Here is a 135,733-nt window from a genome sequence, read left to right on the forward strand (position 1 = left end):
TACAAGATAAGAAGACGTGCTAATAGATACCAGTACTTGTTATTTCTATTACGTAACAAAAGGTATCGACAAAATCTATCAATTTTACTTTTTTGCGACTAAAATCGATACCGGCCTCTTAAATTATACATTTTTTCCTTCCATTACACAGGACAATGTATACACTTCGACAAGTTACAATTAGCAATAACATAATCGTGGCAGCATCCAACTCCAAAAAAGTTGAAGTGATAAATTGTACATTACATTTACCTTTAAGATGAGAAATGCACCAGAGATGCGTTGCCAAAGGGGCACGCGCATTTTATTGGTAGATTTTTCCCCGCGCAACACTCGACTCCCGCGCTTAGCTGGCTTTAAGGCTACAAGTATTTATGAACGAGCATCGTGTCGTCCAATAACGGCTGTGTTGTTATCAAGACACAGAAACTGCGTTCGTCATAATATTCATGTGACAGAGACGTCCTCATATTTTATTCGTCACATCGCACATCCATCCCTGGTGCCGAAGAGCCGCTTGAGCTCGGGCGTGATGACCTGCTTCACGAAGTGGTTCTGCCGAGCCACGATGGCGTCTCGCTTGGCGTTTTTCACGTAGTACTTGATCCCGGGCTTGTGGATTAGGAACGCGTTGTTGAGGATCATGAAATCGTAGTCTTTAACACATAAAATGTAACCCTGTAAAAAATAATTTTGTACAGTTATTGCACTAAATAGAGACGAGTGGAGGAAGAGGGGGGAGGCGTTTGCCCAGCAGTGGGACACAGTGGGCTCTGAATAATAATGGGCTCACGGGTCACGAATGAGTTATGTCATGCCCTGAAAGTGGGGCATTGGTTATCTATGAAGTGTGCAGAAACTGATAAGTTTCTGCTCTAGGGAATTGTACTATTTTCACTTTTTTACGAAAAACAATTGAACTTTGGTTTTAAGTGGTTATGTTTCACAATTTCCATTCTGATATTTAACTATCCATTCCATAAATAACGATACTTTTATCTAAATTATTAATTTAAAAATTTTAAGTACCTACCCTCTAGAAATACCTATAACTAGAGTCTGTGCGGAAAGAGAAGAGTCGTTAAATGTATGGGGCCCAATACATTCCACGACTCTTCTCTTTCCGCACAGACTCTACTATAAAAGTTTTTATTTTTATTTTATTTAATTTTAAATATCTTTATTAAAGACACCATATGGTCCATAAATTTGTTAGTTATAGCTTATCATCTATGTTAGAAACAACAGTAATCAAACACTTAATAACTTATAAACAAAAGTGATTTTGTCCGCTGACCCATTGCCCACAACAGAGGACAATCTTATTCATAACACTGATTTAAACTTTCACGATTTTTACACATTATTAAATTATACAACGGGACTTAATCGCGTATCTAAGTTTTAAGATTTACCTCCGACGTTTCGTCTCGGAGACCACGGGGACAACGCCGTCCTCGAAACGTCGGAGGTAAATCTTAAAACTTAGATACGCGATTAAGTCCCGTTGTATAATTTAATAATCTTATTCATATTATATTAAATACATTCATACCCCGGCCGGCGAGAGCAAAAATGCGTTGACAGCTTAATAGTGCGAGGACACACACTTTGGTCGATGTCGATAAAAACAACACGATGTACTGGACCACCGTTATGATATGCAGAAGTATTAATTATTGTTGTAAACAAAATTAAAACCAAGTGTTTGTATTTATTTAGTTTAAAATTGTTTTAGGGTTATTCTTAGAAACGCGTGGAGGTATCAAGTTGAAATAAATAACAAATACTAATGGCTCAGTTTAAAAAAAAAAATTGTTCTTAATTAAGGGTCGACTATTCTATCGACATCCATATGTCGATAGAATGGTCGATATTTAATTAAGCACTAGAAGCAGACGCATTTTTGCTCTCGCCGGCCGGGGTATGTACATCATGTATTTCACTTTTCTCGTATTCGAAATGAAAAGTTGCGTGTTTACGAGGTAAAAGATACAAATTGTATAGATATGTGTGACGAAACTGGGTCCTGTAACACTGGATTTCCTAGCTTAGAACACAGGGTTTTGATTGTATTGTTTAATTTATACAAAACCGTTTATTTTTCATTTTACTTTTTTATATCAATTCTTCAAGTTTGTCATTTAACAAAGGCGGTGCTGAGAAATACTAGTATTTTTTTGTGGAAGTTGACACGTACCTAATTAGGGTTGCCAGATGGTCGGGATTTGGCGGGATTCTCCCAATTTTTAGCATGTATTCCCGATTCCCGACCAATTGAAAATTGGCCCGAAACAGCTGTCACGTTATAAAACAATAATTTCAAGTTCCGAACTGTCGTCGAGCGAGAGCGAGCGACCCGCGTCGAGCCGTAATGGGCAGAGCAGCTAATGAGCAGTAGTGCCAATAATGTAAAATATCGTTGTTTTTAATACAATCACTTTAATTTGAATGTTTTTTTTTTCCCGACTTAAATCCCAAAATCCCCGAAAATTTATATTTTTTCCCGATAATAGCGCCTTTTGATCTGGCAACCCTAATCAACTAATAAACATGTAGAGAGTTCAATACAGATGTAGTGCACTATAGAAATTTCAATATAGATGTAGTTACAGTCTTTTAGCATCGTATTTTCACGGAAACGCACGAACGTGTTATGCCATCTCAGTCAGTCTCAGTACAAAAAGTACTGAGGTTGACTGAAGTAGCAAGACAAATTATTATACGAACTTCTCCGAGAAAATACGATAGTACACCATACACGTAAAGGATTATGTTATGCACTACATCTGTAAAAGCTTAGCTTTACCGCAACTGTTTAGCAAAGACTAACCCGACAAGGCTAACTAATCTAAGTATGTTCAATAATAGTCGTTTGTGTTACAAGGGATCAAAATGATATATTTCCGTCAAGGGCGTACATTGAATCTTGAGCGTAATGAGGGATTCAAGTGTTAACGTCCAAGACGAAATAATTTTGATACCGTGTGACACATACTGCTTTTCACATCAACTATGAGGAAAATAAAAAATCTTAGTGTTGACACAATTTGATGCTTAAACAGGTTATTTAAGCTAAAAAAATAATGTGCAAAAAAATGTAAAAATATTGTGCTAGAACAGAAAAGTGTTACTTTGATCCCTCCTAGCAGGGAGGAAAAGTGCCACTTTGAACCCTCCTAGCAGGGAAGAAAAAGCTCTTTTCCGAATAGGTGGTGTGAAAAGTGTATTTCTATGATTACATACTTGCGTCATTTTGTCCTTTTTGCCCTCCCAGCTCAGCCGCTCATCGTAGTAGGGGTCTTGGTGAGTGCCAATGAAGATAGGCTCCCAGATAACGAATTTGCCTTTTCTTTTGCCTACATGGAACACCTCCATTTCTGAAAATATACAAGGCTAAGGGTTATTGGCGTTATTACTAAGTCAGACATGAAGCATATCGTGGCTACTTTGACAAAAACTCGTATCTTGTTCTGTCAATCTAAAGAAAAATGTGGTAACATGAGACGCATACAGAATAGGGTATTTGACTGTATTTAAAATAAATTATTTTACACTGTGCATGAAATAAATCACCAGAAGATAAATAGAGAAACGAAGACAGTAGTTATTTTTAGACACAATTTATATTTTAAAAACCGTATAAAACTATAAAGAGTAGGTAGTTTGATTTGAACTTTCTGTTTCTGTGATTTCGGCATTGGTCCCATGATACAAGTTGTTCAGTATGGCCTATAAAGTTACTACGCAGAGTATGGCTGGTGGATATTAGGCTGGTGGTTAAAATTTCACTTTGTACAATGTACAATACGTGTTTGAAATGCTGCATGTCAATAAATCGCCTCTGCCTTGATAAGGGTCAAATTACTTTAGGAGAATCATCTTCCTCGCGTTGTCCCGGTATTTTGCCACGGCTCATGGGAGCCTGGGGTCCGCTTGGCAACTAATCCTAGTAATTGACGTGGGCACTAGTTTTTACGAAAGCGACTGCCATCTGACCTTCCAACCCAGAGAGTAAACTAGGCCCGTATTGGGATTAGTCCGGTTTCCTCACGATGTTTTCCTTCACCGAAAAGCGACTGGTAGTAAATATCAAATGATATTTCGTACATAAGTTCCGAAAAACTCATTGGTACGAGCCGGGGTTCGAACCCGCGACCTCCGGATTGCAAGTCGCACGCTCTTACCGCTAGGCTACCAGCGCTTCTAATCGGACTCCCCCATGAAGGGTTCCGTATTTAGGGGATTTATGAGGTATTAAAAAAAACTACTTACTAGATCTCGTTCAAACCAATTTTCGGTGGAAGTTTGCATGGTAATGTACCTACATCATATATTTCTTTTAGTTTTATCATTCTCTTATTTTAGAAGTTACAAGGGGGGGGGGGGGCACATTTTACCACTTTGGAAGTGTCTCTCGCGCAAACTATTCAGTTTAGAAAAAAATTATATTAGAAACCTCAATATCATTTTTGAAGACCTATCCATAAATACCCCACACGTATGGGTATGGGTTTGCAGAAAAAAAATATTGAGTTTCAGTTCTAAGTATGGGCACCCCCAAAATTTATTGTTATTTTCTATTTTTATGTGAAAATCTTAATGCGGTTCACAGAATACATCTACTTACCAAGTTTCAACGGTATAGTTCTTATAGTTTCGGTTAAAAGTGGCTGTGACATACGGACGAACAGACGGACAGACAGACAGACATGACGAATCCATAAGGGATCCGTTTTTTGCCATTTGGCTACGGAACCCTAAAAGCGTCATTAACGTTTCAATGTAATGAACACCGTGAAGTTAATGGCAGTTTTTATCAGTTTAATTTAACTCAATTTTTAAGATCAAACGGTATCGGAAAAAATTCCACTTGGTTGAATAAATTTGCAATTTTGCAAAATGGCGTAATGTGGAGCCGGCGCTAAGCGGGCAGGGCACGCGGTGGTCATTGACCTATAATACGCAATTAGAATGCTCCATACGACGGGCAAGGCGCTGCAGACACATAAATAGCTCACGGAGCCCTGATTAATTGCAACTAGCGAAGCCACTTTGCCAAATTACATGCACTCGGACTGAAAAATCAAAGGGAATATTGCGTAACTAGCCAAGCCCGCGTGAGTTTCGGCCTGTGTTATTTGCATTGCCTTCTCTCAAGTCATATGTAGCATTTGTTCATATCTGATATCTACTTAAAAAGAAGAGTTTGAGTTAATAAAATCACTTTATGCCAAAGTTTTATCCAGATTTAAAGCCCAATTAAATTCAAGATACCGATACAAATGATATTGCGTTATACATTGTTAAATAAAAAAAATATATTTTTAAATATATTGCTTTGCTTACGGGTTGTTTCACTAGCAGACATCCACTGCTGCGCTTGAGGTATATTGTGGCAGGTCGGGCAAACGAATTTGTGGAATGGAATGGCTTTTTTCTTCTTCAACATCTCTTGGAGCTCAGTTTTGGTTGATGGCACCTGGAATTTACCACTCAATTTACTAAATCGTAATTAAGAGGAACCATAACGCTTAGATTATACGTAAACGTATGAATTGGCACTTATTTAGTAGAAGTAGTTATAAGATAAGATAATCCCATAATCCCCCACTGCCTTAGCAGCTCGGTATCACTGAGCTATACGAGCCCTTGTGTTTGGCCCTAACACAACATAAAATATTAGCATACTCACTTTGACTTTGGCATCGACTTCAAATATACTGATTGGAAAGACCCTCGGTTTAGTTGAAGTGTTCAGAGGTTTTGCGTTTCTCGCTATCATGTTCAGGAACCGCGGGACCAGATTAGGGCTAGGATACAACTCGATGTCCGATGGCAGTAAAAAGTGCGTGAGCGCCGAGTCTCGCGCGATGTTGCGAGCTACATTCACGGGGTAGAGTAGGCTTTTCTGTTTCATGTACGTCGAGTTGGTCACAACATACGGTGGGTTGCTGCTGCAATTGTATGGGGTATTTAGGAAGCTCTCGGGGTCTGGTATCTGCAATTAAATTAAGACAACGCTGAGTTTATATATACTCAACCCTTTCAGAAGCACAAAAAAAAACGGCAATACAAATCATAAATACGGCAAGTTGCAAGCTTTCGCGCAAGAGTGAGACGACTCTAAAATATCTCTATTACTTAGGTACTCGTTCATGCATAATATTACATATGGTAGGAATTGAATAAATTGGATTACTTAATTTGAATTTGGTATAAAGCTGGTGGTCATGGGTTCGAATTTCGGTAAGGAAATTTATGAGTGTTTGTAACAAGTATTTGTTTCCGAGTTGTATTGTTTTCTTTGTATTTAAGTATAGGCATAGGTAACTATGTCTTCTAAATATATATCGTCCCCTAGTACCTAGGTACACACAATACAATCCTTATTGTGAAAATAGGACTAGGTATTTGTGTAATATTTTCCCATAATATTTATTTTACTTATTTATATATTTTCGAGTTGTAATTTACATTTAAGTGATCATCATCATCTTCCTGGAGTTGAGTAGTTTTTTGCCCCGGCTAATGGGACTCTGGGGTCCACTTGGCCGAAGATCTTTCGTAGTCACAATTTTTTTCTTTAAATTTAGGGGCATGGCACACTGCGTTCGATGCGACGTGCGACTCGGACGCAGTGTGCCTTGCCCCTTTACTGATCCTGTATAAATAAGTACATAAAACAGTTCTGTTTGTGATGTGTATGTGCATTAACTTACAACGTACAGCTATTATTCAAAGGTTGTAGAGAGGCATTAAGAAGGTTTTTTACGCCTCGGTTAAGATGGAGTTGTAACGACTGTAAGTTGTGTAAGTTGAGTTTGTAACGACTTCCGTCTAGTAGTCGTAGCTCCACCGCGGTAACTCACCGTGGTCGGTATATGCTTGTGTGAGAAGAATACGTGGAAGGTGACGTACGACCGGACTAGGTCGTTGCCGGTGCAGTCCCGGAGGTACCTGATGCTGTTCACCGTGGGCGACAGGTCGGCGCCCGGCGCGTGGATGGCCAAGCTTACAGGCGCCATCCATCTGTAACAAAGAGTTTCAATATTGAGCATAAATAAGTAATAGTACTAAAGTATAGTTCACTCGCTCACGCCTGTCAAACCATAGAAAGGAATATTAAGTAATAGGTACCAACGCGTAATTTTGGGCAAAATATTGGAGCTCAAAAACTAAGAGCTTAAGAAAATGGCGCTGTTAGTTGATACTTATACGTTTTGTGACTTTTGTGGTAACTGGTTTATTTAACAACCTAGTTAAACCGAATAGTGTACAAGAACGTTGAACAACCTACCTATTTATGTACCTATTTATTTAGGTAAGTATCAAAATGGCGTTGTACTCGTATAGTAAATATTACATTCTTATATCGCATTCAAATAGGTAACTACATTCGGTGACTGGTTAATGTGAGCTAGTGCGTATGTGCGCGATTGACCGTTTCCCTTTTATTTCAGAACTTTCGTCTGCATGATGAATTAAAGTTAAAACTGCTACCATAAAAGATACAAAAAAGTCTGCTTACAGAACGCACTAAGGGAGCACAGAGTAGGTACATATAATATTTAAACATTAGGTATAAGTTTATTAACTTGGCAATAGTGGTATCACATTGACTATAGTTAGCATTAGTAATTCAGTAGGAATTAAGCTATTTCATTTGTTTCATGTTTATGGGGACGGGGAATTGCGTGACTAGCCAGTGTTTACTTTACTCGTCGCTTGATAGGTTGGACTACACTACAGTTCGAGTTCAACTTGTATATATATGCTGCCTGCCTTTCTGATATAAAACATATGTAATCTTGAAGTTATCGTGAGACTTATGGAAGTTTATTTATTTTGTTTTTGCTACAGAAACACTAATATACGACAGCTTAGCCTTCTTGCGCCGTTAAGTATCCAGTTTAGCAAAGCAGACTCAAAAAATATCAAGCCTTCTAAAAAGTATTAACACTTGTACCTAACTGTGGCAGCGTTTGGATTGTATTAATAATTCGCAGATCATTAAACGATTTAAATAGAAGCACGGCTTCAAACAATTGGCCATAAAGTTGAAAAAAATAAATATTCATCGTTAAACTGGTCATGGGAGTTGAACAGACGAGGTGGGTATTTAGGTCACGAAATTCACAGCTACCGTAGTCATAGTCACCCTCTTTGATATTTAAGTAAATCGATAATGCCTGCATAAAAGTGAAACTACCGAGTTACCGACACATTTATTACGGGTTGGTGAGTTTTCGTAATTGTAAAGTAAATTACCTAGTATACATCAGTATGGTACGTTACTAAATTTCGCTTCGGTTGACTGCGCTGGGATGGGAGGCAATATTATAATACTTATAATCATAAATATTGACCTTCGACACACGTTGTTGTTAGAGAGCTATATTGGATGACATTGTACATACATAATATTAACTAACAGTATAAGTTTATTGCGCTAATCATCAATTCGGAATTATAAATTTAACAAAACAAAAATACCATAGCAAAAAATGTATGGTAACAATATCGCAATGAGGAAATAATACTTTTATTATTAAGCAACGTACCGACATAATTATAGCCAGGAGCTCCAATTTTATTATAAGGCGGAGTTACACACAATAAATGATGTTACTCATACATTACAATAAATTCTCTTTCATCTAGGTATAATTTTGAAGTAGAAAAATATTGTTAAACAATTGGGTTTTATCGGCAGCGCTGTGATCAGCAGAGAGTTTTGACAATGAACTCGCATTGCAATTGTGATACTCAATTACTCAGAACCTATTATGTGTATATTCACGTAACAATACTATATTGTAATAACACGCTGAGGATGTTGCTCAATGCAATTGCACAAATGTTAGTGGGTATTAAGCTGCATTTGATGCCTCTCAAGAGGCATCTTTTGACATCTTAACATCATTACAATTATAAGTGATTGTAATTGTTTTATAACCGAATGTGACAAGTAAAATTACGTTGTAGGTTTGCAAATGTAGGTTGGCGAGACATGGTATTATGTCTCGGCAACCATGTTTTTTGAATTATGAAGTTTGATGTTTTGAAATATTCGCAGTTCTATCTTTGGTTAAAATATCATTATGAATTTATGATACATGAGCTAATGTGTCCTTTTAATTGTAATCGTGACGCTCGTGAAATACTTAGGTAGATTATACAGCATGTGCTTGAAAATATAACTAACTAACTATGCGAGAATTACTGTTTGGTTTGGATGATAAGTAGACACTGAATTTCCAATGTGAATAGGGTCGATATTTATTTAAATCCGGCCTCCCTCCATTGATTGCATATATCTACCTATTTCAGTTATTTTACGGCCCTGAAGTATTTAACGAATATAATATCTTGATTTTAGTATTATATACGAACGAGAATCCAACAAAATATTGTTTTCATATCACCGAACAATGGTGTTAAGGACATTTGGGTGATGTGCGCGGAGCCAAAGCCAACACGTAGAGTCTCTTTTGACACTTTAATGAGATGTAAAATGCTGACCTTAGTGAAAAATCAGGATATGATAATTTAATGTTTTGCGCAACAGTATCGGCTTAACTTAGTTGAAAATAAGATGTAGGTACTTATTTAGAGGCAAAAAACTATTGCACACTTTGTTTTTCTACTCTGATTGCCTAATAATGCATGCCATACGATTTGTCTTTATTTAAATTTAAACGACGTTATTTCAATAATATACCATTGTTGAAAAGTAACACAAGAAATAATTTTGGTAGCCATAAAACAAAACCATGTTTCCGGTTGATAAAACTTTTTACCTCGTTCGCTCGGTATCGGTGCAAAGTTTTTGGAAGGTCTGTTTTGGGGGAGTTCCACGAACCAGTGGGGCGTATAATTGGAGGGTGCGGTGCAGACTGTTGCTAACTTCACGCCCGAGTCGTGCCTCGTTTGAATACTTTACATATTTAGGTAGGTACTGGCGTGCTCGGGATACACGGAGTAATATTTTTTACTGAATTGCGAAGACGGCTTAATAGCAGAGCAATGCCTACGGAATTACGGATTGGTACCCGTATTCATTTACTGTACCATTGATTTCCTTGTTAGTTAAAACGAGTAGTATTAACTTGGAATATCTTATTATCTACATAGTAAAAAAACCTAACTGCCTAGTAGGTATTAGCAAAAGATAAAGCCGTTTGTGAATGAATATTGTTCACATTAAAATAGTTTCCAGTGTTAATATTTATCTGAACTAGTCTCGAAGCTTATTCAGTTGAAATTTAATATATCTTCAATGTCTTCATGTCAATCATGACATTAAACAAAAAAGTCTACTATTATTGAAAAACAGGCTAATAACTATTTAGTGGGTAACATAAAATTTGTTCTATTCGCAGAAGATTTACAATGCAATACAAACGGTAAATTACTTATTGGCCATAAGTCTCTGGAATTTTATTATGAACAACCAAAGAAAGAAAGAGAGAGAGATCGAGGGATTAGTAGATTATCGTTACTTAGGTACTTACTTCACTGGACCCAAAAAGGACTTCAGTGACCCAAAACGGATCTAGGTTATTTATGATTATTTACCTACTATTGAAGGCGATAAAACGACATTACAAAAATAGTAAACAGTAAATAATTGCAATATTAAAATGTAATCGTTATTACATTCATTACCCAATATGTGGAACCCGCCATACATTTGTTTTAATATGTTATGCTATTTAAAAAGTGTTATCTAATCGTTAGTGTTAATTACTTATATTCAGCGATATTTATTATGTTACAGTATCAGATATTCAGCAGTTTCATTACCAATATTTACTGCCTAAGTTACTCGACCGGGGGAGTATAGGTACTTAGTTGCAAAGTAGCCAAGCATGGTTGAACTTACCTACTACCTAGCAGCAAAGTATATTGTATTTGGCTGTCCTGAAGGATCGATAATTAATAGACGCATTAGCAAATGAATTAGGAAAAGCGGCCCTCCATTTCCGTAATGAGCTTTGGATTTTTACCGCCACGAACGCGGGCATGAGAAAGTAATACCCGATATATTTTATGATATTTTCTTAACCCATATTTTCATTCTACTAAAGTAGCTTGGTGAGTAACGCAGCTGTCACCTACGAGGGCTGTTTGATAAGTACCCGTTTTCCAAATGTATTAATATCACGGGCCGAAAATATGTATACAATCGTTTTAAGCCATTTTTCAGAGGTGGGAAAATTTAAAAAAAAAACAGCATTCTTTTGTTTTTTTCTCATTTGACAGCGATTCAGTGAAAGCGTGAACTTAAAATTGTGAAAATGGAGAAAGAGCAGTATCGGTCTGTAATTAGATTCTTGTTTTTGGAAGGAAAAACATGTGATGAAATAAAAGTAAGAATGCAAGCGGTTTACCATGAATGTGCTCCTTCTATGACAACCGTCAGATACTGGTTTAACGAGTTTAAGCGGGGGAGAACAACCGTCTTTGATGAGGATCGCCCAGGCCGCCCAATTGAGGTGACTACAGACGATATGGTTAAGAAAATTGAAAATATCGTTTTAGCCGACCGCCGAATTGAACTTCGAGAAATCGTTGATGCTGTAAATGTTCCAATCGAGCGGGTACAAAACATATTAGAAGAAAAATTGGGTATGAAGACAGTATCGGCGAGGTGGGTGCCGCGTTTACTCACGGAGGAGCAAAAACGGAACCGACTGACTACTTCGGAGCAGTGTTTGGCCGTGTTCAAACGTAACCCGAAGGAGTTTCTGCGTCGTTTCGTGACCGTAGACGAAACGTGGGTCACCACTACCCCGGAAATGAAAGGGCAGTCGAAGCAGTGGATTTTACCGGGTGAACCTGCGCGAAAGATAGCAAAAATCGCTCCATCGGCTGGAAAGGTCATGGCGACCGTTTTTTGGGATTCGCAGGGTATTATACATATTGAGTTCTTAGAAAAGGGGAAAACGATAACAGGGCAGTACTATGCCAATTTATTGGATGAATTTGACGCTGGGTTGAAGGACAAACGACCCCATTTAAAAAATAAAAAAGTACTGTCTCATCACGACAACGCACCAGCTCATTCGTCTAGAGTTGTGATGGCTAAATTAACACAATTACGCTACGCCCTATTGCCTTACCCCCCGTATTCTCCAGATTTGACCCCATGCGATTTATTTTTGTTTCCCAACCTGAAAAAATGGCTCGGTGGTAAGCGATTTGGATCAAATGACGAAGTCATTGCCGCCACAGAGGCCTATTTTAATGACTTTCCGAAATCATACTTTTTGGATGGTTTATTGAAGCTTGAATATAGGTGGAACAAGTGTATAGAGTTAAAAGGAGACTATGAAGAAAAATAAATGCATATAAACAAAAACAACTGATTATTTTTTTCATAAACGGGTACTTATCAAACAGCCCTCGTAAATAAGGGCCCGAAAATTTGTAGAATCTTATTATACATGTTAGTGCACTCCGCCGTAGTTTTCCAAAGGTTATTTGATTAATTAATATTTAAGCGGGTATAGTATTGTTTTGTAGTATCCCTATATGGATGAGTCAGGTAAGCATGTGGAGCCATGCCGTGCCGTGCACTCAGTAAACTTATTTTCGTACGTCACGTTTCCCGTTGTCACATCCGAGCGTTTGATAAAACGCCCAAAGTTAGTTTGCAAAATATGTATTTTAGTAAGTGCAACCAGAATTCTTATTAGATGTACCTGATGCAAAGCAAAACTATTTAGAAGATATTTTATTTTGGTCAAAAACAAAGTATGGTTAACTTTAAATTCCGATTGTGAAAACTAATCCAGTCATCGTTGAAAAGTGAATCGTTAACAAAATCTATGTTTTGCTCGAGGTCATACGATAATCATACTTTCGTTTAGTAAAAACACCTATTGCTGACAGACGTACTGGTGCTACACTATTGCGAAATAAAGAGTATTCGCCAGCGGTATTTGCATTGAATTGCGTTCATAGTAATTACGATTAATTATCGCCTGTTCTAATCAATCAATGGAATCATTAAACGATTCTTCAGATGTATGACGGCCCAGACTAACAAGACGTGATAATGCGCGGCGCTGCTTACGGCTTAGTGCCCTTATTATCATAAACGCTATTAAAAGCTACGATGCACTTTTGAAGAACGCAGTTCATTTTTCTAGGTTGGTAAGGGGCGAAAATAAAAAGAAAGTAAAGATTTTCTTGCTGATGATCGGGATATTTTACGCCACGACGTGTAGTGTATAAATCATTAACCAAAGTTAGCAGGTTCTTTGGGTATCACGTCTAAGGGGTCGTTACATATTCAGGAATCAATCGAATCTGATGGATGATCCAGGGGGGAGGGGGGCCAAATCATCAGGGTGTCACCTATTGGGAATTAGCATGTCAAGCACTAGTACGTTTACCTTATGCCAGTTTTTACGAGCAATTATTCTAACTACGCGAGGAATGAAATCATAATACTTTAAACGAGCACGCAAGGTCGTTTTTTTTTGCTTTTATCTGCCGTTGCGTATGGTATGCCTATGCCGTGTCGTGTTTTTTAGGTATATTAAAACCATAGCGATATTATCCGAATGTTACATATGTAAAATTATTCCATATGGAAATAATAACGTTTTCCTAGCTTGAGCACGTTATTTACATTGCTACATTACAGCGTTAACGTTACAGAGCACTGGACGATACATATAGGACAGGTAAACTACAGGTACGTGGCATTTGAAGCTACATTAAACTAATTACAGGCATAGATTAGATATACCTTATCCCATTATAGTTTTTATTTTTTATTTTTTTATTCTTAATTTTTAAAGGGGTTTTGTCACACAGTGACTATGTCACCCCTGTAGTGAGGTTAAGTAATAATGTAGAAGCGTAGCATTACTTACACCACTACATTATTTTTAAGTATAGGTTGCACATCATCCTGGCCTCGTCCGATAGAGGCGATGCCAGGACGACGTTGCAACTCCCTAAGTTGGTAGTTTTGATAAATGTCATGTCACTCCTCAGCGCCTCGTTGCGGACACACTCCATCAACACATGATGGACGTCTTCTATTTTATCACACTCAGAGCAGTTTGGTGTTGCAGCAAGTTTCATCAGGTGCTTGAATTTGTTTGATGGAATGTGCCCGGAACGAAGCCTCCCCTTATAGTTTCAAAGCAATCTAGCTAGTCGTTATAAAAATAGAGCGTAACTACGTTTGTATGGAGAACCGAGCTTGCTGCGGACTCTTAAGCTTATTTGAAGATTGTGAAACGCCAACGATGACTTTATTCGTCAGATAAGTGGCAGTAGTTTATTCTAGTAGGACTTAGTAGGAGGAGTTAGTAGGGCTTTACATGGACATTGTAAAACAGACCCTATATACCAGTGGCGGCGCGTCAAACATATCCATAGGCAAGCCGCCTAATTTGGCTTACATATTTCCTTTACAACTCTGCTCAAACGTCCAAAAACAGGCAAGCCGGTGGAAATCGGCTGTTATGGACGCGCCGCCACTGCTATATACTTACCTACCTATAGGTATAGGTACCTACATATTATTTTACTTAGTAAGAATAGTAAGGCCCGATTTTTCAGTTTACCATTTAACTCGTCCTAATAGGCTAGCTATAACTATTCCAACGAATTAAATTCTCGTGTTATCAATGGAATAAATCGTGGGATGGAACCACACAAGCCTTCTTGAGCTTACTGTGGGACTTAGTCAATCTGTGTAAGAATGTCTGTGTAAGAATCCTATCCATCCGTTAACTGGGGACTGAAAAAAGGGCTTTAAGAGGATTGATCTTTTGTACGTTTATAAAACATATTTCAAGAAGAATAAACAAATGTCATTTGTTTATTGCGTTTTAGTAAACTGTACACATCTTGCAAAAGGGGCTTTACTAAAGTTTTATAGGAACGTAGAACGCTAACTGAAATCATAATGTATTCTCAATATTAGCCACGGGCGCCACGGCATAGTTCCCGCTGCGTCGGTTATATACCCGCCGCCGCCGCCCGGGCATTTGGTTACGCTTACGTTACACCACAGGTTACACGTAACAGAATCACTTCACACCACATTCACTCATTAATTAATTATCCTAAATTTCAAACTTAAGTCGAGTCGCTATTACTCGTATTTCACGCGTTTCGCGTCATTTGATTTGCAAGTCTTGTGTAAGTAGGTTATCTCTGTGTATTTGTATTATTGTATTAGAGTATAGTAAGTCGAAAAGACAAAAACAACTTTCACTTACATCCCTACTAATATTATAAATTGCAAAAGTAACTCTTTATTCCCTTCTGTATTAGCTTCCTCACGCTTTTTAAACTGCTAAGCCGATTTAGTTGAAATTTGGTAAGAAGATGTGCGTATTGAACCCCGAAGAAGGACATAGGATAGTTTTTAACACAGTAATCAATCAATAATCGTCATTCTACGTAGACCAACCTATAATTCCTCTACTACACCCCAGTTAAGTAGCGGAATACTATTACTTATTCTGTGGTAGCGGTACCATGAGTCACTGTGACAGTGTCATATACGCTACCGTCTTCGTAATACAGTGAAACCTGGATAATTGACACCTGGATAAATGCAAAACCTCAATAATTGCAACCAAAGGTCCGGTCCCGGTCCCTTGAGACCAAAAAGCCCCTATAATTGAAATTTTGGAACCTCTTTAATTGCAATTTAGATTTAATTGATTTTCGGAATTTTGCCTCTGTAATTGACCACATTGCAAATAAGACCTCTATAATTGACACTGTGCTAAAAAAACCCGTTATTTTAGCTCTTCTCATTACCTCTATTATTGAAACAAGTCTTACTTATTACCTCTGTAATTGAAAGAATGTAGACTTGTAGAGAGCAGAAACAATATTTTAATAGCAATGATAATTTTATTTTAAATCTTCATCCGGAAGTCAATTTATTTATTGGCTATCAGGTGAAATAGTTTTGATTAAATCAAAAACATAGTATGCTTTTTACATTCCAATTAAACTTTCTTCTACAATTCAAGGGATTTTTTTAACCCAAATGACTATAAGAAAATAAAGTAGTAATTAATGTAGAGTTAAAGTGCAAGTTACATAATATATAGACCAGAAACCCAGAATGTAAGCTTGTAAATCTTCTTTCAATTGTTATTTGCATCTCCATAAAAGCAATTTGTCAGAACGCAACCTCTATTAATGAGAACCTCTATAATTGACACAACGATTTTTTGAACCTCCTTGGCACGACCTGGTTAATTGACAAAAAATTGCCGGTCCCTTGAGATTGCAATTATCCAGGTTTCACTGTATATGTACTTTCTATACATTTCGCTCACGCTAAGATGCGAGTACGAGCGAGATGAATAGAATAGTACATTTCAATGCAAGTGTGGAAAGTGTGTTATTACTTACGAGTCCCGAGATGTTTTGTAACTTATTAAAGAGGCTAGCTTTGGTGAAAAATTTGGAGGTGTCGCTGACGTGAAAGTAATATTTTTTTATTTTTTTAAGTAATTGTATTTTTTTTTCTTTTTTATGGCAATATATCCTATAATTAATGTCATATAATTGTCTTTACTATACTTGGTCAACCAGATCGAAAAAGGCGGCAAATTTGAAAAATGTAGGCGCAAAGGGATATCGTCCCATAGAAAATTTGAATTTCGCGCCTTTTTTTACTGACAAGATTTGGTTGACCAGCTATATATATATATATATATGCACATTATACGTGACGCACGTCAAAATCGGCTGGCTAGAAAAAAATATTGCAAAAAGATCATATTTAGTTTTTTTTTTACTATAAACTTTTGGGGGCTCAAATTTTGCATACTTGTTACCAATACAAAGCCACATCATCGAAAAAAATTACAAGCCAAAACTCGCTGGGGGCAGATTCACTTAGCTTATCCTGCCATGGCCTTTGTTGGTAAATCTAAAATTAAAATATTATGTAAGTATAAAAAAATTACCTTCTGTCGACTGTATTCGACATCAAAGGTGTTAAAGTTTTGCATTTTATCTTATCGTAATAAAACAAAAAGGAGCTTTATTTAAAAAAAAAACCGGCCAAGTGCGAGTCGGACTCGCGCACGGAGGGTTCCGCACCATCAACAAAAAATAGACCAAAACAAGCAAAAAAATGGTCACCCATCCAAGTACTGACCCCGCCCGACGTTGCTTAACTTCGGTCAAAAATCACGTTTGTTGTATGGGAGCCCCACTCAAATCTTTATTTTATTCTGTTTTTAGTATTTGTTGTTATAGCGGCAACAGAAATACATCATCTGTGAAAATTTCAACTGTCTAGCTATCACGGTTCGTGAGATACAGCCTGGTGACGGACGGACGGACGGACGGACGGACAGCGGAGTCTTAGTAATAGGGTCCCGTTTTTACCCTTTGGGTACGGAACCCTAAAAACACATATATTATATAAGTATCCTTGATTATTTTCTGACTTAAAAATGATGTACATATTTAAAAACAAATGCCGCCATTTACTCGGACTTTAAATCATTTATCTCACTGAAACATGCTTAAAACAATTACTTCATGCTAGTTAATGATTCTAGCAACCTATTTAGCACAGGCGGCATAGGTTTAACGTAAAGTGCTTAGACGAGTATATTTCTAGTGCTTATTCAGTGGCTAGTAGTGCGGCCACCCCGTCGTAATGCTGTAACATTAGACCCTCACCAATCTCGCCATTGTAACCGGTGTAACGTAAAACAACCTTGTTGTACTTCGCCGCCCGTGGTCCAAAAACCGACGCGACATTTGTACACACGGCATTCAACGCTAGGCACGTCGCAATTAGCAATGGAATTCTAAAGCCATAAATTTAATTTCACGTTCAAGTGTTCGACCTACATATGTGACCGCAGTCGCTATGCGGATAACTGTACTGAGATGGAGCGGTGCACTTTGCTGCCTCATCTGGGTTGACCGCAACGCAAGGCCTCGGCCACGCGAATCTCCGTACACCTGTTCTAATGCATAATTGACGTCGAAAGTGAACCAACATTTCAAAGAAAGCCCCGCGACTATTCAGTTTGGCGATACATTTCATTTGGTTACACTGCTCCCGATGAGGTGGGTTGCATGTCTGACAACGAGTTCGGAATGACTTTCTTCACGAAGATTTGTACGCGATTCGAGATATCTTTATTATTAGTAACCGTTTTACAAACAGATCATAATGCGTACCAAATTGTTTCTCCAATCTTTTTCATCCTACCAAATATTCGTTGTACATTTTTTGAATTCAGAAAAAACATAAATAAGACGATCCTCAAAAATATCCAAGATGTTCATGCTACGCATTACGCAAACATTCGAAACACATTGAAACAAACTGTATTATAATATTTATAATGCGGAGCATGTATGCAAGAATTGCAAGGGTGGCAAGAGGTTCACCGTACCTACTGTTTTGTTGATGAACACTTGTATAGTCATCAGTCATCACGTTTCATGAGTATTAAAGTACGTAACCCATAATTGAAAAAAAAAACATCATAATATATTCATAATCATTAGGTAAGTAGGAAGATGATGATATGACGATGTTAACTTTTTACTGTATACGTATATGTAGCAACACGTAGTAAATCCACTAGATCGGGCCAGCAGATTGGCAGTCAGCAGACCGTTATATTTTTATATCACAAGGAGCAATAGATATGAACATCTCAAATGGTTTCCTAAGCTCTAAAATCAATCAGTGTCAGTTGAGATACGGTTGCATCAAGCGCCCAAGCGGTAATCACTTATGGCAAGTACTTATAATATAATACTGGATCTCCGTATCGAATGGTCAAATGTGTCGCTTTTATGCATTAAATATACAGCGAATGGGTAGGTACACTAGGTACTGGCGCCCAGATTACGGTCGACCTGCGTTACACCAAGTTCATTACGTACAATAAAACAATTTGATTTCGTTGTGATTGCTTACCGCTAGCTATTAAAGTCATATATTTTACTGCAATCAAGATCTGTCTTTTTATGTAATTTTCGTTCTACTTGCATTCTCTGTTACTGTTAGTAATGATTACGATTAGCGGCATGAGGCCTGATTCAAACTGGGAGACCGTGCACGATGGCAGCGCCGCCTAGCGTTCTCAACGTGGTCGGCGCTGGATTATTCCTTAAAAATATTTACTATAATGTACTTAACAATGTGCGGAATCTATTCCTATTTCATGTTAAATACACGTGGTTTTTGCTTTAGTGAAAACAGTAAGAATTATCTGTGTATTTTATATTATTCGGTCAATTTTTTTCGTTGTTGTTTCGTTACAAATTCAATGAAAAAATGTATGTTTCACTATGTTTTGATGACTTACTTAGTGATCCTCATCCTGGGGATACGTACAATGCTTGCAATTATAAAAACTTTGACCTTTTTCACAGGTTTTAATCAACATATTTTGTGTTAAAAATTTATGTTCTCCCGCTTTAGGCACAATGTCTGTTGTGACACTTGTGACAGACGACAGATAACCCTACGTGCCAAAAGCACAGACTTGTAATTGTCGCTCGCGCTTGACAGACAGCTGAAGTGTGCGAAAGGGAAGCCCTCGCGTATATGAACATCGCATGAGTGCGAAAGAGTCAGACTACAAATGAGAAAACGTGACCATTTTGGAGTTTGACAACGGCCGCGGACGGCCAAGAGCGTATCACCGTAATTTTCAATTTGAAAAATATACACAAGTTCGGAAGAAAACTATTTGATTAAGTAATACAATGAAGATAGTGTCTTGTAGTGTACCGGATTTCAGTGTCACGGGGCCAAATAAACCTAGCAAATACTCATTTCAGAGGAATTATGATATTCCGAGCGAAATTTTCTTGACAATATTTTGTCAAATTAACAGCATAAAAAGTGTAAGAAGCCGGTTTATACAGTTAATTATAAGTTTTTCTTCCTTTGTGTGCTAATATTTTATCATATTACTCAATAATTTAAGATATTTTGTGTAAAAACATAAACTGTTACTTTACGCTAGGGCTTGACAAAATGTTCAGATGACAGTATCGATAACTTGTCGGTATATTAATAGCTATGTAATAATTTCTTCACAAGACATCATTAAGATATTAACCTTTATAACCGACTTCAAATAATAACGATTGTTATACATTTTTGAAGGTGCACATGTTTAGCAGTAAATTTAAACTTCACTTTCCAACACAGTAAGAGTTAGACTAAGATAAGTCTGTAACGATTTTGATAGCACACGGAGTTCAAGTGTTATTTATACGTCATAACGTCGTAAATTTTAACGCTTGAAATAAACCGGCCAAGCGCGAGTCGGACTCGCGTTTCAAGGGTTCCGTACATTAAGTCCGACTCACGCTTGACCACATTTCTGATAGGTTTTCCTGTCATCTATAGGTAAAGAACTATTTTGTGTATTTTTTTCAAAATTTTAGACCCAGTAGTTTCGAAGATAAGGGGGGGGGGAATGGTCATTATTTGCCTATTTTCTTGAATAACTGCGAAACTATTAATCCTAAAATTATAAAAAATATATATTTGAGATTCTTACAATGAGCTCTTTCATCTGATATGTAACACGATATATGTAGTTTGAAAAAACTTTATTTTTTAATTTTCTCATTTACCTCCCAAAAATGGCCTCCATATTTAAAATTCATTTGTTTACGTTACACGTCCATCTTTGGGTCATAAACTTACATATGTGTGCAAATTTCAACTTAATTGGTCCAGTAGTTTCGGAGAAAATAGGCTGTGATAGACGGACGGACAGACAGATAGACAGACGCACGAGTGATCCTATTAGGGTTCCGTTTTTTCCTTTTGAGGTACGGAACCCTAAAAACGGTAATTTACAAACAAACAATCAAATTTACAAACTTATGACTAGGTAAATATAAAAATTAAGGGTAGGTATATAATTATATGCTATTAGGCCATAGGTACCCGGCTAAATGTACCTAGTACGCTGCTGGCGTTTCCTCTTTGCACCGCTAGCGAAATACGCTGGATAATACGTTTAAAATAACACATTTGAAAAAGTTGTCGATAAAGCAACCAAACACCGACAGATTATTAATATGTTGTAACATGACATCACTATTTTTGATCTCACATAGACAATTTACGCACACACTTGCATTTCATTTTTGGTCGCACTTTTGAAGATTGACAGTTGTTCTTGTCTATTCTAATTCTATGGCCAAAAGTGTGCTTTTGACGGGCTTTCAAATAATTTCAATAACTAATATTACATTTACTTAATGTTGGTACACTGTATTAGCCATACTATTTTATTAACATACAAGAAAAACTCTGTGTTGACATAGACTAGATAAAATGTTTAGCCATTACGTTGTTAAGCCTGGAATAGTACTATATGATATAAAAGGCTAATATCTAGCTCGGCGTTGAAAACACATATATAAAATTTAATATTACTGTTTCGTCCAGTATTATTGCAGTTTACCCGCGAGCGCGGATTCTAGGTCTGTGAGTTTACCACACAATAGCTATCGTCACCCATTTTTATCGTAAGTGTGATTATAAAGCTAAAATAACTGAGAAGTATGGGAATTGACAGAAACAAAGTAACCAAACTTGTCAGTATTGGCCACATTAAGCGCTGCGATCGTTTCGGCTTCCCCTACCAGGTGCTTTGCACGGAGCGAATATCTTGAGTTTTAATGGCTAATAATTTCTTAAGTAAATATCAAATCATTTTTTGCCAGAATGCAGTCAAGTGGATGTTGTCAAAATACATTTCATAGTGTATTCAGCCAGCTAATCCTATAAGCTAACTATTTTTAACAGTATTTTCATACAACTTGGACCAGATAAAAATAAAAAAAGTATGGGGAACCCCAAAAATTTATTGTTTTTTTTCTATTTTTGTGTGAGTATCTTAATGCGGTTCACAGAATACATCTACTTACCAAGTTTCAACAGTATAGTTCTTATAGTTTCGGAGAAAAGTGGCTGTGACATACGGACGGACAGACAGACGGACAGACAGACCGACAGACAGACAGACAGACAGACAGACATGACGAATCTATAAGGGTTCCGTTTTTTGCCATTTGGCTACGGAACCCTAAAAACAACGGGTTGCACTCAGGGAGTGCCGGCAGAAGTGAATACTCAATGACTAGTGCAAAATGCACTATGTATAATTGAGGTTAACGCCATCTAGCGTTATTTCGTCGCATTACTTGAAACCCCTAAGCACATCACTGTTAGTACTCGAGTTATATTAATACCAGTTAGAGCGAAACTCACTAGATGGCATTTAAATCAATAAAGAATAACTCAATGACATTACATGTAAGTTTTTCGATCAAGTCACGTGTCCGTCTTACGGTCACGTCATCTCTCGCGAGTTTAACATTTTTTCCCCACCTCAAAAAGTGCACAGCGCCGCTAAAGAAGTTTTCACTTCAAAAACAGCCTTATATTAAGCTTTATACTAATTGTAAACTTATTTAGAAAGAAGAGAATTGCTGATTTTTAAATCCAGTTTTTCTTCAATAAGTGACACATAACAGGAAAATATTTGTTATCGTAAGCGTTTGTAGATGTAGGTAAAATTGTGTTCCAAGCGTATCCCTCTATACCTTCTTGTTGCTTGGCCTAATACTTAAAAGTATAGTTTGTATGAAACAGATAGTATAGTTTGTATCGTACCCTTTTTTATTGTTCTCGAGTTTATATTTGTAAAACAAGGCCAGTGGACATTTGTGAGAGTCATCTGTCTTCATTTGTCGACGACAGGCCACTCCCTATAGCACCATTTCACTTTTCCTTGGCTCTACCGGTTTGCTAGTAAGTTTATATAATTTTCTTTGCCGAAGTTAAGTATTATCGAAGGCTAAAATCACTACATCTTATAAAAATAATTTCCCCCGCCGCGTCTGTTTGTTTGTGTATATATATTCGCGATAAACTCAAAAACTACAGAACGGATTTTCGTGCGGTTTTCATCTATCAATAGAGTGATTCTTGAGGAGGGTTAAGTTTAGGTGTATAATTTGTTTAGATTTACCCATGCGAAGCCCGGGCGGGCGGGGTTATTTACTATTACGTACTTTGCCACTCGAAATATGGGTTTCGCCACTCGAAAAATTATTCTCAGATAACTGAAATTGATTACCAACATAGTGAAGTCGTAATTGACTGTTAAATATTTACAAAATAATGGAAATTCATATAAATTTGAAGTCATCTTTATCCGCTGAAATTGATTTGTACTAAAATAGCCTAAACTAATAGATGGCTAGACTTATTTAATTGTGTATTCAGTTAAGTATTACGGTGCCTTCTCGGTGAAGGCCAGCCAGCTAAATCAATTCTATTAATTGCTAGGTGGGTCCTGTACGGTTACCATCAGTTTGTCACTGACATAAACGCCGTCGAGAACGTAATTTACTTTCTATACATCCCGTTTGCACGAATATGCGAGTGCGAGCGAGATGTATAGAAAGTAAATTACGTTCTCGACGGCGTTTATGTCAGTGAGAAACTGATGGTAGCCGTACTGTTTGCTTCTATTACTGTCAAGTGTAAACACTATGACAACACGTTATTCAATTTCGTTAAACGGGAGGGCGGGGGGTGGGGGGACGCTATGGGTTGGTTTTTCAATCAATCAATATTTTATTTGTCATAATACGATTTACATAGGATCTTAATCTAATTAATAATAGTACTTGCGTATTCAACCTGCATGCAGGTGTACAAATGGTTATATTATTTTATTTGAAAATGGCATAATGACTTTTTATTTTAATCAAGAGCAAATCCCAAAATTACGAAACCATGGTTAATGTTCATTTATTTTCAGTTGCATATTATTGCTCTGCATACTATAGCAGTAGGTACCTATAATTCTAGTCACCTGCTTTCTTTTCATATCATCTCTCACACAATCCATCAACCTTTTCCTTGGTTTACCCTTCTTCTTAAACCCTCCACTTTCTTTTCTAATACCTTTCGCCTCACGTGACTTTAATCCCTCCGCATCACATGCCCGTACCACGCTAGGCGATTTTATCTTAACTTTTCATCTTAATGTACATAATTTAATTACTTCAAAGAAAAGCCGGTAGTTATTAACATTTTCAAGTGGTACACTTATCGATAACGATATATCAAGTACATGATATTCCTGCCTGAAAAATAAATGTATCTGGGTATACCTACTAATTACCCAAATGTAGCCATATACTTACTTAGTTAGATATGACTAGCTGATGAATTACGAAAAAAACCCAGAACAAGCCGTCAAAAGTAATGAACTAATAAACGGCTGAAGTATCAGAGTAAAGAGTATATAATTACTCGCTTTATCTCTTTGTGACGTCATAACGTGCCGTTGTATTTATCATTTGTATGACAAACATTGAATAATGGATTCCTATTAACGAACAGAACGGCACTTTAACGCGGATGGTCCGCGGAAGTCCCGGGCAGAGCCTATACTTCGTTTTTTTTAGCATTAGAAATAAGGTCTTGATGTGTCTTTTAATTGAAAAACACATTTTAAAAATAATTTACGGTAAATATGTAACAATTATGAATCTAATACGATCTTTTATAGTCTTCTGCTTATAAATAATAGTTATTGATTTTTAAAAAGTGTTTTTCAATTAAAAGACATGTCAAAATCGCTTACCTTCTTTCAAGTTCTTTCTAATGCTAAAAAAAAACGAACTATAGTGAACTAATGAAGACGCCATGGTCAGTGGCGAAGTTGAGGTCTCCTATGTCAACGCACAGCATAACTTTAGGGGCCCAATTTGACAGTAGGGTACATAGTGCAATTTGCATGAAATTAAGCTCCAAAAAATGGTGTATCTTCATTGGTTATTAAATAACATTTACTAATATCACAGTCGCAAGATAGTTTTTCGCTTAGCACGCGCAATATGTAAATCGCATAGCCACGTTAAAAATCGCTTTTAGCAAATAATATAAAAAAATATCTAGTACTTATTACTAAGTATTTCCTCGTACACTATAAACTTATAAACACTGGTGTCATGGGTGGCAAAGGCACACATTGAATGTGTTTTATACTACCCTGTTAAAAATAAGCATCATCATAACTTACGGCACACACGCATATTTCCATAAACAGTATAGAATATTGACAGTGCACGCACACAACCGGCCCCGTGTGTCTGTGTAGTCATCCGTGAGTAGTGTGCGTTGCAGCATTGAATGTGGGCCATTGAAAACGCACCGTAGACTACCACATAAAGATTCCGCTAGAGGTAATCTTAGGATCTACACCATTCAATTGCATTCCAAATCATTTCATACTACAAGATACCGTATTTATTACTAGAGCTCTCCACTTATAATGAATTTATGCGCGTACTTACAGTATACTAATTCTGAAAGTAAAGTCACACTCAGATATCGGAGCGGCCAAGATGTTCACAAAATCTTAATCAAGCCATTATTGTCAATACGTTTAAGCGCATGTTCAGTTGTTTTTGAGCATCGGTGACTGTACTACAACTGTAACGGGCAGTCGCTAATGATTTAAATAGTATATGAGGGTAAATATGCGGTGGGTACTCAATACTTATACTCTTAATATCATAAAATTTTACAAGCCTTAATTAGTTAATGTGTCTTTAAAATACGTAAGTTATAATGACAGATTAAGATTATGGATTGACAGCTAATTCAGGCTTGTGCGCGTTTCTGAATAAGTCCAATAAGTAGTGAACCACGGGCCGTGTACCGTGTTTAACAAGGCCATTGGCCAATCTATCGCGCGCGTGGTCTGCGAGCGCACGGAAGCGTCCAGTTTCGGTATCGTCCCATGTCCGCCGCGCTCAAACGTCCGCTCGCTCTGCATACGCGAACGCGCACGCCTTGAGCTCTTATCTTAAACAAATTGTGGTTTCACTTAAACCTTTTTGGAAACAACCATTCTATTATACAAGTGGTTTTCAAAGACGGTTTTGCACGAGGGCAAAATACACTCCATAAGCAATTAAAACCTGATCATTTAATATAGAATTTCCCATACAACGTGAACCGATTTATTTTATGCAAATTTGATACACAGGCGTGCACATTATCATAAACATGAATAATAAACATTCATACATATAGGTATATCAACTTATGTATCATACACGTACACGTTCATTCGGACTTTTTTTTTAGACGAACTAGATTGCAATTCCATCTAAAATGTATCAAGTCACACGAACCTAGGCGCCGCTATACCATGTACCTACGTGTACTCGTAAACATACATGAATAGAATACAAGTAAACATTTCTACGATATAATCACTACACCTTATAAAACCAAGTCCCCCGCCGCGTCTGTCTGTTTGTGTGTTTGTATATATGTTCGCGATACACTCAAAAACTATTGAACGGATTTTCATGCGGTTTTCATCTAACCATAGATAGAGTGATTCTTGAGGAAAGTTTGTGTATAATTTGTTAACACTTTGAGTGGCGGGTTCTCTCTTCGTAGTCGCTTTCCTCTACAAAGCGGGAAAACGCTGGGATCGGCTACGAGCGTAGCCCTACGAAAACGTTGGCAGTGAAAATGTTAAAATTGCAAAGAGTACCTAATGAAGCAACATTTTAAGTGAGTCTCTATTGGTTCACATTTATATGTTTTGTGTTATGTCAATTACCCATCTAATTTTTTTAAATATATTGAATTTATTTCATACACATCTGTATATATTTATTTATAGCTTACACGAACTAAATACTTATAAATTGTTGATGGCAAAATAGCATCAATTAAATTTATACCAATATTTACAGTTTTTAAATAGGTAAGTATGTTTTTTTTGCAATTTAAGTACATACCAGTACCCATAGCGGCCATACCATAACCTACGAACCTATGCAGACATTTTTAGCGTGTTTAAACTGCCGAATCGAACAGTTTTATTCTTCCCAACTAGGGAAAAAATCAAATTATTAGCCATTGATCAACTAAGGGCGAGAAGTGTGTGCTTGCACCTCCTACTACCTATCACCTCTATTATGGAAACAAGTGCTCGACTAGAATGTCCTCTGACCTTTGTTTGGGGACATACATACATATATACAATACATTTATTGATGTCGAGTACAAATACGAGGACAAAATAATTTCACACCATCATATGAGTGTCAAATTGCTGTTATTATTCGAGTCTCCTTATTTAATTTTCCGTTAAAATTTCTTTGTAGTTTTACATGTATGTAAAACGTATAATTATTGGTGCAATAAAGAATATTTACTTACTTACTTAATTAATTTGAATGCCTGTACTTTTCTGGTATTTTTTTTAGATTATTTAACTACTACCTACAAGCTATTATAAAAAAAAAGTTTCTGGTTGAAATGACTGTAGCATACAGAGTGACGGAAAGACGTACATGAAAAAACTACAAATAATACCAAAAATGCAGACTACGATAACAAAAATTATTGCTGAGATCAGTTTAACAGGCACGTGACTATTTGTGTATTAACATTTTTTTTATCTACACGCATAGTCTGTTCGGAAAGAGAAGAGGCGTGAAATGTATTGGGCCCCATACATTCCACGACGCTTCTCTTTCCACACAGACTCTATCATAAACCCTCTATGATGCTTTGGAAATCCACAAACAATGGCCAGCATTAAAATAAACTATTTTGTAACAACAAAGTTCTTATCTGTGAAAATGTTGTTATTGCTTATTATTATATCAAAATCGATTTGGTAATGACACTAATGACATTCAAATTCACAACATCTTTGAAAAAAAAAACAAATTGGATTGACCTCTATTCTATTTAACATCAGTCGAGATGACGTTTTATTCGAAATTAAATATCAAGTGCAAACAAATATGACAAATCTCGCATGTTCATTTGTATCGAATGATATATGGCAATTTTTTACAAAAATTTTAACAATATGTTTTTTTAATGAAAAGTGAGTAAAATGTCTTTAAACGTAGTAGTCGGATCAAAAACTAAGTACATAAGTCCGACTCACGCTTGACTGCACATTTCTAATAGGTTTTCCTGTCATCTATAGGTAAAGAACTATTTAGTGTATTTTTTTCAAAATTTTAGACCCAGTAGTTTCAGAGATAAAGGGGGGGGGATGATCATTTTTTGCCTATTTTCTTGAATAACTGCTAAACTATTTAGCTTAAAACTATAAATAAAATATATTTGAGATTCTCAAAATGAGCTCTTTCATTTGGTATGTAACACGATATAGTTTGAAAAACTTTATTTTTTAATTTGCTCTTTTACCCCTCAAAAGTGGCCTCCATATTTAAAATTCATTTGTTTACGTTACATGTCCGTCTTTGGGTCACAAACTTACATATATGTGCCAAATCTCTACTTAATTGGTCCAGTAGTTCCGGAGCAAATAGGCTGTGACAGACGGACAGACGGACGGACGCACGAGTGATCCTATAAGGGTTCCGTTTTTTCCTTTTGAGGTACGGAACCCTAAAAACTACGGATGCGTGACATGCCTGAAAAAGGTTTCATTTGACGTACAGTTTATCTTTTAATTAGTTTGTAAGTATAAAATAAATTTACTTTGTGGTTTTTAAGCTATAGCAAAGCTTTCGTGTAAAATGAGCGATAAAGATATTTCGGAGACGTCACCTATATCCGCGAGTGCCACCAGACTCACCAGAGACTCACGATGCCCAAATGTCGGGTTACTGAATACATATCATAGAGAGTTTATAATATGTGGATAAAATAGTAAGTTAAAAAGTACTTATATGTAACTGTACATTACTAGGGATTAAAACAGTCGTGTGGAAGGACCACACGACTGTTTTAAGAAACTCAATACGTTCGTTTCTTAAACTCAGACTCGTGTTTTAATGCCTCTCATGTACAGTCAGCAGCAGAAGTTGCTAAGTATGCGTGTGGTGTTCAAAATTACCTTGACACGCTCTTAAAATTCTCTTAACGATAAAGTCGCGTCAGTATCATTTTGAACACCTAGCCCGCTTAGCAACTTCTGTTGCTGACTGTAGAAGTCACATTAACTACTATTTTCACAATAACGAACAATGTTGTAATAAAAACAAAGGCTGTCGGTATCTGATCACGATCAGATTCTGCCGGTTTTTAGGGTTCCGTAGCCAAATGGCAAAAAACGGAACCCTTATAGATTCGTTATGTCTGTCTGTCTGTCTGTCCGTCTGTCCGTCTGTCCGTCTGTCCGTCTGTCCGTCTGTCTGTCCGTCCGTATGTCACAGCCACTTTTCTCTGAAACTATAAGAACTATACTGTTGAAACTTGGTAAGTAGATGTATTCTGTGAACCGCATTAAGACTTTCACACAAAAATAGAAAAAAAACAATACATTTTTGGGGTTCCCCATACTTCAAACTGAAATTCAAAAATTTTTTTTTCATCAAACCCATACGTGTGGGGTATCTATGGATAGGTCTTCAAAAATGATATTGAGGTTTCTAATATCATTTTTTTCTAAACTGAATAGTTTGCGCGAGAGACACTTCCAAAGTGGTAAAATGTGTGTCCCCCCCCCTATAACTTCTAAAATAAGAGAATGATAAAACTAAAAAAAATATATGATGTACATTACCATGTAAACTTCCACCGAAAATTGGTTTGAACGAGATCTAGTAAGTAGTTTTTTTTATACGTCTTAAATCGCCTAAATACGGAACCCTTCATGGGCGAGTCCGACTCGCACTTGGCCGCTTTTTCTTAACCTCACGCGGTCTGTAACCTTCTATTTCTTAATTGTTAAACTGATGAGAATAGCCACATTTAGTTGAAGTATTTATTTTCTTATTATCATGTATCCTTGTGAAGACTGAATGGCCTACAGTTTTGTGTTTTGTTGTGTACTTTGTATTATAATTATATCATCAGCTTCTTTGTAGGATGTTGGTACTCTACGTTAGATTATTTAGATAACTACTGGAAGTAAAAGTAGTAGTGAAAATGATAGGTACATATGTAAAATAAGATAACTGAGACGAGTTTCCTCGTTGCTGCTACCAGCGGTGGAAAGATAAGCCGGGCCCTGGAGGGAAACTACCTTAAATCCTTAAGCTGGCTCATTTTACTTAAAGGAGACATTCCTTTATTTTTAAAAAGAAACAAAACTGCATTCAAAGATTTTCTAAAACTCGCTTGCCTCGCCCGGGACTCGAACCGACTAAAAATTCCAAAAAATAAAAACTCACAATTTTATTCTATTAGTCGATACAGTTAATGTTAATGATAACATTTCTCCAAGAAACATTAGGTCTTACACTCGTCTGTCGTACAAAATATCCATAAAATCTGATATTTAGTACTCAGGATTTTTTTAGACAAGCCAAATTGAAGAAAAAAAGAAAAATACTTTGAATGCAGTTTTGTTTCTTTTTAAAAATAAAGGAATGTCTCCTTTAAGTAAAATGAGCCAGCTTAAGGATTTTAGGTAGTTTCCCTCCAGGGCCCGACTTATCTTTCCACCCTGTATATACGAGTACATAAGAGGTTTATTGTCAAGGCAACTGACGAATGAAAGTCGACTGACGCAATATTTTAATAATGGCACTCAAGTAGTTTACTTATTCATTTCATATTATGATCCATTCACTTGGAACGAACTCCGAGGAACTATACTGACCTCCTTATTCATAAACGTTTACTAAAGTTACCAAGCCGATAATAATCGTTTGTCCCTTTCCATCATACCAATACGTCGGAAAGGGACAAACGATTATTATCGGTTTGTCAACTTTAGTAAACGTTTATGAATAAGGGGGTGAGCCTTTATTCTGTTTTTAATAGTGACGTCGAGGTTGTATTGTTTTACTTGTAGGGTATTGTTCAGCGTGCCGGGCGGCAGCGAGCGTACCTACGTTGCCAAATACATCGTGAGCAAAGTGACGACACGTTTAATTGTCTATTATGAAACCAACAAAAGAATCCTATCACTTGAGCAGTCTAACCGGCGGACGTTGACTTGATTCAATTAACAATCTACAATTGTGAGCCGTGCATTATCAAATTAAACTAAAAATATTACGCTCACCTTTCGACGAGTGGCAGGACGTTGTTAAGGAATTCAAAGCCTGCGTGCGTGGTGTAGGTGATGGATTCGTGACAGAGCACGACGCCGTCATCAGCGCGCACGTAGTTCTTCAGCACCCAGAACTCTCCCCGCTGGTAGGTCACCGGCAAGAATTCCCTCTCATTACAGTTCAGCAGAGAGCGCAGGCGCTGCAGTGTAGCCTCGGATAAAGCGTTCTCGTCGACTATGTCCAGACCATCGCTGGTTATTTCCGACTCCGACGGAACCACGATAGACGCTGTGCTCGAAGCAGTCTTGTTAGTAGTGGCCACAGTGGACGGTGTCTTCTGAGAGGTGGACTCATCGTAAGCTTTGAGAAGAGGTTCAGGTCTGGTTTCCGTCTCGTTGCGGGCCTCGGGTCGTCGCTCGTAGAGGTACCGCACCTCGGAGCTGCGCGCGGGCTCCTGCCCGTCCACGGCGACCGGCATCCAGTCTATTCCGTTGCTCGTGGTGCCAGAGAGGTGCATGGCCGCGTACAGTAGCACCGCGATATTGATCACGATGCTCACTCTAAACACCAAGTTTCTCCGGTTGCCCATCATTTTGGCAACGAAACACTTTACACTTAGGAACTATCTATTACTTAGTAGACGGTAACGTCCTCCGTCGCCCTCTAGGACGCAGTTTCCTGTAGGGCTCTGTTTTTGTCAGCATCACAGAATCCACAGATTATAATGTACAGGCGCTGGCGGGGGCGCGCGGCAGGGGGCTGCTGTCGGGAGTCTGAAACAATTGACACACCTTCGTAAACAAATGCGATACCGTTCTTGTATTTCATCATTTACTCGTAACGATAGCAGTTTCTTATTCATTCTGCACATGTACATAGCTAAGGGAAGTTTAGTGGGGAATCTTAAAAAAAGTTAAGTATTTTGCTTTTACGTGACAACAACATTTACAAGCATACCTACCCATGAGATCCGTTTCTACGAACTCTACCTGTTATATCAGCAGCGTCGAAAACTATATGTATTATACGTGGCTTTATGGTTGGTATATAAAATTTAATATTCATTGGCTTTAAGTGTAATTTTAATACACTTAAGAGGTATTATTAATAGCGCATAATATAGGAATAAGTACAAACACTCAATTGGTACACGCATTTAGTTCGTAAAAGCAGTTGCAATCGTATTGGAGAGCGTTTATCGCCCGAGCCTCGTTCGTTATTCAGATGGTTATCGAGTCGGTGAGCTAATAAAATGTGTCTAGCTAGCAGCGTATGTAAACCCGCTCCCGGCACCGCTAACCATAGACTACCTCTACCTATCTACGGTACGCTGCAGTACTTATAGGATTATCCGGTAAACATTTTAAAAGCACTGAAACAATCATGCATACAATAAAATCTTGACACGCAATCGCACCCTGCCCCGAATTTAACTAACTATATCTACTTATATCAAGAGTATGCGGAAAGAACATGTCTATGTCTAGTCACTTTAGTAACATTTTGAGTACCTAATCGCGTTTTTAAAGTTTGGAACAATGTCAAAATGTATGTGAATTGTGTGACTAGGCTTTTTTAAAGTAAAAAAGTTGTGTTAAGTAAATTATACGGTGGTAACAAAACATATAATTAAATGCTCTACATTTTGAGATGAAAATCTCGTTTGCCAAAAAAAGTGTCTCATTATTACAAGAACTCCCAAACCGTGTAGCGTTCGGTGTGCCGGAATAGTGGTAAATAAATATATAAGGCTGTCAATTTGCACCATCTAGTGCCTATTGATCTGAGACGCAAACTGCCGCTTCCAAAAAGATAATGGAAATTAAGAGAACTTGTTCGTTCAATGTGTCTGAAAATACTTAAGTACTTACCTACATTATGAACATTGTGGCCCTGAGGCATTTAACAATTTTTTTCCACTTGCACTATCCCACTAACCCGGTACATATAGAGTAACAAGAGCAGATATAGGCTAGGTCCTAGCCCTAGGAAGTCATTTGTTCAAATATTTTCTAATATCACAGGCCTGACCATGTAAACAAAGTCATCATAATTATGTCATCGTTATCTTCAGAGAGTTTAGTTCATTTACAAATGGAAACCTACTTAAGTACTTAAATTGCGTGTTTGTGTAACAAGGCATCTCGACCATTAATATTTAATGTTCTTTCTTGTCGTTCAAAGTTCCTTTTAATCAAAATTGTTGACCAAATTACCCCTTTAACAAATTAGACAAAGGTCCTTGTTTTTTAGGGTTGCGTACCCAAAGGGTAAAAACGGGATCCTATTACTAAGACTCCGCGTTGTCCGTCCGTCTGTCTGTCACCAGGCTGTAACTCATGAACCGTGATAGTTGATATTTTCACAGATGGTGTATTTCTGTTGCCGCTATAATAACAAATACTAAAAACAAAATAATATAAATATTTAAGTGGGGCTCCTTTACAACAACCGTGATTTTGTTTGCCTTTTTACGTAATGGTACGGAACCCTTCGTGCGCGAGTCCGACTCGCACTTGGATGGTTTTTATTTACCTACTTTTAATCCTTAATACTACTTACTACGGGAAAAGTCATAGTTCAATTAAGCGAATGTCTTCTTTTACACTACTTAAGACTTACCTATGTAGTAACTATGAATCGATAATGTTAATAATGTAAACAAAGTGGCAGTAAACAAGAAAACACAAGAATAACTCTATTTCTAAGTGGTGTTGGTACGTTATATTGTAAATATTTACTAGGAACTACCTTTCCCTTTAGGTATTAATGCGGAGCGTGTGCTTGTTGTTAACTGTTTAGATACCGAAACACATGCAGCAGTGTAGCGGATTATCCATGTAAAGGAAAAGGAAATACCCTCACAGCTGAAGCCCCGCAGCGTTTCCAAGCCCAAATAGGTATGAGTACGCCAAAGGTACTTTACCTAATATTAGCGTGAGTTTAACACGGCATAGAAATTTTCCATGTTATTCGACGTTCGGGCAATGCGGTGGTTCGTGTTCGGACCTTCCGGCTTTACTTTGTCACGGAGGGCTGGCACAATGGGTCGTAAGTTCCATAACGACCAGGAATTTGCCTACAGTGAATTTAAATATTCAGTTTTCCCAGCAGCGTCTACAAATGCATGCGGTCCAGTGAGCACCACTAGAATGATCGGAACGGCCCTTTTATGACCAAGTAACGGTTCACTACATTCATGTCATTGTGCCAACTGCCAATCATGTCATTGTTTCTCCGCAAACTCATGCAGAGTGTAACTTGGTGTTTTGAATTTGGTACCTATTGTCGGTCGTCCGGGTCGTCCGCTCGCAGTTTGCTCATCCCAGTCACACTCACACCACGATTATGCGACAACTCGACGCATCGCGTGAGCACGAAGAGTGGTCGCCGGTTTATTCCATTTGGTTTTGAATAGGTACAGCTCAAAGATTTTAATATTTATTACGTGTTTTCGAAATGGGCAAGCAAGTTCTATGGATACCCTACCACTGGATGGGTTTTCAGTTACGACAATGCCGCTACTTGGAGTATGTTTATGCATCTAATAGAATATCAATGCCGATTTCGACGTTTGTCTCGTAACAGCTGATTAGCGACCGCGAGTGTGCTCATCTCGTTATGAACCTTCGTCGTCTTATGTAAGTAAAGTGGTCACAATAAACAGTTACAACCACAGATCATATAATACTAGTACAGATACCCAATCCCATACTAAAAACGCGCACCGTCCTAAGTAGCAAATACTTGTAGGCAATTTTTTAGTTCACAGTAACAAACTAGATGGCGCACGGAGCCCCTCGGAGCTAATAAAACTCTTACGACAAACATGCGTTGAAATGGCGTCAAAACACCTCTCGCGCGACATCTGTTGTAGCTTTCACGGACTAAACCTACACATCACATTCATTTTTAAGGTCAATCATTACTAGATGGCGTCTCAGCCATCGGCGACAAAATTGAAATTTATTTACATATCATAATTTACGATTATGAAATCAATTTGACTTTTTAATTTTTTTGTTAATTTTTTTGTATTGTAAATAGAAGTTTGAATGGGTACCTACTTTAGTATAGGCGAAGGCGTCAAAGTTTCGTTACAAATCACAGGTCGTATTCTTATCGCTTACCTTGCTTCGGCAAATCAGCACGACAAGCGTTCGGGTAAACCAGCATAACTGTGACTTTGAGATACACAATAATAATGCATAATCAAAGAGGACTCTTATGCTGGTTTGAAGGTATCTAGTAGGTACCTATGCTTCACATTAGGGCAGAAAGAACACGGCATTGCGGTATGATCTGTTTTAATAAAATAATTCTTGGAGCTAAGCGTTGCATTGCCGCGTGCCGTCCACATGGCCTTGAGAGGCCCAAAGCCCAAGGTCGCGCCGACGAAACAATCTATTTTTAACGTCCGTTAAATAAAATCGAAAGTAATAACTTGAAAAAATATGCGCATATTAAAATCTAAATATATATGTGACGTTATCTATGAAAATGGATCTTATTGTCGATGGCGCTTACGCCATTATTGACGATGTTCAGATATAAATAAAAGGCCACGCGACGCCGTGCGGCGTAAGCGCCATCGACAATAAGGTCCCTTTTCATAGATAATGCCCCATATTAGTACCTAGAGATATAGATATAATACTACGCGGTATTTTCTTAGATTTATTATGAAATAAAAAACCGGCCAAGTGCGAGTCGGACTCGCGCACGGAGGGTTCCGCACCATAAACAAATATCGAGTCGAGCCAAAACAAGCAAAAAAACGGTCACCCATCCAAGTACTGACCCCGCCCGACGTTGCTTAACTTCGGTCAAAAATCACGTTTGTTGTATGGGAGCCCCACTTAAATCTTTATTTTATTCTATTTTTAGTATTTGTTGTTATAGCGGCAACAGAAATACATCATCTGTGAAAATTTCAACTGTCTAGCTATCACGGTTCGTGAGATATAGCCTGGTGACAGACAGACGGACGGACGGACGGACAGCGGAGTCTTAGTAATAGGGTCCCGTTTTTACCCTTTGGGTACGGAACCCTAAAAAGACCATGTATATAGGAAAGGAAGGAGTAGGTATTTTGTAAGGATCACAGATCATATGTGACGTTATCCATGAAAAGGGACCTTATTGTCGATGGCGCCTACATCGTTATCAACGATGCTCCGGTATAAATACAATGCCGCGCCACGCCGTGCGTCGTAAGCGCCATCGACAATAAGGTCCCTTTTCATAGATAATGCCCCATAAAATACTAGTACTTACATAGTACATGCAGATACCCAATCCGCCAATCCCATACTAAAAAAGCGCACCGTCCTAAGTAGCATATGTGACGTTATCTATGAAAAGGGACCTTATTGTCGATGGCGCTTACGCCGTTATTAACGATGCTCTGATATAAATACAATGCCGCGCGACGCTGTGCGGCGTAATCGCCATCGACAATAAGGTCCCTTTTCATAGATAATGCCCCATATATGTACGTTGCTTTGCGTGTTTTACATTCTATTTCGTAATATTGCAATAAAAAATGTGTGTAACGTTTTTTTTGCCATGCTTTTAAATTAATAAATAAACTAATTGTATTTCCGATTTATTCATTTTTTTATTTAACTACTAAAAGTTTTGTAGCTTATTCGCTACGGCTATCATGAGTTGGCATTTGACGTTTAGGTACGCTAGCGACTGCATGAAGTCGATCGCAGTCTATCTCGCTCGCACTCGCATTGATGTATTGGTGCGATCGAGTTCACGCAGTCGGTGGCGTAAAAGTCAAATGTCAATTAATGGTAGCCGTACTTGTCCTATCATGTACAGTCAGCAGCAATAGTTGCTAAGCGGGCGAGGTGTTCAAAATAATCTTGACGCGACTTTATTGTTAAGTGAATAAGAGCGCGTCAAGGTAATTATGAACGCCTCGCCCGCTTAGCAACTTCTGCTGCTGACTGTACCTAAGAAAATATATATACAAAACGGATTAGTTATTAAAAATGTTACTCGAGCGCGCCAGCTATTGATAGTGTCAGTCGCGCACCAAGTCTCAGAAATAAAAAAGAGGAGGGAAAATAATAAGGGTATGCCGGTTTCCATGGTCAGGGTGTTTAACCCGTAAGTAGCAGGTCCACAACGTTACAAAAAAAGTTACCTTGAATTACCTACTCGATCGATTTTTTTATATTGAAAATAAAGTGTTATTTATTTATATAATGAGACAGATATTTGTTCTTGAGTTATGGATATTTTCTGTGTATTTAAGTATTAATTGTATATTACACATTTGTATCGTTAGTCAATTTGTGTAAGAATGTCCCTATAATATTTATTTATTTATTAAACATTTATTTCATGTTAAAAATTTACATTCTCGTACAAACGGCAGTAACACGATTTATTTTGTAGTATTTTAAAATACAAAAAGGAAATATTTGCACTAAAAACAAATATTTACAGCCGGGCTAGCCCATGATAGGCACGACAGTATCTCGCGGCGAGATATATTGCCCGTCCCTCTTTTATTAACATGGTTAGAACTGTTAGAAGTTTCAAACCGTGCATGCTGTCCCTGTCGCTCCTATTAGAAAGAAGAAGAGGACGGCACGAATGACTGTGGCGTTCAGCGTTCACGCCTATGTACCTAGTTGTATGGTAGTTTTCGTAAGCACACAGACGCACCTTACAATTAGTACTTAATCCGAGTGTGCGTGTGCACGTCGCTGTGCGGCCTTGAGACGCTGGAGCGATTGAGGACATAAGTACTCGTATTAAATTAAAAATAAATACAAACCTATAGATATAACACACCGTATTGTCAATTCAAGTTTGCAAACGCGCACTGTGTTCAGTTTAGAAGCGAAACATCGACTTTTGACCAGTCATGGCGGTCATGACCTTGCATTGGAAATACGAACACCTAGGTAGCATTTTTTTCAAGGATAACTCACATGTCACACCGTGGCCAGTCCATGACCAAATCATGACCACCCTCATACTTCCCGTCGTAGTCATGAGTGCAGTCATTGTCGGAGTTTGTCCGTCAACAAAAATTCGACTAGGCAGGCCCCGCGACCCGCGAACACCGAATATTGCAAATTTTGGGCTCTTTTACTCACATTAAGTTGTAATTCGAGTGACAGAGATAGTTGCATGAGTCATACCAAGCATATTTTATTAGTGTTATTTTAAACATCAAACTTCTATTAGATTATGTAATTAAAAGAACACTTGCATAGTCTGTGTTATCAAAATCGCTGTCAATTTAGTTTGTTCTACCTCATGAAGTTTACAAACTTCGATTTTCGCGGTTTAAGCCGATCATCGTTTACAACAAGGAAATTAATAAACTGTAGACCTCGCGAGCATAGCTTAAAACTGAATAAAAAATATATGGGTACGCCGTTTAGAATTATTTAGAAAAACTAAATTAACAAAAAGTTTATAAAAGATTGGAAAAATGAAACGAATACGTTTAACCCGTGCTTTGCACAAATAATAATACATACTACAATAATATAAGTGTAAAAATTTACAAAAAGTTAGCAGCGCACTTTACTGGGGTTCGAACTTGGAACCTCCATGCATCAAAGCAACTGTTTGCAAACTGCGCCATGATAGCACTTAGCCAATTTGACGAAATTTGGCTACTTATATTCGAGTAAAAACCTACATACATATCTAAATACCGCCTATACAACATTTCTACATTTTTGCCAAGCACTGTAAATATATCTGAAAAAGAAAAGAAATGCTCTTATAATATTGATACGACTACATATTTGTTTCCGCAATTTTGAAATAATCACATTAAAAAAAAAACTATTTTATCCTAGAATCTGGTCACAAAATTTGATGAGAATCGGTTGAGAATTAAACCGAGGAGAACGTTCTCCTCAAACGAAATTTGGCGCGAGTTAAAACGGAGACCTTCGCAAACGCGTCGGTCAATAAAGGAGTAAAATGTGCGTTTGACTTGGACATCAAGCGAAATAAAAACTTGCATTGTGTTTAAAAACAAAGCATTCATTTCTTTTGAAAAACATCGGCTTACGAGTTTTTTTAATTTATATTTTAACGTCAGGCCTACTTTTAAAAAAATAGGTACTCATTTAGAGTAGGCCTGTTTATTGACCGATCTATTTTTTTTACATTATGTACTAAATTTCGTAATTCATAACTCAAATGTAATTATTCTAAATCAAACTCCACATATTAGAACCGTGGTGGCTCCATCTAGTGAGAATATTCAATATTACTTCGACAGCTCCACATAACTGTCCTGCGCTGTTGTTCATAACGTAGTCAGTCGCGATATAATTGTGATTTCAAATTTCGAAAATGAATGCATTGAATTCGTGTTGTTATTAATGTTTGTATTTCATTTATAATGTTTTTAATTTATGACACTTTAAATGTCTCTTAATACATCTTAATCTGTAAGATAAAAATTTCGTTATCGCCGATTGTGACATATAGCGCCATCTATGATATCGATTTAAAAAGAATTATACGGCCTTCGGAATGGGAGGGCATGGTTACAACATTATGGCACGCGCGGACAGTAGATATTCAAATCGGACTTGCGCACGACCTTCACAGGCGAAAGTGTTTTACTTGGACGCATTCTCTAGTAACGCTTTAGCTTTGTGCCACTTAATGGATCGAATATTGAACTCCCTAAGTGTTACGACTTGTTTCATTTTAAAGAGTCAACTTTAACATAAGTAGTTGAGGATAGTGGACGATCGCTTTTCCATACAAACGTAGTCCCCCTTTTCCTTCCTGGATACTGACTTATGGAAAATATTTCTACACAATTTATTATGTATTGACAAATAGTTATGCCCCTTCGTTTGAATTTTTTATATTTTTTTATTATTAGAAAGTTAGAAGCGAAAAGCTAATTCCATAAAAAAGCTGCCAACTCTTATAATGAGATCAAATTAGTACCTACCTACATCAAATTGCGTAAAAACACGTGACTTTGTTCCCTTTCGTCTTTTGACATTACCGCTCCAAAATATATCCACCTTTATTTGTATAGGTATAGATAAGTTTGTATTATGTTTTTAAAATGAAGTTAGTAACGTGCGTTCATATGAACTTTTCAAAGTACAATTCAATAAGAATGTAAAGGTTAAACCATGTCACCTTTATGCACGCGCTGTTCGACGGTGTCCCAAGTATCTACAGTTCCATCCTATTCCATTCGAATGCATTAAGAGTAAATCACAACATAGGTATTCGTATATGTCAAGGCTAATAAAATTTATGCATGTTAGGTAAGACGGTTAGAGTGACAGAATCTGTCGCAATCTACGAAATCTTTGTTGCGTTCGAATCGTTTGCGTTGGAAAGAGGAAACAGGCAGTAAAGTGTTCAACTGTTTTTCTCCGACCGAAAACTGCTTCTCATTCGAAATGCCTTGATGTTGTAATGCTGGTAGCAAAGCAGTCAAAAGAGATCGTTATAGGTAAATGCACTTCGTCGAGTAATTGGAACGAAAGGAAGTCGGTTAGCGTAATATACATTTATGTTTTTATTTATGTGGAGGCAAGTACATGCAACATCCCGGCAATCAATGGTGCTCGAGCACGGGAAGTCTTGCTGTAAAAGTAAATGGCTCGGTCCGTTTATTATTCGAGACTGCAAACATCTTTTAATAATAATTAAGGAGGAACGTTGTTTTGAACGTTGTTGATGTGACGGTTCGATTCGAGTGATGCTTAAATTATGAAACAATTACCGAAAACACACACGATACAGGTCAAAACGGTCAAAAGTCGGAAAAACAAAAAGAAAACCAAAACAAAATAACTTAAAATAATTTCTTTTTTAAAAAAAAGGGAACCGCCTTCAAAAAACCAACCCACTGAAAAGCACAAAATAATTTTTATATGGCACCCCTATAAGTGTCCAGTCCCTATCCCGTCGTAAAGCAAATTTCTGCCAAAAAGTAATTTATACCTAATAATAAGAACATTAATAATCATCCGGATAATTACTTAGTTTTTGAAATCGGTGCCAAACCAAAACTTTAGAGAACCGATATTTTAGACAACGTTAGTTTACTTATTAATTTAGTTCTTGTAGGTACTACATACTCGTATTTTATTTCTGATGGCAGCAAAGAATGTTTTTGTTGGTTTGGCACCGCCTTCAAAAACTAAGTAATTACCCGGATGATTATTAATTTTCTTATTATTAGGTATAAATTACTTTTTGGCAGAAATTTGCTTTACGACGGGATAGGGACTGGACACTTATAGGGGTGCCATATAAAAATTATTTTGTGCTTTTCAGTGGGTTGGTTTTTTGAAGGCGGTTCCCTTTTTTTAAAAAAGAAATTATATTAAGTTATTTTGTTTTGGTTTTCTTTTTGTTTATGTTTATTTTTATTCTTTTTCATTTATTTTATTTTATTTTTTACTTTTTAGTGATAGGTACTTCATTTATATTAGGGTTTAGGCTAAAATACTAGTTTGTTAGGCTCTCTATTTAGTTTTGGGCTAGTAACTAGGCGGTTAGATAAAAAATGATCGACCCACCTAGTGGAACTCTGCGACATAGGCACGCGACGACAACTCGGTTAACCAAAACAAAGTATGTCTATGTTGCACCAAACCTGAGTTCCACTAGGTACAGCCAGGGTTCAGCATGAGCTCTATCTTGGGTACTGCTCTCCCAAGTGCTCATCAAGATGTGATGGATGACCAAAATAGCGTGGGCCTATGTTGCACCAAACCTGAGTTGCACTAGGTACAGCCAGGGTTCAGCATCAGCTCTATCTTGGGTACTGCTCTCCCAAGTGCTCATCAAGACGCGTCAGATGACCAAAACAGCGTGTGTCCATGTTGTACCAAACTTGAGTTCCACTAGGTACAGCCAGGGTTCAGCATCAGTTCTATCTTGGGTACTGCTCTCCCAAGTGCTCATCAAGATGTGATGGATGACCAAAATAGCGTGGGCCTATGTTGCACCAAACCTGAGTTCCACTAGGTACAGCCAGGGTTCAGCATCAGCTCTATCTTGGGTACTGCTCTCCCAAGTGCTCATCAAGACGCGTCAGATGACCAAAACAGCGTGTGTCCATGTTGTACCAAACTTGAGTTCCACTAGGTACAGCCAGGGTTCAGCATCAGCTCTATCTTGCGTACTGCTCTCCCAAGTGCTCATCAAGACGCGTCGGATGACCAAAACAGTGTGTGTCCATGTTGCACCAAACTTGAGTTCCACTAGGTACAGCCAGGGTTCAGCATCAGCTCTATCTTGGGTACTGCTCTCCCAAGTGCTCATCAAGACGCGTCGGATGACCAAAACAGCGTGTGTCCATGTTGCACCAAACTTGAGTTCCACTAGGTACAGCCAGGGTTCATCATCAGCTCTATCTTCGGTACTGCTCTCCCAAGAGCTCATCAAGACGCGTCGGATGACCAAAACAGTGTGTGTCCATGTTGCACCAAACTTGAGTTCCACTAGGTACAGCCAGGGTTCATCATCAGCTCTATCTTGGGTACTGCTCTCCCAAGAGCTCATCAAGACGCGTCGGATGACCAAAACAGCGTGTGTCCAAGTTGCACCAAACTTGAGTTCCACTAGGTACAGCCAGGGTTCAGCATCAGCTCTATCTTGGGTACTGCTCTCCCAAGTGCTCATCAAGAGACGTCAGATGACCAAAACAGCGTGTGCCCATTGCCCATGTTGCACCAAACCTGAGTTCCACTGGGTACAGTCAGGGTTCAGCATCAGGTCAGCTCCATATATACTAAAACCTTCCCCAGAATGTAACAAACACTTTTCTGAAAACCGCATCAAAATCGATTCAGCCAAACGCGAGATAATCGCGGACAAATATACATACATACAAACATACAGGTCAAACTGAGAACCTCATTTTTTTTTGAAGACGGTTAAAAAAATATATTGTCGAGAGAAATTATTTAATATTTGATTAAGTGAGAGTGGGTGAATAGCAGATTTAACAATTTTCTAATTAGTTACCATGAGAATATTTATGAATTCAAGATAAGAGGCGAAACCATCGTTATACTGGCCTCGGTCCCAGGCGAGAAACTTATAAATATTGCAAAATAACGATCATAATAGAATGAATGTTTTGTAAATTCAAACCGTGGAGAACATTCAACATTTTGTACTTCCGACAGTACTTATATGCATTTAGTTAGGCTGACAGGCTGTTTGTTTTTTTTCCATCCACCATCTCGTAAAGGCTCTCTTTGTAAATCAAAAATCTTAATCTTATCGTTGCGTAAACAGTGTAAATAGGAAATAGTCACAATGCGCATTTACTAAATATACAACGACGACGTGTCCGAAGAAATTACGCAGTATTTACGTATAAGGCCCGTACACACTTAGTACGTTTCCGCGTCCGGACGGGCCGCCGCATCACGGATCACCGCATATCGACCACCAACTAGTTCGACTCGGGCAACCAGCATAACTATAGGTACTATATTTATTACACACAGATGGGCTTTTTAGGGTTCCGTAGCCAAATGGCAAAAAACGGAACCCTTATAGATTCGTCATGTCTGTCTGTCTGTCCGTCTGTCTGTCCGTCCGTATGTCACAGCCACTTTTCTCCGAAACTATAAGAACTATACTGTTGAAACTTGGTAAGTAGATGTATTCTGTGAACCGCATTAAGATTTTCACACAAAAATAGAAAAAAAACAATAGATTTTTGGGGTTCCCCATACTTCGAACTGAAACTCAAAATTTTTTTTTCATCAAACCCATACGTGTGGGGTGGTATCTATGGATAGGTCTTCAAAAATGATATTGAGGTTTCTAATATCATTTTTTTCTAAACTGAATAGTTTGCACGAGAGACACTTCCAAAGTGGTAAAATGTGTGTCCCCCCCCCCTGTAACTTCTAAAATAAGAGAATGATAAAACTAAAAAAAAATATATGATGTACATTACCATGTAAACTTCCACCGAAAATTGGTTTGAACGAGATGTAGTACGTAGTTTTTTTTTATACGTCATAAATCGCCTAAATACGGAACCCTTCATGGGCGAGTCCGACTCGCACTTGGCCGCTTTTTTTTGTTGTCCCCTACACTTTTTTTTCAAATTTGGGATTTTTTAATGTTATTTCTACTCAGAATCACGAGCTCTTTCTATCCTAATAGGAGAAAAAAAGTGTTCCAAAATTTCCATAAATTTTTCGATCTTTCCATTCCGCGACCGCCATACAAAGTCTATGAAAAATGGTGACGTAATGGAAATAAAAACCTTAGGACACTTTTTTTCTCCTATTAGGATAGAAAGAGCTCGTGATTCTGAGTAGAAATAACATAAAAAATCCCAAATTAGAAAAAAAAAGTGTAGGGGACAACAAAAAAAAAACGCCCAGACACACATCACATTTAAACTTGCTAGTCTTAGTCTTACGTTCGCCTGCAAGCAAAATAAGGGACAGGAAACGTAGAACGTGGTCTGCATCAGAAATTTTGACTTCGGCTCCGTCACGCTACGTTACGCCTCGAGACATCGGAAAAGCTGCTCTATAACCTTAAACAATAAGTTTAAATTTGCGCCGATCAAAATACAATATTACAAGAGGATTTTGGTTGCCTGTGATGAGTTGTTTGAGCTGTAATTAGTATATTACGATATTGCGCTTAGTGCACTTCAGGCATGTTCGTTTATGGCATCTAATTTACTTCGGCTTTAACAACTTGCTGCTCACAATGTGCTAACAATATTATATGATATTTAAGGTGTTAAAGGAAAACTTGTAAATTTAATTAGGTAACTCTTAATGGGTAGGTATGCCTCAATTAGAAGTTAAGTAATGTATTTTCCAAATAAATATGGTAAGTACATTTTAAACTTATGATAGTTTCGCCAAACAATACGTTTAACGGCGAATGCAGGTACTTGAAAATTTCATAATAAATTGAAACTTGAGACGAGCGAGCTTCTTCAATGATAACAAGTATGAGTAGCAGAAAATGTACAAATTTTTCCATACGATTTCGTACCTCTGTTATCGCTATGCAAATGGATAATGGTATCGAAATTGGCGTTGCATCTTCGTAAAAATGATCAAGCATTACAAATATTAGATTATATTTTCCAGTGCACGTAGAGCCTTGGGTAGCAGCACTAACGGATGGCAAGAAACGTGACACGCGGCGTCGAGGACGGTTCTATTGTGCGCGGAACAATCATATATTATTCGTACACACTACACAGCGAACATGCTGGTTGTGCACCAAAGCACATAATAGTTAGCACTGGCGCTGATTCCATTGCGCTCAAACTGGTACCTGTAGATACCTACCTCTCACCTGCACCACACACCTTCGAAATCGTTATTGATTTCGATAGCTGCACATAAAACCCAGATATGTATCAAAAGTCAAGTATAGAACTTAATCCTCAAATACAAAATACCTAGTTAAATCTAAAATATTATCACTAAAGCCAAAAAGTTTAATTTTCTATGCCAAATCAAAGTCGAAACTAAATCTTTGTTACTCGCTTTGATTTGTTGTTTACAATATTGTGTAGGTACATAAATTGTTGCAGAAGAATTATTTAAATAAAATTATAAGAACTAAGTCCCAGCTGCGCTGCTCTCATACTTATGCAGCAAAGCTTCTAAAAATAGTGAACGTGCCTGACTCTTCGTTATGCAATGCCTTGTTTTATTTAAAAATAGAAGTGCTCAGTAAAGTTGTTCCGTGTTTTGTTCTCTGCGAAATTACTCTGAAGATATTCTAAACATGTTTTATAATAACCAGTATAAAAAAATACATAACAGTTTGTAATAAAAATAAAACTTTAGCATATCTGCAGCTGACTCAAAAAGGGAAGGTCAAAATTTCATAAAGGACTGCAAAGTAAGTACTAGAGCTTGTAAAATCACAGGGGGCATCATAGTTAGTAGCACGACCGTACAACACCTTATGTACGCGCATATTTCCGTAGTTGCGTATCCAAACGGTGCTATTTATAGGCCGTCTAACTTATTTAATCGCAGCAGGGGAGTGGACCTACATTAAACCGTCCATAAGAAAAAATAAATATCGCTAGCATCAAGCACCGAAATCAATCATGTTGCCGTGAGCTATCCATCATTATGAACTGTACCATTAGATGCCGACCGACTTCCGAGACCCGATGATGTTGTAAGTAGGTAATTCAAATGTCGTAAGGCAAGATAGGCATCATACGACCTGAAACTCTTGCGAGGGTCACCTTCAGAAACCTGTTATCTGACTGCATGCCTTAGATTCTCCTGAAGAGATACTTGAGATGTTATGTCTAACGATTTCTTGTGTTAGTATGTTATGTCCTTACAGGTTTTGGACGCGTGCAACTCCTACGTTGTCAAATGCGCGTAGCATAATATTATGCGGATTCACAGTTTGAGAGGTTATTCGTCAGCAACACAATTTATCCTGGGGAGCTGTAACAATCTTACTCGCCATCAGGACCACTAAACTGCATTAGCAAAATATTTATTATGGAGAAGTATGGCGAGGGTACTGCCCCAGTAGGGCCCGCTCAACGTTCGAGCGAGATGTAAATATCTCGGCATCGATTGTTAGTTTTCTGAGCGCGGTATTACGTACCTAAGTTAGTTAGGCTCACCCACAAAACCTGACAGAAGACTGCGGTGGACGGCATGTCGCGACTCGCGGGTAATTTTCCAGGCACGCGCACTCAATTGCCTCATAACTTGGAGGTTTGTCATTTATTTTTATATCTAACCGTAATTCACGTGGCACCTCACTCTGTGTGTAATAAGGTATTTTACGCCTTATCTTAAGAATAAAAAAGAAACCCACGTTTTATGATGCTCTCTGATGTTAACAACCTGATCTGCGATCCAGATTTACTAATATCTACGAGTAAGTTCGAAAAAACTTACAAATAGGTACATTCCTATCAATCTTTTAAAATTTGAATGGTGCTTCGGGGCAACCAAGTAAGCTCGTCGAGAGTGTATGACTCTTTAATAACTCTATAAAGACGCGTACTTGGCTTCGTCCTACCCATAGTTTTACTAAGGTGAATTAGTTTAGGAGAAACAAAATCCAGCTATGTAATTTCAAAAGCAAAAAACACAAAAAAGAATTTTATAATCTTAGTGGCAGTAAGTGTCTGTTTAAACCATTCAATTCAATGTTTAAGTGATGGTGAATGCGGTTAATTTACTCACTAACCGCACTAATGTTGTTGTAATTCGAATCGTGACGCTGCGTACCTAAAACGGTTTTTTGTAAGTTATTGTGCGCGATGCTTCCTATGGGAGGCAGTGGCAATGTTCGCCGCAGTCTTAAAACAGGTAGGCCGACGACCTTCGGCTACACTGACTCATTATTACAACTATTATCTCAAGATTCTTCGAAATTCAGAGGTTGTTGAACAATTAGCCCGAGACCTGCCGGATCTGGCGTGTTTATTTGGATAAATTTGAAAAGTCATAAAACATTGTGTTTGTTTGTTTATTAAGGCTTCACATATTCTTTAAGTTATATTAAGTTGTTTTTAAAATATAACCCGCTAGTAGTGGGTTTTTTTCTAGGAAGTTACTTATTTGTTCTTAGGATATGCGGACAAGTATGTTAGACAAAGATAAGTAAAGTAGGATACATTACGATGTTTAACCAGCACCCCCAGTGGCTCGAAAGCGCATTATTTTATTACATGGATTACAGTGCGAAATAAACGGTTAAACAAAACGCTGTTCAATTTTCGTGACTATCACTCTACTGTATCTATCATCTGTTATGTGCCTGTGCCAGAAATACACGGTTCATTAAATTACTATACCTATTAGACTCAGACCCAAGGACATGGCAACCGTGATGGCAACAGTTGTTGTCAAAATCATTAAAATCTAACTATACCATCGCTGACAGTTCTTTGAACCATTCATTCGTGGACCTTATTGCAACGATATAAGACCTACATGGTCAGTAAAGTGTGTTGTATTGTATTACATATTTATTAGTTTATTACTACAAATGCGTTCGTCTCTATAGGTAACAGTGGGACAGAGCTCGGTGCTCACGTAAGACTCGTGCATTTAGCAATCCCAGCAAAGATTGTTTGTTGTACCTATATGCTATTACATACATCATTTAATGCTTGGGAATTACTTGTGACATTCTGTAAAGTGTTATTTATTATACAATTACTTATTTCACCTCTGATTATGGTTTATGTCTCTTCCCAAGTCGACTGAAATAAAAAAAATTACATGTTTAGGTACTTATATAAAAAGAACAATTTAGATTTACAAATGAAACGAACACGCTGAACACGTGATTGAAGTAATAAAAAATTCAGTCTAAATATTGATCTTGAAATGTAAGCACGAACTTTCAAATTGTTATAAAACTTATAAAATTTGAACCGTTGAATTATATTGTAAAATTCAACATCAGTCAATGACCCAATTCTCATAGTTTTGAGCCCCAGGGGTGCCAAAAGGCCGCACGCGGCGGTATTTTTCTGTAACGGTGTCAGCATGGTATTGGTAACGCCACCCGAACATAAAAATAAAGAAAGAAAGACATCAATACTTTATGACATAGTTGTTTAAATAAGTCGTTTTAATTCCTGGAGTAGGTATATATCGTCGGTATACTTCCAAAACATGATAACTGACAAAATGGTCAAAAATGAGTTATATATATACAGTTTTGTTCATTTTTTTTTGTTTTAAATATATATGTGGCATTCTTTAATTTATTGTTATTATTTAGAAAGTTATAGAGTGTAAAAACGTAATAACAGACAAGAAATAAAATATAATGTGCACGTAAAAAATAATAAGGGTACTTAAAACTACATATTTCATAAAACTGGTCACGTAAAATATATAAAGTAACCTTTACATTTTTTGCCTGAATGTAAATAATTAAGAACCTATAGTTACAGCATCTGGTAAAACACTATAACATTATTTATCACTATTTACGTGTACACATTTCTTTCAAAACATTGTGTAGTTTACAACTAGATAATATTAAGTTCACTTAAAACTGATTAAAATATGCTCGTTAATTGCAAAAAGAAACAGTAATATACATTTTTTACAGTTATTTAATTAACAAGGAGTGTATTGTCACCCATATTTCTTCACTAAAGGAGGGAAAAGTCAAAAATTGCAAGAATAATTCACTTATAACTGTTTACCTGTAAATAGTAACACGATGCATGTCATTTATTACTTTTTATTGATACGTTAGTTTTTATTATTTGCTTATAATCTCGGGTAAAATGATATTTATTATCTTTCTCATTGTTTTCAATTATATAAATATACATTTTTATATATTTTTTACGTAATACATTAATGTTACTCCATTTTGTATACAGGCAAAACATGATAACTAACACATCCCATTTTTTTATCGGCCAATATTTTACATTTTTCAAATTGAAAATATCAATTTAATGCAATTTTAACATCTCAAAAATGTCATATCTAGATCTAAATTAGTAAAAACACGTTTCTAAATTGACACATTTAAGGGTCAAAGTTTCAACTCGCGTTTTCTCGAAACTATGTTTCAGTTAGTTATCATGTTTTAGAAGTATACCGACGATATCTACCTAAAATTATAGAGAAGGAGATAACATATTTGTTAAGTTTAAATCTTTTGTATGAATTAAGTAAGTACCTAGATTATTGCCTAGAATGACCTAGACCTTATCAATCAGGCAATCCCTTAGTTTCCGTTCTTTGCAATCTCTGTTTCTTATATAATATATTCTCCTGTTAAAATTTGGTGGTACAAAATAATAACGAGCTTACCGGAATTTGTATGTGATAGTATTTGTCTTCGATTTTTCATGCTACTTAAACTTGAAATTATTTATCATAATGCCAAAATATAAATAATTAATTAGAACTAGGATATAATTTTACAAGAATTTTGCAAGCATGTGCATCTACATGTAAATTGTAATCGTACATTTACACGCAAATTTAAACCATTGAAACCGAAACTGTATCGAAACCAAATCGAAACTGACAAGAGGTTATGTCAAAAAGTATTAAAATTCAAAACAAGGCATTTTTTAAATAATGGCATTTACTAAAGTAGCCAGCGTCATGTCGATGTATTAAACAAGTATTAAACCGAAAATTTAGAATTTAGAATAAGATAATAATAGTTGCTGATTCCAAAAATTGTATATATCAAAGTTTCAATTTATTAAGTTCACAGAAAGAAACTAGTGCTAAAAATATAAATTTGTCTTTGGATTTAATAAATTCTTTAAGGTCAAAATGATCCGCGTTAAGATAATCATGATATAAAGGATATGCAAGAAAAATGTGATTTAAGTCACCTTCCTGCTGCCTACATTCGCACAGAGAGGAGTCTCGACTATGGATTTTTTTCAGATGGACAGGAGAACAGCAATGGCCCAGTCTCATTAGAATAATTATGGAACAGTACTGTTTTGGGATAAAAATCCTAGAGAACCAAGGTTTTCTTGGTACATCAGGTTGTACAAGGAAATAAGATTTAGTTCGAGATTGATTAGCGGCAGTACACTTGGCCGACCAGGCTTGGAAAAGACAACTAGAAGCCAGAGGGACTAAATCAGAACAGTAGTAGGTACCTGAAAGGCGTTTTGTCACCGCATACCATCTTCTTTAGAAACCCGATCGGCTCGTTCGTTCCCTGAGACCCCTGAGTGGCCCGGAACCCAGATTAAGGAAACCTCAAACCCCATTTTTTTACAAATTAAAAGATTCTCCTTATTTGGAGGATAATTGGGTTGTGGAATTTGGACGAAAACGGGATAGGAATTAAATGTGCTTTCGGAGTTCTGAGGTATTGTTAAATGTTACCTACAAACACGGTAGAATTGATAAAATCCTTGATTGATAAATATGGTTAAATACAAACATTATAGCAGTTCTACGCCCTGTTCGAATCTGTCTTTTCTGGGCTAGCAACGAAACTTACATAGGTACTTAATATAAAATTAAATCAATATCTTCTTTTATGTTTTGAGGCTTATACAGTCTGTTAGAAAGAGTCTTAAAAGATAAGAGGAGGTACCTACTTAAATATAAATATAATATAACATGATTGCTCCGCTTATCGTAAAACTGAGTGCTTACAAAATATTTACACACGTCGTCAAACATATATAGTTACAAAAGTCTATGTACTCGGGTATTTATGATTAAAAAGCGAAAAAAAGCAAACAAACATTTAGTCAAACATACAGGGCACGTAATCGGTAATAGGCTTCCCAAAAATAGGCATCACCTAGTGGGTTCGCACTTGGCACCAAAGAGTAAAGTAAGCATACTTACTCCAGACCATAGTCCGGAGTCAGACCATCTGACGTTTGGGGAACTGTAAGGAAACTGCAGGAACCGCCAAAACGTGTTTCATCCTTTAGCAACTCTCCTTAACAGTTGCTCTTCGGAGAAGGAAAACAGAGGGGAAACCGACTAAACCCAGTATGACTTAGTTTCCGTTCAGGGACGTAACACGTACCTATGGCTACTTTGTTTGCTAATTCTTGGTTTTTAGATAAGTTCCTAAATCGCGTTTAGGACGCAACAGGAAAGCGCTTACCTAAATGAGATGGGGATTCAAGTCAGGTTATCATTGAATCTGGGGGCACGGCAGTGCCCCCGCCAAGACGAGCAAAGCGAAGCGCAAGGGCACTACCTACCTTTTCTCGAAGCGCTTCGTCGTTTTTTTGAACCCTCATAACTTGGGTTTGAATTATATCAGATAAACAAAACTCTCGGGATATGATGTCAATAGTAAACTTATTAAGCATAAAAAATTTCAATTGCATAACTCTTATACTTTAGATTTTATTCATGTCTAAAAAACCCCAATTTCGTCACTGACTCACTCACTCACTGTTGATCATCAAAACCTCTAGGGTACTTCCTGATGTCCTAGGAAGCTGAAATTTGGTATGTAAGATAGTATTAGTCCACAAATAACAAAAAAATTCAAAAAATTGAAATTTTTAGCCCCTAAGGGGGTGAAAAGGGGGGTGGAATTATGTATGGGAAATCAATAACCGCTGAACCCATTTCGTTGAAATTTGGTATGTAGATAGTTATTGTTATGGGGAAGGATATAGAATAAGTTTTCAACCCCAAAATCACCCCGTAAGGGTGAAAAGGGGTGGAAATAGGCATTAGGGGAAAAAGGGGGTTGAAGTTTGTATGGGGAATCCGGTAAAAAGCAGATTGTATAAAAGATGCCCCCAGGTACGTATTTGAGGATTTTTAGTAGTAAATCACCCGCAACCCTTTAAATTAGGAGATGGAAGATTGTCATAAGCAACTTACAAAAAGATGTGAAATCCCACCAAAAACATTTTCATGTAAAATGTTGCCAAGACGAACCCATAAGGCTCGCACTGACAAAAAGTTATCAGATCTCTTGTAGAGCCAAGCTTCTAACTCTACAAGCCCTAACTTCACAGACTCTACACCTTAGTCAAAATATGTGGCTTGGCCGTTTCGTTACCACAAGAACTATTTTATAATAAAAAAAAATGAATAGTAAATACATTTTTCACCTCACGCCCATGTGACGAAACGGTCAAGCCACATATTTTGACTAAGGTGTAGAGTCTGTGAAGTTAGGGTTTGTAGAGTTAGAAGCTTGGCTCTACAAGAGATCTGATAACTTTTTGTCAGTGCGAGCCTTATGGGTTCGTCTTGGCAACATTTTACATGAAAATGTTTTTGGTGGGATTTTATATTACGGGTAATTTACATTATTATGAACCAATAACATGTTCAAATGGATCTGTTCGGAAAGAGAAGAGTCGTGGAATGTATTGGGCCCTATACATTCCACGATTCTTCTCTTTCCGCACAGACTCTACCTATGTGTTTTTTTAGATAAACTCAGAATCCGAAATTATTAATTTAGAGGGCCGGCCGCACGGGCTTTAGGTTAGTTTTCGCTCATGTCGTCTCGGATATGGGTAAATATGGTATCGATACATTCAGTGTAATGCCCTGAACACAAATATATGAGATGACAAGCGCGAAAGTGGTGGGGGTAGTTGCTGTGAGGTCATAAAGTCGGCAGTACAAACTGTTTTTATTTCCTTTTAAATATACCATGTGGGGTACCAAATGAAAAGGCTTTGTAAGTAGATCACAAATATATAACATACTGTAACATTTTAACTACTTGGTCAAACAAATTATTAGAAAACGTTCAAAAATTTCATAATCCACAGTCGACTTTCAAGTGCTCTAAATTGAAAATGGCTGAATGGATTACTCCAATATACATATACCAAATGACTGTGTATATCCTCTATACAACGTTAAAAAATAATTGACCAGATATATCAAAAATAAAAAAAAGTACATCAAGTTGAAAAACAGTACAATTTTCTGTAATTAAGCTGCAACTGTTATTAAAAAAAAACGACTGCTTACATATATTTTTGAAATGGTCTTTTCACTAGCTTTCATTTGGTAATATCCATATTGTTATAGTAAGAAAAAAAAACAATCCTCCCCCCTCCCTTTTTTAATTAGTGGGCGCTATTTTCTAAATTTATATAGCCTATGTCACTACTATAATTCTGACGAATTCAACCAATAATATTCGTAAACAGGTAGGTATTTCATAAACAGTCGATTTTTGCGGTACTTGTGTACTAGAAACAAAGGAAACTGACATCAGACTACTCATAACTAAAAAGGTAGGACAGGAATTCTAAATGCTAAACAATCAAACACTTACCCGTGCTACAAGATTTATGTTTCGGGGTGTTATTCTTCCGAAAGATGGTATGCGAAGGCTATTTTAAGACGTGTGAAAATGTGTGTTCTTGGTGAATTATGCAAAAACCTTGAACGTAAACGTGACGTAAACAGAACGAAGACTGATAATAAAAAGTGAATCGTTGTACTTTTCTATTGCGCGCAATAGTTATTTACGATACAAGTGCGGAAAAGAGGAAATTCGAAACGAGTGTTCGCCACTCGTTTCGAATTTCCATTTTTCCGCACTTGTATCGTAAATAATTATTTTGATTGGCGTGTATTGGTGCGTAATTTTTTATAGCATCATTACCATTTTATATTAAGAAAAAGGAGTGGTCGTCGATCTCGTAGAATCTTCATGGGTATAAATTATAATCGACGTACGGAAATAAAAAAGTCGGGAGCAGTAAAAAAACACAGTTCTAATCGTTTTAATAAAAAAATTGACTTTGTTGCCTCAAGGGCTTCCGAATAATATTGTTTCCTGTAGGGCTATGATGGCCGGCTCTTTATCATTTGTCACCATGGCTGTCACGTTCTAACAAATATGTAAGTGCGAAAGTGACGCATAGCATGACAGATGATAAAAATACGACCATGATAGCTGGTGATTTTCAATCAGGAAATGTGATTACTGGTAACCATAATGGTCCTAATTACCAGCAACGCTAATTACTCAATTAAGAGCCAACAGGAGTGGTCATTTCTCCATACAAACGTACTCGACTGTTTCCTCCGTGGGTTTTGAAGCTAGAGCAATGTTTTTTTCAACACAGATTTATTGTCAATATCTGTGTCGGATCGTTTTGCTTTTTTTGATATTTTTGTTTTTTAAGGCGCTAGAGCCCTTCAAATATGGCCAAAATGGCCTAATTGACTATGCCGCAATGAGAGGCGTGGTATTCAAAACTGATATCAATTAACCAAAAAAGCAAAACGGTCCGACACAGATAATTTCATAATCATTTAGATTTCCAAATCTGGTTACGATTGGTTAAGTTTTGGAGGAGGAAACAGTCGAGTACGAAATCTCGATTTTTGAGATTCTTACGCAGGATTTTTCGCCTTGTCCTTATCGCACTAGTTTTAGGAGCCGAGCCGCTTCCGTTAGCGAGACGGGTATATTTACCTAAAATATTTAAATCTCAGCTCCTGTTCCGTCTTAAGTACCTACACCAGTTACACCACTACCTGCACCTCATAGGTATTTAAACAGATTAAATGCTTATTTACAAATTGTATTCTTCCTCAGTCGTCGATACTTTACATCCGCCCTCAAAATATGGTATTCATTCGATCAGAATCGATCGAATGATCGATCGATTCTGTTGATGTTATCCTTCCCATATTCAATAGTTGCAAGTGGGACAGTGTTAACATAAAAGGCTGAAGTATGATTCTTGAGCATGCTCGAGCTAGAATAATGGCGCCGCGTGCATGACTCACGGGTTTTTTGTTCGGACATTAAAATATCCATGACAGCATTAATAACACGGCAAACGTTAAAGATACCTGATACTGATTGTAATACTGGTACCCAATAGGTACCTGATACTGATTGTAATGCTTATTTTAAATTAGAACGGTGCTCGTAGACCATTTTATAAGTGAATGCGCTTGATTTGTCCTTTACGTTGTGCATGACGGCAAAAGACTGACATATTATAGTAATACGGACCAGCGACTCTAGTGAGCATAATATACAAAATCGAACAAATACGATGCATCTATATCAGTCATACTGTATATATCAGTCATACTGTTCTAAGAATCTCTTTTTATCAAGCTTTTTAATATTATAAATGCGAATGTAAGTTATTATTTTTGTCTTGTACCCCTTGAACCGATTCAGATGAAATATGGTATGAGGATAGATACGTGTAAAGTCGCGCACATGTATTCGTTTTTTGTGCCATACGTGCTAAGTACAAAGGACATTCACGGGAAAACACAAGTTACCTCAAGATTATAAGGACACACTCAACGTATTCTGTTTGTTATATCCAATGACTCATGTTCAAAAATGTTTTCCTGTTCATTGATCACCGTTCCATGATAATCGTGATCTTAAAATTACGGGCCTCATTTCGAGAGTCAGGAAAATCTTATGAGAATACCTATGTATAAAAAGTTGTTTATTCTGCTTACGCGAGCGTACACATCTTATATACTCTACTCTAACCATAGCCTAAATATAATTAAAAATAATAGTCATTTGTTTTACAAGGGGGCAAAGTTATTGTTTGACCGCTCGTGCTAATATTTAAACCCGAGCAAGCGAAAGATTCCAAAATTGAACCACGAGCGTAGCGGGTGGTTCGAAAAGTGGAATCTTGAGCGTTGCGAGGGCTTCAAAGTACGAGGGTCAAACAAATTTTGCCCCCGAGTGAAACGCAAAAATTTTTCACATCATCAACCGAAGAAAATATTAACTGTAAAACTGAAAATATATCAAACAAAATCAAACCAAATAAAATCCAATCACATCATAATCGTATCATTCAAAATCGTCATTAAAAATAAGTCAATTCCCCCAGCTAAAATTAGGAAACAATTCAAAGTTTGCATGATTATTGTTTATCTATAAAATGCAACTTCCTCATCAGTTTATGAAGAATCAAGAAGCCAGCCGCAGAACAAGCTGGTGTGGTGAAGAAATAATTTAACCTGAATTCGTAGCAGTTCGTTGTTAAATTTTAGGAGGTTAGGTAATAGTTTAGATCGTTAACGTAACCCTTTAGGGAGGTATGACTCAGGGCCCCTATTCGACATGTACAACTGTCAGATTTGGCGTCATTTGAAATTCAACTGCTGAAGTTCATTTGAAGTTCATCAAGTGCTGAAGTTCATTTGGTACAAACAATAATTTAACAAAAAACAACTTTGTTTTATTATTACTTTAAGGTTTATAATGGTTTGGTTTGGTTGTCACCTAACTGTGGATTGCTAATGTCAAATTTTGACAAGTAATGATTCCAAATGTAGACTTTTTTCTCTATGACCTTCGGCTCCATCTTGGAGTTTTTGACGTGCGAAAGGGTAATTTATAGCAAAGAGTAAACATTTTTTTTTTCAGTACGTAAGTTTACATGAATTAATGACATCTTGTGAGCGATAGACCAACGAATGCGCTGTAGGCGATGCGGCGGCGAGTAGTGGAACTTACGTGACAATTTCCATCAATCAAAAAGGGACTACATTGCTGATGGTCGATAAAGGCTATTAATAATTGAATTTTAACAGCAAGAATGCCTTATTGACAAGCGATCTTTTTGTTGAACCCACACCTACACGTCAAATAATGCTTGCTCCACACATTCTCCTATAAACGCTCAAAATTGTAAAAAAATGAAACAATTTACTCATCACCTCTCTCAACTCAAGCTGCCTATTTCTAAACCACGTTAATAAACCACAAGTTGTACCTTAAGAGCCAACAGGAGCTGAGATTTAAATATTTTAGGTAAATATACCCGTCTCGCTAACGGAAGCGGCACCTAAAACTAATGCGATAAGGACAAGGTGTTTTCACCTTCATCCTGCGTAAAAATCTCAAATATCGAGGTCGAGTACGAAACCTCCTGTTTCCTGTTTACTTTTAACTGTTTCCTCCTCCAAAACTTAACCAATCGTAACCAAATTTGGAAATCTAAATGATTATGAAATTATCTGTGTCGGACCGTTTTGCTTTTTTGGCTAATTGATATCAGTTTTGAATACCACGCCTCTCATTGCGGCATAGTCAATTAGGCCATTTTGGCATTTTTGAAGGGCTCTAGCGCCTTAAAAAACAAAAATATCAAAAAAAGCAAAACGGTCCGACACAGATATTGACAATATTAATCTGTGTTAAAAAAATCATTGCTCTAGCTTCAAAACCCACGGAGGAAACAGTCGAGTACGTTTGTATGGAGAAATGACCACTCCTGTTGGCTCTTAACACATTTCGTAAACCACATATTCAGAAAAGTCCGTATTTTATTACTAAGTGGAACATGAATAGCTTGTATTACTTTTTTGGCATAAAAGTAATCTAAATTAGTCAAAATATTTTGACTAAATATTGCGCTACTGCTACCTACTATATAGGTACCTACTACCTTAGTAACTTGGTAACTTTGTCAGTCACCAACTATTTTGATGCTACCTACAAAGAGCATCAAAATAGTTGGTGACTGACAGGTCAGGCTTCGGTCTTGGTAAGTAATATAGTCAAATACAGTAGGTCATAAGACCTAACATTACTACCAAGACCTAAAAGTACCTATTGTTTAATATGTATCTACTCAGAGATGATTTTTAATTAAAGGAGATTAAATACATATATGTTATTCAACTGCAAATAAAAAAATTAGATCTATTTCAGTTTACACATTTTTTTTCGTTTAATTTTAATAAAACATTAAAGTTTTTAAGCATTCAACTTTATTTAATTTTCTTCACTTTATTATTTTCTGATATTTAAGTAGGTATGGTGTTTCAGGTTGGTAACAGGAAATAAGAAAACCACACCTCTCCAAAAACTCTGCTGGTGATTCACATCTGTAAGTTTAAATATGAAACATGATAAAAACACTTAAATTAAAAACTTAATGTCTGGGAGACCGAGTTTTGCTCGGTAAACATATAATAACCCAAAAATGCGCGTTTTCCCAGAGATAAAACCTAGCTAGATCGATTTTGCGCCCCCGTAAACCTCCATATAGCAAATTTCATCTAAATCCGTTTAGAGCCGTTCCCGAGATCCCCGAAATATATATACATATAAATAAATAAATAAATATACAAGAATTGCTCGTTTAAAGGTATTAAAAACTTTAAATAAATTATTAGCCCTAAATCCTGGTAGTGAGTGTAGTGACCTACCAAGTGCGGTAGGGTGCCCTTCTGCAGGCTGCCCGCTTGCCCCGCTGGATAAGAATGCTGATCCGCATCATCAAAAGCATACAGATATAAAGCGCTTTGACAGCTCCTCATAGAGGCAACGCGCGCTAGGCCGCACGCCATAAATCTAAGCTAAAGTCTTAAATTCGAGATCATGAACATGAAATATTGTTCGCTATAATATTAAAATCATAGGTATTAGACCTATGATTTTACTATTATAGCGAAAAGTTAGCAGGAGACGGCCGTGCCGTGGTCGTGATAGGTACAGCATGCGTGGACCAGACAAGCAAACCCTGAATTATGTCCCTACCTATTTTACTATACCTTTGTTCACCATTATGTTCACCTATGTATATTTACTCTTCTTTCCAAGATAATCATCTTTTTCAAGATGTAACCCGTATAATCGGGCTGTATAATTGCCTCAATTTTTTTTACACAAAGTTGTATGTAATCTTAATTCGATAATTAATGATGTTTTACATATTATACTATTTTGCAAATTTTTCTTGGATATTTGTACGTTGTTTATTTCGATTGACGATTACTATGACAGCGTTTTTTTTTTCTTTTTTGGCATTTACTACAGTAGCCAGTGTCATGTCGATATAAAAACACTTTAAAAATGGAAAGGTTGAGTCCTCAATACAGTGACATTATAACTCAAACAAGAACCATCCAAAGGGGGGTGGGGGGAAATTTCGTTATCTGCCTCTCTATCACTCTTGCATATACGAGCGAAATTTAATGGTGGCAGATAACGAAATTGGTATCGCGGCAGGCCCTCTTTAAACAAACCGCCTTGATTCATCAATGTTATATTTATTAGGAACAAACGTTGACTGCCGACTGTTCTATATATTATACTATTACTGAATCGCGATTAGAAAGGGATTGAGATAGCTGTCAATCCATATTGATTTTGACGTAAGTGTATGGAAATCTGTTATTTCTAATCCCTTTCTGATCGCGGCATGATTATACTCTTTGCTGCCCACTTCTAGCGCTGGCGGTACACCGCGAAAATCAGTAAAATGCTGCAAATGGTGTTAAAGGTCTGAAAATCGGTACGATTGATCTTTAGGACATTTGAAACAATTTGACCCGAAGCGCCAACAAATAAAAAAAACGAGACGTCATGTTTTTTTGTATGAAATAAAAAAAAATGTTTAGAAACCTATCGTGTATGGTATTAAACGAAAGGGCTTTCTGAGCCAATGCTAAAAATATATCACATAGTTACATTTCAGTCATTTTGTTTAAATTATAATAAAAATAGTTTTCAAAACATACCAAGTTTGGGCTTCTCCAGATACAATACCATAATTTTTTTTTGTAAAATATACCTCAAATTATCCCTAATATCCTCATATCTAACCCTAATAAAGCAATTTTGAAATTATTTACATTTAGGTTTTTTTTTTAATTTTTCAATTTTACAAAGTGTAATAATAGCCCTGCCGAATTACTCAATACGAGTAATAATGTCATTCGGGTAAAATAAGAGTATTGAAACTTGCTTTTTCTACTCCCGTACTTTTATTTGTCATTTAAAGGGTCGTGCACACACCTTTAAACCCCTAACTTATAGTTATCAACAAAAGTCTTTAGTCTATTCCCCAAAAAAATATTTGTGCAACCACGCAGTATCTTTTTGGCACTTTTACGATACTTCGTGTAATCACCACTTAAAAAATATTGTATGGAATACATTGTTTCCAATCTAATTTTAATTGTCATTTCTGACAGATGAGTAAACCATATACATGTTTTGGTTAATGGTACGATTATTTTCATCTTTATAGGGCTGTATCTCCTAAACCTTGCGTCGTAGCACAAAAATAATCAAATTTTCGTTCCCCTTTGAAACTCCTAAGTAATATTTAGAAAACACAAAAAACAAAAAAAATAAAGATTTTTTTTATAGGGTTGTATCTTCTAAACCGTGCGTCGTAGCGCAAAAATATTAAAATGTTCATTCCTCTGTAAGAAACCCTAATTAATATTTAAAAAAAAACACAAAAAAGAGATTAAAAAACACAAAAAAAAAACTTTATAATGCTGTATCTCCTAAACCGTGCGTCGTAGCGCAAAAATAATCAAATTTTCGTTCCCCTTTAAGAAACCCCTAAGTAAGATTTAAAAAACACAAAAAAAGAAAAAAAAAGAAAAAGAGGAAGAAAAATATTTATAGGGCTGTATCTCCTAAACCGTGCGTCGTAGCGCAAAAATAATAAAATTTTCGTTCCCCTTAAGAATCCCACGCACTGAACAACCTATCACATTAGGACATGAAACAATCATCATCATCCATTTTTATTATTTCATTGCATTTCAAAGTAAGTGCTTGGTCGTAGAAAAAGTATTGTATGCAACGTTGTTTAACTGAGTCAAAAAATACTAGTGGCGTCTTTATTAACAATTTTCGGTTGTTGTTTGTTGTTATTGTTACTCACGCCACTCGCCTTTTTTGACCTCTCTTAAACAACAGTTGCATAAAATACTATTACATGTTCCTTTGATAATATCTAAGCTTTAAGTAAGAAACAGTTCTGATGAGTGGGGGGTGGAGAACTCGGGAAAGGGGGGACGTTAAAGGTGAGTTTTTTCGGTTAATTCTTTCTTAATTATTACATAGACAATTTTTACTACGACTTATAGATTCCGAGATATAAGCGACTTTCTGAAAAAAACCGTTATATATTAATTTTATGCTTTCTTTTTAAATATTTAATTGAGAGATTCATAGATCACACTATGTAAAATTGAAAAATAAAAAAAACCTAAATGTATATAATTTCAAAATTGCTTTATTAGGGTTAGATATGAGGATATTAGGTATAAGATTAGAGGTATATTTTACAAAAAAAAATTACCGTATTGTATCTGGAGAAACCCAAACTTAATTGGTATGTTTTGAAAATTATTTATATTATAATTAAAAAAAAATACTGAAATGTAATGATGTAACATATGTTTGGAATCGGCTCAGAAAGCCCTTTCGTTTAATACCAAACACGATAGGTTTTTAAACAATATTTTTTTATTCCTTACAAAAAAAGATGACGTCATAACTCCTCTCGTTTTTTTTTATTGTTGGTGCTTCGGGTCAAATTGTTTCAAATGTTCTACAGATCAATCGTACCGATTTTCATACCTTTAACATAATTTGCAGCATTTTACTGAATTTCTCGGTGTACCGCCAGCGCTATATAGGTATACTTGGTCAACCAGATCTTGACAGTAGAAAAAGGCGGCAATTTTGAAAAATGTAGGCGCGAAGGGATATCGTCCCATGGAAGATTTGAATTTCGTGCCTTTTTTTACTGACAAGATTTGGTTGACCAGCTATATACATATTATACTACTCTTTGCCTACGCCTTTGTTTTAAACTTTTTTTTAACAAGTTTTCACAGACAATTAATAATTTGACATAGACACATCAAGGCGGTTTGTTTACAAAGGGGCCTATCGGGAAGTGCGAAAATCGAAACTCAGCTATTTGCCTCTTTATCGCTCGAATATGCAAGAGTGATAGAGAGGTTAGATAACAAAATTTCTAATTTCTGACTGTATTTTTCTTTAAATATTTTCAAATATAATTAAGTTGCGTTGTTTTATCACAAAGTTAAAAAGACTTAAAAGACCACTGTCTGTATCATCACCATCAGATCAGCTCGATGGTAACCATAAAAATATTGTATTGTCACCCATATTACATATTATGTACTTATGTAAATTTTCAGCTTCATTGAACACCCGAGAAGTGGGTCAAATCTAGACACGCGGTAGCGTGTCCAGCCAAGTTCAAAGAAAAAGGAACTGGCGACGCAGCAACCGTGTGTAATATTACACGAACCATTTCGAGCTACTTTTGACCCCTTCACAACTTGAAACCTACTTAACCTACACACATGAAATTTGGCACATGTATTCAAGTCCCTTAGCTTGTTCAAAATACACTATTTCATAAACATAGCTCAAACAGTTATTGATAAATTAACCTTTAAAAACCGGCATTTTTGTGACTGACATATAGATCAAAAACCTAACCCACTTCCAGGTGACCTAGAAACTTGAAATTTGGCATCAAGGTAGACTATTAGGTGTATATAGAAGGAAAAATGTGAAAATTGGAAATGATTGATATTTTGATGGAAAAAAAAATAATTAATACTTATAGACCAAAAACCTAACCCACTTCTAGATCACTTAGAAACTTGATATTTGGCATCAAAGTAGACTATTAGGTGCATCTAGAAGGAAAAATGTGAAAACTGGAAATTATTGATATTTCGATGGAAAAAAAATAATTAATACTTATAGACCAAAAACCTAACCCACTTCTAGATGACTTAGAAACTTGATATTTGGCATCAAGGTAGACTATTAGGTGCATATAGAGGGAAAAATCTGAAAACTGGAAATTATTGATATATCGATGGAAAAAAAAATACTTATAGACCAAAAACCTAACCCACTTCTAGATTACTTAGAAACTTGATATTTGGAATGAAAGTAGACTATAAGGCGTATACAAAAGAAAAAATGTGAAACTGAAACTTTTTGACAATTAACCGCGCGTTAGCGAGGGTCTCCTTTTCAGCTTAGGCAAACTGCTTTCATGATGAATACTATAGTAATTTCTGTACAAAAAGTAATGATATCCCAACAAAAACATAAATGTGAAATGAGAGCCAAGTTCAATATTGAGAATATGTGTCGTTGTTAACTCGCCGACAAAAGAATTGAGATCTATATGGGTGCCAAGTTCTGTGCTGTGTAGAAAATCCTGAAATCATAAAGGATTTGCCTTGGCTAGTTTTTACGTATAGGCATATAGGTAATATATATTTTTCTGTTAGTTTTTCAAAAACTTGGTTTGTTGTTAAAAACTAGCCAAGACAAATTCTTTATAATTTCAGGATTTTCTACACAGCATAGAACTTGGCACCCATATAGATCTCAATTCTTTTGTCGGCGAGTCAACAACGACACGTATTCTCAATATTGAACTTGGCTCTCATTTCACATTTATGTTTTTGTTGGGATTTAATTTGCATGATTTGATTGGAACCACATTGGAACAGACAGACAACCAACGGGACAGATGAAACTAAGTAAAAGCTTGAAAAAATGTGGCTTTTTCAATTTCTATTGCAACTTCAGATGAAAACGGGGTTTCTATTGTTTCCCAGATAGTTTTAAGCCATAATGTATTGTTTGCTCGAATTTTCGTTAGTCATAATTAATTTGGTTCAGAAACGCGTCACTTTTCAGGATTGCCATAAAACAAATCTAACCTATCTATAGGATAACCTAACTAAAATCTTGAAATGTTAACGGTTTCAGTTTTATGAGTAATGATAATATGACAAACAATACATGATGACTTAAAACTTTATGGGAAACAACGGGACCCCATGAAAACGTCCTTATTGAAGCATAAGGACCCTTAATTTATGGAAAGCCACATATAACAACCAATTCGAGGCTACTAGGTGGCAAAATACGACTCAATACGAGTAGGTAGGTCAAATACACGAGAGTAAGGATTTATATTTGGCCAAATATTCTTGTGACAAAGTTATTCTTCCTCGCGTTATCTCGATTTTGCCACGGATCATGAGAACCTATTGTTCGCTTGACAATTAATCTCAAGGATTGGCGTAGGCACTAGTTTTTCCGAAAGCAACTGCCATCTGACCTTCCAACCCAGAGGGTAAACTAGGCCTTATTGGGATCTGTTAGGCTGTTAAAGTTTAAAGTTACCTACTCGTAAGTCTCGTAACACAACATATAAGTTTCACATAACAAAATTACTTACATATATATATATATATATATATATATATATATGTATATATATTATGTACCTAAACATATTACTTTTCTAAAAAAAGGACTGAAATCTAGTGCTGCGAAGAAACGGTATTTTTGTTCGGCTTTTTTGTTGCTATTTTGGCATATGGATACATGGTAGAAGAAGTAAGTATGGAATCCTCCTCCGTTTTGCGTGGTCCGACGCACCTGGCCGGGTTTTCGCGATTTTCCGTCAATGTCTGTCAATACCTTATTTCTTACGAACACCTAAAATAATAAGTTTAAAATTAATCTCAATGTCTCTAGTTTGCTGTTCATTCAAACTGACAAAATCCAAATTTCTGAGGCAATATACGACCGCTGTCTTATATAAGCCATTAAAATTCATCATGAATAACCCCACGTTGCGTTGTTATAAATTTAATTAAATAAATAATTATTGTATTTAATTTGTAACAACTAATTAGGCATAACGTCCAATTTAGAATATGACACAGGCACTAGTTCTTACGAATTTTACCTTAATTTATTAATCAAAGGACCTGAGGTAAAAGTGAGAAGAGGTTAATAAGCAGATGCACCAGCTAGTCGCCGACGCTCCGCTTCCCCCGGGATTAGCCCTTAAGCCTGCACCTAACAGACTGGCTCATAGGGGGCTATGAGCTTGCTGTTGCGTCAATTTTCATTTTTAGAAAAAAACTAGTCTACTAACTACTAACAACACAATAAATGCTTATTTTGCCGCATTCTTCACTATCTCTCCCTATTTCACTGCCATCTAACCCAGAGGACAAAAATATAGCTTATTGTGGCTACTGGCTACTCCGTCTTCCTCATGACTCATGATATTTTACTTCACCATAAAGTAATTGGTGTAATATCAAATGATATTTTTCACACAAGTTACAAGAAGTTCATTGCTAAGAGCCGGGGTTAGGACCCACGACGATTGGTTTAAAATTTAAACTTTATATATAATTTGTTACCTAGTAATTATACTAAATCTGTTTTCTTTTTGACATTTAGTGGTATATGTATTGCTGTATGTTTATTGTCAAGTTTTTTTTTAATTCTGGACAATTGTCATATTATTATATTCGTTTTCATGATAGATCTACACCAACGCAACTGCATGTCATGTTCTTGCGGTTTATTTTTATAACGCCAAGATCGAAATTTGACTGTTAACTCCATCTTGCGTCGAGTAGGGGAATCAAAAAACTATAGAAAATAGAAATGCAGTTTACTCTATGCCATAGAATCCCCTTTTAAATGTCATAAATCCAAACATGGCGGCCATACCAATAGACAACCAAGTCTAGCGATGAAATGATTTGTTTACATGAGATTCACTGACAGGTGACACACTTTACCTATTCGACAACCCATGATTGTTCAGATTCAAATGAACTTCAACATGCGACGTCAAAAGTGGCATGTCGAATAAGGCCCCAGGATAAAAGGTCTTTTTCTAAAATAAATATCGAAAATCCGATTCTTTCAAATCTGGACGTTCTTGGGCTCATTCTACTCAGAATCGACAGCACTCTCCATCCTACCATTAAAAAAAGATGTCCCAAAATGTCCACTCCATTACGTCACGTTTTTAGTATGAGAAAAAATTTCACTTGTATGTAACGTGACGTAGTGGAATGTACAATTTTCATACAAAATTTTGGGACATCTTTTTTTAATGGTAGGATGGAGAGTGCTGTCGATTCTGAGTAGAATGAGTCCAAGAACGTCCAGATTTGAAAGAATCGGGTTTTCGATATTTATTTTAGAAAAAGCCCAAAAACGAGTTGTAACAATAACAAATATCCAACCAAACAAAATTGTACATTTACCATATTGTAAACGGGATGGTTGAGATTGCTGGTGTCCAAGCAAAAAGTTTTCCCGTTGGCCGAGTAAGAATCTCACCGTGTAGGTACCTATCGGGTATTGAGGCGGTATTAGTCAGGTCGGCTGGACATCGGCCGCCCAACCGGGCGCCAGAGGGCCTACCGCGAACCACGTTCGACGTGTTGCCTCTCTGTCGCACTTGTAAATTCGTACGTAAGTGTGACAGGGAGGCAACACTTCGAACGTGGTTCGCGGTAGGCCCTCCAGGCGCGGAATGTCGCCGGCAACGTGCCCGTACCGTTACTTCCTTTTATTTATATATCGGACCTGAAAATGAAATATCGGTAGCTTCCTTTTTATACCACGTCGATGATGGCAAGCGTGAAAGGCCTGACTGATAATAGGCGGCATATGGATCTTAGCTTATGGATGCTTACCCTCGTAAGACCCAAGATTGGACCCAAGCCAATTTTTGCGCTTTAGAATTTGGAACTTTCTTTTATTTCTACATACTTATATGAGTTCATAACTCGATTATAATTTGTACTTGTACAAGTACGCGGGGACTTACGAGGGTATAACTCTTGCGTCATATGCGCGTTCCGCCTGACCCTTTAAAACTGCGGAAAACCGTGGAAGGGAGTTAATTGGATTCTTTGCCCATAAGGTTCGCAGGAGAAAATCCTTTTGAAACAGCACAGCTCGTCGCCGTTATGTAAGGACTTTAATCGACATCCAAAAAAACATTATCGAACGGTTCATAAATAATACTACTTTCCATTAACTACTCATTTACTCAACAAAGCCCGATAGTGTTTTCAATTTCTGATTCTAGTCACAGCATATTAATAGTTAAAACTAGTGGGCTTAACTTACTTCTAAGGAAGTGAATACAGCTATTCTAAGCCAGGAGTCGAATTAATTGGTTCCTAGAGCTTATACGCATTGGTAATTGTCAATGCCTGGCTCGCAAGTACTCGGCGCCATTTAGTATAATGACAGGCGTGTCTCACTCCGCGATTTCGTCGCTTTGCTACAGGTAGCTAAAAGTACATTCGTTCCATACCAATTTAGATGGCTAGCCAGAAGCCGCGCGTGGCCCTGTCGCCACTTAGCGGCCATATCTGTGATGATCGTAACAGACACGTTTTGTTAGAGAGTGAGTCTTCTGTCCCTAGTAGTATTATTTATTCTGTGATAATGAGGAGGTACAGCACGCAGCCGCAGCTCACGTTACCGTCTTGTTTACCAACAGGCCTACAGCTGTGTAAGACGAGTGGGGAGGACAAGGCATTAGGACTTGTTGCAGACCGTAACGTTGTTCATTAGCATTGCAGTTAGAGCGGGAGGAGGTGGAGGGACAGATGGGCTCATCTACGATTCCATGGTGATCATGCGCCAACTGTGCCTAATCCAGCAAAAGTCAGTGTTTGATGCGTTTAAACATAAGAGTTAAATTAGATATTACAGTGTAAACGTGATTTAACCTTACTTACACCATCTTACACGGATAAAAGTAGGTCAAGATTCAAAGAAATTTCTTACAAAATCTTTTCGAATTTCGATTGGGATACTCGAAAATATTTTCGTCTAAGAAACAAAATATCTTGTATTTTAAATCAAGATCTATAAGTAGAAGCAAAATAGTATGGAATGTACAAAATTGCCTTTCACGAGATAAGTCTCGTTACCTACTCTGACGGCATAAATCGGTTGTATCGTATCTATCCGCCAAAATTATATTTATTGTGTATACCTAGGTCAACCATTTTACAACGTGTTTTCAGTTTATCCGCATTGCGTTGGTATTATGTCTCCGTCTCTTGTGGTGGTTACACAAATACAGCCCCTCGCTCTACTCTAATATTATGTACTTGCCTATTTTTTACCTTTACCTCAAGTTACATATTCTGCCTAGTACAGTTTTCTGTCGATAAATAGTGATTATAGTGAAGCGGGAATGTGCACATGGCCATCGCTGTTAGTCTATTGATGCAGAAACTCGAGTGTTGTTGAAACATCCGATACTTATTTTGTTTTGATTACGTGTGTTGAGAGATCACAGGCGGACGTGAGAGTTGACTGGATGACTCATGAAGGCAGTCTTTGAATTTGATGAAGTCAGTTTTAGGAGACTGCCCTTGAAGACTCTTCTATTTGGTCGAATCGTGACAGTTTTTTATGATGGTTTGTTATTCCGAAACATACATTATAGTTAGTTAAAAAACGCGTGACGCCCTAATTTGGTAAATGATATTGCGGATTTTTTGAACATTATAATTATGTCGAGTAGGTTTACATTAAGTAATCCAAGAGTTTTAATAATAATAAGGAACTTACCGTACATTTTCGTTTCAAATGTTATTACCATTGACTGAAAATATTAAAGTTATTTGATCTTCAATAGAAAAACTTTTAAACTACTAATAATATATTTATGTCTATGTATTTAACTAATTATTTGGATATTGTTACGCCTTTTTTTTACTACCTCCTAAATGCTTTATCTAGGAGTTTACTTTGGCGTAGGAGCAAGTACTAGGTACTTGCTCCTGCGCCACTGTACTATTATTTATTCTGTGGCAGGAGGTCAAATATTATAGAACAGTAATAGCGTTTTTATTTCAAGCCAATCACTACTATACGTAACCACTTATCAACCTTGGGTCGATGTCGATCTCGTTTTGGACACTGTTGACTTGTTGAGGTCGTCTGAGCAATTTAATAACCGAAATTGTAGTGAACAATCCCTTTGTCAGTAGTCAGTAATCAGGTAGGCGTTTTTTTTTAAAGTTGTCCCCTACACTTTTTTTCAAATTTGGGATTTTTTTATGTTATTTTTACTCAGAATCACGAGCTCTTTCTATCCTAATAGGAGAAAAAAAGTGTCCTAAGGTTTTTATTTTCATTCCGTCACCATTTTTCATAGACTTTGTATGGCGGTCGCGGAATGAAAAGATCGAAAAATGTATGGAAATTTTGGGACACTTTTTTTCTCCTATTAGGATAGAAAGAGCTCGTGATTCTGAGTAGAAATAACATAAAAAATCCCAAATTTGAAAAAAAAGTGTAGGGGACAAGTTAAAAAAAACGCCCAGGTAGGTACTTGGATAAATTTGTAAATTAATATTATTAATGTGCGATGTTAAAATTCATTGAAATCATGTGCTAATGATGTGCATTGATTGAAGTGCATTATTTGATTAGCTAGACATAAAAGTGCAAATCGTCTGCCGCATCTGTTTGGCGGATGTGTGCCGATGGCGGACCGTCGGACCTGACGGACATATTTGGACTTATACTTAATCCTTCCCTAGTGGCAATAACACAAATGAAATAGGTAGTAAAGAAATAAGTTGATACTTGATGATTTGCCCCACTCTTGTAGATACAATATTACTTCCTCTTAATAAAAAAAAATACAGAGATCCTTTACGAGCTGGTGTGGTGAAAACCATTTCTCAGTAGTTAATAGCTAAGTACACTAATGGCAGTTATGGAAATTAGTCACAGCTGAAAATGTTGTTAACCAATTACCTATTCATCATTGTGCGCAATTATTAAACTGAAATAGCAGCAATGCCTTCCCATTGTCACGCGACGATCATTATGGAATCATGATGCACCATACCGGTCGGATAGGAAGAAATGCGAAGGCCAGCTTGTAATGAGAATAAAGATACAGTAAGTACTACATGAAATATGTAGTTGTTTCATCCTCTTGACGGCGGCGTACTGTGATTGGTCAAATTCATTATAGTTGACTAAACCGTTTCGAAATGAATATTGTATAATTGTATTGAGTTCGGAGCCCATACATTAAAAGCACCCAATTGCAGTTTGGTATACAAAATCTTAATTCAAGAATTACAGTCGACGAGTAGAAATAGTTATTTGTACAACAAGAGATCAAAGTTTGATATTTCTTCGAGTGCTTATTTTGAGTCCCGTGTAAGCGAAAGATTCTATAATAGATTCACGAGCGTAGCGAGTGAATCTAATTTAGAATCTTGAGCGTAGTAAGGGACTCAAAAGCGCACGAGATGTAAATAACTTTGATCTCGTGTAGTACACAACATTTTTCACCTCAGCAGTGAGAACATATTAGAGAACCCGAAAAATGTATTCCTTCTTCATCAGTCATCACTTACCTCTATTCACTCATGTTTTCTTAAGATATACCAACAATTAAATTTTCACCTCAGCAGCTCGAACAAGGGTACTTTGCTACTTAAAAACAGTGAGCAAAAAGCGATTTTGCTTACTGAGTGAGCAAAATCGCATTTTGCTCATTTTGTCCCACTTAGTGAGCAAAATGCGATTTTGCTCACTGTTTTTAAGTAGCAAAGTACCCTTGTTCGAGCTGCTGAGGTGAAAAATATATTTTAGGACGAGGATTATTAATTTACCTTATTTATTTTTAAATATTACAACTCATAGATATATGTAATGTTTACAAAGTATAGTTGGTCAAACCAATTGGCAGTAAATAAGAACAAAAAAATATATACTCATCCTTTTCTTTTGGGTGCTAAGTACTAGTGTAAGACAAAGATAGTATGATTCTCTCTGTCTATGTTTGAAATGAGAAAGTCCTTTGACAAACTATACCTTGTTAACCACCTCTATAACATAAATATCCTCTATTCTCACCTTTATTAATGAAACCCTCTGTAAATGAGACAGAAATTTATTTATACCTGGTATAACTTAGAGCCCGGGTAAGCGGCAAACCTCTTTAAGTGAGAGAATTAGCTCGTCCCTTGATGTCCCACTTATCCAGGTCTCACTGTAAAATGGAACTAAAGGCGGATTCGTCAGAATAACCACATTTTCGTGACAGTTTTGGAAACATGTTTTGTTAAATATTTCAGTGTTGAACTAGTTTTTTTCGTAGAAAATAAATAAAACAAAACGTTAGGTACGTTCGGAAATATGCGTTCCTATGTCAACGACAAACGTCAAATATCAAACGTTGGGGAACCCGGGGTCAGTAAGGGCACCCGGGTCAATATAAAGCTGGCCGTACACACTATGGTATGCCTGCGCAGTTTTGCCAACTGCACAGGTAATACGTAGTGTTTGTGGCATTCGACGGCGCAGTTTTCTAACCAGCGTTACCTGCCAGCCTATTATGGATAGCTTTATCCATCTTTATCCACGTGATAAAATAACTGTCACTGTTTAACACCGTGGGAAAGAAAGTGACGGACACCGTTTTATCACGCTGTCACGTAGACAAGAACGACCATCATATCCGTACTGTGCAGTTAAACTGTACATGGCTAGTGTGTATAGCTAGCTTTAAAGGCTTTCCCTTCCGTTTTCCACTAGCAGTCCCCGTCTTTGGAGACGGTCGCCGGCCGCCTCGCGACCTCGTGGTGAAGGGTAATGTCGATTGCGCATGTCTTACGGGGGCAGCGCTAAAATAACGTAAGTACTAATCACATCACTTTCTGTCATCTACCACCACCAACCACTATTTACCAACGTAAATAGTTATATTTCTTCAAAATTCTTATTGCAATTATTTTTTAGTAACGTTTGTTCTAATATGTGACCAGGTCTTAATAGTTTGATGATGTTTCATACTTTGGCATGGGCACACTGCCCAATATTTGGGAACAATAGAGCAATATTACATATACATATTATATATTTAACTTGTATGGAATAAAGAAATTGTAATTATATAATTACATGGTCCGTGGTGCGCAGAGTTCCCCTGTTAAAAACACGTGCATCATTCCAGCTAATATTCTACAATTATATCCGCATTTAAGTATGTTCTCCCGTTATATAACAGTAATTTCAAAGTAAGAAAATTATATTTCCTGATCCGTTTACGATATGCATTAGTCAAAGGTTTACAGCAGGAGGCTCGGCCAGTTCGAAAATAATAAGTTACAGGTAATTTGTTAGTCAGCTTCAAGGCGGAGGAATGCAGGCTCAGGTAGGTAGGTATTGTGCAGTTATCTAAACAACGTGAACTCGTCTCGGGAACCAGAATGCTTAATACATGAACGCACTTGCGTTTGAGTAGCGTGCGGATACGTGAAAAGTACTGCTGGTTGGTACCTTATCTATTAATACAGCATCAAAAATAACACCTGTGATTAAACAGCTTGGTTCCGTTTATACTATAGGTAATTGATAGTAAGGTGGTGGTGGTGGTGATGGTGCTTTAAGGAACTTCTGGGAATATAATGGCTTCTTCAAACAAAGCTATTAAATTGAACTAAGCACACTCATTACATTTCTCGTGTTCAAAAGTAACACTGTTTCAGTAATCCCAACAATCATGGGCAAAAAGATAAAGCATGCCTGCAATGTCGCAACAAAGACGAAGTCACCTTAATCGAGCTGCAATCTCAGCTTGGAAGAGTACAAGGCTTACTACAATTATAATAACAACATTCTTTAAATTATTACATTTATTACGACAAATGGCATTTGTTTCTTTTGCCTACGATTTGTATTGCGTATTAAGTAGTCTACTGTAAAATGAATAATATTCATTCTGCTGGTTTTACCTTCCGCCTACTATACGAAAGGGTGAATAGAGTTTAAGTAGGTTATATTATTGAAGAAACCGTTGATGTCGATTAATCATAATAAGTATGTGACTTTTACTAACGCCAATAATATACGAGTATTCCCCTCACTATATTGTAAATGTAAGATTTTTTGTGGCATTAACGAATTGATAGCTTAAAAACGCGCTTTATTAAGCTTGATAATGCCAACATACGGGAAATGCCTGACAAAGACTAGCGTGACAAAAATCCCCCTTTAAAATTAAATCGGGGGAATGTCATAGGAGGGATGTGCGGCCAAGTGTGTCGCGTCACGTGCTAGTAGCTCCATAGTTATATCAATTACATCATACTCGATGGGGGAATGAACCACTGTAACATGACCTCATAAAATCATCGGATTCGAATCGTGAAATGCTGGGATTTGTATTCGAGGGATCAGGTACGGCTGGCCGGGTGTATGTCCGTATATGAATGGAGTTTCTCACCAATCCAGGAATACCGTACCGACATTGTGTATGTATATACATACGGTCGTGGACACTCGCCTTAGTCGCCTTTTCAAATTGACTTAAAAATTCATCTGCTGTAGTAGAGCTAGACGTGGAAAATTGTGCATTTTAGATTTTTAATAAGTATGTGCTCATAGTGGGTTCAATACTACTTAGCTTGCTTCATTATATAATAACAAGCGGTACAACTATTATATGGATTTGGATGCGATGATTTGTACCTAGTTTTTATACCATATGAGAGGTGGTTGAGTACTTTGCGGGTTAGTCGTTTTGCAATTTATTTAGCTTTTTTAAATGTATAAACTTTTTACTAGTGTAGGTTTGTTCTGTTAGGAATTATGTTATTAGTGTTAATATCTGGGTGACCGAGCTTCGCTCGGAAAACATATAAAAACTCAAAAATGCGCGTTTTCCCAGAGATAAGACCTAGCTAGATCGATTTTTCGCCCCCAAAAACCCCCATATAGTAAATTTCATCGAAATCGTTAGAGCCGTTTCCGAGATCCCCGAAATATATATACATATAATAAATAAATAAATAAATAAATATGATAGGACTTTATTACACAAATTGACTAAGCCCCACGGTAAGCTCAAGAAAGCTTGTGTTGTGGGTACTCAGACAACGATATATATAATATACAAATACTTAAATACATAGAAAACAACCATGACTCAGGAATAACACACATCATACATCATCACACAAATAAATGCCCTTACTGGGATAAATAAATAAATATATAAATAAACAAGAATTGCTCGTTTAAAGGTATGTTATTACAAGATGTAGACGATGTGATACTGACTGTACCTATGTAAGTAATGTTAATAGGTATTCGTTCCAACCGACCCGACATCATCATCGTCATCGCCATCAAAATCTGTACACCTACTTAAGACGCCTAAATGGGCTACGTTCTTCTAACTATTGCTTTTAATATAAGTAGGTACCGTAAAATGGGGTGAGTAGGGTCAAAACTGAAATTCAAACCTCGATAACATTTTATTTTTACATATGAAAACTGAATGGTGTATAATAAGTGTTCCGGACGTTTGTATTTTAGTTTATTTTTTGGGTAATTCCATTTCATAACTTTGACGATTTAAAGAGGAAAACCCACCTCATCCCGTAGTGCCTCATATTTGGGGTGAGAGGGGTTTTCATCCAAAGGTGATTTTGGAAGATTGTTGGATCGATTTTTTTATTATTATGCGTATTACTATAGCTCCATTTTAAATTGGAATACATTATTTTTGTAGCAGTAGCCTTAAAATCCCTTCTCACCCCACTCTCAAACCTTCTCTCCCCATTCAAAACCCACCTCTCCCCGCGAAACCTACTCACCCCGTTTTACGGTACGAGTATGGCTTTGTCTATGGTTCTGTTTACAAAAATAATGAAAAATGTAATTTGTTTCGTATATGAGTAAATTCACTCTTATTTATTTGTAAATTTTCCATTCATGTTCCCGGCGCAACTATGGTATTACATAGTATCTATTTACCTATTATTCTCCGATTCGTTTATGTAGCTTCAGATACCATAGTTAAAAAAATTCAGCGAATTAAAGTTTTTCATACAAAACTTGTTTTTGCTCTATTTCGTTTGTTTTTTAAACTGGAGCTATATAAACTAATTACAGACCTATACTTACATACCGCATGTCATTGTATGTGCAAAGTTTCATTACAATCCAACGCGTAGTTTTAAAATGAGAACGAAACTCCGTTTATATGGGAAGGTGAAATTCAGCCGAGCTCCTTCCTTCTTGATCCTTCTCATCTAATGCTTATTATTTCTTGTAAGTACAAAATAATAGGGTGTCCAAGGTACTCCTATTTTCATAGATTTCTAGCGTCATTCCGCAACTGTATTTTAATCAGGTATAGGTACATTAGGTACCTATACCATATGTTATGATTATTTTAAGATTAGGAGCGAAAAAATAATTCAATATATTTTTTACAAAAGCTCCTAACTCTTATGATAATTATAAATGGCTACCCATATGAAGGTTGATGTACGAGTAGGTTTAAATATCTTTAGTACTTACCTAATTTCACGTTATTATTTAATTATTACCCCCACAAAACTCAACAATGAGTGTCTGTGGGATCATATGTATTGTCAGTAAGTTTAAATGATTAAGATATCGTATCGAGGATGACGTCATATTTACGTGGGGCCATGTCATATTTCTGGAATTAGATGGATAGAGTGGTTGGCTTCTTACTTACAGTATTATCACTAGTTTAACACAGTTAAGCTTCCTATATGTTCGTTCAGGGGCCTTAACATGATGTCTTATTCGGTTTAGGTCCTAAACAGACATATCATGGTAAGGCCCCTGGTCCTCTGAAACAATGCCTTAGGTATTGCGGTGAAATTTTGATTACAATTTCACCAGTAATGGACATCAGGCCCTCAGGTTCCAAAATTAGAATTTACCTCACTCGGTTAAAAAATTATGTTTCACTGTATTAAGGTTATATATTGTGGTTAGAATTTTTGAATTCGGTCACTTAACTCGTCTGTTTACATAATTTGTTGCAGCTAAGACTGACTACCTATGTAGTTCCAAAGTTGAACTGCGAGCTCACCGAGTGGTTCGAAAAGTGGAATCTTAAGCGTTGCGAAGGTTTCAAGGCACGAGGGTTAAACAAACTTTGCTGCCCACACCAACGCGAGGAATATGCTAAATGAAAAATAATACAGATTAAATCAATACCATCATTTAAAAGTCAATCCTACCAACCAACGTGAGGACACCACTCAAAATTTGCATCAACTCGTTTCGCCAACTCTAGTAGTAAGTGCAAATGAAACTTTTTATCGGTTTTTGACGAATAAAGCCTTTACGAGATGGTGTGGTGAAAAAGTAATTATAGCCTTCATTTAAGTATCATGGTTTACACACACATTTGATAAATTTTTCTTTTTCAATAAAATACAATAGTTACCGCAAAACTACGCTCTTCATCTTCTGCAGAAAGTTTCCTAGTTTATTCGTTGGCGGTGTAGGTACTAGGATATTACCCAGTTAAAACTTGCTTTATTTCAGCCGTAGGTATTTATATTTTAACCGACCTTCAAGGAACAGAGTTATTAGGTTGTCGACTACTGAATAAAAAATACTAAGGTACTTTAAAATGGAATTTCCTAATAGTTTCCTCAAAGTCAAAGCAATGAGGATAAATGCGCATACTTAGCTTAAGAGTATTTTCACATTGTCCTATCCAATCCGATATCAAATGTCGGACTACAAAGAATCACAAAGAAAAAAGTGCCTTTGCATATTTATACATTGAATTATAGTTTTGACGTAACTGGTGACCGAAGAGCTGGCGGCTACCTCGCACAACGTATCAGCATTGCGATACAGCGAGGAAATGTCGCCAGCATCCTTGGTACAATGCCTCAAGGGCCTATTTTAGATTTAAGCTAGTTTTTAATTTCTTTTAGTAATACACTGTATATATCTTGTTTGTTGTTGTTGTTTAAAACAAAGCGTTAATGCAAAAAATTAAAGGAGTTAATCCCAAGCATTTTCAGGCAGCTGTTTATCTCCAAACGTCATCTCATCCGACAACCGATATCGGATCGGACAGTGGGAAAACGCTCAGCGCAGCTGGTGGCGCTGCAGTTTATTAAAAACAAAACAATCGTGTCATTCAAAAATATAAGCCGTATACTACAAACTTGTCATTTTAGGGCCTAATTGGAACATCTATTTAATCGGTGGTAAAATTTTAATCTGTACGTTTTTAACCTCATTATTAACCTAATCGGTAAGTACATAATACATACATATTAAATTTAATTCATAAATTAGAAGTAGAAAAGCGGGTCAAAACAGAGGAAGTACGGTCAAGGATATTAAAATAGGTACCTAAGTATTATCCATTCATATTTCCTGTTAAGAACCTTGTCACAAGCAGATTAGGTTTGAATTACCTTCGGTAGGCAGATAGGTACAGTCAACATCAAATAGATAGCGAAGGTCGATGAAGTGCTAAATATATCGTAATTCCTACAGATGTATATTTCTATAGTAACAAAAGTGTGTTACGACTGGCGACTTTGGGTGTCACTGTCACTATCTTATGCTGCTGACTGTACCTGTACGTATTTCTATGTACAATTTTACATGCACCTACCTACCTAATATGTGTACCGTGGTACCTACCTGCTAGGTAGAAAGTGGATGTAAATTCTTGTGAATTCCTAATATCAGCTATGCACCAAACGGAATGTTAGTGTAAAACTGCAATCGAGTGACCGGAATATAAATATTCCCAGCGCTAGCGCATTCCTAGGCTAGAACGGTTATGGGTAATCAGTAATTAGGTATGTGGACGCTAATTACCCAAGCGTCTTCACTATCGGATACAGTTGAAAATCACTGCACGTCTCTGTTCGAAAAAAATTCGCTTTCGCTACTAATATCGGTTAAATGTGTGGGATGATGATTATTTAAATACAGAATAAAATCATCAGCAGCGCAACTAAATTAGCATAACTTGTTTAAAAGTTCCTACTTAGAAGCCCATGCTCTCAAAGTAAACACAAGTGCTTTAAAGTAGGTCTTTTAATCTCTTTTGATCCCCAGCATCCTTAGGGCCGTCTTACAGTGTATCACATGCGATAGAAAGTAAAGATTTAAAGTATTAAGAGACCAATAAATAAACTTACCGAAGTGCTATGTTTATTTTTCTCCTCGCGGACGGGAACGAGCATTTACGTGGGGCACAGGAACGCCGGCAATGTTTCACTTTCAGGTTAGCAAATTGCGATTGTCGTCGTAAATGCACAATGCAGTTGTGGCGCGTCAGTGTGTTAATATGAGCGTTTGGAAGGCGACACGCGCTCCCCGTGTGCCGCCGGGCGGAGTACTGGTGGGTTTGTGTACTACGTATAATATACTTGTGTGGTTCTGACGCGACGCCGGTCGCACGCCGCGCGGCCGACGGCCCGTCGGCCGACACGGGGGACCGTGTAAGAAGGGCCACAACCCGGCGGTTTTTTGTCCCTTCTAAGATTAGCACAAAGACCCGTCTGGCCTGACTGAATTTGTTGAAGGACTTCGGCCCGGCTACGGTTCAAATTCGGTCGCCCTCTCCGCCTTTGAACTTTTAAAGTTTGCACTGCTCGATAGGTCTTCGGTACCAACACACACGCAGGTTTCAAATTGTAGGTATGAATTTCTTAGATAGGTTGTATATATACCTACCACTGTTATCTAATATTTCTACCACTTAAATACTAGTTAGTTTTTAGGGTTCCGTACCCAAAGGGTAAAAACGGGACCCTATTACTAAGACTCCGCTGTCCGTCCGTCCGTCCGTCCGTCCGTCTGTCACCAGGCTGTATCTCACGAACCGTGATAGCTAGATAGTTGAAATTTTCACAGATGATGTATTTCTGTTGCCGCTATAACAACAAATACTAAAAACAGAATAAAATAAAGATTTAAGTGGGGCTCCCATACAACAAACGTGATTTTTGACCGAAGTTAAGCAACGTCGGGCGGGGTCAGTACTTGGATGGGTGACCGTTTTTTTTGCTTGTTTAGCTCTATTTTTTGTTGATGGTGCGGAACCCTCCGTGCGCGAGTCCGACTCGCACTTGGCCGGTTTTTTACTTTTACTCAGATTAAACCAATTAAAACTAACAAAAATAAATTAAACTAAGAACTAAACAAGTTAGTTACTTAGTATTACAATATCTGGGAGACCGAGCTTTGCTCGCAAAACATAAAAACATGATAAAAACTCAAAAATCCGCGTTTTCCCAGAGATAAGACCTAGCTAGACTGCTAGATCGATTTATCGCCCCCGAAAAATAAATTTAAAATAAATAAGTACCATATTTTTGATTAATATGTTTTGGGAACGATTATACCTATTTGTACAATGACACCGTATTGAACACCCGTTAGCTAATCTAACAAAGGTTAGGTTCTAGGTTAGTTTGTAATCTTCCTACCGTCAGTTTGTAATTTAACAAGCGAGATTGTAAACTGACAAGTGGTTACAAACAACTGTACGGTGACATACACATATGTAGGTATATATGTAAGGTGAGATTACTATTTAGCGTTAGCGTTAGGTAGGCCAGATGGGTCTCTATTGTTTCCCAAAAAGTTTTAATGCTTAAGTCATAATGTATTGTTTGCCCTCATTTTCGGTAGTCATAATCTATTTGGTTCAGAAACGCGTCACTTTTCAGGATTGCCATATAACAAAACCTAACCTACCTACATATCTATAGGATAACCTTACGAAAATCCTGAAGAGTTAACGGTTTCAGTATATGACAAACAATATATTATGACTTAAAACTTTATGTGGGAAACAGGGACCCCAGATACCTAACGCTACATTATCTACATTTACGGAAAGGAGCGGAGGAATGAAGTTTCCTGTATCGGAGCAACGTAATGTAGTTATTTAAGACTATGATATAATAGGGATGTTGACACATGTTGAATTTTATAACAAAATCTAGTAAACTAGATAGCATATGAGCAATTTATCACAATATTGTAAATATTAAAAAATATATGGAAATAATACAAAAATACAACACCTGAAAGTTTCAAAATAAAAGGTTTTTTTTTAACTTTCAAAAACGAAATAAGTAACACTCACATTTTATCTAAAAAAAGATTGTATGGCAACTATATACATAAACGCAAGATTTGACCGACAAAAATGCAATTTTCTTATTTTGTTCATACTTCAAGATACGCTCTCAGTGACCTTGAAGTCACGTTCTCATAGAGATTTGTTAGGGGCGTTTCGCGAGTGAAGTACGACTGTCGGACTTTAACTATCAATTCTGACTTTTGTATTGCTTTAATGCAATGGGTCCCATATAGCATATAGACATTTGATCCTAAAAACAAACCTGGAGGGCTATGATGCTTTGTCACCAAATCATTAATCATTTATTGCGTGATATGTGAAATACCTGATAAGTGATTAAATTTGGTAAAAAGACGCGAGGATAAAGTACAAGTGACTAATGATAGCGTGACATGATTTGAGCTTTTGAAAAATCAATTTTAATCTCGATGACTTAAGGCCTATTTTAAAGAATAGATTACTTAATCACATTCCACCACTTATCTACTTTTGCCATTGACTGATAAAAATCATCCGTGGTTTGAGCTTTTGAAAAATCAATTCTAAACAAGTTTACTTAAAGCGTATTTTAATGAATGACATCCTATCACCACTTATCCACATGTGACGTTGATAGTTAAAAGTTATCCACGGTTAAAGCTTTTGAAGCTTTATTTCTAAGTACTTAGAGTTTATAGTCTTTGAAATAAGCTACATTATCGAATTAAGGTAGAACCGGCTGCAATACTTAATTAACGAAGGCTCATATTTGCTTGTAAATTCATACAAAATTTTAAGGACAGTAGACCTTATTAACCTCAAATACGGTGAATTTTATACGTCAAACCATGTGTCAAAATCAACTAAATTGTAGGCCCTCCCCAAACTTAGCCACCTTACTAAGACAACTGCTCGATGCATGTGGCCGTTGCTCTCCGCCTAATAGGTTGCCATGGGTATGCCAACCCCACCAATGCATCTACGGTTCCACTGTGGGGAGCAACGGCCACCATGTCTTGAGCTGCTGCCGTTGCGCTGGGAGGTTCCCACGGCACCATGTTCTTAATGACATCGTTAGGAGAGCCTTATTGTCAGAGTTACCTAATATCCCATGTATGCTTGAGCCGCCAGGCTTTAGCCGATCGGACGGCATAAGGTCTGACGGCTAGACCCTGGTGCCGTGGGAAAGAGGTAAGTGCTTACTGTGGGACGCCACGTGCGTCAGTACTTTTGCCGCCCCGCATCTTAGTCGTACAATGCGGTCGGCAGGAGCGGCTGCTGAGCATGCGGCGTCTCTTAAAAACCGGCCAAGTGCGAGTCGGACTCGCGCACGAAGGGTTCCGTACCATTAGGTACGCAAAAAACGGCAACAAAATCACGTTTGTTGTATGGGAGCTCCACTTAAATATTTATTTTATTTTGTTGTTAGTACTTATTATTTGTTGTTGGCAACAGAAATATATCATCTAAATAGACAGACAGACCGACGGACAGCGGAGTCTTAGTAATAGGGTCCCGTTTTTCCTGAAACCCTAAAAAGATAAATACTCGGCGCTGAGCGGGTATTTATTCGTCTCCCTCGGTGTCGAGACTTCGGGATGCTCCGGGAGCTGGGACCTCGCCTGTTTGAAAGGGGCCTTGACCCCCGCTCCGGATTTTTCCTGATGCAAAGACTGTCCATCGCAATCTAAGGCGGTCCTAGTTCCTTGCTACTCGTAAAGTCTGCAGCGATATTGATAGCCCACGCAGTGCAAGTGTTATACTTGGTCAACCAGATCTTGACAGTAGAAAAAGGCGGCAAATTTGAAAAATGTAGGCGCGAAGGGATATCGTTCCATAGAAAATTTGAATTTCGCGCCTTTTTTTACTGACAAGATTTGGTTGACCAGCTATATTTACCTGTCATAAATTCATAGAAGTTTGACGTTTAAAATGACGCTTGCACTGCGTGGGCTATCAAAATCGCTGCAGACTTTTCTCGGTCTGACTCTATTAACTACTCTATACAGGGTGGTACAAACCTCGATGTCCAACATTTTTTTTTATTTTATCACTGCGTGGGCTACTACCAATATTTTTTTATATTAAGGCTAGATTTTAGGAAATAAAGTTGTGTATCAAAGAAATAAAAAATAAAATTCGGCACCGAAGTCAGGCACCGAACGTCATCTCTGAGAATCGCCTAATAGCCCACGATATGAGGAAACTAAAAAAAAATTTGAACGTTGTGGTATAGACCATCCTGTATAGTTTGAGTGTTGGATTGCAACTAAATTAGTACGACGCTGTCATTTTCTATTACGCGATTACGTCCGATTTTACCCGAAAAACGAAGTGCATTCTTGTAAATATAGTTGGTCAAACCAATTTGTCATTAAATAAGAACAATACAAACTATACTCATCCTTTTCTTTTGGGTGCTAGAGTACTAGTGTAAGATAAAGATAGTATGTCTCTCTGTCTATATTTGAAATGAGACAGTGCTTTGACAAACGATATAACCTATTTGTAGTTTCGCATTTTAAATATACTTGGTCAACCAGATCTTGTCAGAGGAAAAAGGCGGCAAATTTGAAAAATGTAGGCGCGAAGGGATATCGTCCCATAGAAAATTTGAATTTCGCGCCTTTTTCTACTGACAAGGTTTGGTTGACCATCTATAGAAAAAAAATCAGCGATGTCAAATCGGCGACATGATAGATTTTCATTGTCAGTCAGGCTAAAAGTACAATGTAATATTAATTTAAAAATTCATTGCGTAACCTATACCTATAGGAAGAAAACAAACAAATAAATTGCATTAAATTTATGCAGAACATGATAACTATGAGAGTATGGATCACTCCATACGCAGAAGTGATTGATGGCTGAACATATATTCTGAAATTCGGCAACGCTATGAAGAAAAAATCCTTGGACGCCTATTCTCCACAGGTGACACGAGAGGAAATATTGTCTGAAAAAAAAACTGCAAGAGCTGATTTTATACGCAGATAAAAAAGACGTTAGAGTTTATGGAGACATGACAGAAGACGCGGTATGCTGAAGAATATGTTGTCACAAAAGGAGCGACAGTCCGTTTAAATGTAAATATGTTGGAATGACCTTCAACTGGTGTCAGCGAGCTTGCCGTGATACCTTCACGAGCTAATCACAGCGGCGTATGATAAAATCATGGTTCCTACTGTGCGAAACATTTAGGGCGCGTGTACACGGTGCCACCCCCGCGCCGCTGCCGCGCCGCCGCCGCATCTTCGCGCTGTTTACACGAGACGCGTAAAGCCCGCTGCCGCGCCGCCGCTGCGCCGCCGCTGCACTTTCGCGCTATGTACACGAGACAAGTATAGTCCGCCGCCGCGCCGCCGCCGCGGGTTTTACGCGTCTCGTGTACATAGCGCGAAGGTGCGGCGGCGGCGCGGAGGCAGCACCGTGTACACGCGCCCTTATGTGTATGGAATCGAAGCTGTTTCCGGCCTAACTCCAATCTGTGGCTAAATGTTTTGGTGCTTGTAGTTTTTAAGTATTCTGAATTAAATACTCTGATTTAAACATAATTAGATTGTTTTTTATTATTATTAATCTCTCTATTTTCACTTTATTGCACGAAACATAGGACGTTTTGCCAAATGGAATTCTCTACCAGTCAGGCGTAAGGCAAACAGAGATTGGTGTTGGTATGTAGGATATAAAAGCGACCGTATGTCGAACAGGTAATCTGGTTGCTGGCATTACATACATCTTTCGTGCTGGTATTTTATACTGTTAAATCGTACCTATGCTAAAAAAGTGACGAACTCCAAATGTGACGTCCTCAGAAAGTGGCGTTCTCAGAAAGTGACGTCCTCAGTGCTACATTATATATTTAATTAAGTACTTTAAGATGTGCCGGCAATCCGTCGCCATGTTGAGTTTGAGGTCGGCGTCTAGGTCGGCACACAAATAGAGTGCCAAGTCTTTGAGCACTCTATATATGTGCCGAAACTCCTCGTTGGGCATATCAAAAGGGTTCCATGTATCCCTTATGGCACGTCGTTGAATTTTTCTTTGTTGATGCTTTTCTTCCATGGCAGCAGCTGCCAAGAAGAAATGATATCTTTGCCATCCCTACAAATAATGTAATGATATTCTTATATGAATACAAATGGAGTTCAAATAGTATATATTATATTTGAAAAAAAAAAAACTAATCCGGCCAAGTGCGAGTCCAAAATTTTAGACCCAGTAATTTCGGAGATAAAGGTGGGGGGAGGGGGTAATTTTTTGGCTATTTTCTTAAATAACTTCTAACCTATTTATTGTACTTAAAAAAATCGCTGGTAGCCTAGCGGTAAGAGCGTGCGACTTGCAATCCAGAGGTCGCGGGTTCAAACCCCGGCTCGTACCAATGAGTTTTTCGGAAATTATGTACGAAATATCATTTGATATTTACCAGTCCCTTTTCGGAGAAGGAAAACATCGTGAGGAAACCGGACTAATCCCAATACGGGCCTAGTTTACCCTCTGGGTTGGAAGGTCAGATGGCAGTCGCTTTCGTAAAAATTAGTGCCCACGCCAGTTCCTGGGATTAGCTGCCAAGCTGCCCAGGCTCCCATGAGCTGTGGCAAAATTCCGGGACAACGCGAGGAAGCCATGTCCGTCTTTGGGTGAGGGGTCACTAATTTACGTATGTGTACTAAATTTCAACTTAATTGGTCTAGTCGTTTCCGTGAAAATAGGCTGTGACAGACGGACAGACAGACGCACGAGTGAACCCTAAAAATTGTATTTTTCACCACTTCTATACCATGAGAGCACCTTATCGTGCCCAGTGAGCACCACGATAAATTAATCAAAGGCTAGCCGTCAAAAATCGACTATATGTCTAACTATCCAACAAACGTAGCCATTTACCGTCTATCGCTGTCAAAGTGGACAAAACGGTATGAATGTTATAAAAATGTATAAATCTAGACAAGTGACTTTTATATCATTTAACTTATCCACTTATCAACTAAGTTTAAGTTGGAAAAGTAGACAAGTGACATATTATCCAACGAGCATGTTATGCAGTTAATCGTTTAACGACTATCGCTGTCAAAAGTGGAAAAGACGACAAATCAATAAGAACTGGATAAAATGTCAGTTTTATCATCATTTATACAACTATATCATTTATACAGTCGACCATCATAGCCCTCCTGATTGATTGATACCATAAATGATAATTTGTCATCTAGCGGCTAGATTCTAGCCTATTCGCGTACATAAAGGTACTTACGGTATTTCAAATACAATTTTTGGTTTTCGTTTGGTGCCTGTTTGTTTGTAGGGAGGTTACCTATTTCTGCAGCTGACTTACCTAGATCTTATACTCGTATAAGCTTTGTAGATAAAAAAACATTCAGCGTTAAATCTGACTCAAATCAAGTTATGGTGGGGGCCACGACCGATTTGCTATATTTAGATTAGACTTAAAAAACCGATCAAGTGCGAGTTGGACTCGCGTTCCAAGGGTTCCGTCATCATAGGGCAAAGGTCTATTGCAGACGATTTTCGATGTGGAGGCAATACGTGAGTGTCATGAAATGTCTTAAAAAGCGGCCAAGTGCGAGTCGGATTCGCCCATGAAGGGTTCCGTTTTTAGGCGATTTATGACGTATAAAAAAAAACTACTTACTAGATCTCGTTCAAACCAATTTTCGGTGGAAGTTTACATGGTAATGTACATCATATATTTTTTTTAGTTTTATCATTCTCTTATTTTAGAAGTTACAGGGGGGGGGACACACATTTTACCACTTTGGAAGTGTCTCTCGCGCAAACTATTCAGTTTAGAAAAAAATTATATTAGAAACCTCAATATCATTTTTGAAGACCTATAGATACCCCACACGTATGGGTTTGATGAAAAAAAATTTTTTGAGTTTCAGTTCGAAGTATGGGGAACCCCAAAAATTTATTGTTTTTTTCTATTTTTGTGTGAAAATCTTAATGCGGTTCACAGAATACATCTATTTACCAAGTTTCAACGGTATAGTTCTTATAGTTTCGGAGAAAAGTGGCTGTGACATACGGATGGACAGACAGACGGACAGACAGATAGACATGACGAATCTATAAGGATTCCGTTTTTTGCCATTTGGCTACGGAACCCTAAAAACCCGTAGGGGTCGGATCAAAAACTATCACGCTTGATTTCTAATAGGTTTTCCTGGTTTCCATCTATAGGTAAAGAACTATTTTGTGTATTTAAAAAAACAACGGGTTGCACTCCGGGAGTGCCGACAGAAGTGAAAACTCAATGACTAGTCCAAAATGTCTGCAGCACTAAGTATGTATAATTGACCCATCTATTTAAAAACTTTAGTTCCGAAATTGCTGGCCAGTGAGCTTAAATTTGTAGCGTTAATTGTTTAAAATTCGAATAGAAATTGTAAAGTTACCTTGCAGATCTCGCATCTAAATATATTGCGATACAGCGAGGAAATGTCGCCAGCATCCTTGGTACAATGCCTCAAGGGCCTATTTTAGATTTAAGCTAGTTTTTAATTTCTTTTAGTAATACACTGTATATATCTTGTTTGTACATAATAGTAGTTTATGCAACAGTGATATAATAAGGGTTCTTAAAATTCAAGGGTCGAAGTTACAAAACGAGACGTAGTCGAGTTTTGTAAAAAAAGACCCGAGAATTTTAAGAACCAATTATGAGCTGTTGCATACATTACTTTTTCTATGACAGCTGCAGCAAAAAAAAAGAGTTATTATTAAAAAAAAAGAGTTATTATTAAAAAAAAAGAGTTATTATTTAAAAAAAATTGAGTTATTATTTAAAAAAAAAAGAGTTATTATTGTAAATGAAAACATACCTCTTTCAATCAAGATGATCGGAACTTGTATCTTTAAAAAAAATAAAGCAGTTGTATTATACTCATAAGATGACTGCTAGCAGTCATCTTATGAGCCTATAGACAAATCATTCAAATGACATTGCTTTAGATATCACTGTCAGTCATTTAATTGACACATTTAAGTGCTGGAGTAGAAAAATGATTATTTAATACTTTAAAAATATATTTGATCATGATATTTTGAGTTTTATTCACCAGTACTAGAGTTCACTTTTATTAGCGATTTCAACAAGATGTAGCTTTATTGAATTATATTTGAGTGATATAAAGTTAGAATGTAACTGTGAGATCCTCGTATTTCAGCCCGTACAAGATTAGAACCTTTTTCATGTAATGTCATTGAGTTTTTCTTTATTGATTTAAATGCCGTCTAAACCTTACGGTCACGTGATCGCCTTACGCTGTCTCGAGTTTATATCATTTTGTCCCCACCTCAAAAAGTGCCCAGCGCCTCTAAAGAAGTTTTCACTTCAAAAAATGTAGACCCAGTAGTTTCGGAGATAAAGGGGGGGGGGAGGGGGATAAGGGAATAATTTTCCCGTTTGAGGTACGGATCCCTAAAAACACCTAACATTCACATTCACCCGTCAATGTTTGGGTCATAAATTCATAATACATATTTAAGCAACGCTTACTATGGGACCAAACTCGAAATTACGAAAAAAAATTGGCTGTTTCATACATGGCTGGTCTGACATTTTGTAGTTACTTAATAGGTATACTGTATACATTATCATTTGTGAATTTAGACAGTTTAAGTCTAACGACCTAATCCTTACTAGTAGCGTCTGTTAGTAAGCCGAGATTATTGGTAGCCTATTGTTTAAGTGCACTGAGTTATACAGATAAGCGATCTAGTGGGAATCAAGATCTATGGAAGATTAGGTTTCAATAGCTATCAAGTCTCAAGGAGAATACCTACTAAGAGGCATCTTTGGTATGTTTAACTACTTAGAGTTAGTTTAGTTCGTAGGTTCGTACCTACAGTCGCCAATAAATATCGGTGCGGACAATTAGCGTGGTATGGGCATGTAATGAGGAGGGATGAATGCCATATAGGCAAAGGAATGTTAGGGATGAATTTTGATGCACGGAAAACGGATGGTAGACCCAGAAGACGATGGATGGATTGTGTGAAAGAGGATATGAGAAAGAAAGGAGTAAGCGCTGAGGTGACGAAAGATAGAGGAGAATAGAAGAGAAAAACATGTTGTGCCGACCCCACATAAGGGCAGGAATATATTTTTATAAGCATTTTGGTCGCTCCTATGTATCCTGATGGCAACTGAAGGCAAATAAGTAGGTTATGCTCTAATTATTTTTAGTTTCATAGAGTGCTATCAAAACTAACATAAAACTCAAAAGCTCGAATGTCGTAAAATTAACGCCTCCCTAAAAACACCATTGCTCCGTGAAAAGGAAAAAGATATTAACATAGAAAATGTAAATAAAATTAACGGTTCATTAAATAACATAATATAAACTAGATCTAAAAATAAGATTATACCAAAAAAATAATTTATAAATATAATACATGCTTTTATCACTGACTGTATACCTACTTTTCTTTCCACAGGCAACTAACAGGTACTAGTTGGCAATAGGCACTAGTTGCCTGTGACTCCTGTCTCCATCATCAGATCAGCTGCATGTCATCATAATATTGCATTGTCATCCGACATGCAAAATTTCAGCTCAATCTGAAATCGGAAAATATTTACATACATATTAACAGAGCAAGTTAAATAAAAGTTTTTAATAAAACTAGGTTATACTAAAACTAACAAAACAGAAACACTCGGGACGAGGAACTTAAATAAAACTAGATTTTTATTGGTCTAGTCTTAATGTCGATCCCATTATCTACCTGCAATACATTAATATAATGTATTACATTACATTCCTATTTACTATCTGTTAATTACACATTGCGCATTTATGGCCAGTTTCAGAATATGTCTAGCCTTTATATCAATGAAAATTTTAAATTAGTCAGCTGCAAGGTAACTACTATCTTTAATTACAGGCGGTCTAGCATGAGTTGCGTTCAAGATACAAGATATTTATTCATAAACAATGTCAATTGTGTTTGAATAAATACATACATAAATAAATTCATGAAATACAATCTCCATTTAACTAAAACAAAAAAAAGAACATTAATAAAATAAAGGAAGAATTTGCCATTATAAATATACCGAAGATAAAAACATGAAAGTATAACATTAGATAAAGTCAAGAGTTTTCGCGCGCGACTCCATACTTGAAGTCGCGCAAGATGTGTGGAGTCGCGCGCGTGATCGCAACTGATGCTAGACCGCCGGGTACAGGTAAGTACCTATTACACATTTATGACCATGTTCATGTTACGAGCATAATACATTTCCGCGGCAGATCGGTCGCTCCAGCAAGTCAAGCGTCACAAAATGACGGATTGGACGCACACAATTGGTGGAACCTAGATAAAACGAATAGAATATCAAAAGACACATAAATATCGTTTAGATCACGTCGTATGCATGTTTTCAATTTAGCGTGGTAACAATAGGTGCGTTATGAACTATGGTTTATGTACCTAAGACAAAGTAAAGCGGATCTAATTATTTTTAACAAAAAAAACTGACGTCATACAATATCTGCTCTTAAACCTCTTGTCTCGGCTTGGCAACATTTTACTTGGAAATGATTTTGGTGGGAAGCCCGATTCCAAAATCGAACCATTGTTATCTAAGGTACGAAGGATTGTACGGAGAGGGAGGTTTGTTTTCACATTAAATCACAAATTCCTTTTAACCTATGAATTAATTGCAGTGCAGCTTTGCTTTAAATAGTTCCGTCCGGTGCAAGATTGTCACACTCACAACTCCCACAAGTCACTACCAAGTCCATTTTGAAATCGATTCGTACATAGCTATGCTTGAGATCGTTAATGAAAATTAATTAGGTAAATTAAAATTAGTCAGGGAGCCTCGTCTCGAAAAGTAATAGCTAAATAGCTTCATCCTCTGTTGGGTTTAAATATATGTACCTATAATATTATGTCATCGCTAATGTATTTAAATGAGCGCCTGGTATGGCTATATAAGCGAAAATGCATCAGCCGTTCCGACCGCTCTTGACACAGCATTGTCACGCATTGTTAACAATCATCCATCGGGGATGCAATGGCCATTTCAATATTGCCGCAATTTTTTTAAATCTAAAAATTAGGCCCACTGTTGCTTTGGGCCAGCGTACAATAATTTACGTGTCCTTATAGATTTATCACCCGTGGAATTTACGTTCATTCATGGCGTCGGCAATGAGATGAGCGAATCTCACGGAGTAGTGACGTAACCGAAACTTCTTCCCCGTCACGATCGCGGTTCGTGAACAATTTGATTTGTTTCCTCCAATTACAATTAGTGAAGGCTTACAGCCTTGTGTCTTTTTGAACTATTTGTTACACTTCGTCTATTAAGTATTTAAATTTCCCAGGACGGAAAACAATGAAAATAGTGGCAAAAAGTTTTTTATTATTATGATATTCACGACATTGCTTTCGGCAAGCAATTTTATTATGTTTGGATGAATGTTTTCCTACTTTTCCTTTACCGAGGAACACTGTTAAATATTTCGTATACAAGCTCAAAGAAACATATTGGTAAGTATAAGCCGGGGTTTGAGCTTACGACCTTCGGTTTTAGAATAGAAGCTGGACGCCTTGCTGGGTTTTATTACCATCAGCACGGCTAGCACATGATGGGCGCGACAGTCGACAGGCGAGAAAATGCCGCGACATAGAGCTCTCTCGCGAATCGGTAGCATAAGAGCCGCGCGACAACCCGCTGTCTCGCGGACAAATGTCAAAGCGACATAATTTTGTCGTTTGACAGTTCCACGCGGGATACTCTCGAAAATCGTAGCACGAGTGTACTATGGGAGACAAAATGTCCCGCGTTTGAACGTCAAAATGAGAGAAATTGTCTTCGAGGCTAGAGGGTCGCGACTAGGGTTTGCTCCCGGTACTGAGTTTGGCGACAAGCGCATTTGGTCGAAGTTTTGTTGACTTTTGTTCTAAAAGAAAGATAATTTTCCATATTTTATATTTATTTCATACTACAACACTTTTTTGTTTAAGTATAATTTGAATCTTGAGTTTCATGATCATGCCATTAATATCAAAATTATTATATTTTTTCACAATGACTTGTTTGTTCTCTTAAGTTAAACGAAAATCCGACAAAAAAATCTAAGCCTAAGATTGTACGATCACGACCACATCAACAAAGCAAACCTTTGGTGGCGAATTGACTGGGGGATAATTAATAGAAACATAAATAATTGATACAAAAATATTACATTGCTAATCCGGGAAACAATTACGTGCTATCAATCAGTGCTAACCCGTTATATTTACACGCGTATTTTTACATGCAATTATTGTTGACAACCTATATTATGTCGCTCCTTAGGTGTTTCCATTCATTGTGGGATATAAACAACACAATCCCGACCTGAATATTGCGATCAACCTCACTTATAATAAGTAAATGCAAAAGTAAATCTGTACCTATACAGAAATGATCTTGACGCGACTTTATTGTTAAGAGAATAAGAGCGCGTCAAGGTAATTTTGAACACCTCGCCCGCTTAGCAACTATTGCTGCTGACTATATGTTACCTCTTGACGCTTAATCCGCCGAACCGATTTAGACGAAATTTTGTGAAACAACATTCCACAAAGAATGCAAATAATGAATCTGGCAGCTCAACTCAAACTCCACCTCACAGAAGACCACAGCCGTAATACTTACTATGTAGTGTACGAGTTGGTACTAGCCTAATCCTTAAGTTACGATTCCCACCGACCGGCTGGAGTTGGGCCGCGCCGGAATGCTTTTTCAGTGTACCTATTTACATAATGTGTGGCAGAAGCGATAGAATCCGTCCGGAGCCATCCGATCCGCAAGCAGCCGACCGGCTTTGGGCATACAAATGTGAAATGCGCTCCGACTCCGACGAATCGTACTTAAATCTGAGTACCTATCTCAAAAAGGTCAAAGTAAATAAAATCATTTAAAGTTTTTGGTAGTATTTATTTAAAAGTCACATTATTTGAGAAGTGTTATCAACACTCGACTGTCCTTGCACGGAGTAGGCTCCCAACTTGAGCCCTTCTATGTCCTCCGTGATGGCAGGAGGGCTGCGGTTAGCAGCAGCATGCTTAGGTGTAGAGAATACCTCCGTGTTTGATGATAGGCTTGTGCATGATTGTCATTCAATCTATCTTCGAAGCCAGCAATGCAGCGGCTAGCCAGCCATAAGGGAGATATGTCGGGGATTAGCATAAGATATTTAGTCTGTAAATAAGATTTAAAAGGAATGTAATTTTTTTGCAAAAGACAACGGAAAAGAGCTTTATGAAGATTGAATTGTGTACGTAAGTACTTACAACTTGACTTCTTCGTAAAGATGGTATTTTGTTAGCCAAAACTTTTAACAAAACGCCAATTATTCGTAAGGAGTTGTATTTTAATGATTAGGTAGGTAATCTTTAGATAATTATAATAATATATTCCAACTTGTAACGACAAAGCGAATCAAATTTTGATTGACAGTATTGACACTGACATTTTCGACTTAAAAATAATATTTGCTATTTCTTATTCTTCATACTGCGAGAAAGAGGCAAAGTTATCGTGACTAGGGACGTCCGTTTCTAAGGCTGACTATTCATTACTTATCCGATTATTATTTTACCGATTCAGTGTTGCCACGAATGAAAAGTTTGTTCCATGTATAAATGGCCACATTGGCTAAGTCGCGCGCGGGATGGCTCTCTCTCGTGGAACTCTTTTCTCGATGTGCGAACTCATGCTGCCAAAATCGAGGAATTGACAGATAGAGATAGAAATTTGTGACGGGCGACTGCCGTCTCTCGCGGCGCGAGCTATCCCGCGGGTAATCATGTGCTAGCCGTGCAGTGCTCAAAATTTGAGAAATAGATACACCGTCGTGACCAAATCGATGTTATGACTTATGACTCGCACTCGTAAGTGTTGATAGGTATTTACTTTACTACGATAAATCTCAAGGATAATGCTATTTACAAAATGATGAGCTAATACTTATTGAATGATTACTTACTATTGATAATATCCGCGGTTATTAATTGGATTTAATTAAGCATCCGTGGGTCGTTCTCGCATTTCGTGCAAATCGGTGTTTTCGGAAATTTACCAAAAATGTGGTGGCGTTTTCGAATATCTGTTAATGCAAGGTTGTAACATAGGGCCTAAAGTATATGTATCTCCAATGAACAATTCTAAAAAAGTTAGTATTTTCTTTATATGTACAATTAACACCCAATTTTTTCATTCATCTCTATATGTAACGCGTGAAGATATAACTTTGACCTACATTTTAACCTTAAGATACTACAAATAGAAAATTCGTTGTTTGTGCAATAAATGACTTATTTAGTTATGTTTTAAATCGTATAATATTAGAAGCTAGAAATAAATAATAAAAACTATACAGCCTTATAAGTGTATGGTTCAAGTAATTTCTTCATTACCGACGCGAGAAATAGATTAGCTATATTTTGCTACATAGCGAGGGTATATAGCGCCTACCGCCGATGCAACACATTGTTCGTCAGTCAGTTGGCCGCATGATCTCGTAGCGGATGCCCGTGTGCCACTGTTAGCGAAAATATATACGATCTCTCGGGTCGGGAAGGAGTGTGGTTCTCGATAGTCTTCATCGCCATCGCGTGATTTATACAGTAAGTAGCAAGTGTACATTATTATAATTATACGTAATGAAGTGTTTTAGTGTCGCCTTTCAGATGGTTTATTCTGCAAAATTAAGGTCTGATGCCAACTGATGTAGGCGACAAAAACTTCCAAAACTTCATTCATATCGGTTTCATTCACTTCTTTTCCTTCCAATTTTACTGGGGAAGGTAATTAATGACTTAAGAAGGTAATGATAATATATTCGAGGCAGTGCATTTAATGAAAAGAGGCTTAGTAATTATAAATACTACGCTGTTATAAACATTTAAAACTGTATATGATAATAGGGGAGCCTTTGTAGTCTAAGATGGTCGACCTTCACCGATATGTCTGACGTATGAAACTTACATATTATGAAAGAAAATATGTTCCTGAACATAAATAAATAGGGTTGCTTAAAGAAATATGGTCAAGACTATTTTTAATTATTTTTTGAAAAAAAAATTTTTTTTTTCAAATTTCACCGATCTGTCTGACAAACAAAATAAGTTCCAATGGAAAGTATACAACTTGTACAATATAAATCAACTAGGTTGCCTATCTTTTCCCGGTCACTATTATGTGGTTATAGGGTTGCTTGCGAAAATCCGATCACAAATAAGGGTTGCCAGGCTTTTAAATAAAATAAGAAGGGAAGACTTTTAGCGAGAACTCATAAACGGCTTAACTTATCAAGTTTGCTTTAATTTTGTTTGAATGAGTTTATTAAGCACTATTTTTATGATTTTTTTTTTCATATTTTTGGATCGATTTTTCAAAAGTTAGAAGGAATAACCGTTTTTTGTTCTTTCTAAATTATTATTTCCGAAATGATTCACTTTATCAAAAAATGTTGTTTGCAAACTCCTATTTATTTTTAAAGACCTATCCAACGACACCCCACACTATAGGGTTAAAACTATAAAAATAAATTACATAGGTACAAAACGCGAATGATTTAAATATATTTTGTCTATGCTAATTTTTGAAAATTTGAAAACTACGTTTTATGTGATATGGTGCGCAGATGTTCAAACCGACTTAACAAACACTTGGGGTTGACAATCTCGACTTATAATGATGATAAGTAAATGGTAAATGTACCATCTAGCTTGAACATTATAAGTTGAGATTGTCAACCCCAAGTGTATGTTAAGTCGGTTTGATCATCTCCACAGTGCTTAAGACACATGTTTTTAATATTGTCGATTTTAATTGGTGTTAATTTTCTTGAAATACAGTTTTTTTATGTTCGATTTCATAAGTTTGTTTCATTACCGTCCACAGATAAAATTACCATCTCGGCCGATTTCATTACCAGCGCGTAGTTCATTACCAGTAGCCTTATTAAATGAAAAGTAATAAGGTTACAAAGGTGCCTTTAGCAGAAAAATGTTAATAAATGAATCCACAAATTGACGAAACCCAAAAGTTTACCATTTAAAAGAAAAATTACAAATCGAGAGAATCTCACCGATTTGCACGAAATGAGAGAATGACCCCCGTGTTTTATTTCTGACTACGCGTGACTGTTTAGGCTTCCGCTAGATTTTTAAGATGTTAACGAAAATATACTCACACATGACCTTGTGAATATGCAAATAAAATGACGAAAGCGTACGCGTATGTACAGATTGTAAAGCCTTTTGCACGAGCTCGTATGCTGAAACGCTTTTGTAATGTCTTGAATAGTACCTATACTATTGTTGTGAATAACTTTTTGCCCTCTTTGGCTTGGAATATCAGAAGGAAGACATTGAATGTCTGACGTTCATTTATCATCTTACACCTTTTCCCACTTTGTGGAGTTTTCGCATCCATAATATAGATAAATTTAGAAGTTCATATCTGCCCTCTGAGATATATTGACATAATATTTATTTTCTAGTAAGTATATTACTAGTGGCTCTGTGAGCTGTAGACCTCGCGAGCATAGCTTATTGGGACCGTGCACGATGACAGCGCCACACAGCGGTTTGATCAATCAACAATACAAAGATTTTAATTAAAAAAAAAAATAGGAAGTTTAAGTGAAAAAAAAAAATACAAAAAATTATGTCTTACTGGGGATCGAACCCAGACTTTCTGTGTGCAAACAAAAAAAGGGATTGTTTACAAAATGCGCCATGATAGTTCTTAGCTGAGCTGACGAAATACGGCTACTCATTCTCGAATACAAACTAAATATCTAAATACCGAAACACCGAAAAACCTAAACCAGCATGTATTTTTCTGCATTTTTTGCCATTTACTATGTAAATATGTCTCAAAAAGAAAATACTCTTATGATATCGATACGACTATTTGTTTAAGCGCGAGGTATCACAACTCCTCCATTTTTGAAAATTTCCAAAAACGGGATCGACAAATTTTTTTTATTTAATCATAGAATCTGGTCACAAAATTTTACATGAATCGGTTGAGAATTGTGACCTGTAGAGGAGAACATCCGGACATACAAAAGCAAAATGCCCGAGTCAAAACGTAGACCTTCGCTACGCTTCGGTCAAATAGTAGGCACGGGCCGCACGGGGTCGTTTTATAAGGTATCTTAATTTTTTATATCATGGAAACCCTTTGTATTTAATCTGATTGGAATAGGATGATGACCTAAATTAATTTAAACTATTTCTTTGATCTAAAGATTCTAAAGGATGACTCACGCTAGACCGGGTGCCGTGCCCAGGCCGGAGCTTTGGAGCCTCGATTTCTATGGAAAGCACCACGTGATCACCGACACGGCCCGGTCTACCGTGAGTCATCCTTAACTAAGTACAGTCAAGAGTAATCAAAACAGGTCTTATCACATTTTTTTAGTTTGCTTATCTGTTTAGGACCTCAAAATCTTATTAGCGTCAGCACCTACGCGATGTAAGGCAAAAAATTGGGAAAAAAATATAGCGCCGCACCCGCTATGTCATATCGAGTGGTTGTCGAGATCTCGGTTAAAAAAGTGTCCAGTTAGACGCCGGAGGCAATGAACCTACGAACGAGGACAAGACGCAAAAACATTCTGGACTAAAGGAGAGTCGATGACAGTTTGGGTACATTTTGGCGGTGTAACAGTGGGTATTGTAACACCATGTCACAATCACTAATTGGACGTTAGTTAAGTTACAGAGATGGTTCCAGTGACACGGCACTATTAATACATGTAATAGTTGGCTTTATCACTGGTACCTATAGGTGCGTAACAAACTGAAAGGCGTTACGAGTTCCCTCATGTACACACATATTCGTGTTTGATTGATCTTTAGTTTCTTTAATAAAGAAAAACAGAAGACGTGATACCATAAGTATTACCTCTCGTATAAGTAGGTAAGTAGTTTTGTTCCAAAGTTTTAAACGTTGATGATTCTATTGACTATTGTACTTTTTATATCATAATTATTCTGGTATGAGGTTCTGGGAGGAGGTAATCGAACGAAGATAAAAACTTAACTTTTCTTTGCTTATTTTAAATAGCTTTTTATTACGAACTAATTTGTAACTAATTGGAATAAAGTAAGATTCACGTTTAGTGTAACCATTTTCTTACCAAAAATAGCCACAAAGGCTAAAATAAAATAAAAAAACCGGCCAAGTGCGAGTCGGACTCGCGCACGGAGGGTTCCGCACCATCAACAAAAAATAGAGCAAAAAAAAAAACAAGCAAAAAAACGGTCACCCATCCAAGTAATGACCCCGCCCGACGTTGCTTAACTTCGGTCAAAAATCACGTTTGTTGTATGGGAGCCCCACTTAAATCTTTATTTTATTCTGTTTTTAGTATTTGTTGTTATAGCGGCAACAGAAATAGATCACTGTGAAAATTTCAACTGTCTAGCTATCACGGTTCGTGAGATACAGCCTGGTGACAGACGGACGGACGGACGGACGGACAGCGGAGTCTTAGTAATAGGGTCCCGTTTTTACCGTTTGGGTACGGAACCCTAATAAAGGAAGCATTCAGACCTCACAGTTCTCGTTGCCCAGTAAATTGGCATGACATTCCCGCGGAACCTTTGTGGACAGCCTTGGAACCACGGTTTGTGGTGTTCTAAGAGTGCCGGCCGCCTTCGTCAGCGCCAACGTTCCAGCCATTCTTGAACCACCTGGATTCGCGCGTGGCGATAGCGAGAGGCCTGTCGGAATTACCCTTATGCCCTGGATGATGGGACGGCCCCTTATTTGGGACGCAACGTATGTGGACACTCCGATACTGTCTTACCTCGGCTCAACATTATTGAGAGTGGGCGAGCGGCTGCAGCTGCTGAGGCGGCAAGATGCCGCAAATATATTGCTCTCACCGACTGGCATATATTCTCGGCATTTGTGCAGTCTAAACTAAACTCTGGGAACGTGGTGACCAAGCGCTCACAAATTAATTAGGCACCTTAAAAAAAGCAACGAGTTCACCGGGGAACGTAGGTAGGCCGTAGGGCTGGCTCGTTTCCGCCCAACGGATCGGCATAGCCATCCAAAGAGGAAACGCAGCTCGCAGTCAGCCTTATGGGAACCCTTCCACAGGGGGCGGACCTGGGTGATCTAGCCTAATATATACATAACTAGGTCACCCTGTCTTAATATTTTTTAAGTCTAATAGGTACCTAAAAAAGTTTAGTTTGTTTTTGGTTTTAATAAATTATATTAGAGATACTTAGGTATAGATAAATACATATGAAATGTAGCTGATTCTGAGTCAAATGCCTACCGAAACTTAAACAACTAGGATTATTAGGTACTTATTGTACAGTCTTGCGTTATCATTTGACAAATACAGTTAGGTAAATAGGTACCATGTAACCATGTTATCAGATACCGTGTACAAATTTAACCTTTGTACCTCTGCATTAGAGCACCTACTTTTATGACAATTATATAATTAATAAGATAAGAACCTCCTTCCTTTAATTGCCTCATTTTATTACATAAGTACACTTACTCGAAAGGAAATTTGGCATAAAACTTAATAGGCATAAAACAAATCGTAATATCGTAGATTTTAATTGAGAATATGTACCTATAGAACAAAATAAACTGTTATTCTACAAAGATAGAGTTGAGAGAAATACAAATGACCGTTTATAGTTACTTAGGTACCTAAAACTATTCCTAACAAAAACGATCAAGGGATTGTCATGAAATATCGACAATTGAATTTATGTTTTAAATGTTACCAGAATACCAATCAAATGCAAATCGACATAAATATATGTATATATATATACTCTTCCTCACTATACAGGGTAATTAGAAATTCGCCGTATTCCTTGAAATTAAAAATAACATTCATCTAATAGCTAATAAATTACTGATTAGGCGAAATAAAAAAAGAATGCCAAAGCTTTCCTAAATTTTCCAAAAAAAAGGATTTGAAGTCACAATTTTTTGTAATGTTCCCCAAACTTTGTGACATTTTATTTTAAGGCATTACTTAAAAATAAATATAACACTTTGCGTACAAAATACAGAAATGAGTTCCTCAGTTCTTCAGCTATCTAAAAAAGTACGATTGTCGACATTTTCTCTTAAACTTTTTAAAATAATAATAATAATAGCAGAGCAGGCGGAAGACTTGACCTAGCGTACGTGACCATTAATCGGTTTGTTTGTGTCACTTTATTATCTCCATGGGCTTTATGTGTCCGTTAATCGGTTTGTTTATGTCATTTTAGTATCTTAGTGGGCTTTATTTGTCTTCGTTACTCCATGGAAAGGATGGACCCCCACCCCTTGAAAATAAGATTAGATAAGGTACCGAAGACAAAAAATGCTTACGTAGAAACTAATTACCGTAATGACCCTTAATTAGTTAGTTTGTGTCGCCGAAGGCAACCTGATGTAACCCCTACCCCAAGAAGATAAGATAAGGTGACGAAGACAAATAAAGCCCACTAAGTTACTAAAATGACATAAACAAACCGATTAAGGGACACATAAACCTTTTTTTTGGAAAATTTAGGAAAGTTTTGGCAATCTTTTTTTATTTCACCTTTAATCAGTAATTTATTAGCTATTAGATGAATGTTCTTTTTAATTCCAAATATAAATAGATTTTTCACAATTACCACTTTTAAGTCGAAAGGCGGGTTTTTTTAAACAAAAAACAAAAAACTCAAATAACTTGAAAACCAATGAGTTTTGACCCCTGGTTGACCGGACCAAACCGGACTTAAATCATTGCAAATGACCCATAGAATAACCCCTTTCAAGGAATACGGCGAATTTCCAATCACCCTGTAGTACCGGAATGTAAAAATAATAATAAAAATGCTAATTTGTTAAAGAAGATAGTTCTGTACCCTAAATAATATTAAAAAATCAGCCAAGGGAGGCTACACTGCGCATGGCCCGACATGCTCTTGGCAGATTTTTTAAAAAGTATAGCGGCATAAAAAATATTAACTACAATAAGCAACAACTGACGTTTCGTGAACGCCATAAGGTCTACAATACTAAGTATTTTGTCACACTATGAGAGTGTAGGTACATGTATGTACTCTCATTGTCACCATATTAACACCTCACCGGCTAGGTCACAGTCAAAAATGATAATAGTGCTAATTGGGGAATGTGGCGTAACAAGAGAAATAAAGGTTACATCAGGCGGGGAAAGTGACAATTTTGAGTAAGTTCTATTAATTAGCAGTACCTAATAGGGTATTCACACTGACCGACCACCCGCATGCAATGTAGTAAGTACAGTACAGTCAACAAAATCGAAGCTTGGAGCCTGTGGACCCTATTTGACACCAAGATTGATGTAGATATCGGTACCGTATTGATTGTGACCTCATGCACTTATTTAAAACTAAAATTCCTACTCTATATTTGCCTAATAGCTTTAAACTCTCTACTGGCCGGCTAATTACTAAGATGATTAGAAATAATTAGTGACAAAAATAACTTTTAACGTTTTAGATACCTACTAAGTGAACTATTTCGGATCCGCGAAACAATCAAGAAATAGAATATGAAAATAAGTAAAATACAACTTTTGTATTTGTTAACATATAAATGTCCTAAGTTCTAGACTCTGGTCTCAGGTGTAGGGCGTAGCGAAAACACTTCAGCAATAAAGCCAGTAAATAAATAGCGGCAGTCATGTTCATGTGTCTTGCCATGTTACAATCTCATACTAGAGGAGCGTTTTTTTCCATAGTGTTTTTAAAAACAGTTTCTTGTGCTATAACGAAATAACAGTTTGTGGTAGGAACGGCAAACTGTTTTCATAAAAACGATGACAAAGAGGCGGCGACATACGATAACATACTCGCGCATAACAGACTAAACTATCGCAAAGCAAAACGCAGCTCTAAAACTGTTTTATTCGTTTTCCGATGAGCAGGGACAGATATTAGGTTATCGGCTAATGATTTTTATTACCTACTTGCGATTTCGTTTCGTTTCGTTCGACACACACAGGGAATCCAGTTATTTTAGAAACAGTTTTTTAAAACAGTTACGTGATTTAAAAAAACGGTTAATTACGTTTCGTTTCACAGAAAACTCGAAACGACCCAGCTATATCTCATATCAGCTGAAGTACGCTTTTGTTACAGATAAGGTGAAATTTAATAATTTTGCATACAGGTACAAAATACCCGCATAACCCAGATTTTTTCAAGCACCTAACATAGATAATTTCAAGCTGATATATTATATATATGTTTGCGTAACTATCTAATATATTAACCCTATTAAGTTACTTACCTAACCTAACCACTTCCTCACGATAGTAAACTGAAACCCGTTGAAGTGGTCAACAGACGGACACGTGTCGGCAACGTACAGTATATCCAACAATTCATGCGGTTTATCGGTACTTATTACTCTTATTAGCTGTATCCACGTGATAAAATAAGTGTCACGTTTTAACATCACGCGATTGTAAGAGACGGACATAAGTATATTTACTCCCCAAAAGTTTACAATCAAGCATCCGAAAGCTTTGTCGCTACAAATTATACTTAATAAAAATTATGACCTACATTCCTATTGGTTTCGTATAATAATCGTTTCGTCAGTGCAAGCGCGCACTTAGCGAGCACACAAGACAATTGATTTAGGTCGACGATTCGTTCAGCAGATTCGCAAATCATCATTGCTTAATGTGTTTGATAAAACTACACGTTTAGTAGGTAATTTGATCGTTTGCGATTTACGTAAGTCAAACCAATTAGTTTTTAATTGTCCCGTATTATTATTCTGATTGTAAAAAATTTAATCAAAAAAACAATAATTAAATTGTTAAAAAGTAGAGCAGACGCTTCTCTATCGCTCTTGCATATTCGAGTGTTAGAGAGGGAGGGGCACACACACCTGACGTTTCTAGTTGACTACGGAACCCTAAAAACGCATTCTTGGCTCCTGCACGCATCGCATCTACATATCTTGCACACGTGGAGGCGCGGGCTGCATGCGCGTACGTACAACAGCATGTTCAAAGTTACATGCATTCGCGAAAAGTATGCTTGTAGAAGTTGTAGGTAGTAGGTACATCTAATGGCGCCGACTACTTGCACAAGAAGCATATTAGGGACATTTGGGCTGCATGGGCTGCATGGCAATCATGGCATGCTATTATAGTAGTTTAGTTGGATTCACATGCGTCGCCATGCCGTTGTTTAACACATGTTACATGCGCCGTAGGCAAGATCAAAGTGCCATCTATTTCTTTTTTTAAGGGTTCCGTACCCAAAGGGTAAAAACGGTACCCTATTACTAAGACTCCGCTGTCCGTCCGTCCGTCCGTCCATCCGTCCGTCCGTCCGTCCATCCGTCCGTCCGTCCGTCCATCCGTCCGTCCGTCCGTCTGTCACCAGGCTGTATCTCACGAACCGTGATAACTAGACAGTTGAAATTTTCACAGATGATGTATTTCTGTTGCCGCTATAACAACAAATACTAAAAACAGAATAAAATAAAGATTTAAGTGGGGCTCCCATACAACAAACGTGATTTTTGACCGAAGTTAAGCAACGTCGGGCGGGGTCAGTACTTGGATGGGTGACCGTGTTTTTGCTTGTTTTGCTCTATTTTTTGTTGATGGTGCGGAACCCTCCGTGCGCGAGTCCGACTCGCACTTGGCCGGTTTTTTTACTGTTCGTTTGTCAAAGGACTCTCAGACTGTCTCATTTCAAACATAGACAGAGAGAATCATACTATCTTTGTCTTACACTAGTACTAGCACCCAAAAGAAAAGGATGAGTATAGTTTTTTTTGGTACGTATAAAAAAATGCTCTAACCTTTGCACATTTTAATAATTTGAAAACGAAACTATTTGTGTTCTTTCAAAAGAAAATAATATATGTAACGTCACCTTTGTCACTGTCAACAAAAATACACCAATCACAGACCAATGGCAGTCCCATAGTTTTTATCAAAATCCGGAACGCCTCACAACTAAATTGTTATGGCCAGACCAATGCGAATCGCCTTGGATTTAGTCCTAAGTATGTTGAATTTACTTGTTTCACAAACAACTTGACTTACTAGCTACTCCACTACAGAAACTGTGGCAAAACAAAGATTTAAATATTTTGACGATTTCCATACTTGCGACCAAATAATAGCAGAGCGAATCAGGGTCTCATAAATACTTGAGCACGACTCAAATTCTAGGCATAACGTGTGTTCAGATACTTTTGAGCGTCCTGCGTTAAGAAAATAAACCAGAATTTGTTTTGTTGCAGTTTCTCTAAAGACCGTGAGAGGACCTTTTTCAAATTTGTGGTATTCCGCTAAAAACCTGCTCGCCGGCACTGCCGCTCGTCCTATGGTTGATAATATAGTGGTAGAAAAATTAGAAAATGGCATATCCAGAACTACAGACTTATTAATTTCTAAAATGGGAGTATTACGAGATCAGCAGTTAGAAGGAGAAAAAGAGTACCTAGAAAAAGAATTAGATAAAGTAAATCAAAAATTAAGAAAAGCCTCAAGCTCTTCATCGGGTTCTTCTAACTGCTAGTGTCATAAAATCGTGTACCCTTACTGTCTAATCGAAGATATTATGTCTTAACTCAACAATATTTATTTTATAAAAATTAACCTAGATATTATATCTACTTCTGTCCTAAATTAATGTCTTTTCTTTTCAAGAAGTATGCGAATCCGCAAAACCATGTGTCTCCCAAGCATGGCAATACGCCAAAGTAGAAATGGTACCACCAATGACGCAATCGTTTTTCCACGGAGTCGGTGGAAAAACAATAGAAAATCTTGCAGCTGCTATCAGTAATGGTTTGATTTCGTTACTGCGATCATCAGTAGCTGCTATTGACGCTGCTGCCGCTCAAAGGAAGAAAGCTTTAGAAGAGGCACTTAAGGCCAAGCAAGAAAAAGCTGCCGCTGAAGCTAAACTAGCGGCAGAAGAAAAGGCCAAAGCTTTAGCTGCTGAAAAAGCAAAACAAGCTGAAGCAGCAAAAGCTCAAGCAGTAAAAGCAAAACCTGTTGAAGAACAAGCCAAGCCTAAATCAGCTGAACCTGCAAAAGCTGATTCTAAAACAGCACCCGCAGCTAAAGCTGCTCCAAAACCGGACCCAAAAAAACCCGATCCAAAAAAACCTGAGACCAAAAAACCTGAGACCAAAAAGCCTGAGGCCAAAAAGCCTGAGGCTAAAAAGCCTGAGGCCAAAAAACCTGAGGCTAAGAAGCCAGATCCACCGAAGGGAAAGAAATAAGCTGCATGAGATTGGCATGAGTTGGAAAATGGTTGTAAATGTTTATTTTGAAGTACTTATTACATGTTTTTTGTAGTTCTGAAAGTAAAGCACCTTAGAGCATCTGGCCCTGTGACATCCGGCACGACAGTACCTAAAGATCGGGAGAGTGATGCTGATGAAGGACAAAGGACACATGCCGTCGTCGTCGACATGGTTAATTGCTCTTCCTTTTATGTAGGTATCGTTTGTGTGTACTTAAGAATGTATAATTTCACCAATGTTTTATATCGGAAATATTATATAAATTAACTTGCAATGTTTTTACTGATTATTTTTCTGTCTACGACAAGGTATAAGAATACCTTTAAACAATATATGTACCTATATTTTGGGGATTTCGAAACCGGCTATAACGTTTTGCTAGTAGTAGCAAGCGGTCTCCCAGATGTTATATTATCTTTAAATAATATATTTCGGAGATCTCGGAAACGGCTTTAACGATTTCGATGAAATTTGCTTTTATATGTGGTACCTGTAACGCGAATTTTTGAGCTTTTATATGTCTCCCAGTTGTTATATGTTACATGAATTATTATATTTCGGGGGCAAAAATATATGTAGCCAAGTTTAATCTCAGGAAAAACGCGCATTTTTGAGTTTTTATAATTATTTCATGATATAAGTAACCACACCGGTAACCCCCCGTCATATCTCTTCAATGCAGCTATTAACCTTGCGTTTTGGGACATACAAGAGGCCGCTAGCGGCCGCTATCAAGCTCAAAAGTGGTCACTTTTTCATTTGTAGTCTCGACTGTTTCGCACTCATGAAATGTTATAATATACGCTGCCCTTTCACACACTTCAGTTGTCTGTTTAAATTATGAGGCGGGCTCATTGAGACGGCGCGCGAACTCGTATACCATTTTAGTTACATTGCGGACCACTGAGGTTTCATAAATTCAGCCAACCGATCGAATGACGCAATGTAATGAAACTCGCATGCGAGTTCTCGCACCATCTAAATGAGCCCGCGTAGGTAGAGTCTGTTCGGAAAGAGCTAAGAGTCGTGGAATGTATTGGGCCCCATAATACATTCCACGACTCTTCTCTTTCCGCAGACCACAGAACAAGTAGAATGGCGATGCGAGCAGGGTACGTGTCGCCGCCGGTTATGAGCAAACGCTCGCATGCTAGTACTCGCCCGCGCTGACCGAAAAACGTAAACATGCCTTTTGCGCCACAATAACGTTCAGATTAAGAAGCCAGATATCAAATCTGTCTAAAGGAGGCGTATCCATTCACCAGGCACACAAGTTTTTACTACCGTTGCGCGAGAAATGTGGAAATGTGGAGAGGAACGAGCGGCGACACCGGTTCCGATACTAACTGCGCGCTATAGCCGTTCTAACCTCTTTAATATGTTCTGTGGCACAGACTCTAATACTAATAACAATACATGTATACAGAGGAGACGAGGCGGGGAGAGGGCAGATATCCGACCGAGATGGTTTTGAGCTTGGTGGGCAACAATGAAATGAACCCGGCCAAATTACATAGATTACTTGAATTGGTTTTACATTAGAATGTTAAAACATGTCGCATGTTCTATCCATGTTCTGTCCCTCACATGCGTACGCATGTGGAAACTCTAAAGAAAGTATAGGTACTTACTTGCTTAGGGGGTATATATTACTGCAATGTTCTGCCGCCAGAGTGCAGCACTAGCACCCATCGTAAACCATAGAGTAACTTATAAATGCTGTGCCTTTAACGCCTTTAACTGTTTTTTGACAAGTTTTCACAGACAATAAAAAATGACATTATTGATACTATAAACTAAAGAGTAAAGTAAGTATATAGGTAAAGAGAGCCCTCTTGAAGCATTTTATGGAAACTCATTTGAAAGCACCATCTCTGATTGTCCGCCGAAACTATGTATGTATGTGTGCGTCCACAACTACATATATGCATCCACACGTGTACTTTCGCCCCACATAATATTAGGTCTACTTGGGCGGTTTTGAAGTCAATTTTTTGTTTGATTTCTTGTACTTAACTTATAAAAGATTTTTTATTACAAGATATCAAACAAAAAAATGACTCGTAAACCGCCCAAGTAGACCTAATATTATGTAGAAAATGGTTTGAAAAGTGGAATGAATATACAAAAACATAATAGTAAAGTATGTATTTTATTGCTTCAATTTGGTATACCAAAATAGTACATACATTTTATAATGAGCAGGAAGCCACCGCTTGCAGCTTCTGACTCAATATCAAATTTCTTTGCAATCATTGTCACATTAGGAGAATTTTGGGTAATACGCCACGCCACGCTCTGTAGCTCCGTACACAGTTTGCTCCAAATATTCTTTAAAACACATGGGTAATGTTCTTTAAAACACTGAAGAATTTCAGGCATACATATGGATTATCTCTTGTCTAAGCAGGTACCCCCATAGATGCGCTCTAGTTCCTCCTACGTGTCTTTAGCGGAATCAAACCCCACGATTTTTTGCAGAATGTCATAGGACATGTTTGTCGTGAACAAAATTGAAATTGCGCTATTATATTTTCGAACTTATAAAGGTCTTTTTCATCGCTATTTGCAGTGAGCGCAAACTATGGAATTTTTATTTTTTACTTCGAGAATATCTAAACCTCGTCTTGAGCACTATTCAAAATTTAAGCCTCCAGGTGTTGTAAATATTGGGAGTCTAATCTCCCTATTTTCGTGTTTAATGCTTGCTCCATTTTTACTCGGTTACACTTTAAATTTAATCGAGAAAACGTATACGTATCTGTTTACGACATTTAATTTGTCTGACAGTGTGACAGTTAACAACAGTTGCTAAGGTAACCAACATTATAAATAAAGAAAGGTATTGACAAACTAGGTATGCAACCTTCTCAATGTTGTATTCATGCCTTAAAATTGTTTTGCAAAGAGTTTGCATAATCGGAGGTCAACTTTACGCACTTTTTCTTTCTTTCTAAATTGACGCCGTCGTCCGCCATCTTTACTGACGCCAACTATATTAATCAAGATATTAATAGTGTCCCCCCCCCTGCTATAAACTAAAAAAAACTTAACATATGACTTATGTATGACTTCATAGTTTTATTAATGTCTCACTGAGCCCTGTCGCGTGGTTTCAAAAACTTAATTATATTTTAAAAACGAATAAATAAATCTGTCACCGTTGCAATTAGTATGTATGCACACGCGAAATCCATAGTCGGATCATTTCGTAAGTATTAATTATTTCAACGTTTTTCCTTTAACCTCAACACAATTAAGAGTAATGTGACACATACCTTTGCTATGCTAATTTGAGGTCGTGATCCCGAATTATAAAAGTGATTTACAGTACATAACGGTGCTACTTTACCGCACTAGTGCGAGAATTAGCACTTTACGTGCCTATGTCGAAAATGTAAAGGGCCATAATGTACTGTAAAACGTTGTACCTACATGTGCGAATATATAATTTGCAACTCGCGTCGAATTTATCGCCACTCGTTTCGAATATCCTATTTTTCGCACTTGCATCGTATACAAGAACAAGTTTTTCCATGAGACTGATAACCCTCTGGCGAGTGTATAGGGCGGGCGTTTCGTCCACTCTTGACTCTTTCAGATGTTGTGGTTGATTTTATTGCATGGGGAAATTTGTTTAATTTCGACATTCTGGATCACGATCCCAAAATCATCCAGCACGTATAGGTACCTACTATTTTATCGACTACGATCATGCCAAAAGGGAGGGTTATGATATGATTATGATGAGCCTATACCTATGTATGCATGTGATAGTCTGTGCGGAAATAGAAGAATATTGGAATGTATGGGGCCCAATACAATCCACGACTCTTCTCTTTCCGAACAGACTCTATATATACATTATGTATTGTGTTTGTTCGTTGTTCGTGGATGTGAGGATAAAATTTGTATAATGGATGATTGTTAATATTTAAGCGGAACAGATATATAAGGTTCATATTTGGCTTACGCAAATATGACCACGTCTCTGAATTTCGCACCCAGCTCAAGTGGCTCCCTATTCGCCATCGCCGCAACTCTCATATTCTGGTTCTTCTTTATAATATTCTCTTCAGCCCCACCACCCCTCTATATCTTAAACAGCGTTTCAGCTATCTTTCTTCTGTGCGGTGTGCGGAGAAACTTCTCCTTGCTCCTCCATCTTCTTCATCAAAATTTTATATAAACTCTTTTACTTTTCGTGCTGTTCGGTTGTGGATTGTGGAATGCTTTGCCATTAGACATTAGACGTGCACAATCCCTTCCCATTTTCAGATTTCTTTTAAAATCACATTACCTTTCGCTGCCTTAATTTTGCCTTTATTTATGCCTGTATAATATTTTATATATGTATGTATATATGTATTTATTATATTTGTATTTATGTATTATATTAAAGTATGTAATGGTTTTCGTCTTGTTTTTATTTTAATTCTATTTTTTATTAAATGTATATCGGCACTACCCGTTCAATGTTGTAAGTCCTTAGTTTCCTGCTACTGAAAGGTTGTCTGGAAGAGATCGCTTCTTAGCGATAAGACCGCCTGTTGTTACCAAGCTTTTAATCCGAATTTAATTTCTTTGTATTTTTAATTGTATGGTGCACAATAAAGAATATTTATTATTATTATTATATATGTTGTGATTATATTAATATATTGATTAAATAGTTTCGCCTATTATTTTAGGAACCCGCATGCAAATCGTTTATGATCTAGCAGAAGTGTACAAGGGTGAAGCCTTAAGAAACAGAAAATTAAGCCAACTTATGGAGCTTATTAAAGGTAAGGTAACACAATGCATGGTAATTTGGTCAATACCCGGAGTTTAAGTGTGAGGCCTGAGTAGACGCTCGAAGCGGAGCGTTCGGCGGGGCGGGGCGTGCAGCGTGGCGTCGGGCTCACAAGTGATTTGAGCAGCGTGCACTTAGGCCGCTACTATACGTTTGCATTTGTTTAACATGCACGCCGCACGCTCCGCCCCGCTGCACGCCCAATTCGAGCGTCCACTCAGGCCTTACACTAAGCGAAAGTAGAAATAAAAATAATGATAGTACTCGTATGTAGGTACGTATCTGTTTGGGTGTGCAAAATTTCAGCTGGTTTTGATACCTATCAGGTAAATTTTCCTTTTGCTCCTCTTACCAGCAATGTACCATCACGCTGTGCGATTGTTGCGCCATGTCCTAGCTAAATTGGTTGTTCAATACTTACGCTATAGAATTTCCAATTTAGCAAGAACCCTAAATGGCATAACAATCCCGTGTGGTGACTGTACGAGAAAATTACCAACAAAGCTTAGTTTATAGTACATCATGTTCTGAGGGGCTACCGCGAAAACCGTTTTTCGCAAATTGCGGGGATCTTTCTCTTTTACTCCAATTAAGGCGTAATTAGAGTGACAAAGAAAAAAGCCCGCAATTTGCGAACTTCGATTTTCGCGGTTATAGCCCTGATCATGATGGGTTTATTCGCGATCTGAAATTAGGTACTGGATCTTCATCATTGTCTCTTCAATTTTATTAAGTGAAAGCAACTGAGATAGAGACAATTCATTATCTAATTTTGTTGTTCGTTATAAGTAGTCCCCAAGGCCAGTTATATACATGTTTAAAGTACCTAGTACTCGTAAATACTTAAGTACTTACCTGCTAGGTACATTATAACATCTTACATTCCCAGAGATTTACAGGAATACTTTCAGAGAAAACCAAACTCTTAGTCTTGACCTTGAACTTTAGTTAATAGTGAACCTTCCACACTGACTGGTAATAGGTACCTCTTACAAATATTTTGGTACTACAGAGAAGGCGGAGCGCGCGGCGAAGTCAGAGCTGGCAGCAAAAATGCGAGTAGCCAAAGGATATTACACGTTAGAAATGGCACCCCCGGCATCTACAGGTGAACTGAAGGTTTGAATAACTTCTTACCACTGATTTAGATTGGTACATACTCGTACAACGCGATCATCGATTATTTTATTGTATTGAACTTAGGTAGGTACACTTAAAAAAAATAGTTTCTAACTCACATTTGGCAGGTTTTTTTTAAACAACTATTATTTTGTACCTAATGAGTACCTATAAGTAGGTAGGTAGTTCTGCCGCGTGGTCCTATGTATATACCTACTGGTGAGAACAAATATTATGACCATGCGAAAAGCGGAATATATTATTAGGTATTAATTATATTTGCCCCGACCCGATAGCCGATGTTAATTTGGTCGTTATTTACGTTTTCCAGAAACTCAAAGAGGAGATCAATATGGTTACAGAGTTTATAAGATCTAAAGGACACAAAAACCTCACTGTGAAGCAAGCTTGGCTTTTGTTCCTCGTCGGAACCGAAGTTGGATTGTGGTTTTTCTTGGGCGAAACTATTGGCAAGTTCCACATCGTTGGTTACAAAGTGTGGCCCTAACTCAGTAGGTACCGAGATGACTATTTTCTTCAAAATTCAGTCCGGAAGCTACAAATTAGAGTTACAATTTTTGACACGAACTTCAGCATTATCATGCCGACATGCTAGCCACCTTGGACACTTACATATTTTGTGCCTTTGTCCTGACCGGAACTATATTTTTGATGTTAACAGATTAGGTATTAGTGCAGGCAAAGAGAATTTGAAATACACAGAGGCGGATTGCTAAATTTGTTAAATATCAAAAAGTGTCGCCATCTACTCGAGACTAGGCCAAAGGTTGCACTTCATTCGAAAGATGGCAGGAAAATATACTGCGGCTACATAATTTACCATGCATGACAAGAACTCTCTATATCTGTATTCTCTTTGGTGTTGGTATATGACATATGATAAAATCGATTAAAACGTTTGTGCTTTTATATTTATGGATTTAAATTGTTGACGATGTCTTGTTTCTCTCAATATTTTAATAAATTTGCCAAAGTACCTACCTAAATTGAAATCTCTAGTCTAGATTTTTTTCTTATTTGTTGTACCTATATGCCTTCCTATAAGATGACACGGATCAGCTACTACATTAATAATACGGAGAGCTATCCCTTCAAAATGGTTAAAGATTTTAAGAATAGTGTAATTTGTCTAGTGCCTATCACAGAGTAAAATTTTGTAGCTTTAACATATCGTTGTGGTTTTGTTCACGCACCGCCGCACGCACATAACGTATAAGATATAGTTCTGTGCGTATAAGACGTAAGTAAGTGAAGTGAGGAGTGTGGTAGAGTGAACCGGTTGAGTTAATGCGTCTTATAACTTATAAACCTTATAAAAAATCCAGTAGGTAAATGGTCATTACCTCCCCGAAGGTTGCGGCCATGGCCATTAATGAATAAGCGATGATCAAGCGAGCTCCATCACGATAAACGATTGCAAATAGGTACACAGATTTGTTATTTACAAAGATTTTCCTTGAATTAAAATCATCGTAATGGATTGCTTCATGTTATGGATTAAATTAATATTAGCAAATCGTAAAGCATGCTGTGTCGTCAACACAATTACTTACATTGTAATTAATAAATCCGTGGTCAAAAGAAAATGCACTTACTTTAATAAAGTTAAAATCTTCTGAAGTCAAAATTGGCCATGGAACATGACAACTTTTATATCCAAGGCCATGTCTTGTAATTATTTAACCTATTTCTATTCGTGTTAGGTCTTTTTTTTCCTCGCGTTATCCCGGCATTTTGCCACGGCTCATGGGAGCCTGATGGGGTCCGCTTGACAACTTATATAAACTAACTATTTAATCCCACTAGTTTTTACGAAAGCGACTGAGGACCTTCCAACTCGAAGGGGAAACTAGGCCTTATTGGGATTAGTCCGGTTTCCTCACGATGTTTTCCTTCACCGTAAAGCAACTGGTAAATATCAAATAACATTTCGTACATAACACTAAGTATAGTTTAGAAAAACTCATTGGTACGAGCTGGGGTTTCAACACTTTCAACCCCGTGTTCGTACCAATATTCGCATTCCCCGGGTTCGTATTCGTGTCAGAACGAACACTGTGAACCTCAGGCGGAGACCGTCGAGCCCTCGACTCGACTCTTAGGATAGCCACGGCAAGCATGTCCTACATCCACCTTATTTTATTACACGACTGCCCAAAAAAAGGAGTGTATTGTTTTTCAAGGCTATAAGCTTGAGTATATAGGAAGCTAGGAGGGCATTATTCTGCTTACTAAGCTGTCTGTAGGTACATATATATGATTTGCATGTAGTCATGTGAAATGATTGCTATCTGTTTATTTTATTAAAATTAGCGTAGCAAAGAATCCGTTACAAAATATGACAAAAGTCCCGTAGTAGTACGGGTACTGGCTAATATAATAGGTAAGTATGTACCGATACCGATGTAGTGCATAATTGTTTTCCGTCGTGTTTTCTCGACCGAGAGCATCCAAAAACGATGGATGGATTGTGTGAAAGAGAAACGAGAAAGAAAGGAGTGCTGAGGTCACGCAAGATAGAGGAGAATGGAAAAGAAAAACAGGTTGTGACGACACTGCACCCCACATAATGTGGCCGTGAAAATACGATGGATACTTACTTAATAACTATAATAAGTACCTACCTATGCACTATTTATAATTATGCACTGCAAAGCCGCAAAAGTGCATGGAGACTTTATCAAATAATTCTTTCACAATTTCTCCATGCAATTTCGCAGCTCACTGTACCTACTTACCTACTCTAATTAGGCAGCAAAGTAGGAATATCATAGTCTGTGCGGAAAGAGTAGAGTCGTGGAATGTATGGGGCCGGGCCCAATTATTTGTGGCATGTTCATGTCATGTCATGAAAATATCAATATTTTTCATCCATAATAAGAGCGATACCTATGACCAAAGTTGTTAACGAAAACAAAACATAAACATTTTACGAGCAAATATAATATGATGAAAACATTGACGTAGAGTATATATTTTTCATCATATTTGCTCGTAAAATGCATGTTTATGTTTTGTTTTGGTCATAGGTATTGCTCTTATTACATTGCACAAATGTATAGGTACGAATAAAAACTTAGCACTATAGCGACTATTTCACAAGACATTCACGTTGTTGATTCATAGACGTGTAGACGTGAAAATTGTTAGTAAAGCTAGTATTAAAGGCAGTGTGTTTAAAGTCGTTGTATATTTACCATAATAATCTAAGAAAGTGATAAATCACGTACTTAAATAAATTATTCATTTAAAGTTTTTGGACAGTTCCACAACATTTTGGCTCATCGGTGGTTGTCAGTGTGCATATTAGTCACATTGATTAAAAAAAAACTTGACATTTGGACGTCTATCCACGCTACGTCACTTTATCAGGGCTGCCAGATCGTAGAATTGGATACGAAATTCGTATAATGGAATTTTTTTCGTATATATCTCGTATAGGTGGTCAATCGGTATAATTGTATACGAAAAAAAAAAACACCGATGTCAAACTACTGACAATACTTCAAAAAACAGTGTGTCGATACTGTTATACAATTTAATGGAACCGTACGTCAACGTCAGGGCTATAATTGCAAAAATCGAAGATTACAAGACGCCTTCATTGGAGTAAAAGAGAAAGACTCCCACAATTTGCAAATTTCGGTCTTCGCGGTAACCCGGTAAGACCCCAATTTTTAAAATATAAATTTAATATTAATCGTTCTTTTTAATTGTGTTCTCGTATAATGCAACCGAATTTCGTATAATTGCAGGCACTGGATCGTATAATCAAAAAGTATGTACTGGCAGCCCTGCACTTTATTCAAAATGGCGCTGGGGGTGCATTGCGGTGTTTCCGCAGAAACAAGTAGCCAAGAATTATGATTATAATGCACCCAAAGACTTCAAAACAATGATAGTGAGTGCGTCTTGGTAGTGCTCGTGTTCTAAACATATACCTGCCCTTACAGTTAGTCAGCGTTCTCTTTACACCTGTTTACATCGTAATGCTGCGGAGAGTAAACTTTTATTCGATATGTTTCGCATTCGGCCTCAGTGTTTTGTTAATTCTTGCTGGAAGTCGATATACAGATAACGCGAATAACCGTCCGTACCCAGAGAGTCGCAGGAATATTAGGAACTTCTTCAGGATTGAGGATGGAGAAGAACTATTTCCGCAGCCCATTCCGACGAACCCTTACGACGGGTCACCGAACATTGACAAAATATTGGAGAAGACTAGAGGAAAAATTAAACTTGAGTTATCAAATTACAATTTAACACATTCAGGGGCAAAAAAACTGGAGAACTTACTCTTGGAATCGGGGGGTAAGCCTTTGAGGAGCGTCATCATATCGACATGGAGGTCTGGCACAACGTTTTTGGGTGATATTTTGAATGCAGTGCCTGGAAATTTCTACCACTATGAGCCATTTTTGAGCTACGAGATAATACAGATCAGAGGCCCACCACAGGCAGACAAAGCATTAAGCACTATCAAGGGCATGCTCAACTGTGACTTTAAAGACATGGAAGACTATTTTACATACGGGAAGAGTCACTGGCACCAGTTCAGCCACAACACGAGATTATGGGACCACTGTAAATATAAGAAAGAACTGTGTTTTGATGCTGAATTCACTTCTAGGTTTTGTAGATTGTTCCCTTTCCAAAGTATGAAGATTGTGCGGCTGCGGCTACGATTGGTGCGGGACATTCTGGAAGACCATGAGTAAGTTTCAGTTTTTATGCATTATAATCTAAATAACAGGGGCCCGTTCCTCAAAAGCTTGTAACTTGTAATACAAGTGGAAGTCCCTTTTTAACAAAAGCTATCAAAAAGTGACATCCACTTGTATTATATGTTACAAGCTTTTGAGAAACGAGCCCCTGGTCTAACAGAAGAATTAAGTAATTACTTTTAAAGCTTTGCTTGCACCTAATAATTATTTATTCAAAACTAAACAGTAATCTTCGGTTACCTGAGTAAAAAGAGTTTACTCTGCCATAATAAAGTATACTAGGTATACTATGATATAAAATTCCTTATTGTCAAAATAAAGTAGTCTTATAATCTCCCAACAATGGTTAAGAATGGTTATATCACGGTAGACCCGTTCGTATAATTCAATACAATGGTTAAGTAGCCAAACCCATTGTTAAAATAACTGTACAGTTGAGTTATGCTAATGCAGCCTCACTTGGCATTATCATGTATGCAAACAATAGATATGCCAATAACCCACATGTTGAGCAAAAAACTAAATTGTTTTGAGAATCCTTTTCAAAGTATTCTTGTCACAGTAATAATGTATGATAAAGAAATTTAAAGTAATAAAAACTGATGAAATTATTATGAATTACCCAAATGAATTACAGGCATATCTCGAATTACTTCCTTTCCTCATGTACCTAATTACTATTAATAGAGTGAAATCCACTTTGATGGTCTGGTACACCCAGTAATCCAGCACTAAAATTAGGGTTCAAGTGATCATTCTACATCCAAATTTACTATATGCGATTGTGCGCTTACATTATCACTGTTGAATCTGTTTTTAAATGCCTAAAATCCAGATAACAGAATATTCTTTGAATTTAGTATTTTAGTTAGTGTATTGCTACAACATCATAAAACACATCAAAATTCCAGTAATCCGGCTCTTGTGTGAGCATTAGTGCTGGATTAGTGAGAATCTTCTTAGGCAGTTTATACAAAAAATTTGTTTACTCTTGTTTCAGGCTTAATGTAAAAGTGGTGCTGTTGATCCGCGACCCACGTGGGGTCATGCAGTCAAGGCAGCACCGCGGCTTCTGCCAACCAGCTCCGGACTGCTGGCAGCCCGAATTGCTCTGCGCTGATATGATAAGTGATTATGTCGCTGCAGGAAGACTGCAGCAGCAATATCCAAACAGGCTCATGTAAGTCTTACATCACCACACTACATGCAGCAGTGGTCTTCTACCACAACACTACTAGGGCTATAGTCCCTATGCTAGCTAGCTAGTAAATACATTTATATTTCATAAATAAGTATCAAAAATTGCAAAGTATAATGTATCGTTTAGACTTTAGAGGTTATCTAGGTAGGAACCACATTCTCGAATTTGGAAGCAGATTGCTCTTTGACCAAGTCCAAGCCATTTTTGTCATACTTTGCGTTGGTAAGTAAATAATTGGTATATGAAAGCGGAGTTTCCGCATAATAAGGCATTTGCGTTCTTATACCAAACATTTTTTAATGTTTAATGGGTTGTCACAAAAAACAGTTTCTTTTTAATTTCAAATATCCTAATAACAATGAAAATTGCTTCTGAGAGCTCTATGTCCCTGATGAGGGATAAAAGGAAACCATCATCATCACCCAAAGAACAATAAATGGGCAAGATTTGTACATACATGTCCTCACCACTTCGTTCGTCTCGTCTCCGTGTGGGAATAACTGCAGGTGATTAAATTGTACAACGGGACTTAATCGCGTATCTAAGTTTTAAGATTTACCTCCGACTTCTCGAGGACGGCGTTGTCCCCGTGGTCTCGGAGAAGACCAATAATTAAAAGCGGCCAAGTGCGAGTCGGACTCGCCCATGAAGGGTTCCGTACTTAGGCGATTTATGACGTATAAAAAAAAACTACTTACTAGATCTCGTTAAAACCAATTTTCGGTGGAAGTTTACATGGTAATGTACATCATATATTTTTTTTAGTTTTATCATTCTCTTATTTTAGAAGTTACAGGGGGGGGGGACACATTTTACCACTTTGGAAGTGTCTCTCGCGCAAACTATTCAGTTTAGAAAAAAATGATATTAGAAACCTCAATATCATTTTTGAAGACCTATCCATAGATACACCACACGTATGGGTTTGATGTAAAAAAAAATTTTGAGTTTCAGTTCGAAGTATGGGGAACCCCAAAAATTTTTTTTTTCTATTTTTGTGTGAAAATCTTAATGCGGTTCACAGAATACATCTACTTACCAAGTTTCAACAGTATAGTTCTTATAGTTTCGGAGAAAAGTGGCTGTGACATACGGACGGACAGACAGACGGACAGACGGACAGACAGACAGACAGACAGACAGACAGACAGACATGACGAATCTATAAGGGTTCCGTTTTTTGCCATTTGGCTACGGAACCCTAATAATGTGTAAAAATCGTGAAAGTTTAAATCAGTGTGTATTAACTGCAGGTGGTTTGTGTGTTGTGTGTGTTGAGTGGTTCACGTATGGAATGATATTCTAACATAATATTAGCAGCACCGAGGAGTGTTTACAAATCCAAGGTTGAAACAATTTGCCTCATATATCGATACCGTAAGATGTGCACCCGTTAGTTTATAATCTAACCTAGGTTAAATTAGGTTACTTTTCATCACACTTGCTCGAAAAAGATCTTATTTCATACAGGTGTACTAAAGGACTAAGGCCTATATTGTTCCCGAGAATCCCGAGGGAGTCATGGATTGTGAAAAAAAAAAGGTATAACTCCCTAGGGAGTTATAGCGTTATCTTATACCTTTAAACGAGCAATTCTTGTATATATCTAGGATCTCGGAAACGGCTCTAACGATTTCGATGAAATTTACTATATGGGGGTTTTCGGGGGGAAAGTCGATCTAGGATCTAGCTAGGTCTTATCTCTGGAAAAACGAGCATTTTTGAGTTTTGATATGTTCTCCGAGCTTTCCAGATATTAAAATAGGTAACTGACGTTTTTTAATTTAACATTTTTGTTTATAATTTGAAATATTTTTACACGATTTTCATTACACAGCCTTCGATGCCTAACATGTCAAAAAATGACAATATGGCAGACGAATGTTTCAAATATCACCGTATTTGAGAATTATTGCCTGTGGCTGTCGTGAATTAAAACCCTCGTTTCCAATATTTTACTTAACCCCCTGTTGCACAATGTACTATAACTATCTACATTCTAGCGAAATTGTAAACCATTTTAAATGATAAACGAGTAAGCCTTCGAAAACTGTATATACAAACAGTACGTACAGACAACAGTACATAGTGATGTACTACTCCATACGAGTACATATGTAGATACCGAATCGATTAAATTTGGTGAACAATGTACCTAACTGTGTTTGTACGACAAAATAATGACTAATGATTTAGTACGACATTCTAAAGATAGCATACGGATCGATTATCTGCCTCTAAATGAGGTTTGTATAATTATAGATTATTTGTGTAAGGACTAAAAATAGTTATACATTACTAGCTGTTGCCCGCGACTTCGTACGCGTGGATTTGTATATTGGTGGTTATATATTCTACATTAGCTTAGAACATTATGCAGCAAGAGATTGCGGTAGGACGGTTAATCATTTCTTAATTATTAATATTATACGACGCATGAGACTTGTCTTTCACAACCTACGAAGTTTCAAGCCCCTAACTGAATAAAATTGTCCTCGATGTAATCCCTCTAAACCCCCTTAGAAGATTTTCATGTCCTCTATTTAATAAAACCTACTACCTAATTACCTATTTACGAAGTTTCAAGTTCCTAGCTTTAAATAAAATTTGCACCCTAAGACGAACTTTCATCCCCTTTTTAACCCCCTTAGGGGTTGAATTTCCAAAAACGTTGCAATTACTTTTTTTGTAATCGGCTATTATGCCTTTCTAAGAAGTTTCAAAGCATTTGTAATGGATTCAAACATTCAACCCCTGTTTAACCCTGTTAGGGGATGAATTTTACAAAACGCTGAAATTACTTTCCCTGTATTTTAATAATATCCCGAAATACAAAGATTCAAGTCCCGCGTTCGAAAAAATGTTTGATATCCATACAAACTTTCAACCCCTTTGTCACCACTTTAGGGGATGAATATTCAATAACGCTGAAATTAGTTTTCTTGCATTTTAATAACATATATATTTACGAAGTTTCAAGTTCCTAGCTTAAAATAAAATTTGAACTCCATACAAAATTTCAACCCCTTTTTAACCCTGTTAGGGGATTTACAAAACGCTGAAATAACTTTTCCTGTCTTCTAATAATATCCCCAAATACAAAGATTCAAGTCTCGCACTCTGAAAAATATTTGATATCCGTACAAATTTTCAACCCCATGTTTTACCACCTTGGGGGATGAATTTTTAAAAACGCTGAAATTTTGTTTCTTGTATCTTAATTCAATACCTTTTTGCAGAGTTTCAAGTTCCTAGCTTAAAATAAAATTTGCACCCTAAGACGAACTTTCATCCCCTTTTTAACCCCCTTAGGGGTTGAATTTCCAAAAACGTTGCAATTACTTTTTTTTTGTAATCGGCTATTATGCCTTTCTAAGAAGTTTCAAAGCATTTGTAATGGATTCAAACTTTCAACCCCTGTTTAACCCTGTTAGGGGATGAATTATACAAAACGCTGAAATTATTTTCCTGTATTTTAATAATATCCCGAAATACAAAGATTCAAGTCCCGCGTTCGAAAAAATGTTTGATATCCATACAAACTTTCAACCCCTTTTTAACCCTGTTAGGGGATGAATTTTACAAAACGCTGAAATAACTTAACCTGTCTTCTAATAATATCCCCAAATACAAAGATTCAAGTCCCGCACTCTCAAAAATATTTGATATCCGTACAAATTTTCAACCCCATGTTTTACCACCTTGGGGGATGAATTTTTAAAAAAGCTGAAATTTCTTTTCTTGTATCTTAATTCAATACCTTTTTGCAAAGTTTCAAGTTCGTAGCTTAAAATAAAATTTGCACCCTAAGACGAACTTTCATCCCTTTTTTAACCCCCTTAGGGGTTGTATTTCCAAAAACGTTGCAATTACTTTTTTTGTTATAGGCTATTATGCCTTTCTAAGAAGTTTCAAAGCATTTGTAATGGATTCAAACTTTCAACCCCTGTTTAACCCTGTTAGGGGATGAATTTTACAAAACACTGAAATTACTTTTCCTTTATTTTAATAATATCCCCAAATACAAAGATTCAAGTCCCGCACTCTCAAAAATATTTGATCTCCGTACAAATTTTCAACCCCTTTTTTACCACCTTGGGGGATGAATTTTTTAAAACGCTGAAATTAGTTTTCTTGTTTTTTAATTTAATACCTTTTTACGAAGTTTCAAGGTCCTAGCTTAAAATAAAATTTGCACCCCAGGCCAAATTTTCATCCCCTTTTTTACCCCCTTAGAGGTTAAATTACCTAAAACGTCGCAATTACTTTTTTTTGTCATCGGCTATTATGCCTTTCTAAGAAGTTTCAAAGCATTTGTAATGGATTCAATCTTTCAACCCCTGTTTAACCCTGTTAGGGGATGAATTTTCAAAAACGCTGAAATTGCTTTTCCTGTCTTATAATAATATCCCCATATACAAAGTTTCAAGTCCAACACTCACAAAAATATTTGATCTCCATACAAACTTTCAACCCCTTTTTCACCACCTTGGGGGATGAATTTTCGAAAACGCAGAAATTAATTTTCTTGTTTTTTAATTTAATACCTTTTTACGAAGTTTCAAGGTCCTAGCTTAAAATAAAATTTGCACCCCAGGACAAAGTTTCGTCCCCTTTTTTACCCCCTTAGAGGTTGAATTACCTAAAACGTCGCAATTACTTTTTTTTGTCATCGGCTATTATGCCTTTCTAAGAAGTTTCAAAGCATTTGTAATGGATTCAATCTTTCAACCCCTGTTTAACCCTGTTAGGGGATGAATTTTACAAAACGCTGAAATAGCTTTTCCTGTATTTTAAAAATATCCCCAAATACAAAGATTCAAGTCCCGCACTCTCAACAATATTTGATCTCCGTACAAATTTTCAACCCCTTTTTTACCACCTTGGGGGATGAATTTTTAAAAACGCTGAAATTAGTTTTATTGTTTTTTAATTTAATACCTTTTTACGAAGTTTCAAGGTCCTAGCTTAAAATAAAATTTGCACCCCAGGACAACGTTTCATCCCCTTTTTTACCCCCTTAGAGGTTGAATTACCGCAAACGTCGCAATTACTTTTTTTGTCATCGGCTATTATGCCTTTCTAAGAAGTTTCAAAGCATTTGTAATGGATTCAAACTTTCAACCCCTTTTTAACCCTGTTAGGGGATGAATTTTCAAAAACGCTGAAATTACTTTTCCCGTCTTATAATAATATCCCCATATACAAAGTTTCAAGTCCAACACTCACAAAAATATTTGATCTCCATATAAACTTTCAACCCCTTTTTCACCACCTTGGGGGATGAATTTTCGAAAACGCAGAAATTAATTTTCTTGTTTTTTAATATAGTACATTTTTACAAAGTTTCAATTTCCTAGCTCAAAATAAAACTTGAACCCCATACAAACTTTCATCCCCTTTTTAACCCCCTTAGGGGTTGAATTTCTCAAAATCGCTCCTTAGCTCTTATACATTTTATAAATGCAACCTAGGGTCCAAATTTCAACTTTCTAGCATTTGTAGTTTCGGCTCTACGTTGATGAGTCAGTCAGTCAGTCAGTCAGTCAGTCAGTCAGTCAGTCAATCAGTCAGGACACGTGCATTTATATATATAGATTATTATGGGTGACTTTATTGCCCGATGGCAAACAAATTGTTGGTACATAGATTAACCCCCTTATTCATAAACGCGCTACAAACCAATTAGCTAATAATCGTTTGTCATTATCTGTCATTTTGACTTATGTATTTGTAAGAAAGGGATAAAACATAATTTAACCAAAACAGGCCCGTAAAGTTTTATGAATAATATCATCTTTTTCTTTTGTATTCTTTGCTATTATATTCTAAAAGATAAGTCGTTCATTTTGCAGGGTACTGCGCTACGAAGAATTGGCCTTGGAGCCCACTACCACGACGCTCCGGCTGTTCAAGTTCCTAGGGCTGAGCCTGACGCCCGCCGTCGACGAGTTCCTTCACTCGCACACCAACATCGAGGTGGCTGGCGTCAGCTCCACTTTCAGAGTGTCCCGTGAAGTTCCGTTCCGGTGGAAGAGCGTTCTGGACTATGACTACGTTGAGGAGATCCAGGTAATCCAACTGTTCAGGTCTCTACGGATCAGCCTGACGCTTACTGTCAAGTTCCTATACTGAGACTGCCTTTCCACTGAGGCGGAGATGAGAGAAATACATCAATAGCATTGCCCCATCCAGCAGAGCGAAGAAGATATATGTGAATGACAACCAATGGTATTGGCTGACTCCTCTCATCTCCGCTCATCTCTGCCTCAGTGGAAAGGCAGCTACACCTTCAGATTGTTTCGCGACGTGTTCTGATGAAAGACCGTTCTGAACAATAACTACTTTGAACTAATTAATAACATTTTAAAGTGCACATGGTGCTAGTACATTACATATTTACAGTACCGATCAAAAGTTTAAGTTTACCCTTTGTTTTCATACAAATGAGTGCTTTTGTGGCATAATTTTTTGCAGTTCGGATGTCGGTTTCCAACTGATCCGCTATTGTTACCAGATGTTTTTGATTACTCAGACACAATTTACGTACATTTCTAGTGCAGTGTATATGTATAATGTCGGCGGCCGATCGTATAATCCGCCAGATCATTAAATTACATACAACAAAACTATCAAGCGAAAGTTATCGTCTAGCCGCCCAGAGACCTATAAAAAGGTCTCCTGTTCCATTCTAATTTGAACTTTGTGTTGACAAAATAAAATTTCATTTTGCTTGGCAAGGTTTGGCGGCTAGAGGTTAAATTCTTGTAGTTCACTTCTCTTCTCAAGAACTTCATTATTATGCGTTCAAGATTGTTTTTTTTTTAATGACGCTAATGACGCATTCACGCAGAAAACATAGCTACGTGGAGGATACAACTAAACGGAGTAGCCATTAACGGGCTTTCCCCTCTGTCGAAAATAGGCGGCCAACGGTCATACACAATGTATGGACTGACGTTTATCTGACATGGCTATTTTTACGTTACGCATACATTTGACGTTCCCCTCCCCCGCAAAAATCGGCAGACTGTTTTGTACAGAAAATTACAGACATGGCGTCTCCGTTTGATTATATCCTCCAAGCATAGCTAACACCATCAACATACAAGTACAGTCAGCAGCAATAGTTGCTAAGCGGGCGAGGTGTTCAAAATGATCTTGACGCGACTTTATTGTTAAGAGAATAAGAGCGCATTAAGGTAATTTTGAACACCTCGCCCGCTTAGCAACTTCTACTGCTAACTGTACTGTACGATGTGCCTGGTAATGTAGCTACTAGGAATATCGACGAATACTTTGCTCTCATCGATCTGCCGTATTATTTATAATTTATATTGATTACATTTAAGATTATGGTCAGGGAAAAACTTGAAAAAACGCCTGGGAAACCGGGAAAAGTCAGGGAATTTTGGTTGTAGTAAAAGTGGTCACCCTGTAAGTCACATGATATATCTGGGCAAAACTTAGTCAAATCATGAAATGGCGATGTTTTATGATATGCCTAGGAATTTCACGATCTGGTGGATTTTATGATCGGCTGCCGACATATACCTACATAATTTATTATTGTTTGTATACACTGTAACGAAGTGATGTAATGCAGTCTTCACTGCTAATTCGTAAAGTGACATATGTAATAATGTAGATAAAAAACTATTCAATTTTATTTCGCTTGTAACCATCTGCTTAGGAATTATGAGAGATAATGATATGAGTATTACCATCAACAACGGCAGCTGCGGTTATACCGATTATCTAAACATAGAACGGTCGTATTGGACCCAAGGCTACACATAATACTGCAGTTAGCGCATTTACTGCCGGTACGTTTTAGGGTTCCGTACCCGAAGGATCACGATAAGAATCCTACTATAAAATGTAATTACAAATATTAAGGGAACCCTATACATAATAATATTATTCACTTTATTCTTCAAAATCTGATGAGAACTTTGCAATTTATTATCCACAAAGTTGCAAATTAAACTGATAAAAATTTTGAGTTGTACCTCATGTTGACTGGTGGAATTGACTTTTTAGTCATGAATTAAATAATAAATCATACCTTTCAAAACAAAGTCACCCGCCGCCGCGTCTGTCTTTCTGTATGTTCGCGATAAACCCAAAAACGATTGAACGGATTTTCATGCGGTTTTCACTTGTCAGTAGAGTGATCCTTGAGAAAAGTGTAGGTGTATAATTTGTTAAGGTTTTGTGTAAATTAGTTGAAATACGACGATGTTTATTGTTTGCTAATGATGTCAAAAGGAGAGAACTGGCGACGCAGCGGTCGTGTCAACAACAAAACATCTAATAAAAATAGGGATTTTTCTCTCTGACTGACTGACCTAACATCAAAAACTTAACCCACTTCCAGATGACCTAGCAAGTTGAAATTTGGCATCCAGCTGGGCAATTGTGTGGTTACGAACTTTTAAGTCTTAGGCATCAGTGTCTTTTTACGTTTTATAATAATTATTTTCCAAAACTCAATTGTTTTGCTAGAGATGATGGGATCGATAGTCATTAGAGTCGCTAAAGATACAGATAGTATTATTAGTATGACGGGTTTGATGTCAACATAACTTGTGTTTTTAATTTCAGATGGCATGCAAGGAGGCTATGGAGCTGTGGGGATACCGCATGGCGTACAACAAGTCCCACATGGTTAGCAAAGAGTTTTACCCTTTAGAAAGATACTCAATCACACAATGATATTACGTAGCCCATGAAGAATAATCCTCACGTTGTTGTTATACAAATTAGTAATGTATAATTTTATTTGTTGGGTTGTGGGGTTTTAATGAAAGGTGCAGCGCCGGCCTAGTTAAGCGCGTCATGTTGAAGCAAATCTCAGTCAGGTGTCTTCCCTAAATATCTCTAAAGCAAGTACTAGTTTTCTAAAGGCACATCTAGTGTACGTGCTAAAAGTCTTTGAGTTATAATTTTGTGGTTTACTTACATGTTGTAGTTATTCTTTGATTTGTAAATTCTAGTATATCTAATAACATTCTCTTAGTGAAGGTGATTCAATCAAACCCACGAAATTTTCACGAAGGAACATTCCAGATTGTTGCTATTGCAAATATGGTCAGCTAGAAAACGAAGTAACAAAAAAAAAAAAAATAAAGCTCTTTATTTCCAAACGTTATACAGTTTCTTTCTTAGATAGTTAGTGCCAGTTACATACATATTTAATTTTTAATATTTAGTTTTAGTTAGTGCAGAATTTAATTTTTATTAAGTATTAGAGTAAGGTTAAGCAAATCTATGTTAGGTTTGTTTGGACGCCCAGTTTTGGGCAAAGGCCTCCTCCATATCACGCCATTTGTGTCGGTCTCTAGCTATTCTTTGCCACGTTGTGCCTGCCAGTTTTATTACGTCGTCTTTCCAGCGCGTCTTCTGTTGGCCGCTATTTCTTGTACTTTTCTTCCTGTCATCTTTTGGATACCACTGTATGATCCGTTCGCTCCAACGTCCGTCATTTGCTCTAGCAATGTGGCCTGCCCATCTCCATTTTAGTTTACATACTGTATGAACTATATCCGTAATTTTCGTTATTTTTCTTATTTCTGAGCTTCTTATGCGATCTATTAGTTTTATGCCCATCATTGATCTTTCAGCTGCTCGCTGGAACGTTCTCAGTTTTTTTATTATTTTTGTTGTGAGAGACCAACATTGACATCCATATGTTACTGTCGGCAGGATCGTATTATCCATAATTTTTTTCTTAAGATGTATTGGTATTTTACTTTTAACAAAAATAGTAGTTCTCATTACTATACCAGTATTACTAAACCGTCTAAAATAATATTTTTTAGGACACTTTAGTTTGTGCCGAAGTACATACACACCAGTAACTAACTAAGCGAATAAAATGATGTCTTGATGGAAACAGGATATGAGCAAGTAAATAGCGGTCAGGTGTGAATGTAGCGGTTGGGTAATGCTAACAGTGAGTTAGTTTTCCTATTATTTATCTGCAGATGATTGGGACAGGGTTAAACATGTTGAACATTTTCGGTTGGTTCCATGAATCTAACGTATGTAACGGGCACTCAACGCCATTCATACTTATGTTTTCTCAAGACTGAATGCATTTCCAGCGTTAGTCCTTACTCTTCCAAATATTATTCTAACAAATTTAGCTCAGTAGAATGGTTGCGCTTTAAAATCGACTCCAGTAATGTCATGAAGTAATGTTAGATGTAATTAGTGAGCTCAGGTTGTGTACAACACCTCGGTGTGTCGTTATATCCAAATGTAAAAGATGGACCATTTAAATTACGAGAGGTCAAAATTGCTTGATTAATAAATATGGTAATATAGATAAAAGCAATGTATACAAGTACATGTGTACGAGCAATTTTTGTCTCTTCTACTTAATGCATTTTAATTATGAATAAGCTTAGGCATTAGCACTCACGGAATTGACGAATTGTTAATGCTTCCAGTTTAGACACTGTATTATAGTTAGACGAGCGTTATTGTACGAACAAGTGGCTTCGATCGGCCAGTAACGTTAGACAGGGGACGGGCGGGCGCGTTTTACGCGCGCCTAGTGTGATACGTTTACATTAATATTGTGGCTTTTCAAACTAGAGAATATTCGGTTACGCTACTCGAAACACCAACTCACTAAGTGCTTACTTTATTAAACACTTAGTGAAATAACAAGTAATTACTACTTTGTCTGGCACACGCTTGTCCGCGTCGGATCAAATGATAAAGAAAGCTGAATGATCTCCGTCCATGAGATAAATACGATCGTCGATATCAAAACCCCGAAGTTTCGAACTGACGATTCCGGGCCCTCGTAATATTTATATGTAATATTACGAGATATTCACATTGACTCAAAATTACACGTTTTTGAGAATTGCTTGCACAGTACCTAATAGTGGCGGTGCGCCAATAGTATTCGTCGGGATGCGGGAGCTAATTTGACTTCACTTTTCTTCATGAGGTGTAGTAAAAATACTCGACTAGCTGAAAAATAGGCAAGCTGGTAGGAATCGAGTTTATTAGCGCTCCGCTGCTGGTACTTAATAGACTTTTAACATTCACGATTTGGATGAGTGTTATTTGTAGACCGCAAGCGGGTTGCTTTTGAACCTAAGTCGCTTGATTTATAAACGTGTTTGAGTAATAGTTAATTAGTAAAATAATTGGATTTACAGTGAAATATAACATGGTGTCATATCGTTTTTTGGGACGCCAGCGACCACGCACTAAGTCCGTGTCCGCGACATCTCGCGTGCGTCGATAACGCAACAAATAACGGAACTAAACGTAGTGAGATTCATTAAGTGCACTTGTTTGTAAGGTAGCTTACCTATAGGTTTAGCGATTGAAACGTTGATGCTAAATTTGAATGTATTACTTTTCGCGAGTCTTTGGTATTTGAGGTAGTAAAGTAAAGAGTCATTTAATGGTTATCTTTAATACTATACATTGGAAATAAATGCAAGTAATAGATTAGTTATAAATAATAATAATAATCCTAACCATGAACGCACGCGCAACATTACATTAGTATAAAGATCAAATAGGTACTGAAGTAAGCATTTAAAAGTATCGGCTACGAACATTCTGCGAAGACTCGTCTTTACGTAATTAAATTAAATAGCATAAAAATTAAATAGCATAGGTATTTTGAAGTCCCGTTGATTACAAGGCCTTAAGTTCACTTATTAGAAGTGCTTATATTGGGATTTTCAAGAATATACATTTATGTTTGTATAACATTATCATTGTTAAACCGTTGCGGTACGGCTTGGTGGACTTGGAACAAACAGCAGATCTAATAATCAGAACTTACAGGCAGTGTAAAGTTCACCCAGGACCACTTTTTAATCTTCCTTGAAATGACAGATTCTTAAACTTACCTAGTGAAAACTGTCATGTAAAACAGTTTTTCTGGATTGCTGACTTAGCTGTAGTTTTTAAGTCTGCTAAAGGCGACACAGCAGTTTAATATACCTAAATTATTTTTCAGTTTTTACAAGTGTAACATTCTAACTGAAGTGTTATCTAAGATAATACTTGTTTGATAATAACTAAACACTTCTTGGGCAGCTTGTCATAATACCTAAATATTAGGCACTTTTAATAAATAGGCGGGGTCCACACAGATCGAGCAGCCTCGCGAAGAAACTTTCGCGCGAAGTAAACGGCCGGTGTAGACGAGGTGGCTGAGTCGGTGGCGGCCGAGACGCTCGGTGTCGGTCAGCCCTATTCGAACAATTCTTATAAAAAATCACAGCGGTACGATACCGACCTGTCAGTGTCAAAAGTGAAATTTCTTCAAACAAAAACGTCAAATTTGTCACTGACATGTGTTCTGCTACTGCTGCCCTCTGGCGGCAGAACGTTGCAGTAAGTAATACCCCCTATTCCTCGCGATGCTGTTCGCACTGTGTGGACCCGCCTAATGGACTATAGTGATAATAGATTTAGTGCATTTTACACACGTAAACGGAAAGGCCGGCCTAAGTTAATTTCCTTAGCTTAAATATTCATAATTAAATATAATTCTTAAAATACTATAATTCTATACTCGAACAATTAAGATACTGATTAATAATAAGATTAATAAGCACGCGTTCCACAATCTTCCGGAACCCGGTTCTTAAACATATTTAGGCTTGGTTCTATGAAGGTCAATTGTTGAACAAAGTTTTCACTACTATTTACAGCCGGGACTGATAGAAATTAGAAACAGCGTCAACTAATAAATTTATTTTTAAGGACAATATTTATTCTATCAATAATTGATACAATAGTAGGTAATCATAGATAAAATAAATGGAAAGTTTAGACATTTATTTTACCTTTAAATACTATCAAATAAACGCCTGAGTACCGTAAAAGTATAAAACTTTGCCCTTAAACATAACTATAGCGTTACAGTTCAGTAAAAGCGAAATAACGAAGAAAGTGTATCTGTAATTTCTTTTAATTTATTTGGCTTTCTTCGGAAAGTGTTTATTTATTACCTTTATATATAGACTGAATGTCTATTTTCAATGTGAACCTGTGTCTATTTTTCTATCTGTCCTGGCTATGAATGGGCGAATCAACTTTTTCTTGTCGCCCGTTGCCACGGCGTTCTTTAAACACTGTTGTTTTATATGGTATTTAAATTAACTAAACAAGGAGTTCTGTGGTACTTTTTCCAAAATGGGTCATTACCAAGCTTTGAAAGCAGCAATCTTACTATACCCGTAGAGCGCCCTAGTATCAGACGTGTGATACTAACTCAATTAGGGTCGTAGCGACTCAGTATCAGACGTGTGTTACTACAGATCAATATAGGTCGAATTGCTTTGCATCAATTTGTTGTATGATGTTCGTTCGACGAGCTAATTCGCGAAGTTTGTGTAAAGATTCGCAGGTTGTGTACGTGATGTAGGTACTGTTCTTCTAACAAACTTTGCCACTATTGGCCCTGGCTGATGAGGCGGAATAACAACAAGAAATAGTTAATCCACCCATTTCTCAAATACATTAGGCAGTCAGCACCTAGCTTTTCTACGGATTTAAGATTTAGAACAGACCTTCTATAGGCATGTTTGTCGTAGTTTAATCTCTTATGCATATATTTATTTAGTGCAACATTTCTTTAAATCTAGGTTCTTAAATGGTATTACTCATACAACGTACCCCTAAACTCTGGACGTACATTAAACGTACATATACATTAAGGTATTTCTAACTTGTATATTAAGTATTATAACAATACGTTCAGTATTTAAGAAGAAATTAACGATTTTCGTTTATTAGCCCTGGAGCAGCAGTTAACCGATTCGGTGCGGATGGCACGACAGGCGTGTCATCAATGTTTTTAACGTGTGGCGTATGACACGATAGGCGTGCCATCATATTCTATGGCGTAAGTGTAAGGCCTGAGTGGACGCTCGAAGCGGAGCGTTCGGCGGGGCGTGCAGCGTGGCGTCGAGCTCCCAAGTGATTTGAGCAGCGTGCACTAAGGCCGCTACTATGCGTTTGCATTTGTTTAACATGCACGCCGCACGCCCCGCCCCGCTGCACGCCCAACTCGAGCGTCCACTCAGGCCTTACACTAACTAATTGTTCGCCGCCACAGCCAAAAATTTTTGAAAATGGAAGACACAACGAAACGGCACATGGCAATTTAATGAGACTTCATAACACTTCAGGTTATGCAACTCGTTATATAATAGGTACCTACATAATGTTAAGTCTCCTGTTATGTATTATTTATTTATGACACCTATTAATTGTGGCATAGGAAAGACTGATGCTGATTAGTTTGGAATTAATTTCAATTGAGCCCTTTTGTTGTAATGTCATTAACACAATCGATTTAAAAATATTTCTATGTAGGGATGGTATTTCGGGTTTTGTTCGGAGGTTCAAGTGTATATTCAGTGAGATGTATAGAAGTCACTATAGAGTCAGACCAAGATAAGTCTGCAACGATTTTGATAGCACACGCAGTGCATTATCTTAAATGTCAAACTTCTATGAAATTATGACTCGGTCTAACTCTAAAGGCGATGACGCAAGGCGTCTATGCCTAGGAATATATCCCAAAAGTTAGCAATACATAATACATATGCAAGATAACTACGATAACAGTAACTGATTCGGAGAATGGCCATTTGTTGCCCTGCTTACTTTGTACTGAAAAGATTTTTTTACACAGTAGTTATTTCTCTATTAGCTAAAATTAGCCTAAAGTAGGTACTCTGCGTTCTGCGTTATGGCTCAATTCGATTTTGGACAAGACTTACCCCCTTATTCATAAAATTGTACGAGCCTGAATGTTTTATCCTGAATTATATTTTATCCCTTTCTTACAAATACATAAATCAAACTGACAAATGATTTATAGCTAATTCAGGCGTGTAATGCGTTTATAAATAACGCCATTAGTATTTTGTTAATAAAACTCATCGAGCATGTAGAAAAAATATCTACAAATCATTATTCGATTCTTGTTTAAATTATTGACTTCGTATAGGAATCTATAAAACATAGTAGGCAGTTGTTTAGTAACCTGCGTCTTTTATATGTATTTTAAGTGACAATGAACAACAGTTACACATGTAAATTGGTAAAAATCCATCCCCTTTTTGATTTTAACACGCAACGCACACAAACAGAGGTGGTACTATTGCATTAATTTCCATTTTACGGTATAGAAAACTAATACGTACAGTTATGTATTATAATTATTATTAAAAAAAGATATGCATAAATAATTTGACATTATTATTATTCTGGCGTTAGGGCACTGCAGTCCGAACGGGAGTAAAAAGTTATATTATATTCTAATAGCTACTACTCAGTTTAAACTTATTATTTCGAGATTGATAGCCGCTAGGCCGAGACGCACGCGATCTCACGGCTGTTCATACATTAGGTCGACCGCAATGTATGGCTGACCTTGATCTGCCGCCCGTCGCCCGCGTGCGTCCACTCCGCGGCCTTACATTTGGTCATTAATGCCGGGCTACATAATATCTTAACGGCTCGGGTGCTCAAATAGAAAACAAAAACATATACAGGGCGTCTTTTGAATGTAGTTAATATGTAAACAGTATTTCCAGCTGTGTTCATTGCTGCCTACAATCAAAGTAACGCAATCAACTTGAAAACATTAAATTTAGTTATATTATATGTCTCAGGACTATGTAGCATTTCGCGATATTTTAGGTGACTCTAAAAGCTAATAATACTGCCATTATTTGCTGTTAGTGTCGCAAACGAGACAATATTTCGCTTAATGCCCTTTAAGTAATGTGTATGTGTTTACGAAGTAATACAACAGAGTCAATAAAAAGCCATCAATTACTAATTAAGAGAACATGCTTCCTAATAGATCTGACAATATAATATTATGTTATGCCTTAACGAAATACTGGTAGTGATATAGTTAAGATGTTTTTATTGAATTGCATGTTAGAAACTATATATTATACACTCATTATTATTTAGTGACGCCGTTCGGGGAGCTGGCTGGAACCAGTGTAGATTTTTTATCATATCATTAGCATATCATAAGGTACTGATTATACACGAAGTGAGTGAGCTGTTCACGACAAACTTTCGCTTGCGCCTATTATGAGGAATTTATTCAGTAAGCTGATACGCTTATATTGGCTATTACGTTACGTATTTTTATAATGCTCCTATGTTTAATAATTCATTTTATATTTTGTTATGTTTTAAGATTTTAATAGGCTAATGTAAATTAATTTTCTTAATAGTAGCTGACACTTACCTACTTGAAATTTAGATCAAAACACTTGTTCAAAATTGCTTATTATTTAAGATTATCTTTAGATGACATTGTAAGCAATAAAATATTACATTACACGAAAAGTTCAGCCCATTTGATTGGAAGCGGTAGAATTTAAGGGTAGCCTTATTAGTGTAAGAGTTAATCGAGTGATTAAAATATTAAAAGTTATACTCAGTAGGTGGGTAGGTAGAGCACGGCCTCATTACTCATTGCAAACATTGTATTATCTTTTTGTCTTAAGTTTTTAAGTTACAATAAAATGGATGAGCCGTTCCAATTTTTATTTTAGTGGACGTACCCTTACCCTTCTACCTAAAGCGTACATACAATCGTAAAAACCAGCTTTTAACCACATGGGGTAATTCCGGAGTAGATGGCCATAAGGGGGAGATTGCCCATGCAAATATTTCATGGTTCTGATGGCTAGATGTCGCTAGTTCTTGTTTAGTACGCTTCACGTCATGCTTGGGAGCAAAAATATGGCCAAAATTTTGGGGGAAAAACTTGTAAAAGTACGTAAAATCCTTGTTGATTGTTTTGACTAGTGCAAATATTTCTTTGAGGGTTCATATTTTACTGGTGGTGATGCTAGTGTCTTATTCTAATGGTGTTATTTGTTTTTAGTGCAAAGTATACGGTTGTAGTATATTGTTCTAACCTAAATAAGAATGAAGCTCGAGTCTCAACTTGTTTGGATTTTCGGCGTGGTCTTCTCTCCCGGACGAAAAGGAGAGATGGCCAGTTCAAGTTGGGGTATTATGGCCATCGTGAAGGCACACAGTGATGAAGATGTATCTGTCACGAATTAGATATTCCAAAGGTTATCAGATATCAGTGACAACGTCCACCTATGCATGATAACGATTAAAAAAGGAAAATGGAGTTCATTTAGAAAGATAACTATTGCAGTCTTCTCCTCCATTATTGCGTTGAGTGCGCAGTTTGCTGGTATTCGGTGGCGGGGTCATGAGATGAAAAGGGACTTGAGGAATAAAAATGAAAAATAAATTATACTCAAATGAAGAGTTATGTTATGGCCATCTCTCCTGTAATGGTATGATCATCACTCCCGGATACCTCGGGAGAGATGGCCAATTGTAATTTTTGTTTTAAACATTTTTTCAAGCTGTTCGTAATAGAAATATTTTTTAGTTTCTTTCATTTTTGAAAGTCAATTAATCAAAGTTTATGAAGAAGTAAATATTTATTTAATTACATGTAAACTTTTTTTTTATCGAGTGTTAAAAAAACTATGGCCAATTACCCCGGAATTACCCTAGTGCTCAGCGTTAATAATCTAATTATAAGAAAAATAAATGTGTAATTGCTTATAGTATTTTTCAATAGCGATGGTTACGGTGACTTTTTTCATTTCCGACGTCAATGTTTCAATCCTTAACCTTTTTACTCCGATTAATAATTGGAGTCTATGGTTAATATTCGGGCCCACCCTGAATTTGTTCATAGAGTCTGTGCGGAAAGAGAAGAGTCGTGGAATGTATGGAGCCCAATACATTCCACAACTCTTTCCGAACAGACTCTATGTGTTGTTAGTAGATTTTGACAAACAGTGTAAACAAGACGACGATGACCACACCCACGGCCATGACTAACAGCGACAGGTTGAAAATGTCCCCTGCTATGTTGTAGCCGGGCCCGGGCGCCGCACAGTTGAACACGTGGTTGCTTGATTGTTTGAAATCTACAAAATTGAAAGTTTACAATTGGGAGTCTTGATTATGAAACTATTATGGATGGCTGAAGAATGTGATGAAAAATATCTTTGAAATAAAATAAGACAATTTTATTTTAGAAAATGTTTATCAATTCCTATCCCGCCAGACACATTTTTGAGAAAGTCAAGTCGTCACGATTGTGGATTTTGAGGTTCATATGATGAGGCGCAGTCGGTGCAGAGGTACGTATGGTCAATAGGTCAAAAGATTAAATTGACACTGTATTAAATTACTACACATTTCTTACGTTATTCCAGCTGTTCATCAGGGCAGGCCAGTAAAGTAAAAACAATTGAAGTTATGCAATTTACACAGCTGGTTTCCTGAGCCCAGGTTTAGTAATAAGGATAGTCCCGCACTAATCGGAGGGACTTTATTGCTCTATAAATTGTAGGTGGGTACAAGTAGTTAGCCTTTTCCTGGGCTAGCTCTCGGACCACAGCTTGCCCAGTATCAATTAAGATTATCAAGAACATAGTACCTAATCGTTAGCTGACAACTAAAAGTCAAGAGCAAACCTGGCACTAACTCTAAAATGTCGGGTCTCATGCTGCCTTCAGTATCAGGCAGCTTTTAAAGTACCTACCTACGAGGGTTGTTTGAGAAGTAACTTGGTTTCATAACAAAAAATAATAATATTGCAAATGTATTTATTTTATTTCTCTACGTAATCCCTTCGAAGTTCTACGCACTTGTCCCAACGAGTCTGCAACTTCTCTATGCCTTCACGGAAGTGCGTTTCTTCAAGGGCCTCGAAATACGCATTGACCTCCCATATAACCTCCTCATCGGACTTAAAATTTCGCCCTAAGAGAAATGTTTTCAGTTTCGGGAAGAGGTGATAGTCCGACGAAGCCAAAATCTGGTGAATAAGTAGGGTGTGGAAGAAGTTCCAATCGTAACTCCGACAATTTTTGTGCAGCGACACGACTTGAATGCACCGGAGCGTAGTCATGGTGAAAAATCACATTATTTCTTGCCAAACCTGGACGTTTTTCAGCTATTGCCGCCTGTAACTGATCCAAAAGTGATGCGTAGTATGCTCCAGTTATAGTTTTCCCTTGGCCAGGTAGGCAATTAAAAGTATCCGTTTGCGTCCCAAAACACAGACGCCATCACCTTTCCAGCAGACGGAATGCATATGGCTTTCTTTGGAGTTGGCTCACCATGACCAGCCCATTGTTTCGACTGATGTTTCGTCTCCGGGATGTAGTGATGGATCCAGGTTCCATCCATAGTAACAAAACGGCGAATAAAATCTGTTGGATTTTTTTTAAACACCTGCAAATCTTCATCAGATGTTCACATGCGAATACGCATTTGTTCTGGAGTCAGTAATCGCGGCACTTACCTTACACAAAGCTTTTTCTTGTGCAAAACGTCGTGTAAAATAAAATGCACCCGCTCAGAAGAGATGTTT

The 135,733-nt window shown here is 37.1% G+C and overlaps 2 protein-coding genes across 3 annotated transcripts; one reads left to right on the forward strand and one right to left on the reverse strand.

The window, feature by feature from the left end:
- Positions 1–413: 413 nt before the first annotated feature.
- On the reverse strand, positions 414–78,369 carry LOC134661106 (beta-1,4-glucuronyltransferase 1). 2 transcript variants are annotated; one of them, XM_063517053.1, is made up of 7 exons: positions 78,147–78,369; positions 31,062–31,841; positions 6,873–7,032; positions 5,696–6,001; positions 5,350–5,482; positions 3,247–3,380; positions 414–678 (listed from the first exon to the last, which is right to left on the reverse strand). In XM_063517053.1, the coding sequence occupies exons 2-7, from the start codon at positions 31,640–31,642 to the stop codon at positions 481–483; spliced, it is 1,512 nt and encodes a 503-aa protein (XP_063373123.1). In that variant the 5' UTR covers positions 31,643–31,841; positions 78,147–78,369; the 3' UTR covers positions 414–480. The 2 variants fall into 2 exon arrangements, with proteins under 2 accessions (XP_063373123.1, XP_063373122.1); XM_063517052.1 differs by having other exon boundaries at positions 31,062–31,812; positions 78,131–78,369.
- Positions 78,370–114,161: 35,792 nt separating this feature from the next.
- LOC134661108 (carbohydrate sulfotransferase 4-like) lies at positions 114,162–125,022 on the forward strand. Its single transcript, XM_063517055.1, has 4 exons — positions 114,162–115,072; positions 116,083–116,262; positions 122,139–122,355; positions 124,891–125,022. Exons 1-4 carry the CDS (start codon positions 114,348–114,350, stop codon positions 124,999–125,001), a joined length of 1,233 nt encoding a protein of 410 aa, XP_063373125.1. The 5' UTR covers positions 114,162–114,347; the 3' UTR covers positions 125,002–125,022.
- The last annotated feature ends 10,711 nt before the right edge of the window (positions 125,023–135,733 follow it).

The sequence above is a fragment of the Cydia amplana genome, chromosome Z (assembly GCF_948474715.1).
Source record: "Cydia amplana chromosome Z, ilCydAmpl1.1, whole genome shotgun sequence".
Classification (NCBI taxonomy): Eukaryota; Metazoa; Arthropoda; class Insecta; order Lepidoptera; family Tortricidae; genus Cydia; species Cydia amplana.

Coding starts and splice junctions, on each gene's coding strand:
- LOC134661106 (XM_063517053.1), bottom strand. CDS start 31,642: ATGATGGGCAACCGGAGAAACTTGGTGTTTAGAGTGAGCATCGTGATC. Junction 7,033..31,061: donor GTCCTGCCACTCGTCGAAAG/GTGAGCGTAATA, acceptor TCTTTGTTACAG/ATGGATGGCGCCTGTAAGCT. Junction 3,381..5,349: donor GTCTGCTAGTGAAACAACCC/GTAAGCAAAGCA, acceptor GTATATTTTCAG/AAATGGAGGTGTTCCATGTA.
- LOC134661108 (XM_063517055.1), top strand. CDS start 114,348: ATGCTGCGGAGAGTAAACTTTTATTCGATATGTTTCGCATTCGGCCTC. Junction 116,263..122,138: donor CAATATCCAAACAGGCTCAT/GTAAGTCTTACA, acceptor TTCATTTTGCAG/GGTACTGCGCTACGAAGAAT. Junction 122,356..124,890: donor ACTACGTTGAGGAGATCCAG/GTAATCCAACTG, acceptor TTTTAATTTCAG/ATGGCATGCAAGGAGGCTAT.